The sequence below is a fragment of the Cryptomeria japonica genome, chromosome 4, assembly GCF_030272615.1.
Source record: "Cryptomeria japonica chromosome 4, Sugi_1.0, whole genome shotgun sequence".
NCBI classification, from domain to species: domain Eukaryota; kingdom Viridiplantae; phylum Streptophyta; class Pinopsida; order Cupressales; family Cupressaceae; genus Cryptomeria; species Cryptomeria japonica.
This window is the reverse complement of record NC_081408.1, coordinates 669804056-669943160: the sequence shown is the minus strand read 5'-3', so window position 1 is coordinate 669943160 and position 139105 is coordinate 669804056. Positions and strand designations below refer to the sequence as shown.

General features: G+C 36.2%; 2 protein-coding genes across 6 annotated transcripts; both read left to right on the top strand.

Moving 5' to 3' along the window:
- The first annotated feature begins 17976 nt into the window (after positions 1-17976).
- Positions 17977-95304, top strand: LOC131042706 (uncharacterized). 4 transcript variants are annotated; one of them, XM_057976031.2, is made up of 9 exons: positions 17993-18380; positions 46897-47124; positions 58617-58738; positions 61596-61656; positions 74923-75063; positions 93539-93646; positions 94043-94271; positions 94399-94653; positions 94814-95304. In XM_057976031.2, exons 1-9 carry the CDS (start codon positions 18102-18104, stop codon positions 94897-94899), a joined length of 1509 nt encoding a protein of 502 aa, XP_057832014.2. In that variant the 5' UTR covers positions 17993-18101; the 3' UTR covers positions 94900-95304. The 4 variants fall into 4 exon arrangements, with proteins under 4 accessions (XP_059076027.1, XP_057832016.2, XP_057832014.2 ...); XM_057976032.2 differs by having other exon boundaries at positions 17998-18380; positions 94405-94653; XM_057976033.2 differs by lacking the exon at positions 74923-75063 and having other exon boundaries at positions 17988-18380.
- A 35906-nt stretch (positions 95305-131210) lies between these two features.
- LOC131042708 (protein LYK5) lies at positions 131211-136077 on the top strand. 2 transcript variants are annotated; one of them, XM_059220043.1, is made up of 4 exons: positions 131211-131467; positions 131561-132201; positions 133797-134462; positions 135120-136077. In XM_059220043.1, the coding sequence occupies exons 2-4, from the start codon at positions 131737-131739 to the stop codon at positions 135915-135917; spliced, it is 1929 nt and encodes a 642-aa protein (XP_059076026.1). In that variant the 5' UTR covers positions 131211-131467; positions 131561-131736; the 3' UTR covers positions 135918-136077. The 2 variants fall into 2 exon arrangements, with proteins under 2 accessions (XP_059076026.1, XP_057832018.2); XM_057976035.2 differs by having other exon boundaries at positions 131211-132201.
- Positions 136078-139105: the final 3028 nt, after the last annotated feature.

Here is a 139105-nt window from a genome sequence, read left to right as displayed (position 1 = left end):
AATATTTGAGACTATAGGATAGGAGAATAATAATTAAACATTAGATATTCAAATGATTGAAGGCAATAATTAAATATTTAGATATTCAATTAATTAGAGGAATATAATAGATGAATTAATTAATAAAATATTTCAATTAAATTAATTAATAGAAAGACACGAAAATGAATTGAATATATTAATCTTTTCAAATTAACTATTTAATAGAAGAAAAAATATTAAATAAATATAAAATATTTATTTAATCGCTCATAGCCATTTTTATGTGTATACAAAATTAATTTTAATTTGATGCTATTTTATTTGTATATATAATAGGTCATCTTGAATAAGCTTTCATACAAGTAGCCTCCATCTCTTCTTCCAATATTTCATCCCCACACATGCACAACAACAATCCACCACTTTCTAGTTCTCAAGATTCCCTCCAAGGGCTATTTGAAATAAATCCTCAACAATAATATTGAAATTCTCCAAAGGATACTCAAATGCTTCCCACAACTAATCATAAGACACAAATAAATCCAATTCTTGATAGAAATCTTAGACCAAACATTGTCATGCACTATATCACCCATCATATCCACTCTAGAGTGTCCTATAAAAAAATCCATTATTATCATGCCAAAATATTTAGTTCATACAAGAGTCCCCTATCCAAATGCCATCATTAGAATTGGATTTATGTGAAGAGAAAATTTTGAATCATGACGAAACAAGGTTCAACATAAATCAATTTAAACTTATTTGAGAAAATTCAATAGATGATAATCAAATTCATAATAATCCAATCCTTCATCAAGATCTTATTTATGACATTCTATATTATTCAGTCATTAATCAAAATCCTATTTATGACATCCATTATAATCCAGTATTTGATCATGATCCTATTTTTAAGTTCATCCAAGAATCCTCTATAGATGATCATGAGATCCAAGATAATCCAATCATTGTAGGATCATACCATTGATCAATAAAGCCAAGATGATCCCCTCATTCACTTTTATAACATTCATGATAAAAATAATAAGAAGTTGATTTTATTTACAATTCAACCACCTTAATTCCTCAAGATGAGACACTTGTCTCCTTCGAACACATAGGTAATCAAATAAATGAAATGGATCACATCAATATCCCAAATGATCAAGATACAACAAGTATGACCAAGGATAAGCTCTAGTATCCTATAAACTAAGATCATCTACTTTTATCAAAGCTAGATTTCTTGTAAATGAGAAAATAACAAATATTGATGGTTTCGAGCCACGCAACAATGGGTTAACACCTTGATTCCAAAATAAAAATATCCCATCACAAACAAAATCTATCAAAACATGCAATATCAAAGAAGAGGATTAGGTCTACACAAGTAAGGAATTTTAGAACTAGTATGACTTTTTTGAAACTCCAAGATATCAAGGTCTTAGTTATTGATCAATCAACAAATCTAATAATGTAAGTGAAATGTCTACAATATTGGGACCGACTTAATCTAATATAAGCATATAAATAGGTTCCTTATCACGAGGTTGTTGCAAATGCTCCCCCATCCAAAATGTAAACCCTCATTATTAATTCTTTAAACCACCAATCAAAACCAATAAAAACAAAAATATTACAAAGAAAAATATCAAAATAAAATTTCAAAGCCATTGAATTCATAAATCTAAGTGGACCATAGATCCAAGTGGACACATACACTCAAAATGGATCCTAAAAGAAATTGAAGCAAGCAAAGCCAAGTATTCAAATCTAATAGTTAATCAAAATATGAAGCCATGGGAAAGAAAGCCCTTTTGCATATAACAAGTTTCCACCTTTAAAATGGTCATTAATTCCATCATGTAAAAAACATATAAGTGTTTATTCAAAACATAATCCTAATCCAAAATCTAAACTTTATCATCCACCATCCTAAGTTTGAAAAATAAAAAATCCACATCTAAAATGACAAATAATCCATCCACAAACATTCCCAGCATAATCCATCTCAATTAAAATCTAAAAAATCCCACTTCATAAATCAATCCTACCAAATAATTTTTTCTAAATATCTCATCTTCTGTTGTCTTCATTTCATTTTTTCTCTTTTCTTACATCTATCTCTTCACCCTTCATCATTCAAGAGCTCACTCTTGTTGCTTTTAAAATGAATAACCTCTTGAGGAGGCATCATCATCTCATCATTTCCTCCACATGATTGGTGCATATCATCATTTTCTTCTAATCCATTTCTTCTCTCACCATTCCTACACGTAATTGGGACATATCATCAATATCTTCTAATCCATTTCTTCTTTCATCAATTCCTTGACATGACAGGGCATGCCATTGTTTTCTTTATCATGATTTCAAAGAGGGAGGAAATGTAGACACCTAAATTCTTTTTGTATTCAACTAATTATCCTATTGCATCACTTGTTTCATTCATTCATCACATAGGTCCTAATTTCATCTAGTAATCATCTAATTTATTCATTCATCACCTAGGCCACACATAATCACCTTGTTACCTAAGACTCTTGGCACTTCATAATTCAATTAAATATTCCTAGAGTTATTCAATTAAACTTGGCTACTATTGTTCATCCATTTAATAAATTAATCCAATAGTAATTATCCACATTCATCCATTTAATTAATTAATCCAATAATAATTATCCACATATTCATTCATTTACTTAATTATTTATCCATACATGATCTAATAATAAATTAATTTAATATTAATATTCACCTCATGTACATGGATAACTCAATTGATTAATTATTCAATTCAATAATTCAACCTCATCTAGTTGACTATCTAGTCTAATTAGTTTACTCGAACTTACTCCTAGTCTCACTTATCCATGCATTAGATTCTCTTTAATGTCTATAAATCAAACCCATCTCTCGTTATTAATCAAGTAGTCAAGTTCCATCAATTTGATATCTAGAGAATGCTAATGTCATGTCAACGAATTGAGCATCCACATGGACCAAACGAACAAACTTCACATTTAGCTCAATTATAGGTTTGCATGTATTTGATCTGGGTGTTGAATTGATCTCGATTTAATGTTATTTTATATATTTCATTTGTATGCATACAAATATCATATAATTAGTTTGTCAACTTTATTTTTAAATTACATCTATTATAATAAAATCTTCATCCTACCAAAAATTAGTAAACTATCAGTCAAACATGGGTACGACAAAGAGGTGTGGAAGGTCGACCAACAATTTTTTCCCTTTTTCACTTTCATGTAGTACACGAGGCAATTGATAGGCCATAAAAAAAAAATGATATTGTATGCACAATTAAGGTATTGATGGATAAGTTATAGCTTCAGATTGACCGTGCATCCACTTACTTTAACTTTATATATTATTTATCATTTTTAAATCTCTTATATGTGACATCCTTGGAATGCATAAAAAAATAAAATAGAGTTGTTATATATAAATATACTCCCTCTTAGTACATCTCTCTCTACTCTTATTTGCCTCTCTTTCCTTGTCTCTCTCCCCCCCTCCTATACCTCTCTTTTCTCTCTACTAGATGCTATTAGTTAAATGTGTATATATAGTGTGTATACTATTTGATTGCACTTAAATTAGTGAAAGCTTCACATCTTTATATTTTTAGTACCTAAATTTGATGAGAAAAGTCCTTAATGTATTATATTAAAAGCTTGCATGAATATGAGTATATTTGGGCGGAGATGCATGGACTAATTAATATTTAGTACATTAACAAGGATGTTACCATAGGTTGACACCTATTATGGTGGCTATACCTTTAAAAAATCTTGGACCAATGATAATAGTTTTAATAGAATGTTGAATTATTTGTAATCAACATGCATGCTACTCAATTTGATTTTGTAGACTCACATATACACTATCCTTTACTCCCTTTATGATCTTATCCTTCTCATGAAAGAAGACATATGGGGAATTAAAACATAAAACAAAGGTGTAATTGATGTGGATTTGTACTTTTGGTATTTGCCAAAACAATGTTTACATGACCACTCATAAAGGATGGGCCCAAGAATGACACTATTCTTCAATAATCTCACTTTTCTAAATAGGCTTCAACGAGAGTTACTTTTAAATAAGTTTTTATTGTTTCTATAGATTAGTAGTCAATTACAACACTAATTGACCAAAATTGAGTATAATCAATAGTTTCTCATTGTAGCCTTGTAGCAGTTGCGTATTTCTTCTATTCAAGTTTTGGTCACCATTATTCTTTTGTACCTAGCCTTGTGTTTTCTTGTAGTAATATTGAATTCTCATTGAGCTTATAAGATTAAAGAGAGGGAATTTGCACATTACCTTTGGATTTGTATGTTAAACTATCAGACTTTAACGACTAGTGCCATTGCTAGGTCTTTAAGTCCAACTGTTAGGCCATTAAGTAAATGATGTTCTACACTCAATGCACATTTGCATGAAAATATGACAACTTTAAATTACTAGTACCCACAAAATTTGATCACTTTGAGTTTAGGCTCAAAACTCAAAGTGCCACCCATTAGAATCATATCAGAAACTAAATCATTTGATTGAAATTAAGTAGTACTAATTAATGTTATAAAGCTTCAATATTTCATGTCAAAAAAAAAGATGGACAAAGCCCTTTGTTGATGATGCATCCAAAAGGCCTTCAATGTAGGTTGATATGTAGGCAAGGTAGATGTCATATATAGAATATAATTGATTTTACCAACATATTTTTAGTGTTAAGTTATCTTGCACCTTACATTTGAACTCTATACTTTTTATGACTGTGATGGTAGAAATGAGCCTTTCTTTTGTAATAAGATGAGATTTTCATAGTTTTTGTCATGCTAAATTCTGGTTCATTGGTGTTTAAACATATATGTATTGGAAGAATTATTGTCCATCAAGATATATATGGTCTACATGTATTGAAAATTATTGGTATCAAAACAACTCCTCGTAAGCTATGACCATGAAAGTAGATCCAACTTGTTCTTCTAAGGAGAAGGTCCATCTTTATTACGAATTCCACATTTTATTTATCTTTGAGTTTATGATGTTGGAGATGGATCTTTCTTTTGTAATAAGATGAAATGTTCATAATTTTTGTTGAAATTATAGCTAGCTTGGATTATGTTTCAAATTTAAATGTTGCATAGATGCAATTCAAATTTGGTGTATAACTCGTGCGATTAAATTACTATTGGGTTGGGGCCAAAATCACACCATGTAACTTGTGATTAAGTTAAATGTAAGGGAGACTCATAATGTAATTTGTAATTGAGTCCAGCCCCAAATGAAACGCGTGTTATGCAATTATTTAAATAACTTGTAATCAAATTATTGGGTTGGGTCCAATTGGAAAATGTAACTTGATTTGGGCACCAAACTTGTCAAAAGGAAAATAATATGAAGAAGTCGGCCGAATGAGGCTAGGCCGACCTGTGTAAGAGGATTGAGTCTTGTATATAAAAAGACTCAATCATGGAAATCAGATATATACATTCAATCAATCATTCCTAGCAATCAAATATTCTGCTCTAGCAAATATCCTCTCTGCTCTTCTTCAACAAATTGGTCTTCACAAAATCAATGAATTGCTTCATAACAGCTGGGCGAATTTGTAAGCTAGACTAGACTGTAGATCTCCTTCACATATGTGCTAAATATTGTGCATGTCAAGCTCCATTCCAGTTCGGAGTTGTGCATCTTTAGGTAGCAAACTTATTGGCAGATTTGTTGGGTGATATCAAGCTATGACAATCATCTACCTTACAGCCGAAACCCTGCTTGTGCATCTTCAGATTAGGGTTTGCACATAAAGGAATTCATATTGACAAAGCACTGCCCTATATTGGGAGTCTTATCAGATAAGTGATCTGATCCTTATTGTAATTGTAATTTGCTCACACTAAAGAGTTTTGATCTGGATCTTTGATATTGAGTTTTTCCTCCAAAAGGGAGGTTTTCCCAGGGTATATTGTGTTTTGTGTCTCTTGTGTGTTTACATTTAAGTTAATTTCTGAGTTTACTTAAATCTAATCACTAAAACTAACATGGTATCAAAGCCAGGTTCCCTCTATAAGGCCTAACAACTTGAAGGAAGAACCTGTATTTCTTCTTTTACAGATTAGGGCTGAAGAAGTCTACGGTGAATCAAAAAGTTAAATAGCAATGTTTGCTTGACAAATTGAAGGCATCAATGGGATGATATCAAGAATAAGATTCCGGGTGTTCTCATTCCTCTATTCTCAATTGTAGGGTCCACTTGGTTTGGAGATTTGCATCTAATTGCCTCATTGTTATTGGTGTCTTAACTAGTGCACAAGGTTCTCTTGCTTGTTAACTACTTCATATGAGGGTAATTTCATATGTCGGTTTGTACACTTGTGTTTAGATCTTAGTATTCCTTTTATTCATTAAAGGGTTGCATAACTATCTTCCTAGGGTTTTGTTGACGTGTATTTTGTACACCATCATACACAGAATAAAATACCTTAAGGCATCTTATCCTCTCTTGAAAAAAGTCTCTAACTGCTGAAGATTCGCATGAAGGATCAGTTAGGATGACTCCAATGTTCTGGTTTGTAGGGTCTCTACGTGTGGATAAGCACCAGTTGGTATGATGTGATTTGCTGTGTCCTCAAGGGGATCTTACACTCCGAAATTCCGAAATCTTACTAAACTAAGAAGCTTTCAAAAAATAACAAAAGGATAGGGTTTTGAAAGAAGTTTAATCTAGTCTAACCCTAAGAATGACTTCGTGTGAACAAGACTTGGCAAGATTCAACCAACTTCAATTTTGCCATAAGATAACAACTCAATTGAAATTGATGCGATCTTCTAAGGTAATAAAATGATTTTCAACACATCAAAGATCAAAGACACTACCACGAAGGTACATATCCAAGATACAATGATGATTGAAGGTTAAGTAATTTAGGTATTCTCCAGTCGACCACACAAGGTGTTCCTACAATCAGCAAGAAGCTAGTGGTTTGGATTACGAATCCTACCAAAGATCAAGTCTCATACTATGTCCTTCAAATTAACACACTACTTTGATTGAGCATGATTCAAGTAAATTTAACAACCATGAAGATAACCAAGAAAGTTGCAACAAAACACCATAACTTCAATATTTCATTGATTTCAAAGTCATCATGTACAACAATTGCTTGAATTCCTCTCCTCAAACTCAATCTTGCTACAAAAGTAAAATTGCTTCTAATTTTAATCTCTCTAATCTCTCAACTATCTCTATTCTCTATTACTCTAGTTACAAATGAAATGGAAAATGAGGGTATAAATAGCATCCTCAATTACAATGAAAGGTCCAGATTGAAAGTAGATCAACGGTCAAGATCATGACACCTAAACCCTAATTAGGGTTTGTTACAAATGGCCTCCTTTTTACTGAACAATATTAAATGCATAGCCAAATATTAAATTTGGCACAAAAATCTAGGAGACATAAACCAATGACAAATAAGATGCCATGCCATCTATAACAACCTCTCATCTAGAATCTTATTCCCTTTCCAATTCTCTTTTTTAGCATATGCAATGAATCTTGATATGATTCCTTCGATCTCTGCAATTGGAATCTTGGGAAGATTCTTCATACTTTCTTCCAAATGGATGACTTGATCGAATGCATCTAGAAGAGCTGCGTCCCACGAAGGTTCAAGTTCCTTTGTTCTTTCAATCAGGAGCATGGTGGCAAACATCTGATCATATTGCTCATCTGTAACATTTGCGTCCTTGCAAAAGATGACCTTGATTCTATCCTCTAATTCCTGCATATCCACATCTGTCTCGACCTCGATCCTTCTGCCAAGAATGGTACGAAGTACCTCAAATACTCTGTCCTGGATAGGATTGATCACCTCCTCAACTTGGCTACATTTAGTACTGATGTCCTCGAAGAGAACACTCTTCATATGGAGTAAGGTTGACCACTGAAGCAAACTGTGAGGTCCTCCATCCATGATCTTTTCTTGCGCTAAGACCTTCCTTGATGTGTGTCTAATTACTTTCAAGACAGGAATGATAACATCTTTGGTATGGGCAAATGCGGCTACTGTTATCATCAAATTGTGGATTATCTCAAGAACCTGGATAGCTTGATGAATAATCTTCATCATCCTTGTTACAAACTCTATGGCCACTGTATGAGATTTATCCATCCAAGTACTTGTACGCTGGACCATATTCCTGAATCTTTCTGCCTGTCATTCTGTACCATCGACTCCAAGGATTCTTCCACTTGAACTGTTCTCTTCTCAGGTCTAGAAGATGTACCGGATGATCGCTCTCTGTTAGCCCCTTGCATCTTCTTGGAAGATTCTCTCTTTCCAGGTCTCTCTTTCCTCTTCGAACCTCTTGGATGGAGATTGCCCTCACTGGCACATCGAAGGTTACCTTCACCTAAATTTCTAGGATTAGGATTGCCTTCACTCACACTAGCTCCACCTTCGGCTGGTTTCTCTTCCAAAGTGAAAGTCATAGCTATGCCTTGCTCTCTCAACTTCTGATGTTGTACGTCAACCCATCTGCGAGTACAAGACAAGACTGGAGCCATTAAAGCATCTAAATCCATGACCTCGGGCTCATTCCAATCCAACCTTATTGTTTTACTTTCTCGATCATAGGATGACTGGATATATCTGCCACTGTCCTGAGCTTGGTCGGCCACTCTATAAATCCTGCATTTCCTGATGAAATCCAAAGGCAATCTAGAATGCATTTTTCGTTTCACTTCAAGATCATCTAAGAGATTCATCATAAAATCTTCAATTTGGTACTCATGCTTAAATTTCCTACCGACCGTCTCCTCTAAATGTCCATGTGGATCAAAGCTTTCTCTCAAAGCAAAAGATGAAAAAGAATACAAGGCTAACTCCTTCTCTGCGTCATCCATGGCTAAAGCATTAGGACATACCTCAACTGAATTGCCCAAAATGATAGGTACTGGAACTCCATTCCCATGTCCGTGTCTGAATGCCTTCGCATATGCTGCCAACTGTCTTGTTACTTCAAGTAACACAATTCTGTCTGTCGGATATCTCGGCAACATGTATGGAGGTAAAGGACATCCATGCACTCTAATATAAGTGAACTTCGGAAACTGAATAAACCAAGCACCGTACCTCTTCACCAATTCCTGTGCATCTTGAGATAATCTGTTGTGAATCCCACCTTGCAACGTCCTTGTGATGTTCATCGTGAAGGTATCATTAACTAACTTGTAGTTGCTCCCTGGCGGATGATGCAAGTAGGCATAGGAATCACAAGCTCTGACCTCGCCGGGTCCTCTTCCAATCACTCCTCTATGAGGTAGTCCTGCGTACTCAAAACTCCTAATCAAGGCATAGATGACGTACGAACTCATGTGGAAGGACTTAGTAGCCTTGAGTCTCCTCAATTGTACGTCCAAGCAATGGCTAATCATCCTAGCCCAATGTATCGTACCTTTTCCTTGAACAATCACCTGGATGAAGTAGAACATCCATTTCTCAAAATAGAAGGCGTGAGGGGCTCCTGTAACTCGGTTGAGCATGGTAATCAAATCTCTGTACTCCTCCTGAAAATCAATCCTGTGAGGTGTGTTCAGGATCTTGCTTAGACGGGGACGACTCTTGAGTAGCCAATTTTTGTTGATGATGCTTAGACAAGCATCTGGATCATCTTCGTACATAGACCTGGCTCCCTCTATGCTCTTGTATATCATGTCCCTGTGCTCTGGAAGATGGAAAGCTTCACTTATAACTTCCTCTGAAAGGTATGCCAAAGTGTTTCCCTCATTGGACACGATCGTTCTGGACTGTGGATCATAATGACGAGCACACTCGATCATCAACTCATGGCACTGAACTGCTGGAGGAAAGCCGGCCGCCTTAATGATGCCACTCTCGATTATTCTTCGGGCGACAGGTGACGGCTTGCCAATGTAAGGGACCTCTCGAAACTTCCTCGTGTTGAAGTTACCTAAGTTAGTATCTCCAATGTTGCTCCACTTCGACACGATCTTCGTCTCCACTTCTTCGGTCTTTTGATCTTCTTTCATAAGAGCTGAACGACTGGTGGATGCTCCCGCCTTCGGGGTCGCCATACCTACACAACATTTCATAATGAGAAACTAGATCTTGCAATATATAACATAGATTAGATAATATTTTAGGAAACTTCATGATAAGTCTTAGAGTTATCATTTCCTAAAAAATGATCGAGCTAGGAATTCAAAATTCAAAATTCAAAATTTAAGCTATGACGATCTAAAACTTAAAACAATAAAACCAAATCGCCATACCTCACGAGAGAGCTAACTCTAGAATGCAAATGAATAAAATAGCCTAGGCAAAATTGATATTTCAATGTGATCTTCAAATAAATGTCGTTCTTATCAATATCGCTACCTTTGATATGTCCTTGACGTGATCTCCTCTAAATGATCAAACCTTTATCAATTCGCTCAAAGGGAAAATTAATGTTCGCACTCCTTGGATGATACTTCGCACCACCTTGGATATAAATTCGCACCACTTTGCTTTGTATACTCCAAATCGCATTTCTCCTTTGTCTCCCTCAAATCGCATGTAAGAGATGAAAATGATAATGTGAAAATGACGATTCTCACCTCTCCTTTATAGCGCTCACCTCATATTCACCTTGAGGCCGACTTGGTAATTAAATAAGGCAATTTAAACGATTTTTAAATAAATACAAGGGTCGACCTCCATAAAACAAATAAATACCAAGCGCTATATTTAATTTTTTATTAAAATAATTAATTAATTATTTGCCAACGTTTTTTAATTTAACAATTTCGATTTTTACAAGGCAAAAACAATTAATTAATACCAAGCGCAAATATTAAATGCCATTTTAATTGGATTTTCAAACTTATCGAATTTTCTAGCATTTAAATAATTTCAAAAATGTGTTTGAGCGCCAAAATTTGAAAATGAAATATACAAACCTCATCGCCCTGGTCCCTGACTGAGGGACAGGAGCGATCCATCATCTTGGTCTCGATCCTTGCACATTTGACGTTCAAAGTCTTCATCTCCACGTTGGAATTGGCATTTTCGCTGGGTCCTTCGAGCTTAATTGACTTATCCTTGCAAATGAATGTATCTCATGACCATTATCGCCCTGGTCCCTTGGAGAGGGACAGGAGCGATCCCTATTCTTTCACGTGAGATTCTTCGTTCTTGATATCAATTCCTCGTTCATTATCCTTCAAACAACGTTTTGAACCCTTTGCAAGTTTGTTTTGTCATGATCTTCGAAGGATGATAAGTGCTTTAGCAAATATCGCCCTGGTCCCTTGGAGAGGGACAGGAGCGATCCTCATAATTTCTCCTTGATCTTTGCAACTTTGAACTTCAACCTTCATTGTCAGGGACAAACCATGTTATTCTTTCACTCCCCTTTCGTTTTGCTTGAATTCCACAAGACACCTTGATGTTTTAGAAGATCATCGCCCTGGTCCCTTGGAGAGGGACAGGAGCAATCTTGAAGCTCTAGCTAGAATTTGCCACCTTTCAACCTTTGTACTTTGATCATCATCTTTCAAATGGCGCTCTCGATCTTGCCCATCCTTGTCTTGCCTTGATTTTAAAGGAATATGAGTGTTTTAATAAAAATCACTTTGGTCCTTGTCCAAAGGACAGGAGCGATATAACTTTCTTATTCAAATTGGTATACTTTGACTTTCGACACCTTTGCATATCACCTTGTTAAGACGCCTTAGACCTTGTGTGATCCTACAAAACCTTGACTTGGCATGAATTTTACATGAATTGGCAAGTATAATAGATATCGCTCTGGTCCCTTGGAGAGGGACAGGAGCGAACTTTAAGATTTTGAGCTTGTCTTTGTTTCCATCCACTTGCCATCGCTTTCATAATGTAAGATGAAGTCCCTTGATCCTTCTTAATCACTTGATACTTGTTTGACTTTTGAAATCTATGCCTTTATGGAAATATCGCTCTGGTCCCTGCCTGAGGGACAGGAGCGAACCTAGGTGTCTTGGTGTAAATCCTTTAATGTTGCGACCTTTGATGCCTTGTGTTTGATTGAGATGCCTTGAAACGCCCTTTGCCACCTTGTTCTTCATCTTGGAGTGTCTTGAACTTAAAGAAAAGGCAACATTACCATTATATCGCCCTGGTCCCTTGGAGAGGGACAGGAGCGATCTTGCTCTTGTGGGCTTCATCTCACCCTGTTAACTTCAAAAATTATCTTCAATGTATTCGTAATGTTCCTTTCCACTCATCCATGCCTTGGGATCCATTGTAACTTGGCAAGAAAATCATCTAAGACAAAAATCGCTCTGGTCCCTGCCTGAGGGACAAGAGCGAACTTGGGCATTTAGGTCCCTTGTTGACGTTTCATAATCTTCAATTTATCTTCAACGGGTTTAACTCATATCTTTTCTTGCCTTCAAAACAAAAACTTGCTTGACCTTTGTCCAGAACATGCCCTATGAAGGACTTCGCTCTGGTCCCTTGGAGAGGGACGGAAGCTACAAAGAACTTCACCCTGGTCCCTGACAAAGGGACAGGAGCGATTTTTACATTTTGAGTCATTCTCCTTCACGACGGCACTTCAAGTTATATTCATTTGGTAGAACACATCTCCTTGGACCTCTTCAAATCATCAAGTCGTTAAAATCCTACAAGGATAAAGCAATATTTAATTTTTAGCTCTGGTCCTTCACTGAGGGACAGGAGCGATTTTCTTCCCTGAGGCATTTCCGTGTTCGTGAAATTCTTCAATTTATATTCAACGGAAAGATCACGCCTTCCTTCATCACTTTTAATTCGAAATTCATCTTGACTTTGCAGGGACAGTAAGATATTTGAAAACGAGCTCCGGTCCTTCACTGAGGGACAGGAGTGATTTTGCTCCTACACGCCAAAATAACATGATTTCACAAGTTTAATCAATTCACGAGGCAAAAACAAATCATTCCCAATGCCCGGGATCAAAAATCAAAAAACTTCAAAATTTAGTCAAAATTACTCAATTGGACAAAAATTCACATTTCATCTTCAACACTTAGACAAATTTAAGCTCTGCACTCAAAATTTCCAATTGAAAATAGACCACTTTGGCGAATTCATTTCATTCAAAATTTGCATCCTACAAAAGAAGGCTCAAAAAGCTCTCAAAACTGACTGGATTCTGGCCTGAAAAGACGACAATTAAAACCCTAAGGCTTGACCCTAAACCCAGACAATTGACTGACTAACAAAACCCTAAAAAACGAAGCGAAAGGCGAGCGAAAAACGAGCAAAAAGAGGGGGTCCCCATTTCAAATGGGGCGATGTGTGAAATGGTCACAACAGGTTTGCAACAATCACCCTAGTTCAACCTTTGTTCTTGTGTTAAGAATTTGTTCTAATCCAATTCAAATTATTGAAGTTAGTATTTGGTTATACCCTACTCTCTATTTTGAGTATGTTTATCTCTCAACCTATTTGATGTGGTTTGCTATGAATATGTAATAATCTGAATTGATGCATTGATCTAAATACATCCTTGGCACTTAAGATTTCTGCATGTGTGTTCAGATATAAAACTAGGAGTATTATGATGGATATAACAACAAGCACAAATAGGAAGATTGAAAGATAAATAAATTTATAGGAGATTAAAAAATATGGAACTTTAGTTGAAAACATATAGTGTCCTCTAATCATTGGTGTGGTAGGCATGTAAAGGTAAGATGCCTTAGTCATCCTATTTAGTATCTATGCCCAATGATGACCTTACTATCTTCTTCTGATGATACTTGTTAGATAGTTCTGATGCATCATATTCTATCTAAATCTTGAAATGCTTAATAATCTTGCTGCTCTAGCATTACATACTATCTTGGTGTGTCTACTAACATCATACGGACTGTATTCTCTGTTCTATAATAAGGTTGGCATGTAGGACTGGGACTGTGTAACACTTGGTTCTCTTCAGCTCTTCATAAAAGCTCTCATGTTCTATGTTATACATTTATTATAACCTTGCTCTGCTCCTCTTGTGTAGAATATTGCCTTTAGCTCTAATGCATTTCCTGTCATGGCTTTCACTATCCTCACATAATATTCATTGTGATATTATCTCTTCAATTTGAGCATACTGCCTATGCCATTTTTTTGAGGTAAGTATTCTCTTTATGATGAAACCTAAGATGAATGAGGTATCTAACTTATTGAGGTTGTCTTTTGATCATACGCTTGTGCTCAACTACAATGTGTATCCTTTTGAGTGGTTGATACTCATATTTGATTTTATGTATTGGTTGGAAAGACAATTTGGCTTATATACCTTGCTTATGAATTTTGTAAAATGTTAGATTGTTAAGGTTTTCTGAAGTCATACACTTGCCTTAGTTTTCTGATATGATCAGGCACAACTAACTCTTTGTTATTCAACTATGGAAAACAATACTTTTAAAGAATGTTGTGTAGCTTTACACTATGATTGAAGTTGATCATAGACTGGCAATATCCTTTTGAGCAATCTTGCCATATGTTGTTAATGGTGGAATTCTAGTCAATAAAGAGATAAGTTGTTTTACATGTTAATTCATTCTATTGGGATATTTAATCATGTTGATGCTTCTCTTCAAGATATTCTTGAATTACCATGCCTTCAAGCTTAAGAGGGAGCTTGGTATCTTCACAGGTATGCCATGATCATAATGATTGTGCTATGGGTCCATTTCGTAAAAGTGAAGTAAGGAGAAGATTGGCATTTCTCATCTTTGATTTATGGTAACTTATGTTGGCTGCCTTCCTTGATTGATTCTTATATTATGCAATCTTCATGAAACTTGGTTACCACAATTTTATATTAAGAATCAAGAGAGAGTTCCATATGGAAGTTTTTGAGAAAATATGAAGCTAGATGTGTAGCTCATAGTTACAAGGAAACATTTGCTCTTGCTGCTAGATATAGTAATATTAGAACCATTATAGTTAATGTTGCAGGCTGGAAGTTGGATATTAAGACTGTTTTCTTAATGTTGTCTATATTGAATAATTATAAGGTTATAAGATTCAAGATAGAGAATCTCATGTGTGCAGATTAAAGAAAAACTTTACAGCTTCAAGCAAGCTTTTTGAGCTTGGTATGAGAAGATTGACAAGTATTTGATTAGTTTAGGATCTTGCAAGAATGATGATGATTCTAACCTTTACTTTAAAAGTATTTTTTGGTGAAATGCTAATTCTGGATAAGTTATTTCTAGCCGATGAAAATAGTCTCATCTCTACATGACGAAAGAATTAGCTTCAGAGTTTGAAATGAAGGACTTAGGCTTAATGCATTACTTTCTAGGGTTAGAAGTATAACAATATCTAATGAAATTATTCTAAGTCAAGGAAGTATATTGAATAGATTTGGAATGATGGATTGCGAACCTATGTCTAATCCTATGGAAACTAACTTGAAGAAATTGAGTTCATTTTTGTAGATCCATCGGAGTACATATAGTTGATTGGATCCTTGATGCATTTGTTATCAACCAGTTTATGAACAAACCAAAGCATGTTCATCTTGCTGCAACCAAGCATATTTTGAGATATTTGCCAGGAACAACTGGCTACAGGGTGAAGTATCCAATCAACATTGTCATCACCCTAGAAGGCTATTCAGATTCTGATATGGCAGGAAGTGTTAGAACACTTCAGAAATTTGCTTCAACTTGAGTTTTGCTCTAATCTCTTGGGTCAGCAGGTATCAGTCCTTAGTTGCATTGAGCACTGTTGAAGCTGAGTACATTGTGAAGTAGTGTAGCTCACAAAGCTTCTTGCTAGGTTGTTTGGGCAACCTTGGGAACCCTCAGTCATTAATTGTAACAATCAGAATTGTATTGAGATGTTTGCTAATCCTATGTTCCATGACATGCCAAAACATGTGTAAACTCATTATCACTATGTTCATGATATGGTACAGAAAGGTGCCATTCAGCTGAATACGTCAGTATCAATGAGCAGATTGCAACTGTTCTCGCCAAGTCTTGTGTTTGAGTGAAGTTTGTGTGCTTAAGAAAGAGACTTGGAATTGTGGAGAACACAACATTGGCTGAGAGAGTCTCAGTCCTAGTGATGCTTTAAGTTGCATCTTCCACCCTTTGTGGGCAATGCAAGGTGACATTGGATCCTTCTTTGGGAGAAGGATGAGGTGAAAGACCTCCTCCACCCTCTGCGAAAAGCAAGGTGGCAAGTTATTCTTCTCAGTAGAGAAGTTTTGAGGTGTAAGACCTCCTCTCACCCTCTGCAGGCAATGCAAGGTGGATCCATCCTCTACGGGCAATGCAAGATGAATAATGAACGAAGTTCATGATATATATTTGTATATTCTTCTCACAGGTGTGCACTAATCCTCTGCAGACAATGTAAGATGAATTTCATGGAAAAGTCCATGATGCATGACTACACTATGACTTGGATAGTTGGTTGAATCCTCCCTAGCTAAGAGGGAGTGTTGAAATTATAGCTAGCTCAGATTATGTTTCAAATTTAAATGTTGCATTAATGCAATTCAATTTTGGTGTATAACTTGTGCGATTAAATTACTATTGGGTTGGGCCCAAAATCACACCATGTAACTTGTGATTAAGTTAAATGTAAAGGAGACTCATAATGTAACTTGTAAATGAGTCCATCCCCAAATGAAACGTGTGATATGCAATTATTTATATAACTTTTAATCAAATTATTGGGTTGGACGCAATTGGAAAATGTAACTTGATTTGGGCACCAAACTTGTTAAAAGGAAAATAATATGAAGAAGTCGACCTAATGAGGCTAGGCCGACCTATGTAAGAGGATTGAGTCTTGTATATAACAAGACTCAATCATGGCAATCAGATATATACATTCAATCAATCATTCCTAGCAATCAAATATTCTGCCCTAGCGAATATCCTCTCCGCTCTTCTTCAGCAAATTGGTCTTCACAAAATCAATGAATTGCTTCATAACAGCTGGGCGAATTTGTATGCCAGACCAGGTTGTAGATCACCTTCACATATGTGCTAAATAATGTGCATGTCAAGCTCCATTCCAGTTCGGATCTGTGCATCTTCAGGTAGCAAACTTATTGGCAGATTTGTTGGGTGATATCAAGTTGTGATAACCATCTACCTTACAGCCGAAATCCTACCTATGCATCTTCAGATTAGGGTCTGCACATAAAGCAATTCATATTGACAAAGCAATGCCCTAGATTGGGAGTCTTATCAAATAAGTGATCTGATCCTTATTGTAATTATAATTTGCTCATACTAAAGGGTTTTGATCTGGATCTTTGATGCTGGGTTTTTCCTCCAAGAGGGAGGTTTTCCGAGGGTATATTGTGTGTTGTGTTTCTTGTGTGTTTACATTTAAGTTAATTTCTAAGTTTACTTAAATCTGATCACTAAAACTTACATTTTTTGTTATGCTAAATTCTAGTTAGTTGGTGTTCCAACATATTTGTATTAGAAGAATAATTATCCAATAATACATGTTTTCGAAGAATTATTGTCTATCAAGATATATATGATCTACATACATCATAAAAATAAATATAAAAAACGAGGTAGATCATTATTTCAATTGTTTCACACACTCTTTAATTAATGATAATAATTGTTAACTGAAATTAATTCGATCATATATATTGAAAAAATTATTGTCTATCAAAATATACATGATCTACAAAAATATATATATATATATATATATATATATATATATATATATATATATATATATATATATATCATTTCAATTGTTCTACATACTCCTTAACTAATGACAACCATCGAGCAATCTGAATTACAATAGTTCATTTTCTTTAAATATATATATATATATCATTTCAATTGTTCTACATACTCCTTAACTAATGACAACCATCGAGCAATCTGAATTACAATAGTTCATTTTCTTTAAACATGTAGACTTGGTGAAATTCCTAAATACTAATAAAGTTTTTTGCTTTTTCAGCCTTTCGATAACCTTTTTACTCATTTCAAATCAGGACTTCCTCGGCTGTCGTACCAAAGCGGAGATTTTTCATGCGACCGCCATATTCATGTTATGACATGGCAATCAGCAGCACACGCAAAATTTTCTGTTTTTTTAATCTCCTTAAGAACCTTTACACATTTACAGTGTGACTCAAGAGTCGATTTCAGTAGCGATTTGGAGACGGTTGAAAAGATTACAGAGCTAAAAATGGAAGCCAAAATGTGGCTTGTCGTAGTCTATTGCTTGGTGGGTATTTCACAGTCAATAGTTCTGGGGTCGCCAAATTTAGCAGTAGCTCCTCTCTCCAGAATTGCCTTTGGGTCCTGTGCTAACCAGAGTGCACCTCAGGTATTTTCTTTTTCACTGCCTATGTCGACAAATGACGAATGACTGCAAGTTTTTAAATTGAATTCAATGAGAATTGTGTTCAAACTAAGCAATTATTTTCCTCACTCGGAGGAAAATATAAAGTTAATGATGGCATACTTTTGGATATGGGACCATAGCTTTTATAACGAGCTTTGTTCAAGCTTAACTAAACCACCCAAGTTCTCAGACTAAGGAGTCTCTACAATTCACCCAGGATAGAGGAACTGAAATGTCTACCTGGCCTCAAGAAGCTTGAAAATGGTTTAGTGTTTGGGAAATTCCCTATTTATGATTTTCGAATGTTTGGTGGTTATGTGCAATAGAGCATGTGGTCGCGGACAATTTTTACGGGTCATTTTAAGCCAGAGTTTTAAGAATTAAGTCGCCAGTTAACTAAAATAAATAAAGAGAAATATCGGCTTAAATTTGCAAATTATGAAGCTTAGCGAGTCTGATTGTTAGGGAAAAATTCTATGTTAAACGAGCTTGAGCCATAGCAGTGTTGCGGGGAGTGAATAAACGGGAAGTTCACCCTTCAGAGCATTTATCAGATGCATCAATTGCCCAGTGGACCATTAATGTTCATCAGGGAAGGCTGTTGTGAACCACTAGGAATGGGCCATGAAGGCCGACTCCGTATTGACTCTTGAGTCTTGACACAGCTGATTCTAGAAAATGATTTAACATAATGATGCATAGCAGATTTCCCAATTGCATAAATATTAGTCTAATTTTATTTTTTTTGATATAGAAAACCTGGTTTAGGTCCAGGAAGCGTAAAAAACAATTTGGAAAGGCAAAGCCCAGCAAACCAGCTAAAACAGCCCGGTAGACAGAGACAGGACAGAGCCCAAAACATGAATGAAGACCAAAACAGCTTGTACAGATCAAGCCAACACCAGAGACAGCATAAGAAGGCCGCAGTGAGAGAATCCACGAAAAAGAAGAAACATATCAAAAGCAGCCCCCAACAAAACGCAACCACCACAGCCATCAAGAAGAGGAATGCCCCGCCAAGCAGCCGAGATCAAGTTCCAGAATTGGGAGGATGTTCTTTGATATCATCCTGGATCAATTTTAAGACAGGCTAAACAAACTCTCGAGTCCAAACAAATGAGTTGGGCGAATCATTATCCGCCAAACCGACCGCCTTATTGGCAGTCCAATCAGCAACCTGATTGCCAGACCTTTTAATGTGGTAAAATTTCATCTCTGAAGTCCTGAGCCATTTGCATAATCCTTTCAACTATAGCAGCCAACCTCCAACTTCTTACTGCCCCACCTTTAGCAGCCTCAATGACAAGCTTCGAATCACCCTCGACCAAAAGCCTGTCCCATCCTCTACTCAGAGTAATCTTCATTCCTTCCCATAAGGCTATGTAATGTCCCATTCCCAAACTAAGATTAGTTCCCATAAGCATTACCCACTGGGATCATTCAAATTTGAGAAGTCTCCCATGGAGACAAATTTGTAAATAAGATTCGAAAAGAAACCAAACAATCTTTACGATCATTATACCAACCATATCCGAATTGGCGATCCTACAGATCAACTGAGGCAAGTATCAATTTATCAAGGATGGATAGAGATGATAGACTATGGCATTCTAACGAGCATCGATTAAGAATGAAGATCAATAGAGGAGAAATTAATCAAGTGATTAGTTAAGAAATGATTAAAGAATTGTATAGTGATAATGATCAACATTCCTTAATGGTATTGTCAAGTATAATCAGGCATATTTAATCGATAAAGTAGAAAGAAAGAACAATCGATATTATGCAGAATCAAGTTGGGTAATGACAGCGATTCTAAGATGGACTTATGATGATTCAGGGAAAGTTACCACTAATCAATTGAAGTCTAAAGGATGCGTTGGCATATAGGGATCAGATATTGATTATAAGGGCAGCGATTAGTGAAGTCTAAATCGATAACAATACTTGCCATGAAATGGTGCGACTAGTATTAAGGAAAGGAGACAATGATCAATAGACATGAGACATGTCTTTCGGATACAATTCTTCAATCATGAGCGCCTGAAGAGATATTAATAGGGGATCATAAGTCTCTTCAAGACACGGAAGTTATTAATCTGGTTTCATATTCACAGCACTCACGGAGCCCTTTGGTCAGCCAAGTAAGAGGGGGGGTATCATCCACCCCACAACAAGGTGAAGTGCGCACAATTAGAAAGTAATAATCAGACACAGCGCTGCACTATAGCATTAGGACTCACAAATGGAGTATGAATTGAGAGGTTACATGGAAAGAAATGAACAAACAACTGAACCATTACTTCAAGCCCTTCAAAACATAAATGATATTTTAACCAAAGGCGTGAGAGGGAAGATACCCACAACCAATCCAAGAACAACCATGAAACTACAACAGGGTCAAAATCAAGCACAAATGGACCTCCCTTCTTAACCAGGGACAGACCACCAGGAGAAAATAGGGAAATTCACAATCCTAATATGAGGGAGCTTGCCATAGAACATGCAAGACTAGACCCTGAAGTCAAAAGGAGCATCCCTTTTGTAGCCTATTGTGAGGCAGCAACAAAGAACCTTCCCAAAAGAGGAAATAACCTAAGCAAATTAAAACCTACAGCATAAATTAAGAAAATTAAGCATACTAGTTTTGATGGGACAGAAAAAATCTCAGCCCGTGCTTGGACTAAAAAATTAGAAACATACTTGACCCTTAGCCCCATGTTAGAAGAAGAGGCCATCACATTTGCCATACTACACCTAGAAGGAGTCACCCATGATTGATCACTCATGGATCATAAGAACATAAAAACTTATAATGCATTTAAGAAAAGATTAATAGAAAGATTCAAACAAAAGCATCCCCAAAGGCACTTTAGGGAGCTAATGAGGATAAGAGAAAGGGGATCACTCGAAGAGTACGTGGCAAAATTTTAAAGGCTAGCAGTCAAGGTACCCAAGATATCCGAAGATAGGCTCATCTACCTATTTGTGGAAGGATTATCAGACACCACTTGTGGATTAGCAAGTGCCTTGAATCCTACTACACTACAAGAAGCAATTCTTAAGGTCACAAGGCTTGACTCCGCCCAAACAAAGGAAACAAGTCACCATAAGAGGGTACCACCAAAAGATAGTCATTTCATTGAGGAGGATGGATGCAACACACCAATGGATGCAACAAACCATATCTTTCCTATAATGATCAAGAAGAATTAAAGAAGGAATGGAGAAGAGGACACGTTTGTAAGCAAGATGAAACCAGCAAGGAAAAGGTAAGGACACGTTTGTACGCAAGATGAAACCGACAAGGAAAAGGTGTGCTACAAATGCCAAAACGAATGGAGACATGGACACATCTGTAATCTGTAGGATCTTAAGCAAAAGAACTTATGTATCAGATGTAATGAAAGATGGGAGCTAGGAAATAAATGTAGGAAGAGAAGCCAAGCCCATAAAATTGAAGCCACGTCCATTGAAGAAAAAAGAAAACAAAGGGAAAGAACAGAAAACACATGGAGTTTTGTGGAGGAAAAAATCTAGGGGTTACAACACCCTTGCATCCACAAGAAATAGTTAACTTGGCAGATTTAAACTTTCCATAAAACATCACATAAAGGTGCAACAAGCTGTTATGGGTGAACACCATTAATGGAGTTAGATACCTCATATAATTGAGTTAATGATTTGGCCCCAAGAGATGGTTTTGGTCTTGGTTGGATACTCCTACCTCTTGTGGATTGGTTACTTCGAGAGATGGTTCTGGTCCTGGTTGGATGCTCCTGCCTCTTGAGAGTAAGGTGAATTGGCCCAAGAGATGGTTCTAGTCCTGGTTGGACACTCCTTTCTCTTGTGGATTGGTTAATCCAAAAGATGGTTTTGGTCCTGTTTGGACGCTCTAGATCTCGTGGATGAAATGATAGATTGATTGGCCCAAGGGAAGGATCTGGTCCTGGTTGGACGTTCCTACTTCTTGTGGACCAAGTGAACTATATCTACATATGTCCTTCTTGTATCTGAATATATCCATGTCTACTTCATGTTTTCATGTTTATACTCCGAGCTTTTAAGTGTATTCTTTGTGTCTTCATGCATTCATGTGTATACTTTGTGTTGATTCATTGTATACTTTGTAATTTATTTGGGAAATGACTTAGTTTTCAATAGCTTGAGGCCAAAGCAATCTTGAGTGGGGAGGACTATAATGTCCCATTACCAAACTAAGATTAGTTCCCATAAGCATTACCCACTGGGATCATTCAAATTTGAGAAGTCTCCCATGGAGACGAATTTATAAATAAGATTTGAAAAGAAACCAAACAATCTTTACAATCATTATATCAACCATATCCAAATTGGCGACCCTACAGATCAATTGAGGCAAGTATTGATTAGCATATTAAGGAAGTTTACAAAGGCATCGATGGTTGATAAGGAACAACAATGATATCAAGGATGGATAGGAACGATAGACTATGGCATTCTAATAAGCATCGATTAAGAATGAAGATCAATAGATTGAATTAAGGAGGAGAAACTAATCAAGTGATTAGTCAAGAAATGATTAAAGAATTGTATAGTGATAATGATCAACTTTCCTTAATGGTATCGTCAAGTATATTCAAGGATATTTAATTGATAAAGTAGAATGAATGACTAATTGATATTATGCAGAATTAAGTTGGGTAATGACAACGATTCTGATATGGACTTAATCGGTGATTAAGGAAAAGTTACCACTAACCGATTGAAGGCTAAGGGATGCGTTGGCATATAGGGATTAGATATCGATTATAAGGGCTGCTCATCTTCTTGATGGATTGACTCTACGTTTTCTCCATGAATTGGGGAAGGAATTTCCATCTCTACCAATGACTCATCAATGGCCAATATGTCATTTATGATTGTTGATGCAATAGAACGAGATAGTTCTAGCCATTGTTTCTTCTGAGTAGGTCCTTCATTCACAATTGCCTTCCCTTTCTTTTTAGTACTTTCGATTGGCCTGCACTTTGAGATGCCTCTGCATTTGAAGAACATTCTTCTGCTTCACCCATCAGGTTACAAGTCAAGGTTATATTTCTCTGTCTTAATCGATGACTTTGCTGATCAACCAACCACCTAGAATATTTCACAACTGGCCGCATCAAGGTGGTCAAGTCTGCATGCTCTGGTTTTGACCATTTGATAGGAGAAAGAGGTGCATACTCATCAAAGCTAGGCTGAGTATATTCTGCATTATCCTCTAGCTGATCCGACGCAAGGAAAGGTCTAGTCATTTTGATCAAGCTTACTGGCAGTCTAGATGATAACCTTTTCTTGATGTCAAATTCATCTGCAACATTTGCCCAAAAATCCTCTATGTCTGAATCTTTCTCCATTCATTGATCCAATATTGTAGTGAGGATCATAATTAGCTCTGGATCGGTAGAATGTAAAGGGATACCACTACATTTCTAGCTTGACACTTTCAGTTGCTTGTGCTGTTGAACAAGACTCTTCCATATTTCCAATAAAGAATGGAAAGGATATAGCTGCTTTCTGTCTTATTCTTTTGAAGTTCCGATATGTTTCTAGTTGTTTGAGAACTTCAAGTAGGACCATCCTATTGGTTGGATAGATCGGAAGTCGGTAAGGATGACTGTCAAAACCTTGAACTCTTATGTATGTAAATTTCAGAAATTGGATAAACTAGGATCCATACTTGTTGATTAGACTTTTGACTTTAGGAGATAACCTTTGGTGAGTTCCTCCTTGTAATGTCCTTGTGATGTACATCAGGAATGCATCATTGACTCGCTTGAAATGGCTCTTCTCCTTAAGTTGCAGCTGCGGATAATAGTCATAAGACTTGAATTCATTTTCTCTATTGCCAACTACACCTTTGCAGATCAGTCCGGAATATTTAAAATTCCTGGCCAATGAGTAGATAATGTAGGAGTTCATGTAGAATGACTTTGTCTTCTCCAAATTTATCAACTGTTCATGAAGATTGTTGTTGACTATGCGGGACCAATTGAACATCTTGACTCTTGAGGTAATTTCATCAATGAAATAGTACATCCACATCTTGAATGGCGCTCCTTGAGGGCTGCCCATTACCCTATTCAACAGTAGGATGATATCACCATATTCCTCTTTGAAGTATGGGCGCAACAGATTCTTTGGCACTTTCCCTTGGGGTCTTTTCTTTTCTAACCATGACTTATTAATATTTGCCGCATAGAGTTCAGACTGGTTATCATATATCTTTTTGGTATCTTCTTTGGTCTTGTAGGAGGTTTTATTCTAGTTTGGAACTCCAAACGTCTCTTGAATGGCTAACTCTGAAAGATTAGCTAAAACCCTTCCATCAGGTGCAATGATCTTTCTTGATTTTGCATTGTAGTGTATAGCACACTCAACTATCAGCTCAACACATTGTTTAGCCAGTGGAAATCCAGCTGCTTGGACGATGCCATTTCTCATCATCCGGCAAACAATGGGTGTTGGCAGGTGTCCATCATGCCCGTACATTCTCTTTTTGAAGTCTTTGAAATCCACATGCACAAGGTCAGTGTCTGTGACGTTCTTTCACTTGGATTTGATCTTTGATTTTGTATGCACTCCTTTACTGGCATACTTCATTGGTGCTTTTTTGGAAGGTGCTCCTTTGGTGGTCATTAACATGTATAACACATGAAAATTCAATATTATTTTCAAGACAACTTGCTGATTTTAATTCTGATTTTCAGACCCTTTTACTTGAAAATTTTACTTTCAGCTTGTCAAAAAGCTAAATTTCTGCGAAAAAGTAGACTGAAAGTGAGGAATTTGTCCAAGAAATCGATAAATTTGATGATAAATAAGATAGAAAGGTAGTCAAATTCAGATTTTAGGTCTTCAAAATTGATCTTATGACTGAAATCTACCTTCAATTCTGAAAATACTGTCCAAAACTCAGAAAAAAGTACTTTGTTTTATCTTCCCAACACTCGGAAAATTTTACTCCTTCAAAATTCCTCTTCAAAAATCAACTTTCACAAAAATTTGAGAGAACTTTTTCTCAATTGCTCTCCAAATTTCCAACCTGAATAATGAAAGTGACTGGTTGAAAATATATAGAGTTAAAGGATTTTAAACTTAGAAGCTTCATCTTTGCTTTTTTTTTTTCTAATTTTTATCATTTTTTTGTGTTTTTTATGTTTTAAATATTTCCAAATTGCAAAGTTTATTTCTCTCTCAAAATTCCATCCTTAGCTATAAAAGCAAGGAATCTTCTAGAACTTTCTTCCAAATTCCAAAATTCTTGAATTTTCGAAAATCTTTGTAAGTGTTGAAATTATTTTCCCTTCAAAAATAATTCAAGTGTTAGAAAATATTGAAAATATTTGAAGTGTCCAGTTTATTTTCCAACCCATTTGTTGATCGACCCTCAATTTCCTTTAGCCAATTTTTTGTCTTTCGCCATGGCAAGTTGATCTTCATGTCTGATCATGTTTGATCTTTGAATCTTGGGCGAATTTTCATGTCTGGCTTAGGCATCTTCACATGTTTCATTTATGCCTAGGCAAATTTGGAATGTCTGTGTTCGATCAAACTTTCAAGGTGTGTGGACAATTTACCTTGGGAAATTTTAATTTCTTCTTCAAAGTGTGCTTCCAAGTTGTTTGGACAATTCTCTTTCAACTTCGTTTTTGCTTTAATTTTCTTTCCCTTATGTCTTTCTTGGTCTTTGCCATGTTTTGGCAAACTTTGTTTTAATCTTTTTCCATGCCTAGTGGACTTGGACTCTTGTGTGCCAACTTTGTTTTGCTTTAACCTTTTTCTACATGGCTAGCGGACTGTGCTTGGTCTTAACCATATTTTGATCAAGAAGAGGGTAGAGTTTGAAGCATGTTAGACATCTCCTTGGGGCAGACTTGGAAGACATCATGCCAACTTTCTTTAGCTTTAATCCTTTTCCATGCCTAGCAAACTCCAAGTGTTTTCTTTCCAAGGCGGACTTGAAGGTGGACAAGACATGATTGTTTTGATTTGCTTTATCTTTTGCAACCTTTCTAACTTATCAACTTTGTTTAGCTTTTGCTTGGGGGACCTGGGTGTGGACAAGACATGGCGGACTTGGAGAGTCTCATGCCATCTTCCATCTAGCATGGGCAGACTTTATGGATATTAAGACAATTCCCTTCTTGCCATCCTTTTATGCCTTGTCTTGGACAATTTTAACCATGCTTTTGTCTTTGCCAATGTCCTCTTGCAACCTACTTGGGTGGAGTTTGCCTTCCATCTGTCATCTTTCATGTCCCTAGGTGGACTTTGAATCACTTTGGACAAGTTTCATCATAGCTGGGCGGAGTTTGTAGTGCATTGGGCAAGCAACTTTGTTTTATTCTTGGTGGACTTGGAAAGCTCTCTGCCATTCCAAACTCCTTGCTTTCTTCTTACTCTCAATCCTTGCCTTAGCTTTATTTCTTTGCTTTTGCTTGACTTCCCTTGGGCTTAGTGAACTTTGCTTAGCTTGTTGCTGACTTAACCCTAACCAAAGGTAGGAGTTTAATTAACTCTTGCCAACTTGTGTTTGTGCATGGGCAGAGTTGGAAGAAGTCTTGCTAAGGCGGAGTTGAGTCTTCCTTGGACAAGGCGAGATTCATGCTTCTTGTGCCTTGGCGGGCTTTGAAGCTTCTTAGACACGACGGGGTTTGACAATGTGTTGCCATCCTTGCTTCTTGCCATACCTTCCAAGTGTTGGGCGAAGTTTAAGGAAGCTTGGACATGCTTCCACTTTGCATTGTCTTTGCCATCTCTTCTTAACCTTGGTGGACTTTGCTTGGTCCTTGCCATGAACATGTCTTGCTTAAGTGAATTTTACCTTTATACCATGAATTTTGATCTTCCATGCTGCTGTTATAACCTGCTATGTCAAACTTGGATCTGCCATATCAATGCTGGATTATCTAGAACAAAACCCTAATTAGGGTTTTCACCTTGCTTTTTGCACTTGGAGACCTAATTTCTCAATTCTAAGGACATGGGCATTGATCATATGGCTAGAGGAATGATCTTTTGGAATAAAACCCTAATTAGGGTGTTTACCTACTTTTTACACTAAGAGGCAAAAAATTTAAATTCTGACAACATGGGCAGTGATGATATGACCTGAGGAGCAAAACCCTAATCCTACTATTGAAAAAGCAGAAAAAAGAAAAAAACGAAAAAAAGCAAAAAGCAAGCCCAAAAACGCTGCTGCCCGGATTGTGCCCAAAGTGCCAAAAACAAAACTTTCTATTTTTAGAAAAAAACAAAAAGCAAAAATTCCTAAAAGTAGGAAGTTGTCAAAAATGACCCAAAGCAATTGCAATCCTCGTCCTTCAAACCTTCTAAGCACTTTGACAACGTTCAAACACAATTCTGAGCGTGATTTCACTATTTGGCTTGGGATGACTTCAGAAACTCTAACTAGTACAAAACCCTTCTAAGCACAATTCTCAGAGAAAATGGATTTATGAAACTGCAGAACTAGGACAAAACCCTAAAAAGCAAAAAACAGGGGGTCCCCATCTGCGATGGGGCGATGTGTGAAACAGGTCACTACAGGTACCATTACTAATTTCATTTCTTGTATTGAAATATACATATGTAATCAAGAATCAAAACAATTACTAAGAATTGCTTACTTAAGCAAATTGAAGTTGACTTCATAGCATTGGTTGCAAGCTATAGTTATCTTTTTGAAGACAAATTCTAAGTATCACTAAAAGGGACATTATAGGCTAAGACTTCGGCCAAATTGTTGGTATCAGTTTCAATCCCAAAGAAGTATATTCCTTTAGGTTGACCTTGATGATCACGAAAAATTCCTCCACCACTGGCCCTACCAGGGTTCCCCTTAGAAGCACCGTCAAAGTTAAGTTTTATCCATTGTTCATTTGGTCTTAGCCAAGTACACCTAGGCCCAGGCATGAGAGGTTGCTCCTCCTTGCCCATCTACTTGAAAGTAGGCCAGGCATTTGCCCACTCCACTTCCCTGTAATCCACCAGCCAACTCTCCTTACTATGCATCATTCCTAATTTAGACAATGATAGCTCAATGATGTCCCATAGCCTATCGACACCCTTAGCTTTGTCTTGGAAAAGTCTTCTGGCATGTTCCAACCATAAGCTCCACACAATGATGGCTGGAGCAATATTCTAGATAAACTTGAGCCCCTTAATTTTAATGTTTAGAGACTAACTTTCAAGAAGCTGGTAAATGGAGTTAGGCACCACCCAACGTACCCTCCATCTATTACAAAACCTAGTCTTAATCAAATATAAATAATTTCAATGGATAAACAAATGTTCCAAGCTCTCCTCGGCCTTGCAACACATGACATATATAGAGGGGCTGATGTGGCCAAAAGCCTTCAACCTATCCCAAGTGAGAGCCCTACGCCTACAAACTATCCAAAGAAAGGCATTAGCTTTCAACAAACCCCAACTGCTTCAAATCCTATTTTGCTCCTCTGTATTGACAGAATGACCCCCAACAAAGATCTTTTAGTATGTAGCTGCCCTCCTTATTTCCCCGACAAACTCTCATATCACCACTATCAATAATAGACCATTTATTGATACGCATATGAATCTCCTTGCAAGCCTGAGGGAGATGAGGAGCTTGTGAATGAAAATTAATCCATGTTCGCTTTCTTGGAGGACCAACCATATAGTTTTTGGCAAGTGTATTATAGTAGTCTAAGTTTTAATATAAAATGCAAATAAAGTTATTTACATTTAAATGGATCAATTTTCAAATAGGTAAATCTTGGGCGAGTTTATGGGTCATCTGGAATATACCTTATAATTGTTGCACCACATACTCACAATATGTTCACTAAAGTCACATGATGCCTTATAAGGTTAAAAGGTTTTGAACGTGAGCAGGCCCTTGTGCACAAATATACCTAATACAGATTGAACCTCTAGTCTTTGCAAGCAAGTCTCAATAACGTTGTTAAGTTTTACTCAATAACCTCCTTGATTCACTCTACTTTTGGAAGATGAAAAGAAAAATCATTTCTATAAAAAAACAAAAACATTTCTATACAACACTTGTTGGGACTTGCCTAGAATCAACAAGTCCCAAGGCGAGCCACACTTGGTGGACTTGCTAGATTCACTAAGCCTAGGTGTGTCTCAACTTTAAGACTTGGCCATTTAAATTTTTTTATTTTTAAATTAACAGAATTTCAATGCTAGTTTGATTTAAGACATGCCCATCTAGGATTAAAAAAATATGAAAATGGTGTGTGTTGTGAAGGTCTTTGTGGTTTTGAAGGTCTTCATTTTGGCTTGATGGCAAAGGCTCCACCCCTCGACTGCACCCTATATCATGACAAAGAACATGCTAGGGGCGTTTCTACCAGACCCGTACCAAGGATGGTGCCCCTTGACCCTGTTGGGGGCATTGTGCCTAGACCCCCACAAAGGGGCATTGCCACTTGACCTTGTTGGGGGCAGTGCCCCCAAACCCCGCAAGGGGCACTACCCCTCAATCCCATTTATATGTTTCCCCCAAACCCCCATCGAAACATAATTCTAAGCAAGTAATAGGCCAAGGATAAATAATGATCATAAAAATCTACAAGATACATATCCCTTGTGTAATGCCTCCTTCTCCACAGTGATTAGTTTAGCTGGCCATTAGCCTATTTCGGAGGCTCGTAGGCTAGTCGGGGGCAATAATTAGGGTTTCCTATTTTCTAGGAGGATTCTTTGGTGTTTTCAGGGGTATATGTGGGAGTTTGACAGTTTCGATTTTGGATTCCTTCTCGGTTTTCAGAGAGCTTCAAGATGCTTTGACATGCATCTGCATCACATGACTTTGTTCGGACTTACTATTTTTAGTAAATGCGACGGCTGCTCAGAATGTGGTTAAAATCACTTTGAAAACACTTACTATTTTTAGAAGTATACTATTTTTAGTAAGTACTATTTTTAGCAGGATGTCAGCAGGCCTGTTTAGATGGCTATTTCTAGCAGGTCAGTTTGAGCAGTTGGTCTTCCAAGCATTTTTTGGTGCTATTCTTGGCAAGGGTTCTTCAGCTCAGTTCAGTGACTATTTCTGACAGGGCAATTCTCTCAACTTGTTTCCCCATATCCTTGGAGCTTGTTTTGGCAGGTTCAGTATTTGATGAAAAATGGTGTTTTAAATTAAATTATAACTTAAGGCGAAAGTTGGGCAATTTTTTTAAAGTGATGCCTTAAGTTATATTGATATCTAAGTCATTTAATTATATATTGGGCGATTTATTGTTGAATAAAAATACTTTCTAAAGTGAAATATTAATAAGGCAAGATGGACGCCTTATGGAAAAATAAGAATTTTATAATATATTTCACGTATCTACCTTGGATGCCACATTATGACTTTATTGTCATTAAAGTATATTTGCTCCTATGAGAAGGTCGATTTGGAGAAAGGAGAAATGAAATGTAATTTCAAAATAATGTGAAGTGAATGTGCTTTTGGGTTTGGCGTTCATTTGGAGGGAATGTGAATTTGAATTTGGAAACACAAAGTCTATAAATAAGAGTGTCGGACTCTTGTTTTTGGTATCCAAGAATTTTTATAATGAAATGTTGCCAAAATGCAGAGTGAAAGCTTCGGGGAATGCTTACCTCCTAGCCATAGCTTGATTTCTTGCTTGCAATACAACAACTAGTCAAGCCAGAGACTGCTCTTCATTCAGAGGAGTGGATTGAAGATAATGTTGCAGATTTATATATTAGATTTCTGATTTTTGGTACTGTTGTAGTGTGTTCTTGTTGCTAGTCGTCGAGTGTGCTGAAGTGCATTTTGGGTCGCAGGTCTCAGTGTGTCATTCTCCTCATTCTGGGTATTTCATCTATCTTTCTTTATGGTTTAGGCGATTCATTTTGCAAGTTTATAGAGCTTAAAATGGTGTTTTGGATTTTATTTTTGCAAAATCATACCTTAGCTGGCCGTACCATGTGGCTGAGCGCTTTGGAATGCGTGCATAAATTATTAGGGTCCGTTTGCCATGTTTCGTTGTCTTAGGAATGATCGCCTACCTCCTAGTGATCATTTGCTTTCAGTTTCGTGTCATTTGGTTAAAAATTGGGTGAGCTGTGAGTGTTTTAGTGGGATTTGGTGTTGCTGGTCTGTGTGTTTTCAACGTGCTAGGAGTATATCAGAATTAGAGTTTTTGGTGTTTGGAGTTGGTTTTGGGGTGTGTGAGTTCATTGGTGTGAAGAGAAAGAACTTGGTTTCATTTGCAGTTGTTGGTCATGTTATTGCACTTGGTTCATCACTCTTAAATGCTATGATTCACGTTGTAATGTTGGTAGTAGTACTAACAACAGTTTCTATTGTTCTTTCTTGTCCCACTACATAAGTGGAAGAGGCTGGCCTTGTCGCCTATCTTTGGAATAGTGATTTCCCTTAAATTGTAATCCATATTGTGCATTGTAAAGCTGATTAGTAGTACTAACAACTATTTAATTGGATTATTGCTCTTAGTCCCACTGCATAAGTGGAAGAGGCCGGTTTTGCCGCCTATTTTGAATATTGTAATTTCATTTGTAGTCCTCCCGCTGCATAAGCGGTAGAGTTGATTGTAATTTCATTTGTAGTCCTCCCGCTGAACAAGCGGTTGAGTGATTGCATTCTTCAGTTCTTTACCTTGTCCTTGGCTGGTTTCCTACCAAGTTATTGCATTGTTTTCATTATCTCATTGTATAAGCAGAAGGGGTTGGCTTGCCGCCCGAAGATTGTAATCATTTTCAGTTGTTGGCATCTAATGATCCCCTCGACACTGTATGCTAACACCATCCTAGATTGGGCTCTCGGTGATCAGAAAGTGGAGGGTTACTTTCAGCAGCATTTGGTTTTCATTTCCTAACCATAACAAGTGTTGTGTTGAATGTAATTGTAGCAAAAAATATAGAAAAATTAAGGGGGATATTACACCTTGTTGCAAATCTTTGCATCTTCATAGTCAAAGTTAAAATCAAAGATTATCTTGTTTCATAAATTGGACAATCTGTTTAGTACACAAGGACTGCCATAGGCAAAGTTGGCGTGCTACTGTCATTGTACTATTGAGTACAAGTTAAGTCATAGTTGGAAAGAAATGCCATTTTCATAAATGCAAAATGTATTAATCATGCCTTGCATAGACAACTCATAGAACAATCCCATCTATTAGTACCCTAGCTAAGGTTAAAAAAGAAATATATACACCAATCATTGAGACACAAGTAAATATCATGGCTACATCATCATCCAAGACCTATCTTAGATGCCAGCGCATGAATTGTTGTGATGTTGGGATGAGTTCTGATATTTGTTTTAATGCCATGGATTTCATATTCCACGAGTTTTGTATACATTTGACAATATTTATATATCTAAATGTGTTAAATCTTTCAGCAAAAAATTGCGTTTATAGTTATTTGATCAATGCATACTTGTATATGTGATCAATGTAGCTTCTATTTGATGAGGTTATTGTGTCGTTAAGGATTATTTATTAAAGAGAGCATGCAACAGGTTTTAAATCCTCAAAAATCTTTGATTTTCTTGGATTTTTCAATTTGCCGAGTCTCGACGCCAAGTCCAATTCTGAGTCCAAAATCAGCTTGCCAAGTCTAAGCTGAGTCCAAGTCTTGTAACTATGATATATATGCATATTCTGATTCAATGAATATGAGTTTCATATATATAGAAGTCCATCATTATGAAACCCAAATTCATTGAATTAGAATATATATGCCAAGTCCAAAAAACACAAACAACAATATTAACTTATCCTTCATCAAGACAAAACAGAGAGACCAGCACCGAAAATCATTCCCCTCTAAATGAATACCCAAAAAACTCCTAAATAAGGAGTCACAAAAAAAAACCCTCAAAATAGGGACTGCATGAATCACCAATTACATCCCACAATCCATGAACAACTACAAGACAACAAAGTGGATGAGTAGTGGGATTCTACAATTAAAACAGTTGTTACATTAACTTACCCGTCTTTGAAAATTCTAAACCTCCTATTGGGCTATGTTGCCATCCATATGAGAGTGCAAACCTTCCATTAGGCCTATCGTCAAGGTATTCTCTTGGGATTCTTTGGCACAATCTAAGCTATTGCTAAAGTTTGCAACCCCAATTGTACTAGAGAGAGGAGTCTAGTGCTAATTCTGCCATTCAATAGGACCAGTAAAGCTATGCAAACTTCATAATGTAGAATCAATAGAATAATCACTGGTAAACTTAAAAAAAATTCCTTAGTCACTTTTCACCCAAATTTTTTATCACATCCATAGAGGATTTTTTATGTCATGCTTATTTCCCCAAAATTCACTATTCCCTTCAACCACATTACAATCAACTGCCAATTTAGCATCTACCTTTTGAGATTCACCAATAATTGTGTAATTGAATCTCATTGCAGCTCTGTCTCAAATTTTGGTTAAACTTCACTGTTCAAATTGTTTGTTTCATTTGCTCCAAAAATTTCCCTCAACTCTTCTTGGTTTATTTAGAACTTCACTTTTCTCTTCAAGATCAAATCTGGCTTCTATTAGAAGAGACAAAGCTACCACTTCAAATGCTCCTTCTTTTCATGGTTGTAAGAGGGTTTTCCTTCCTTAATGCTAAACCTTGTAAGTATTCTCTCTACCTTGATGGATTATATTTATGTCATATTACCAAGGTCTACCTAACAACAAATGACATGCATCCATTGGCACCACATCATAGAGCACTTTATCCACATATGGCCCAATTTTGAAGGCAACACAGCAAGATTTATTCACAAGCATGCTATGAATCTTCTTTAACCAAAAAAAATTGTGGGGGTTACTTTTGGGAATGCAAGCAAGCTATAATGTATCAACCCTTTTTGTACTCTCTACATTGTCAGTAGATCTACTGTCTATGATCACCTTACACACTTGGTGCTTACATTTGCATTTTTCTTGCAAGACATTCTTTCTCTACCAATCCACTTCAAGGTTTTTTTGTCCCTTGATATTAAGGTTCTTCTCAACATCAAGTTCATTCTTGACTCAATTTTAGCTTCTTTCTAACAAAGGCTTTTCTTGTTCTTGGGCTACCATGTAATTATTGGAAAAAGGTTGTGATTGATGTCAAAGGTGTTGGTCAATTTTGTCATTGTTGTTAAGTTATTTATAATAGTAGAATTTTGTCTTGTTGTGACCCTCCCTGCATTTGAGTTCCAAAACGATCTAGATTGACTGTGATATATCATGTTGATGATGCCTATAGCAGAATGTTTGTTGTTTCATCCTATATCTATCATTGGTGTTTGAGGTGATTTGGAAAGGGTTTCTAGAATGTTCTGAAGTCTGTTCCTCGAACAATGTGTTTACACTTGCAGTTTGAAAGGAAAGTATGCCTAAACATGATGCATCATATTCCATAGTTTTTGGAGTTGATCTTTTGTGGTCAAAAAGTTAGAAGTAACAAAGTGGCCACTATGTGAGTTGGTCGACTGAGTTAGTGTTCCAACTTGATGCACTAGAGGAGTGTAGCGTGCACCCGCTGAAGATAATGTGTGGATGATCCTTGGAACCAGATGGGTCTATGTTAGGAACTGCATAGCATCTTCTTTGTTTTGGTGTAACGTGTGGGCTTTTGGACTTGGTCTATTAAACATTTGGTTAAGGGTTATGCTTGTGGTCGACTTGAGGATATTTTAATTATGTTTTTGGCTGGTATGTGAATGTAATTGTCATTATAATACACATATATAGTTGTTCTAGGTTCATTCCTGCTGTGTGGAAAAATATAATATCCGTTTGACATGATTGATGTGCAAGTATGTGGGGGATGTTGTGTCTAGCATTGTGTGCGATTTTATCAGAAGATCATATGCACTGTGAAAGGGAATTCAAAGGGAATTCTAATGATGATCTAAACAGATAGGAGCTGAGTATATAGCCTTGAAAGTCCGCAATTCATCTTTTGAAGTGTTCCACGAGCGTTGGGGACGGGTTTTGGGGACGGGGGGACAAAGGCCTAAGTTTGGGGACGAGAGGGGGATGGCGGGAGGGGTGGCGAGGTGGTGGTGTTGATATAGTTATACATATACTTATAGTACTTGAAAAGATGTATAATAGTATAAGAATTACATTTCAAATGAAACTATAGGAAATTAGTAAAATTATAACATAACAAAATTTGGAACTAAATCTAAATACGAAGATTTCTTGAATGCTAATTGCTAAATAAAATTTGAAAAATGAAATTGTCAAATTGGAGATTTCTATTATATCGAAAATATGAATATTTGATGTCATATGAGATATCACAAAGTCTATAAGATGATTACATGATTCATCATTACAATGAGTAGCAAATACAGATACTAATAGCAATAGCATTACAAAAGACAAAATGCCAAAATGTCAAAACTCAAAATGTAGTGAAGGGAGGCCTCTAATCATCTACAAACTCCTCGTCACTAGAACTGCTGGACTCCACAAGGTCAAGATCCCTCAAGCTCACACCAACCAACCCTCCATCTAAAGTGGTATGATCATCCTCATCAATCTGTGAAGGCTCCTCTATCTCTACATCGCATCGTGTCGCTGGACTCTCCTTGTACACAAGTATCTTGCGGTCCATGAGACACAAAGCACTATGTACAGCCACAAGCTTCTCTGCTCTCTTAGAGGTAAGTTTGTTCCTCGTAAGAGAGTAGATGAAGCTATATGCAGACCAGTTCCTCTCAACAGCTGAAGAACTGGAAACCGAGGATAGCAGACAAATAGCTAGAGTGGTGGTCAAAGATTTCGGACCATCACAATTCCACCACAAAAGTGGGTCATCCTGTGCAATAGTTTCTATATCCATCTTTGTTGCATTTGAATAGCCTCTAAGAGTGGCAAAATCTTCCCCACTTAATGCGAATTATGTCGACATCTCTAGGATCATACATCTTCTCTATGCACCTAAAGAAACCCACCTTCACCTCATCATCCTGAATCGGTGTCACTCTACCTAGTCTAGCCTTGTACCACTTAAGATTTAAGGAAAAGGCAGCCATATGCAAAGGAGTGTTCAACTTGTCCCATTTGCGTTGAATGGTTGGCCAGATGTGCTCATTGTAGAATGCTAGAGAGGGGTCCTTCACTCGCACAACAACCCTCATCTGGTCAAGCATAGAGTCGATGCCCTCATACACCTCTCCAAGGTTAGGTGCATCCCCATCCCCATATTTGATAACCTGGAATATTGGAGAAATGATGGAGACAATGTATTTCGCATCAAGCCCAAAACACATCACTCTTCAATATCTCCTTCACCCTTCTCCCCATGGTCACCCCCCTCATCCTCAGGTTCAAATTCTGAATCATGATCACTATGAGAATGGATTTCCATCTCATCCTCACTCATGTCTTGGGAGCTCATTGTGAAAGTGACACTACATTTCACAAAATAAAAATAAAAATAAAATCAGCCTTGTTTGACAAATTGAAATACAAATTTGAAATTTCAATTTTGAAAACAAAATTTACAATTTATAATTTTATATTATTTAAAAATAAAACTAAAAATAATAAAATTTGATGTTGAATCTTGAGGGCAATTTTACCCTCAAGAATCAACATCAAATCTGAGATTAATAAGGAAAAAAAACAAGTTTACAAACAAAATTGAAAAATGAAAACCAAAAAATAAAACAACAGAAAAAAAAAAAAAGAAAAACCCTAGCTTGTGCTTGAAAAATCTCTCCAAAATGTAGTAGAATCCTCTTCCTCCACTGCTTCTTGCTCCTTCTCACTCCTATCACACTTGCAATCACTTTTTTCACTCCTTCAATCAAACTTCTACAAGTTTTTCCTCCTCTTCAGCTTGTTGGAAAAAAAATCAGTCTTTCAAAATGTGAGTGAAGTCATCAAATATGATGGTTGTGTTGTTTTGGGAGGAGTGGGGCCCACGTCAAATTAGGGTTAGCCCCAACCCCCAAAATAAACTTTTTTTTAAAATTTTAACATTTTTGGGCATTTGATGTGGGGGCGACGGGAGACATTTTCCCACCCCTCGAGAAATGCCTAGGCATCTCCCAAGGAGACTTGGGGACGTCTCCACGTCTCTTTGGAAGACGGAGACATTTCCCTGTCTCCAGCGAAGCGCCGATGGTGGTGGTGGGATGGCAGGAGACGTCATGTCCCCGTCTCCAAAATATGGCCCAAAAGGGGGGAAACGCATTTCCGTGGAATGTTGATCGTTTGTGTTCTTGGTTGAGGTGATTGGTGTCTCTAGTGCGTTGGTGCCTACAAATTCATTGTAAGGGGATTGGTGTCTTTGGTGATAGAGAGACCATTGTGTGAGTTGGCTGACTTAATTAGTGTTCTAGCTTGATGGGAGGAGTGTAGCGCACGCTCGCCAGAGATACGTCTGGATGATCATTGGGACCAGATGGGTCTATGTAGGGAACCACATAGCATGTTCTTTCATCTAGTGTAATTTTTGGATTTGGCTTATTACATTTAGTTAAGGGTTATGTTTCTGGCTGACTTGCAGATATTGTAATTATATTTTTGGCCGACATGTGAATGTAATTGTCATTGTAACACATACATAGTTGTTTTAGGTTCATTCCTAGGGTGTGCATTGATATAATATCTGTTTGACATGATTGATGTGCAAGTATGTGGGGTATGTTGTGTATAACATTGTGTGTGTTTTTATCAGGAGATCATATGCACTATGAGATGAAGTTTTGATGATGACCAGAATAGATAGGAGCTCAGTATTTAGCTTTGAAGGTCCACAATTCATCTTTTGTATTCTTGGTTGAGAGGATTGGTGTCTCTGGTAGGTTGGTGCTTACAAATCCATTCTAAGGGGATTGGTGTCTCTTGTGGATTGGTGCCCATAAACAATTGAAAGTTTCATATTTATTTGTGAAGATATTCTCATCGTTGTTTTTCCCTTTTGGGTTTCCATGTATATCTAGTGTTTCTCTTCTAGATGCATGTTTACGTTTATCATATGCTTAATGGTTTTAATGATGAAGTAAGATTCAAAATTGCTGGTAATGTTGAGCCCAAAATTGGGTTTTTATGTTCAATAGTTCTTATGCTTTTATGCTATATTATTTTCCCTTGTCAATCTGTTCAGCATGTGTCCCACTCTACAAAATTCTATGCTTGTCTAAAAAATTAGTTACTTTATGTTTTTTTAACTTTTTAGGTACTCTTGATGTCCCCATACATGCATTTTTCTCTACATCACTGCAGATGCATTCATTGGAACATGCTTTATGCATATGTTTCAAATATTTTATTTCCTAATGAAGATGGAGAAATATGTTATCTTCAGATTCCATTTGTATTTTAATGTTAGTGAATGGTATTATTATCTTCTTCTGATGCAGGAGGTTTTCTCAGTGTTGATGTTATTGTAGCTTCGGTAGTAATCCTTAGCCGACTACGGTCAAATATGTAATCAGCCTTTCGGCTTTACATATTTGTATGGTGGATGTCATGTGAGAGATTCCATGACTTAGCACTTGTGTTTATTCACCCTCTGCGAGTAGCCATGTTGAACGTCATGATGAGATGACGACATCACGTCGAGGATTCTGTGATGGGCATTTGTGTTCATTTGCATTTCCATTCATGGGAGTAGCCATGATGGACCCACCATTTGGGAGTCGCCATGGTGGTTGTGTTCATTTGTATTTCCATTCATGGGAGTAGCCATGATGGACCCACCCTTTGGGAGTAGCCATGGTGGATGTCATTATGTGACTAAGATATCGAGAAGGATTCCTCTCTAGCTAAGAGCAAGTGTTGATGTTATTGTAGCTTCGGTAGTAATCCTTAGCCGACTATGGTCAAATATGTAATCAGCCTTTTGGCTTTACATATTTGTATGAGCCGTTTAATATAATCGCTTTGTTAATAAAATATATTATTATTAAGTGGTCCGACTTGGAAAGTCCGCCACCCTTGAGGAAAGACATGTGGGTTTGAATAGAGCCGACCCATTGGTGAAGAGTCACCCACATATGGGTATAAACAAGATCAGTTCTCTCTCTACAATTATTTTTTGTAGGTGAACACACAACAATGTGATTACATACAACAGACTAAATTAAGAAGAGAAGTGCTCGGGGGAGACAATCGGGTATTGTCTATGGTTGGGAGGGCAAATCATTGCCTGTGGTCAATCGAGCACACCTAAATCAACACTTAGTACATTTTTTTTAATTTGAGGATTAAAGTTTTCTGGTTTAGCTTGGCTTGTTAAGATAGGAATTGAGGATATGTTGACTACTTTTTTTTTTAATACTGTCAAATATCAACTTATCTTTAGAGTATGGTATTGTTAAAAGGTTTTAGCAAACTCATAGGTGTGAAAAGATAATATCATGCTCAGTTTCTTAACAAGAGCTTTTGAAGAATGAGTTAATTGCCCTATAATATGTGAATGATTCCTTGTCACCATTGTCTACATAAATACGGTGGTAGAGTGTTCACATAGTGATAAGAGAGACACTTTATTGGTCTATGTTCCTTTTCCGGTCCCACATTGGAGTATATCATTTTACTGTCTAAGACTTTGTAGAAATACCTCAAGATCTATATATGACATTCTAAAGCTTGGTAAAGCATATAACAGTTGGGAGATACAGGTAGACTCTTTAATTGTGGACATTGAAATGTTTATAAAAACCTTCTTTATTTGCATTGGTCTTTGTCTCTTTTATTTAGACAATGGACTTTACTTTAAAATGGTTTATTCACTCCTTCGTTGCATTATGTTTGGCTTAACATCCTGTCCCATTGATTGTTTTTATTATTTAGCTTTTTGTGAATTTGAATGCTCTTTTCTTTGAATATTGCATCCTGAGAACTTGGTAAGATTACAATGGGCACAAAGATTACATGCTAGCAGGTGTTGATTGTAACTAGGGATATAGGGGTTCGGATTGCCTTAAGGCAACATCCGAACCCCATTTTAGGATCGGGTCCTAACCTAGGGTAGCGTGACCCTATTCACAATGCCACGCTATGCTAAATACATGTCATTTAACATTGGCACCAAAAACCAAGGAGGCCGACTTACATTTCAAAGAATAAATGATGCATATAAATAAATGACAATTTGCAAGTCAATCAATCATCAAGTTCGATAACATACAAGGCGATTTAGCTTTGCTGTGCGAAGTCTTAAGAAGGGTGTGAACTTAAGGAAGATTGCGAACTTATTCAGCTTGGTGCGAAATTGTCCAAGAGGACATAGTGGATCTTGATGCAAGCCTTTGAAGCATACAAGGGACAGATCTGATATGTGAAGATCAGATTCAAGCTAAGTATTGTACTTATATTTAGAGGAGAATACATAATCTGACTTGTGGGTCTTTCATGCTGGGTTTTTCCTCCTTGGAGGTTTTCCCAAGGTATGCTTGTTTGTCTGCTGTTCTATTTCTAATTTATGTTGGCTTATTAAATATTGCAAATCTGAATATAATCTAGGGCACAATTAATCTATGTTGGTTTACTAAAATACTGCAAATCTGATTACAATCTAGGGCACAATTAATCTATGTTGGTTTACTAAAATACTGCAAATCTAATTACAACCTAGGGCATAATCAAATATATGAATCTGATTAACATACCTAGGGTTTAAAATAACATGGTATCAGAGCTATAGGTGTCATTAACTTCTGATTTTAGCAAATCAATTGTTGCATATAGCTGTTGTCTGTGTTCAGATTAAAGATGTTAGGTTTGAAGGCTGAAGATAGGCTTGAAGGAGCCATTGATTTTGCTGCTTGGAAAGTTCGTATTCTATTGATCCTTGAAGAAAATGATCTACTGAAATTTGTAGAAGAAGAAAGGCTGTCTCCTCCAGAAGATGCTGAAGAGCTGAAACTGTTCAAGAAAGATTCCCTCAAAGCTAGAAGGATCATAATTGAGTCTGTCAAGAATCATCTTGTCAGTGTCATATCAAAGTTTGTATCTGCCAGAAAAATGATCAAACACTTGGAAGGGATGTATGAAGTCAACAATCTCAGCAGGGCTCTTGCCCTAAGACAACAACTTCTTCACATGAAAATGAAAGAAGAAGACTCAATCATAGCCTACTTCATGAAGATCAACGAACTAAAGGACAAGCTAAGCACTCTTGATTGCCAAATCTCAGATAAAGACCTTGTTATGATTGCATTAAATGGTCTACCTGATGAATGGGAACCATTCATTTGTAGCATTGGTGGAAGAGCCGATCGTCCCAACTTTGAATGTCTTCAATTTGATTGCATCGAAGAGGAATCTCGAATTGAGGTAAGAGGAAAACTCAAGAACTCTCTCAAAGATAATCATGTTCTCTTATCTAAATCTAGGAAAGGTGGTCATTGGAAGAAAGAGAAGAGAAAAAAAGATTTTAGATCCTCCTCCTATGACCCAAGGAAAAAGTCAAGAGATTCCTCCCACATTCGTTGCTTCAGATGTGACAAATATGGTCACTATGCCAGAGATTGTCAGAATGACCCAAAGGAAAGGGAAGCCAACTTAAATGAAGTTGCCGAACAAAGTGAAGACTACCTTCTTATCTCTGCTCTTTCCAGCAATGTTCCTACGGACAACAATACGTGGATACTTGATAGTGGTGCCTCTAGACACATCTCAGGATTTCGTGAGCATCTCTCAGATCTGATTGAAAAAGACACCAATCTTCATGTAGCAATCGGTGATGATGCTCGATACTTGGTAAAAGGTTCTGACACTATCTCTTTAAAACTAGATTCTGGTATTTCCTTACAACTCTGTGATATTCTCTTTGTACCTGGTATTAAAAGAAATCTTATTTCCATTTCGGCTTTAGAAGATAAGGGTTTGCAAATAGCATTTTTTGAAGGGAAAGTACTCGCTTGGCCTAAGAAATCTAATTTCAAATATGTTCGTATTATTGGAAATAGATGTGATAGTTTATATAAGCTTGCAGCTAATCCAATTCAAGCTCTCATTTATGAGACCCCTAAATCATGCGAGCTATGGCATAGAAGATTGGGTCATCTTCACTTTCAAGCTCTTCCCACTCTCGATAAAATGGTCTAAGGTATGCCTAACCTCAGTTTATCTCATGATGATGCTTGTAAAGGTTGTGCAATGGGTAAGAATGTAAAGAATCCCTTTCATAAAAGCGATAGTAGGGCTAAAGAAAGGTTAGAACTTATTCATTTAGATTTATGTGGTCCTATGTCTGTAGCATCTCCTAGCGGTTTCCTATATTATGTTATCTTCATAGATGATTTCTCTAGGAAAACATGGATCTATTTTCTTAAAACTAAAGAGTCTGAAGAAGTCCTAAACAGACTTAAAGAATTCAAAGCCTTAGTTGAAAATACTACAAGAAATCGAATTAAATGTTTGAGGTCTGACAATGGAGGTGAATACACCTCAGGTAGCTTCTATGACTTTTGTGTTAAAGCAAGAATTAAGAGGGAGTTTTGTGTTCCCTACAACCCTCAGCAAAATGGAGTTGTTGAAAGAAAGAACAGGACCATTGTTGAAGCTGCAAGAGCCATGATACATGATTAGGACTTGCAACCTTTTCTATGGGCAGAAGCATCCAAAACCGCAGTTTATATTCAGAATAGATGTCCTCATCGAGTCCTAAAGGATGTGACACCTGAAGAAGCTTTTTCTGGAATCAAACCAAACATTAGTCACCTAAGAATTTTCGGAAGCCCTGTGTATGTTCATGTGCCTAAAGAAAAATGAACCAAGTTGGATCCATCTGGAAAGAAAGGCATCCTAGTAGGATACAACGAATCTTCCAAAGCCTTCAGGATCTACATTTCAGGTCAAAGGTATGTTGAGTTAAGTAGAGATGTAACTTTTAAAGAAGATATTGCTTTCAAAAGATCTAAAGGTTCATTAACCAACAATAATGATATGGTGATGGAAAATCAAGATTCAATTGTTGATGCTAACCCTGAGTTACAGGAGGAGTCTACTGATCTTCCAAATCAGGAAGTTCAGACTGACTCATCAGAACCCATGCAATCTACCGATATTCCTCAGGATATTGTGGTCTGCAAGAAGAGACCACTTTGGGTTAGAAATACGATTCAAGATGCTGAAGGGTTTGCTGCTCCCAGAGGAACCTTCAGAAATAGCAAGAGTGTCCAAAATCACGCCAACTACATTTCTGTGATGTGCAATATAATTGAGTCTGAACCCCACAATATTGGAGAAGCTATGTCCCTTCATGCTTGGAAATTAGCCATGGATGAAGAGTATGGGTCTATCATCAAGAATGATGTCTAGGACATTGTACCCAAACCCAAAGGTAAGTCTGTCGTTTCTTCTAAATGGTTGTTTAAAATTAAACATAATGTTGATGGTAGTATTGAAAAATATAAAGCTAGATTTGTAGCACGTGGTTTTTCTCAAAAGGAATGAATAGATTATGAAGAAACATTTGCCCCTGTTGCTAGATATACCTCTATTAGGTCTATAATAGCTATTGCTGCAGCCAAAGGTTGGGAGCTGCATCAACTGGACGTTAAGACAACCTTCCTTAATGGTGTCATTGAGGAGGAAGTCTATATTGAGCAACCAAAAGGTTATGTAATCCATAAAAAAGATTCTCATGTTTGCAGGTTGAAGAAAGCCTTATATGGGCTCAAACAGGCTCCTCGCGCTTGGTATGAAAGAATTGATAAGTACTTACTAGGTTTAGGGTTTTCCAAGAATGATGATGATGCTAACATTTACTTGAAAGTTTATAATGATGAGATGCTTATTTTAGTTTTGTATGTAGATGATTTATTTCTCACGGGTGAAAATAAATTAATCATGAGATGTAAAAAGGAATTAGCCTCAGAATTTGAAATGAAGGATTTAGGTCTAATGCATTACTTCCTAGGGTTAGAAGTATGGCAAAGAGCTACTGAAATCTTTCTAAGTCAGGGAAAATACACTATTGATATTTTGAAAAGATTTAGAATGATAGATTGTAAACCTATGCGTACTCCTATGGAATCTAACTTAAAGAAGTTAAGTGTTTCTGCAGCTAACTCTGATTTTGCAGATCCCTTTGAGTACAGGCAGTTGATTGGCTCCTTGATGTACCTAGTCAATACTAGGCCAGATATCTGTTATGCGGTTAATGCTCTTAGTCAGTTCATGAGCTCACCTAAACATGTTCACCTGGTTGCTGCCAAGCACATTCTAAGATACCTATGTGGCACGATTGGTTATGGGCTGAAGTATTCACTTAATACCCCAATTCTCCTGAAAGGCTACTCAGTTTCAGATTGGGCAGGAAGTGTCAAGGACAGGAAAAACACTTCAGGCATCTACTTCAACATGGGCTCCGCAGTAATCTCTTGGGCATGCCAAAAGCAATCTTCGGTAGCATTAAGCACTGCTGAAGCTGAGTACATTGCCGCATCTGTTACATCCAGAGAAGCAGTGTGGCTTCGTAAGCTCCTTGTTGGATTATTTGGTCAAGCCAATGATCCCACCACCATTCATTGTGATAATCAAAGCTGTATAAAGATGTCAGTAAATCCTGTATTTCATGATCGGTCCAAACATGTGGAAACACACTATCATTACATTCGGGATATGGTGCAGAGAGGCGCCATTCATCTAAAGTACATTAGCACAGATGAACAGATTGCTGACATCCTCACCAAACCTTTATCCAGAGTGAAGTTCGAGTACTTCAGAGATAGACTTGGTGTCATGGAAAACGGAATCCTGATTGAGAGGGAGCTTCAATCTCAGTGACTGTGTAGCACTTTGAATCATTTCTTGTGTGTGTGCAAGAATGAATTTCATCCAATCTATGCTTGTGTGCTAGATGGATAATTGTAATAATGTAAAGACCCACTGGTGTATTACACTTTCTATGCTTGTGTGCTAGAACCATCCTATGCTTGTGTGCTAGGTGGAAGATGTAATTCTATGCTTGTGTGCTAGATGGAACTTAAAGGTTCAGATTATGTATTCTCCTCCTCCCTAGTTAAGAGGGAGTGTTGATTGTAACTAGGGATATAGGGGTTCGGATTGTCTTAAGGCAACATCCGAAGCCCATTTTAGGACCGGGTCCTATCCTAGGGTAGCGTGACCCTATTCACAATGCCACGCTATGCTAAATACAAGCCATTTAACATTGGCGCCAAAATCCAAGGAGGCCGACTTACATTTCAAAGAATAAATGATGCATATAAATAAATGACAATTTGCAAGTCAATCAATCATCAAGTTCGATAACATACAAGGCGATTTAGCTCTGCTGTGAGAAGTCTTAATAAGGGTTCGAACTTAAGGAAGATTGCGAACTTATTCAGCTTGGTGTGAAATTGTCCAAGAGGACATAGTGGATCTTGATGCAAGCCTTTGAAGCATACAAGGGACAGATCTGATATGTGAAGATCAGATTCAAGCTAAGTATTGTACTTATATTTAGAGGAGAATACATAATCTGACCTGTGGGTCTTTCATGCTGGGTTTTTCCTCCTTGGAGGTTTTCCCAAGGTATGCTTGTTTGTCTGCTGTTCTATTTCTGATTTATGTTAGCTTATTAAATACTGCAAATCTGAATACAATCTAGGGCACAATTAATCTATGTTGGTTTACTAAAATACTGCAAATCTGATTACAATCTAGGGCACAATTAATCTATGTTGGTTTACTAAAATACTGCAAATCTGATTACAACCTAGGGCATAATCAAATATATGAATCTGATTAACATACCTAGGGTTTAAAATAACAGCAGGTACTTAATGATTCTCTCCCAACACAGGCAGAATATCGTCATCTTTCCTCGTGGACACTTTTTAACCTCTCATCACAACAAAAAATTAAAATGAAGTCCGCACTTTTTGGCCCAGATTCCCATGGAAGAACATCAATATACAATTGATATCTATTGGTCAATTCTCATGTTTTATTGAAGAAATACATAATGCTTACATGCAGTTAAAGCCATGCAGTGCAAGCTTTCATAGGATGCTTAAATTGAGCATAGCAAACTAATGAATGAATATGTCCATCTTCCCTACATCATATTTATTTCTTTGTCTTTTGGCATGATGAAAAATAAAACAGAAACATTGTCACCTTGACTGGACAAGTACTACTGCAGCATACTAATTTTGGCCTTAGTCATGACCCCTAAAGTTATAATGCACATATCGGTACAGTATGGGTTTCTGTTTTGATGATATTTTTGATCCACCCAATCTATCTATTTATCCTGGTACAATTTGTGCTACAAGCTCATCTCCTTATGCTACACTTGGATAAATACTTCAAACTGCAGTGTTGCATTTCTTTTCTTGTCATTAGTTTTCTAATATAACTTTTTGTTCAATTCAGAGCATACATGTATGCATTTTTGTAATGGAAACTCAGTTCGACTATGGAGCAGCTGTTAGATACTTACAATTAGATTGCATCAAATTTCTCACTTTCTGTCTGTTCATAAATGAATGTGATTCCATGTGTGCAGCCAATTTGGGATGCAATATCAAGATTCAATCCACATCTCTTCATTTGGCTGGGAGACAATATCTATGCAGATGAAAAACTGGCGGCAAAAATTATTGGAAAAGAGAGGACAGTTGGTCCCTGGAAAAACACACAAAGATTTCTCCCAGTTTCTGATAAAGAAATGAAGTTTAAGTATGATCAGGCCAAGACTAATCCTGGTTATGCATGGTTGCGAAGCAAAACTCAGGTGAGTACGGCTCTCATCTGCCAAGACATTTCTTTTGAAATAAAATTACAAATATAAAGAATGGGTACAATTTTCGTACCAAATCACTTTGCCTATATCAGAGATAATTATGCAGCGTTTCTTTAATTTTTCAGAAATTGTAGAGTTTTGATTTCTATTATCACCATATTCTGAGATTGATATATTTCCTTTTGGCAATAAGAAAGTCATTCAGTATGGATAACTATAATCAAAACTTATTGAAGGTTGCGTAGGAATTGTTAGCACCAATTTGGTACCATATGAAACTCAGTATTATAGGCTCTTTCCCTTGCTTCTATGTTAAGTAATCCTCAATCATATGCCAAGATAATTGTGGTCTCTCCCAGATAGTTACAAAACTTTGTTCTGTTAATTTCCCGTTACACTAACAAATTCTGCAGGGTAAAGATATGTTTTCAACAAGGCACTAAATGATGAAAAGAAAGGAGGAGATTGTTAACACAAGGAAGATGAAGATAGGAGAAGAAATTTAAGTGAAAAGGCTTGTTACTGTGACTTCTCTTTATGGTTCGCCAATCGGCTACAACATCTCTTCCTAGTCTAACAAACCACCTCAAGGAAGCATCCTTGAGTGTTGTTGGAAACATTTTTAGTTTGTATGCATCTGTGGTATAATCATAACTTTTGCAGAGGACGTCAAATTCAAATAGGAATATATTTGGGTCCTTTGTGATGAGACCATATAAGTTAGGAAGGGTAGGAGGAATGTTCTTAATGGCAGAGTGCCTTGCTTGATTAGAGATGGGACATTGGATGGTTGTGGTTTCTGGGGGTGTTTTTGCTGATGCATCTCCTATTACAGCATTGTGGGTTTTGCTATAGGTGGAGGGAATGAGTTGAGAATGAGGCTCATTGGACCCTTGATTTGAAACAACAAATGGAATGGCTTTAGGGAGTTGTGTTTTAGGGGCTAGGGATTCACTAGACTATCCTCCCTTCATGTTTTCATTTGGTATTGATGTCTGATCATGATTATTGTTAATTGCTAAAAATCTCCCTAGGGGATCTCCTCCATCCCATACAACAATTGTAGTGATGATGTTCACCTTTTTGCAGTGTTAGTAAATAGTTTGGTATTGGACTAATATCTAATGGTCCTAAATGCTGGAAATGTAATTTGTACACTAGGAAAGCAGGAAAACTATTCAAAACCCTGGAAACTCAAAAGCTTGTCACCATCCTTGGCAGTGATGCCAAAAAAGGTTGAGCGCTATCTCTAATGCTGCAGGTTTCTCTAGTAATAGCAAATTACACTGCTATAGATAACAGTTACTCTACCATCAATAATCAATTATTTGTATGGAATAAACCTAACTAAGATTATTGAAATCATCAGCGATTAATACTATAAATGGAGTTACAGCTTTACCTCAAGTAGGCCCTTGCTTGGGGTTAACTATACTCTTCTACTTACAAAATGTTAATCAAATCTCTTTATCATTCATTCACACAATATCAACTGAATTGAAGGAATATCTTAAATTACTTGTTCAGAAAACATTACAAACAAGTAAAAACCTCTGTTCCTCCTTTGATACACAAAGTCCTCAGAATATTTATGGATGAACTTTAACTATCTAAAACGAATTCGACTCTTAACAGTCTAAACTACACTTGTTGACTCATCCCTAAGACATAGGAAGAGGACTGCTTTATTATAATATAAACACAAATAAGAAACTAAGTGTGATCTAACTTCAAGAAGTTTAATCCTATTATAACATTCCAGCCATAAATAGAAGGAACGGAATTAATGAAAATGTGTAGATAGATGACATAATTTACACATTTCTTGCTAAGGAATCGCTACTGTCTCCACCACTATTTACTGCTTGATTGAGTTCCTTCTTATTTTTAAATGGAAGAAATTACTTCTGTTGATGAGTTGTTGGTGGTTGAGATCACGGGCTGCATATACTAGCTCATTTAGCTGCGGACATTTGCTTCTTTAGCTGTGGATACTCGCTCCTTCAGCTGCAGGTAGTGGTTCCTACAGCTGCAAGCTCACAACAGCCTCGGTGTTGTCTGCTGTCTTTGCTGCATGAAGAGTTAGATTTTCCAAAATATTTCTATGCTAAGATCACCATAGACAACATAATTTACTATCATCTTTTGAAAACCATTATCTAAAGACAATCATTTATCAAAACATTATATATTAATTTAAGTGCTTTATACTTCAAATATTGATACGAAGTCTTAAGCATTAGATGGAAATGTTCTATGAAATAGGAAATAAGCATAATTAATAGGTGTGATTGTGGAACCCATCACCAAGGTATATTAATAATGCATCCACATGAATTTGAAATTCCTTGTCAACAAATCTATAGTTTAGGGTAATGTTGGCTTGGCATTAGACAAAATTTTGCTTTGTGAATTGAAATGGATGATATAACTTATATTGGTCCTTATCTATGCCAATGTTCTTATAGGCTTTGCTTCCAATCACCTTACCATAAATGTTATGCCCTTGATAAGTTTCTGCAAGTTATTGAATCATTTATAATTTTTTGTAGGTCATATCTACTATCAACAAGAAAATATTTTCAATACATCACCATTGGTGCTAGAGGGTGTTGATTTTTGGTATGCTCGATTAACCACAGGCAAACACCAGATTTGTTGCCTTCCCAACCATAGACAATAAGCTCTTATCGTCACCCCCGAGCACATCTCTTCTCAATATGTGTATCTGCTATATGATTGAGTGTATATAATATATATATATATATATATATATATATATATATATATATATATGAATGGAGATTCAATATCCTTTAAATGCACTGCTTATGCCTTTTCTCCAAGAGTCGGCCCTCTCCTAAGCAACGCGTCTCAATACAAAGAGGTGGTGAACATCCAAGTCGGCCTCATACGATTACTATTAAAGCAAGATGCTAATCGACATGCGTTAAGACCTTAATTATGCTTAACACAAATGAATATAAATTGGACCTATAATTGTCTAAGGCCAATAGGCCAATTAGACAATTATATTAGCTATGTCGGCCATAGAAGGAATCCGACCATAGCTACAAACATCAACACTCCCTCTTAGCTAGGGAGGAATTCTTCTCAATATTTGAGTCACATAGTGGCATCCACCATGGCTAGTCCCAAAGGGTGGGTCCATCATGGCTACTCCCATGTATGGAAAGGTAAGTAAACACAAGTGCTTCATCACGAAGTCACTCAACGTGATGTTGTCACCTCAATATGACATTCACCATGGCTAATCCCAAAGGGTGAATAAGCACAAATGCCAAGTCATGGAGTCTCTCACATGACATCCACCATACCTATTCGCAGAGGGTGGAACAAGGGCTGGAACCTCAAACTTCTCTCACAGAGAAGAATGCACAAGGGTTGAAACCTCAAACTTCTCTCACAGAGAAGAATGCACAACAAGGGCTGATACCTGAAACTTCTCTCAGAGAAGAATGCACAACAAGGGCTGATACCTCAAACTTCTCTCAGAGAGAAGAATGCACAACAAGGGCTAATACCTCAAACTTCTCTCACCGAGAAGAATGCACAACAAGGGCTTGCACCTCAAACTTCTCTCACAAAGAAGAATGCTTTAAAGAAGGGAGTGAACCTCGAACTTCTCCCTCACAGAGAAGAACTCATTAACAAATCTTCATGATGGCGTGGCTCCCTCTGAAGCTGAAATATTAAGCTCCCTTTGAAGCTGAAATGTCAAACTCCCTCTCAACCTTCTGACCTCTTCGTCCAAGGTTACTTTTGACGATATGTCAGACTCCCTCTAAATGTTGATTCTTCCTCTGCGAAGAAATGCAAGCAATCTTCCTTCCTTGAATGCAATCTCTGATTCATCCTGGAAGCATTTCAGAGAGAGATAATGATAGTCAGGGGAAATGTCAATACATGATTCACTATTCAATGAAGTAGCATGACTTAATGAAAATTCATGAACATTATTCAAACATAAAGAGTACTTATCTTTTATATGGAATTTCCATTCACTTGGATTGATCACACCGAAGCACCTAGTGATGATCAAATGGTTGGGTGGCCTTTGGCCCTCGCCATCACTCATCATCTTGTCGACAATATCTGCTCTGTGCATAGCTTAAGCATCATTTGAAGATCTGTCTTTAATACCATTCACAGCAAAATGATGGATTAACCACATAAATGTGACAGAAATCCCCCCATTCAACAGTGCCTGAAAAGAAGACGAACAAGACCTCTAACCAAACTTTTGCCCAAAGCCAAAACCAATTGATTCAAAATAGCCGAATGAGAAACACCACCACAGGTGATGATGAAAGAAATCGATCACCCAAAAATGCAAGCCGCAAAATATAATGAGGAGTTTTGGGCAGAATGTCGATCTAAGGAAATTTCCTTGGGTAGATCAGATGAACAAAACCACCATCAAGAACAGATCAATCAAGCCAAAATAATGTGAGCACATTTGTCACTGCAAACTCTCAACAATAAGCCAATATGAATCGACTTGATTTGACTGAGGAGAACGCAGGCCAGTAATACGCATTGACCAAACTGAAAAAAACACTTGATTTGTCACAATAGAAACGAAACCCGATCTGATGCAAAACAACACCAATAAAATGGCATTACTAATCGCCAAGAAACAACTCTATAAAATGTAGGTCTAATGGAAACTCCAAGAATCAATGCCAAGAAGGAAAAGTCCCCTCCTCTCGACCGGATCAGCCGCCACAAGGATGATGAGTTACATAGATCAATCACACGGGATATGCGCCAACACATCTCTACAAAATATATCTCGCTGGAACCACAGAGATCTACAAATTGTGATCTTGCCAACCACGATCACACGGCCAAAGGAAATTACTCCACAAGTGATTAACACAAGTCCAAACTTCGATCAGGCCAATTAAAATGCCAATGAAGGAACCAAGCAAGTCCTTTGATTGAGATGTCAATGATCAAATAAGACTCTGAATAGCTCAAAATGAGTCTGGGAAATAGTTGGGTTAACCAAAATACGGGCCACACAAGGTAGGGCCGCCAAATGCAAAAGCACATCGACATGACTACAAGTGCACAACCTGCAACATCAACATCAGCCTGGATTGTGTACTTGCACTCGCCTAGAGTGTTCCACAGCTGATTGTGCGGTCACATGAGGCAGACACAATCATGTCCGAGTTGTCGATGGGCATCGCAATGGCCGTCACCTAGTCTAAGTGCCCCTCCATTGTGTCGCGCAGTACCAGTGCTTCCGTCATGATTCCTCGCTTGACAAAAAATTCTTCTTTCTACTCTAGTTTTGGTTTTCCCTTTGCCTCTCCTCTGTGAGGTGTATTGAACTCCCTCAAAAACACAGGATCTACCTTCAAGCGATTAGGCTCTATAGAAGGAACCTGGCTTTGATACCATGTTGATTTTTGGTATGCTCGATTAACCACAAGCAAACATCAGATTTGTTGCCTTCCTAACCATAGACGATAAGCTCTTATTGTCAACCCCGAGCACATCTCTTCTCAATATGTGTATCTGCTATATGATTGAGTGTATATATATATGAATGGAGATTCAATCTCCTTTAAATGCACCGCTTGTGCCTTTTCTCCAAGAGTTGGCCCTTTCCTAAGCAACACGTCTCAATACAAAGAGGTGGCATACATCCAAGTCGGCCTCAATCGATTACTATTAAAGCAAGATGCTAATCAACATGCATTAAGACCTTAATTATGCTTGACACAAATGAATATAAATGGGACCTATAATTGTCTAAGGCCGATAGGCCAATTAGACAATTATATTATCTATGTCGGCCATAGAAGAAATCCGACCATAGCTACAAACATCAACAGAGGGATGTTTTATCAGATTATAATTATTCAATAAGTTTTTGAAAATCAAGAATGTGCCACAGATTATATTAATTATTCAATAAGTTTTTGAAAATCAAGAATGTGCCATAGAAGTTTTCCCATAGGAATAAGAAAGCACTTCTTATAGGAATCACTGCAAAATTGCTTTCTAGATAGTATCCTTTCTTTCCTAATTTATAGTGAGAATTACATTGGTAAAATACTTTCATTATATTGTGCATAATATTCACAATATTAAAGACATTAAACATTTATCTTTTAAAATGTTGTTAAGGAATGTGTATTTGAAAATAGTGAAATTTCATTTATCATAGTACACCTAGAGTGATTCCAATTTTTTTAAGAGAATCCTATACAATTCATGAAAAATAACTCTAACCATATTGCTTGGTATTAAAAAGAAAACCATGTAACAATATATTCTTTGTTATTTACTACCGTTCCTGTATGATTAAGTACTATGATAACTTTTCTAAAAGTTGTTATGACATCCACAAAAAGCCAGACATTTTGAGTTTGTATTATATTTTTATTGTATACAAATCTAATAAGCAAAGTCATCTGAGAACTTAAGAGACATTTATACTCTATATGCTATTGAATATATATGTGAATTTTATTTAGCTTGTGTTACTAGACATTTTGTTTGGGTAACCACGAGCTTGATAGTTATCCCAAGAGATGTTCAATTTAGGTTATATGGAATTTGGAGTAAAATTATTTTTTTTAACAGGTCTTTAGGGCTTAAACAATGCAAATGAGCACATAAAATAGATTGGAAAGCATGTACAAAGTTACAATGAATACTTCTGACTAAGTTGCCAGTATGGATACGGGCACGGGTACGGGTACGTGGGTACGGTACGCTGGTACGACAATTGTTTTTAGGGGGCTGGGTACGTATGGGTACGTCCGTACAAAAAAATGTAAAAATCATAAATATATACATATATACAGTCTAATAAGTAGAAACAAAAGTTAAATTTAGAATCCCACATATCATCCATATGCTAAACAAAACTTGGAACTATCATATATGATTCATATTGATATAACTATAACAAAATTACAAATTTACTATAATTCTAATCTAATATGAAATATCCATTTGTCAAACTTTGAATGTTATGATAGATATCGAATTCATTGTTCATTGGTTCAACCGTTCAACAATAAAATAACACAACTAATAATCAGCAATAGCATCATATGGGTCAGGAAGATCAAGATCAACATCATCATTGACATTAGATGATGTAGGTAGAGTACTGGAACCACATGCAGCCTCACTGCCACTTGCACTAGCAGCAAATTGGCTATCAAACTCCCCAGAAAGTAAAGATTGTGTGGCAGCTGAAAAATCCAAATCAGTCCGCTCTGGATCTACATCCCAAAACTTTGTGCTCCCATCCTTATACTCATTTTATGAGTAAGAAGGCACAAGTTTGAATGCACATAAATGAGCTCTTCCGCCTTACTTGCTGCCAGTTGGTTGCGTTTCACTGAGTGGATAAAGGAGTATGTGCTCCAATTTCGCTCAGATGAAGAGGAACTAGCAACCTATTGAATAATTGACACAAAGTGAGAGGGTGACAATTATAAAATAGTAAAAAATATAAATTTAGAGAGCAATAAAAATTAAGAAACTTACTTGCGATAAAACTTTGATTGCAAGAGTTTGAAGGTTTGGTGATGTATGGCCATTGAGGTACCACCAAGCATGAGAATCCTTTTTATACTTGTCACAGAGAGCGGAAACACTTTGACCATTGGAAGAGTTTAGTAAGTGCTGTCCTACACCCTTCACTGACTTCTGAATCTCTATATGGTGGTACCCTTGATGGATTAGCAAGCATTTCATCACTATAAAATATGGGAGTCAATGCAAATGCAAGAAGATGTAGTGGGGTGGTCATTTTGTTCCACCGCTCAACACAAATTGATTGAACCTCTTTGAAGAAAGTTTCTTTGGGATCTTGCTCTTTTGCATTGATGATGGCTTTCATTTTCTCAATCATCGAGTCAATGCCATCATATACCTCTCCCAAACATGGGTGATCCATGTCAGTATAACGGATCATACTCATGATGGGCTCAGTGAAACTCAAAAGATATTCCACTTGATCCCACCAAGTGTCATCTAGGATCATGTGCTTTACATTTGTTGCCCTTTCAGTATTGGATTGCCTCCATAGGGACCAACTTTGACTAATTACCATGCTAGCAAGTGGCTGTCGCACCTTCACAAGTCGCCTCAAGACGATTGTGTTGGATGCAAATCGAGTCTCGGCAACCTATTCAAAAATTAAAAATAAAAATTAGAATACAAAGAAGACATGATAAAAAAAATAAAAATTAAGTAACCATCAAAGTGAAATGTAGATTTTAAAAATTGAAGTGTTTCCATTACCTTTAGCAACTCCAACTGTGAAAATGATCTGAAAATGGCCTGTGACATGTTATGGTTTGTGATGAACATTTGGATCTCTTCAGCCTCAACATAAATTTGTTTGATCCAATATATTTTCCTGGCTATCTTTTGTAGCATGAGGTTGAGAGAGTGGACAGCACAAGTTGTCCAAAATATGTGTTCAAACCGTGTCTCAATCAACATACCTGCAGCTCTACAATTCTTTGCATTGTTCGTTATTACTTGGACAACATTTTGAGGTCCCGCATCCTGAATGCATTGTATAAGGATGTTAGCAATAAATTGTGCATCCTTCACTTGTCCCTCACAATCCACAACTTTCAAAAACATTGCCCCTTTAGGACACACTGCAATTACATTAATTAATGGCCGATTTGGTATCCTTCCATCCATCTGAAATGATGGACACCCCTGTTTGTTTCCATGAATTTCTAATGGGAGCCAATGCATTGTCTATGTTTTTTACCTCCTTTGCTAGTAAGGTGCTACGCACCTTCTCATAACCTGGCCCTGTGTACCCTTGTGGAGCCTCGTTTACCTTTCTCAACATATCCTGCCAATATGGTGATCGTACCACATTAAATGACAAACCGTTTGCATATAGACATCTTCCAATGGATTGATCTGCAATCTCTCTAGCATCATTCTTAAATGCTCTCTCTAATGGTCCACTGCTTCTCTTCACAATAACAGGTTCTTCACTAATTGGGTCCAAGAATGGGTGGCTCTCTACCACGATATCAGGAAAATTGCTATAAGATAGAGAAGTAGGGGGCCTCTTTGATCTACTTCCTCTTCCTGTCAACAAAGGATGGTTTGAGGCACGACCAACTCTTGCATCTGCTTCCTCTTGCTCTGTAATATATCCTGCTATTTCTTGAGGTGACATCCCATTTCCATCCTTTCCTAGACATGGTTTGATTCCTTGTTGGGGAATGGCACAAAAAAGGGCTTTGACACGACTGTAGGAGCTAGTTTTTTTTGCACTACAGAAGTTGCATATCCATAAAAATGTTCCACCACCTTTTACTTGGTCTATTATTTTGACATATTTCCATAAAGGTGAATTTGGGTCAGTTTTGAAAGTCCGTTGAGGAGTAGAGCTAGTAGTCATTGCCATTATGATTTCTACAACAAATTAAAAAATAATTATTAATATTTAATAGCAAACAATAGATTCTAAATGTAAAATATATAAAATTAAATTTAATAATATATTTAAAATGAAAGTGAAATTATTATAATTATGAAAGTTATTAGGTTTTTAAAAAATATACCTATTATTAAATTATTATTATTTTAAATATGAATAGTTTTTTAAAAAAATTATTATAGTTTGTTTAATAGTTTGTTAAATTGTTTGTTAAATGAAAACAAACAATCTAATAAAAATATAATTTTTCATTTTTAAATAATAAAACTATTTTCAATTTTGCTAGTTAATTATTATAATAATTAACTAGCAAAATTGAAAATAGTTTTATTATTTAAAAATGAAAAATTATATTTTTATTAGTTTTCATTTAACAAACAATTTAATTAGCAAACTATTAAACAAACTATAATAAAATTTAACAAACTATAACAAACTATAATAAAAAATTTAATATCAAACCTGCAAATGGAGGATGCGGAAGCCCTCTGTCGTCGCCCTCCTGCCGTGGTGCCTCCCGCCGTCGTCGCGCGCCTCCTCCGTGTCTTTGCGCCTCCCGTCGTCACGCGCCTCCCGCCGTCGCGCCTCCTCAAACCTCTGTGCCGTCGCTTGTTAATGCAATCCGTGGAATGGTTTCGGTTTTCCTTTTTCACTGTGCGTGGCGTGGAATGGTTTCGCGATTTTTTATTTTTGGCGTTGCTTTAGGGTTTAAAACGTTAAATGACATATTCGACTTGTGAAAAAAACCCTCGAAATTTGCGAATGATGTGGATTCGTCAAAAAAACCGTATGGAATCGCCACGTCTACACCGGATGCGTCGGGATTCGTGAGTCAAATAACGGATACGTTTTAGGAGGAAAAAATCAGTACCCTGTTCGAATCCACAGGGATTCCAGGGCGAATCCGAATCCGATACGTATCGCATCCGGATTTGGGGGGAAAATGTGAAGTACCAGTAACTTAGACTTCTGAAACATCAAGCCCCTCAATGCATCCTCCATGTGTCCAAGAATGAATCCACACATCCCATACCATGCTTCACATATGCACTTCACATAAAGACAAAATAATGACAACTTACTCAACCAGCCAACCTTGACCACTAAACATGTGCTTGCTTATATAGAATCAAGCTCACACAAATACAACCAAGTGGTAAAATAAAACCATGTGACTCAAAACCATGAGTTCACAAAACTATTGATCTCACATTTAATAGTGGGTACTAAGTTTTCACTTTATTAATGTTTCCCCAATATTAAATTAAATGCATTTCCCCAATGTGAGACCCACATTAAATATATTACCAATGTTACAATACAACACATAAAATGGCCCCAAGAATGTTAAGTCCTAGTCGTGCATGTCCATCCAGGTCCTCCTAGGTGCACCACACACATAATAATAAAATAAACATTATGCAAGGTGTACCACACCTTATCCCAACAATATGATGGTGATGTTTAGGTGAGCCCTTAGGCATTGGTAGGATTTCTATTGTATAGGATACTAAGGTGATAGCGACCTAATACAGTGTTTATGAGTGACCTAACTCAATGAAGTGATAGAAGTTGGTACTAATTTCAGATCAAGAAATGAAGACATGAAAAAATGTTAATCATGATCCAATTTTATGTTTGTCACATATTTGAAAGTTGGTATTTTTTATGTTAAGGGTGAGTGTTATGAATATGAGATGGAAATAAGAATAGGCTCACTACCTATATTAGACATGTGACCTAGTTCTTTAAGTCATGGACAGTACTTAGTAGTTAGGGGGTTAATGTGTCATAATCATATATGTGGTGCCACGTGACAATAATATTGGTGAAGTTGTGTGTGTTACATTACAATCTATGTCGGGCTAGCACTTGCAGCTTGGGACTGCTTAAAGAAATCAGTCTCTACAATAAATTAAGGTTTTCCTCTTGTAAGTTGCATGAAGTTTAGCATTTTAAGGGAAAATTTGATTTACATTTCATTTAAAATGATATTTTAATATTGCAGGTTATAGGAACTTGGGATGATCATGATTATGGATTAAATGATGCTGGAAAGGAATATCCTAATAAAGCTATAAGCCAAAAGCTTATGTTGGATTTCTTGGATGAAGCCTCAAATAGTCCAAGGTGAGACATTGTACATGCTAAACATGAATCAGTATTGGCAGCATGATTATGGTACATGTTATAAAAATTCTGTTTTGATTCTGAATAAATTGCACAAATGATATGAATTGAATATTTCATGCATTGAATTTCCATGTTCTCTCTATTTTGAATTTGAGGGATAAATTAGTAGTGTAGATGAAGTTTCAATGCTTGATTTACACTTCAGTTTCAATGCTATACAATCAACTAGACTATTAAATTTGATACACTTGATTGTTTATACCCTCGCTTGCAATGTAGAAAAATTAGACAGTATAAGCAGAGTAATGTTGTGCAATTTAAAATAGAATTTTATATTCTTCAAAGATGCAATTTAGATTAATTATTGCATTTGAATGTCATGTCCCCTTTTCAAATAAAAATAATAATAATAATAATATTTTAAACGGGTCGAGTTATTTCATTTTTGAAAACACCTCTTAACTATTATTTAAAAAGTGTCTTTAACACTTCATTTAAAATTATAATTTAAAATGGGACCCTAGGGGATAATATAAAAGTATTTTAAAATTACTTGGAAAGAAAAGTAAAATAAATAAATAAATAAAATAAATAGAGGGCCCAAGGCAAAGTGCTTATAAAAGAGAAGTCAAGGCTCATTATTCATCATCATTGTTCATTTTAATTATTTTCAAAATTTTAATTTCAAGTTTGCATTCAAGGATGAAACCCTTCGTGTGGATGATTTAGAGGACAATAACCCCTCTTGGGTTCAGGGACAAAAGCCCTCATATCCTTTGGTGCAATTCTATTCAAGGATTGCATTTGTGCTTCACGCAGGAACAATTTGAATTCGCTATCAAATTTTACAGCAACATTATTGAGAGTTTAAATTTTATTCTTATATAACTGATTTGTTTTCATATTGAGTGCAACCTTTGGAAATTAACCACTCCACAGTCAATAAATTGTTGGAGCCCTTGAAAGAAATCAGCACATAACCTTTTTGTGGGAATCACTGGTCAAGTTGGGAATAACACAAAGTCTAGTGCTGCCTTGTCAATGACAGCCTATACTTTTGCGTTTCTTTAGGCTCTCCATTGATGTAATTTTTTATATTAATATATGGTACCTGGACATTGATGGGAAAAAAGTACACATGGTCTAATATCAAATTTGTCAGTATATTTAAGTAATTTGACACTGCATAACCAGCCTATAACAAAACAACACAAAGCAATCCTCTCTTAACAGTTAACACAACCTGCCACTTGACATAATGTCTAATCTTGAATTACTTATTTTTTCTGTCCACAATTAGAATCATCATACGAAATTGCATAAGAAGTCTTTCTTTCAAATCCTCAATGATTAGAATGCAATGTTGCACCAATCTTTAATAAAGTCAGTACAGCCTTTCCTAAATTGCATGAGTAGAAAAAAATACATTATCTTATACCTATGGTCTTCAAACTACCAATAAGAACAAATTTTGAGTGCATTGCGCTTTAATTTTAAATTTCAAAATATTCAGAGTTGCAAAAGAAGAATCTAAATTTGAAAATTTCATAGTATTCAGAAGTACAAAAGAAGATTTTGCAGATTAATTTTATTTTGAAGTCCTAATTATAATCTTGGAATTCAAGGCGCATTTGTAAATTTTTTGAATGTTGTTTCTACTTTGGATATCACAAAAGTCCAGGTAGGAAGTATTTGGAAGCTTCAAATTCAAGGAACGAGGATCTTAACCAGAAGCTTTGTATGTATCAAGCGTTCCATTGCTGCCATAAGCTCAAAATTCCCAGAATGAAATGATATCTTCATGAAAATGATAGTGTTTTTCAGCCATTTGGGAATTTGGGATCTCAAGTGACATTTTTTTATCTTGGAAAATGTCAGATTGATACTTGTAAGCCAAAGAATTTGAATAAGAAGCATCTATATAGGAGATTGACTGACATACATCATTTGAGAGCATAATTCTAAGAGGAAATAATGCAAAAAATTTCTGTTGTGACTCTGCTCAAAAAGTTTGGATTCCCAGAAATAAACAAAAATTACTAATTTTGAAAAATATGAAAGTCCTTGTACCTAGTTATACAAAAACTCCTAATGCAATGTGGCACTGCCACCAAGTATGCAAGATTGTTTCACATTGGTATGCCAAAGATCCCAAGTTGAGTTAATGTAAAGAGTTGGATGATGGGTCCTGTCCCATGCTAGAATAAACCTAAGGGTTCTGGAAAATGAGTATTTGAAGGAGAGAGGATCATCCATTAATGACCAAAGTTAGTTGATTGGGATGCAAAGTGCTAGATAATATACCATCAGCAGGGGAGCATCTAAAGAACAAACCACACAAAAACAAAAGAGGGTTGTAATAGAAACACTCATTCTCCATGAAGTATCTTTATACATATGTAGTTAAAGGAAGAATAAAAATTGGGTTAAAGGTGGGGTATAGTTCATGTCAACTATGTTTCTTCTGTAATGGAGGTTACACATTTATGCTTTAAGCTAGTTCATGCACTTGAATGGTTATGAAACTTCAAGTGGTTTCTTAGCCATTTTAAGCAGTTTTCCACCATAATAGGTTTCTGTTTTATCAATTCATTCTATTATTAGTCATTTAGCACACTAATTGAGTCACTGTGTGCCATTTTATATTCTCTTTTTTGTTATTAAGTTGTAAGACATAATACTACTTTGGATAGTAGGTGATAGTTAATCTTCCCATATAACGGTACTAGTTAATTATGTAAAACAATCTCACAATTTAATGTTCTAGTGGGTTTCTGGGTTTCACTTGTACAAGAGATGATTGTCATAGTTGGATTCAATGCTAGTATTGATATATTGTTCTGTTATATTGCAGACGTAAACAAGCAGGAGTGTATGCTTCGTATTTGTTTGGACCTGTTGGAAAACAAATTAAGGTATTGAAAGTTTATCACCTTTCTTAGAGATATTGCATTTTTCTGTTAGTATCAGTATTCTTTTCACTATTGTATGACTACATTTCAACACTAAATTTACTCAGTGAACTAAGCTAAACCAAATGTAGATTTGATTCATATTTTTACCACCTTTTGTCAATATCCGAACTGTTGATGGTTCCATAGTACTTGACTTAAATATCATGATACCCTCTTTCATTGCAAAGTGAGAAATGTGTTTATTTTATCATTTATTATCAATGAAGCCTTATCCACTCTTGCCATTGATGAGTCATAAATAGCCAATAGTTACAGTACCAAAGATAATTCCAAGCACATGCAGGGAATAAGTGGAAGCGAAGATAATGCACATTATCAGTAAAACTTAGAGTGCAACTTAGCAAAAGAAGAGTGTCTAATATAGAAGAGTTTTGCATCAGACTCAACTCAACCTAAATATGAAAACTGCAGAGCATGTGTACGCGGAAAACCCAAGATGGGTGAAAAACCACGGTGAGAAATGCTGCTAGGATCTATTGTCCTTATCCAGCCTCAAGAATTAAAATATGTACAATGCATTAAGGGCACCAACCCTAAGGAATCACCAAATCCCTTGCTTGAGAGCACCAACTCCAACAGAAGCACCAACCCAGCATCCTTGAGGCATCAACCTTCTGGAAATTACAAAATTCTTTGCTCATTCAGACTTCTCTAATTTGCTAATGTATTACATTAGATTTCTCTCAACTTGGTGAATGTCGAAAGAAATGAGACTGACTAAACTCTCTTTTAGATTTTACAATGATATTCTCAGAATTTACAAACTCACTGACATTCTCAGAATTTACAAACTCACTCAATGTTACTTTCAGAATTTATGGTAGTAATGGACTACATATGATCAACTTCTAAGACACTTCACATCTGCAACAACTCATTTTGTATTTAGCTTTCATACACACCCATACTAACTTGACTTCCACTGTTCCTTTGCCTTCTCTAAATATGTATGCCCATCGGTTGGTTGGTTAAAAAAGTTAGAAACTAATTAACTATTAAGACAGTTATACCCGTACAGTAACTATTGTTAGTTTTAGTGATCAGACTTAATAATAAAACTCAGAAGTAAACAATGCAAACGAAACACAAGACAACACAAACAATTATCCTGGGAAAACCTCCCTCTGGGAGGTGAAAAACCCAACCAAATTTCTCAGATCTTATTAATCAACGATCAGTAGGTCTCTTTACAATTAGCTTCAGCACATTAAGTATTTAACACAGTAGTATTAGGTCAGCAAATAGAACAAGCATGTAACTTATCTGTAGTCCACAAATGGAGTTTGCTGATCACTGATAAATAGCAGACCTGAAGGTATGTGTGCTGACCCTGCAAAATGGTTTGCTGACTGTGAGAAGAGGTTCACTATGCCAAAGGAGTTTACTGATCACCAAATTGCAGACTTGAGGATATGTTCGCAGTGCCTAGGAAGGATTTTGCTGCCTCTGCTGTCTTGTAGATGAGCTTCACTACACCTGCAAATCAATTCGCTGCCCTAGACAGACAGTCTGCTGACCTTGGATAGGGTTTGTTTACTTTCTTCAATAGTTCGCTGATGCTAGAAGTATTTCGCTGATAGAAGATTGAACTTGCAGAATGGAGAAGTTCGCTAAAGATGTGTAGATACAATGAATGATACTTGCATATATATAGGAGACTTGGCCTCCTTAATTCACCTAAGTCGGCTAGCACATATAATCTTAATTTTATCCTTTAAATTGGTGCCAAAACCCCACAAGTTACATATAGGGCATGATTTATTACAAGACTTTCTTTTACCGCTCAGAATAGGTCGAGACCTATTACAGTTTAATTACAATTATTTTGGGCCCAACCCTAATGAGTTTAAATGCATAGATAATGATCAAACTTTAATTGCTTTTAGCAACATTAAAGTGTGATAATCCGAGCTAGCTACTAATTTCAACACTCCCTCTTAGCTAGGGAGGATAACACCAAGTAACCATAACACGTCATGGACCTTCCATGACATCCACCTTGCATTGCCCGCAGAGGGTGGAAGAGGTCTTACACCTCAGCCTTCTCCTAGAGAAGGACACAATGTCACCTTGCATTGCCCACAGAGGGTGAGTGCACACCTGCAAGAAGAATATACAAATATACATCATGAACTTCGTTCATGATATCCATCCTGTATTGCCCGTAGAGGGTGAGAGGAGGTCTTACACCTCAAAACTTCTCTACTGAGAAGAATAACCTGCCACCTTGCTTTTCGTAGAGGGTGGTTCCACCTTGCATTTCCCGCAGAGGGTGGAGGAGGTCTTTCACCTCAACCTTCTCTCAGAGAAGGATCCAATGTCACCTTGCATTGCCCGCAAAGGGTGGAAGATGCAACTTAATGCATCACTAGGACTGAGACTCCCTCTCAGCCAAGGTTGTGTTCTCCACAATTCCAAGTCTCTTTTTGAAGCACACAAACTTCACTCGAACACGAGGCTTGGCGAGAACAACTGCAATCTGCTCATTGATGCTGACATATTCAGTTGAATGGCACCTTTCTGTACAATATCATGAACATAGTGATAATGAGTTGTCACATGTTTTGGCCTGTCATGAAACACGGGATTAACAGACATCTCAATACAATTCTGATTGTTACAATTAATGACTGAGGGTTCCCAAGGTTGCCCAAACAACCTAGCAAGAAGCTTTGTGAAGCCACACTCCTTCACAATGTACTTAGCTTCAGCAGTGCTCAATGCAACTGAGGATTGATTCCTATTGGCCCAAGAGATTAGAGCAGAACTCAAGTTGAAGCAAATTCCTGAAGTGTTCTAACACTTCCTGCCCAATCAGAATTTGAGAAGCCTTCTAGGGTGATGACAATGTTGATTGGATACTTTAGCCTGTAGCCAACTGTTCCTGGCAAATATCTCAAAATATGCTTGTCTGCAATAAGATGAACATGCTTTGGTTTGTTCAGATCCAATCAATTGTATGTACTCTGATGGATCTGCAAAAATGAACTCAATTTCTTCAAGTTAGTTTCCATAGGAGTAGACATAGGTTTGCAATCCATCATTCCAAATCTATTCAATATACTTCCTTGACTTAGAATAATTTCATTAGATCTTGCCATACTTCTAACCCTGGAAAGTAATGCATTAAGCCTAAGTCCTTCATTTCAAACTCTGAAGCTAATTCTTTCTTCATGTAGAGATGAGACTATTTTCATCAGTTAGAAATAAATCATCCAAAATTAGCATTTCACCAAAAAAATACATTTAAAGTAAAGGTAAGAATCAACATCATTCTTGCAAGATCCTAAACTAATCAAATACTTGTCAGTCTTCTCATACCAAGCTCAAGAAGCTTGCTTGAGACCGTAAAGAGCTTTTCTTTAATCTGAACACATTAGATTCTCTATCTCGAATCTCATAACCTTCTAGTTATTCAATATAGACAACATTAAGAAAACAGTCTTTATATCCAACTTCCAGCCTACAACATTAGCTATAATGGTTCTAATATTAGTATATCTAGCAGCAAGAGCAAATGTTTCCTTATAACTATGAGCTACACATCTAGCTTCATAAAAACTTCCATATGGAACTCCCTCTTGATTCTTAATATAAAATTGTGGTAACCAAGTCTCATGAAGATTGCATAATATAAGAATCAATCAAGGAAAGCAGCCAACATAAGTTACCATAAATCAAAGATGAGAAATGTCAATCTTTTCCTTACTTCACTTTTACGAAATGGACCCATAGTACAATCATTATGAACATGGCATACCTTCAAGTGAAGAAACTAAGCTCCCTCTTAAGCTTGAAGGCATGGTAATTCAAGAATATCTTGATGAGAAGCATCAACATGACTAAATGTCCCAATAGAATGAATTAACATGTAAAATAACTTTTATCTTTTTATTGACTAGACTTCCACCATTGACAACATATGCCAAGATTGCTCAAAAGGATATTGCCAGTCTATGATCAACTTCAATCATAGTGTAAAGCTGCACAACATTCTTTAAATGTAAAATTGTTTTCCATAGTTGAATAACAGAGAGTTAGCTATGCCTAATCATATTAGAAAAAACTAAGGCAAGTGTATGACTTTAGAAAACCTTGACAATCTAACATTTTACAAAATCCATAAGCAAGGTATATAAGCCAAATTGTCTTTCCAGCCAATGCGTAAAATCAGATATGAGTATCAACCACTCAAAAGGATACACATTGTAGTTGAGCACAAGCGTATGATCAAAAGACAACTTCAATAAGTTAAATACCTCATTCATCTTAGGTTTCATCATCAAGAGAATACTTACTTCAAAAATGTAATAGGCAGTATGCTCAAAGTGAAGAGATAATATCACAATGAATATTATGTGAGGATAGGGAAAGCTATGACAGAAAATGCATTAGAGCTAAAGGCAATCCTCTACACGAGGAACAAAGCAAGGTTATAATAAATGTATAACAAAGAACATGAGAGCTTTTATGAAGAGCTGAAGAGAACCAAGTGTTACACAGTTCCAGTCCTACATGCCAACCTTATTATAGAACAGAGAATACAGTACGTATGATGTTAGGAGACACCAAGATAGTATGTAATGCCAGAGCAGCAAGACTATTAAGCATTTCAAGATTTAGATAGAATATGATGCATTAAAACTATGCAGCAAGTATCATCAGAAGAAGATAGTAAGGTCATCATTGGGCATAGATACTAAATACGATGACTAAGGCATCTTACCTTTACATGCCTACCACACCAATGATTAGAGGACACTATATGTTTTCAACTAAAGTTCGATATTTTTGAATCTCCTATAAATTTATTCATCTTTCAATCTTCCTATTTGTGCTTGTTGTTATATCCATCATAATACTCCTAGTTTTATATCTGAACACACATGTAGAAATCTTAAGTGCCAAGGATGTATTAAGATCAATTCGGATCATTACATATTCATAGCAAACCACATCAAATAGGTTGAGAGATAAACATTCTCAAAATAGAGAGTAGGGGATAACCAAATACTAACTTCAATAATTCGAATTGGATTAGAACAGAGCTCGAACTAGGGTGATTGTTACAAACCTGTTGTGACGTTTTCACACATCGCCCCATTGCAAATGGGGACCCCCTTTTTTTTTGCTTTTTAGGGTTTGTTTTTTTTAGGTCTTTTAGGGTTTTGTCAGTTGGCTTTTGCATTTTTGAGTGCTGTCGGGGAGATCAATAGGATAGCAGGTCCTGCTGGAGTGAAGTCCTGATCCTGAAAATTTGGCTAAGTCTGAAAGTCCTGATCCTGAAAATTTGGCTAAGTCTGAAAGTCCTGATCCTGAAATTTGGCTAAGTCTAGAATGTCCTGATCTTGAAATTTGACTAAGTCTGGAAATTGAAAAACCTCAAAAAACTAGATTTTGCAATATAACTCCTAGAGGTCTGAAACCACTCTCAAACATCCTGAAAGTATATATGGAATATAACTTAAAGTTTCTATCTTTCTTCTTTCTTATACTTAAGTGTTATATTCCATAAAGATTATCCTGATAGAGAGTTCAAAAAGTCAAATTTCGCTCCTGTCCTTCACTGAGGATCCAGAGCGAATTTCGCTCCTGTCCCTCTCCAAGGGACCAGGGCGAAAGGGGCTTATTTGAGTCATTCCTGGCCTTGTTTGGTCAGATTGAAACATCAAAGGCATGGTGAAGGACGAAATGAGCATGATAGAGCATCCAGACTTGATCAAAGACAATGAAATGATGGAGTTTTTGTCTACAAAGGTAAAAGCGCTCCTCTCCCTCACCAAGGGACCAGAGCGATTTTCTCTATATACACATTCTTAGACTTTTCTTAGACTTGAACTCTTATTCATGGCGTGTAACAAGATGATATCTTCCTTAGCCAAGACATTTCATGGTGAAAAGTGAAGCATTTTGGCCTAGAAGACAAAATTCGCTCTTGTCCCTCACTGAAGGACCGGAGCTTGAATTTCAAATTTGCACTGTTCTTGCAGGATCAAGACAATTTTATGATTTGAAGAGACCAAGGAAAATATGATTTATCCACTGAATATAATTTGGAAGGCTAACAAAGGACGGATAAGCTTGGATTTGCAAAATCGCTCCTGTCCCTCTCCAAGGGACCAGGGCGAAAAACCTAATATCCAGTCCTTCTCGCCAAGTTTGGACAAATCTAAGCCAAGGCGCAAATTTGAAATGATGTTTAAAATGCCTTGAGGTTGATATGATCAAGAATTTGCGCAATGGATGCAAAAGGCGCTCCTGTCCCTCACTAAAGGACCAGGGCGATTTTTATAAAATCAACAATTTCCCTCCGAGATTATGCTAAGGCAAAGTTGAGCAAGATTGGAAAGGTCTTCTAAATCATGATGAACAAAGGTTTGACTCCAAAAACTTGATGATCCTAGGCCAAATGCAAAAGGCGCTCCTGTCCCTCATTGAAGGACCAGGGCGAAAATCTCTAGAACATCAATTTTGCCTTGCAAAATACGAGTTGAACATGCACTGAAGGGACGAAAGGGATCATTGCTAGCCCCACAACGTGAATTGGCAATTAAAAAATGAAGGATTGAGGACAAAAGTGAAAAGATGCTCCTGTCCCTCTCCAAGGGACCAGAGCGAAGTTATTGGCATTCACTATTTTCTACTTGGGCGTTAATATCCTCCAAATCGCATTAGATGCCAAGTTCGCTAAAAACTCCGAAATATTCAAAAAAATTAAATTAAATTGGCATTTAATAAATTGATTTTAGGCCTTAAAAAAAATCGAACTTTTATTGTGAAGGCATTTAAAATTAATTTTTATTAAATTAAAATTGAAAATGGGGCGCTTGAGGTATCATGTTTCATTATTTTATTAGGTCGGCCTCTTGTTTTTGCAAATTTATTTATTTTTTTTGGCATATTTTGCCAAGTCGGCCTATGGAGAGATGTAGAAGGTGAGCGCTCTATATATTGGAGGTGTTGTTTCACAATTCAAATCATTCAATCATCCTTTCAAGTGCGAAATTGGAGAGCAATTTGAGGAGCGAAATCTAGAGGAGTGGAGCGAATTTCTACTAAGTGTGGAGAAGCTAGTGGAGGGCGAAATTCATCTTGAAAGCTATTGGAGAGGCGAATTTCTAGCTAGATTGGAGGATAATTTCCAGATTTTTTGAAGACATTTGAAGGCGAATTTCCAGATTTTTGAAGAGGCTAGTGGAGTTTATTCTTTTTCAAACTAGAGGAGGCGTACTTCATCCAAGGAAGGACTATAAATCTTGCCCAACAAAATCCGGTCCTCTTCCTTCATTTTTCAAGGTTTTGTACTTAAATACTCAAAGGGAAGGTATGAAGAATCATTTTTTGAAGTTCTTGTTCAAGACTTATTATGATCCCATTGCAATTTTGTAAAGTCTAAGTCTTGAAGATCCAAATTCCATTCATTATTAATTTGAAAATGTGTAGTTCTTGATTTATCATGACTTTTTTCTAATTAATATCTTAAGTTTTACCGTTGAAAGGTCTTAAATTTCATGCTTTGAAGTTTGATGCTCAAAAGACTAACTTTAATATTTTGTGTAGGCATCAACTGGAGATCCCGGAGTTGTAAAATCAAGCCAGATCAAGGACGGTCTCCTCCAAGGACGATCAAGCAAGGACAAGGGCGACCTCCTCCAGCCTAGCATCGACAAGGACGACCTTCTTTGGACTAACGTCATCAAGGGCGACTTCTCCAATCCAGTATTCCAAGGCGAGGTACATCAATCATCCTGCACATCAAGGACACAAGAAGTTAGAACAAGGGTTCGTTGAAGAAGCAGATAGTTCCAGATGAATTAATTAAAGCTAGCTTCTCAACACCATCAAGTTGAATATTTACCAAGTTACAAGTGTCAGACGAGGTGGCATCCTAGTCATCACTTCTCCAGTCAGTGTGGTCCACCTCAGCATTTCCAGATTCAATGTACCTAACTCATGGAAGGTGGCACAAACTCCGATGTACCTACCCCAGCTATCCATTGGTGGAATTTTCTAGAGAGGACATGTGTCCAAGCAATACAATTTTATCATTGGTCAAGCATTAAATGTTATGTAATGGTTGTAACAAACCCTAATTAGGGTTTTCATTGTTGAATCTTGGCCATTGATCTCGAATTGATCTAAGCCATCGAATTGTATTGAGGGCACTATATAAGCCCTGGCATTTCATTTTGTAAAGGCAGTTAGAATATAGATATAGAAGCAGTTAATAGAAGATAGATAGAGAGTAGTTAGAAGGTGATTAGCTAGTTGATAGAATTGCAATTAGAGTAGAGTAGAGAGAGAAGGCAAAGATTGTTGCCAAGATGTTGTTGTAAAAGACTTGTAACTTCATTGAAGAAATGGTGAAATTTATGGGTCGATTCGACAATTTGCATGGTCTTTATACTTCTCATATTTGATTTCATGTTATTAGATGAGTGGAAGAAATGTGCTTGATTGATGGTGGAATTCGTATATCCATACTACTAGCAGTTTGTTGATTGCAGACTTGCCTTGTGTAGTCAACTGGAATCATTCAGCTTAAGCTTAACTTCAATTGTCGCTTCTTCATTGATATGCGTCAACCTGATGGTGTCTATGCCTGCAGTGATGATTTGAACATCATAAAGCTTTCCTTCGAAGATCGCACTAACCTTGTGGAGATGGTCCTGGGATGTCAAAACAAGACTTAGTTAGAATTTCATCAAAGATCAATCATTGCTCCTACATTCTTAGTGTTAGGATTAGATCCTTTCCTCGCCCTCATCTTTTTTCCTTGTTTTTCAAGTCTAAGCTAGTAAGAGCCTGTGTTCCAGCAATATTCAAAGTAGATCAGATGTTCAATTATCAAATGTAAGTCCCCTTGTAATTCCAGCAAATCACATCATACCACAGAGAGCTTATCCACACGTAGAGATCCTACAACGAAGAACCTTGTAGTCATCCTGATTGATCCTTTTTCGCGATATCTTCAGCAATCAGAGGCTTTACTCAAGAGAGGATAAGGTACCTTTAGGTATTTTATTCTGTGTTTGATAGTGTACAAAATACACGTCAACAAAACCCTAGGAAGATAGTTATGCAACCCTTAAAGGAATAATAGGAATACTAAGATTTGAAAACAAGTGCGCAAACCGACATATGAAAGCACCCTCAGATGAAGTAGTTAACAAGCAAGAGAACCTTGTGCACTAGTTAAGACACCAATAACAATAACAATAAGGCAATCAGATGCAAATCTCCAAACCAAGTGGACCCTACGATTGAGAATAGAGGAATGAGAACACCCGAAATCTTATGTTTGCTATCATCCCATCGATGCCTTCAATTTGTCAAGCAGACATTGTTGTTGAACTTTCTGATTCACCATAGACTTCTTTAGCCCTAATCTACAAAAGATAAGTACAGGTTCTTCCTTCAAGCTGTTAGGCCTTATAGAAGGAACCTGACTTTGATACCATGTTAGTTTTAGTGATCAGACTTAATAATAAAACAATGCAAACGAAACACAAGACAACACAAACAATTATCCTGGGAAAACCTCCCTCTTGGAGGTGAAAAACCTAGCCAAATTTCTCAGATCTTATTAATCAACGATCAGTAGGTCTCTTTACAATTAGCTTCAGCACATTAAGTATTTAACACAGTAGTATTAGGTCAGCAAATAGAACAAGCATGTAACTTATCTCCAGTCCACAAATGGAGTTTGCTGATCACTGATTAATAGCAGACCTGAAGGTGTGTGTGCTGACCCTGCAAGATGGTTTGTTGACTGTGAGAAGAGGTTCACTATGCCAAAGGAGTTCACTGATCACCAAATTGCAGACTTGAGGATATGCTCGTAGTGCCTAGGAAGGATTTTGCTGCCTCTGTTGTCTTGTAGATGAGCTTCACTACACCTGCAAATCAATTCGCTGCCTTAGAGAAATAGCATGCTGACCTTGGATAGGGTTTGTTTACTTTCTCCAATAGTTCGCTGATGCTAGAAGTATTTCGTTGATAGAAGATTGAACTTGCAGAATGGAGGAGTTCGCTAAAGATGTGTAGATACAATAAATGATACTTGCATATATATAGGAGACTTGACCTCCTTAATTCACCTAAGTCGGCTACCACATATAATCTTAATTTTATCCTTTAACTTGGCGCCAAAACCCCACAAGTTACATATAGGGCATGATTAATTGCAAGACTTTCTTTTACCGTGCAGAATAGGTCCAGACCTATTACAGTTTAATTACAATTATTTTGGGCCCAACCCTAATGAGTTTAAACGCATAGATAACGATCAAACTTTAATTTCTTTTAGCAACATTAAAGTTTGATAATCCGAGCTTAATATAATCCGAGCTAGCTACTAATTTCAACAACTATAACCAATGCCAACACACCTTTGTATTGCTGATGATAAAACTTTATAAACTGCAGACATAAGCAATAATAAAGTTCGTTGTGCCATAGCTGATAAGAAGTTGTTCTAACGTAATCTCCATAATGGACTCAATATAAACATATCGATCTGACCATAACACAAGTTCATAACAATTACTTCAATCATCATGATGGATCTAACAAATGTCTTAAACACAATCAACATACAAAGACAAGATATATTTATCTCCATGTTTTGATGTAAACAAATCATCCAATCAGAACAGATCAAAGGTAAGGATAGGCACCATTTTTGATGTATATTCAATGTATATTCTGTTATCAACTTATCACCATTTATCATTAACATTGTTCTGAAAGTGTAAGCACTTGTATCAATACGATACTCACAACAACAACAGTTCCCATTCCAAACATATAACTCATTTTGGATAACCTGATATAACTCATCCCCGTGAATCATGAGACTGCAAATAAGAAAATCTTCAGAAATCTCAAACCCGATCAATATGCAGTCCACAATACATATTAATACAACCATTGATAAAGACAGAATGATTATCAATTCAGTGAGTATGAAATCTGTGAGTAACTGTTATTATATGATCTACAAGCAATGACATCTCTGTATATCTCCTTTTGACATCAATGACAAATACAAATCTGTCTATCTGTTTAACAATGTCTAACAGGTTGTTCCATGAGTTAAATATGAAAAGAAAATATAAAAGACAAATGAAATTTAAAAAAACAAAAAAAAAGATTTAAAATAGGAAAAACCCTTTTCAAATTTTCTTTAACTTGATGGTGGACTGCTGGGTGATGGATTCTGAAGCGGCCAAGTTCTGATTTGTCAGAGAAATTGGATCATGTGTGGGAGGTTTTGAGCAATGTCTATATATTCTAGATTTATTAACCAGCATTGAGGTCAGCTTTGTATTGATGAATTCAAAGTTATTATTTAATTTTTTCTTGTACTCAGATTTTAATAACAGAAATGATCTTTCCTTCAGTTTGAGCAATCTATGTTGTATTTTAAAGAATGCACGAGTATTAGAATCAAACATACCTTGCAAACAAACATTGGAATCCTTACACTCAAAATGTAATGTCCCCACTTTGAAATACAATCTAATGATAAATGATAATAATAAAATTAAAATTAAAATATAAAGAATATAATTAAATATAATTAAACTTTAATAAGTTAATGAATGGTCAAAGGCATGAAATGAAAAGTTGCAACTCCCTCAAACATGAGATTTAAAAGGGAGAAGAGAACCTCATTTAAGGGGGATAATTTGGGAATCAGAAGTGCAGATCTGATTGTGAAAGGTTGTGTCCCTTTCAAAGGGCAGAAGTAATGAAGACTTGCACTCTTTCAAAGGGTGCTAATGGTGAAAGGGTGTGTTTCTTGCCAAAGGGCATCCATAATGAATAAGTGTGACCTCTCCCTCACATTGGAGGATATAAAGTGGAGAAGTTTTCATTTGAAAAGGAAGGATCCATGGACTAGAACAAAATATCTGAAGCATTAAAAGCAGATTTAGAAGCAGACCTAAATCATAACTATGAGAAACTCTGGAAGAAAGATATGAACATTTATCAAAGAGATCAGAACACGAATTCAAATCTGTAAACAATAATAAAGCAGACATCGAAGGAAAAGAAGAGGAAACATTAAATCAGTAATCAAAGAATCAGACCTGATGGAATAGAAAGGATTCTCATACACACATTTATATATATGAGTATAGGTAGCAGATCAGATTGATATAAACAGCAGACCTGTGAATTAGAAGGGGCAAACGACATTGAATTTAATCTGTCAAGATTACTACAGCAGATTGAATATACATAACTTGCAATAACTCTACAAGTATATTAGGCAAGATTCAGTGTCCTCCCAAAAGGGGACATCACACAAAAAAACAAAGTCAAACTGGAAATAACAACAGAGCCTACTTGCAAATTGTATGTTCATGGTGAAGAACACAGAACAATAAGCGAGGATGCAAAGTGTTTGACATATGTGTAAGGAGTAAATCATTGGAAAGTTAGATAGAAAGGTGCAAAATTTTTGGCTCAAAACAGGGGTTGCATATTACAGGCTGCTCCTATATTTAGCTTATCTATATGTTAGATTCCAAACTAGGACCTTCTCCATGTTAGATTCCAAACATGGCCTCTCTATATCTAAGCTCCTATTTTTTTGGATCTACATACAATTAATGCTTGTATGTTGTATTTGATGGTTTCACTCTCAATGAGTAATTATGTTTTTGCATCTCCTATTCATCTTTGTACTTGTGCCCCTCTTGTATTTGTGGATAGATATTGCATTAACCCCTTGGCAAACAATGCCAAATGTGTCTTGCCAGGACAGTCTTTTTGCCTCCATTTAGAATTATCAGTTCAAGGTCTAGTTATTCTGCTTGAAGCCTCTCAAATCCATTCCCAAGACATTCCATTGGAAGGTGATAGAGAACATGCAATAGAAAATGGTGTGCTAGAGCCAGGTCAATTTTCTGAGCAAACAATATACCTTTTCTAAGGACTTCATACAAACTCAAATTTGTCTAAATTTACTCTAATATGGTGTACACGGTCTCATACAATATCATGTTGGATGTTATGTATCTTGGGTTAGTTACTTTTTGACATTTATTGATCTTATTGCCATTTCCTTAAATAAATGATATTTTCGTTTAGTATGAAGAAAGAGATCTAAAAGACAGAAAAAACATGTTATTTTATTTTTTTAATTTTTTAAAATTGTAATAGCATTTTGGTTAATGGAATGTCCTTGGCTAGGTGATTCTATTGGACACTAGATACCATAGAGATTCGTTATTTAGCAATGGAGAAATGTTAGGAGAAACACAATGGACTTGGTTAGAGAAAGAGTTAAAGGGTAATGGGGCTCAAATTACAATAATTGCGTCTTCCATTCAGGTATGGCATATTGTTTATGTTATCACTGGTGTTCCAAGTATGAAAATTCTTTTGATATAATTTTTTTCACTTACATGAAAGAGAGCTGAAACAAATGATTGAAAATGCTATATTCCTAGTACTGTTGCTAATGTATAGACAAATGAATTATAAAATATATCCTATACCTGTGTTAGTAAACTAATGAAAGATTGGACTATGAAAAACATTAGAGAATGAATATTAAATTTGAAGAGTATTAAAATGCAGCAGATCTATGCAATCATTAAACTTTTGTATTTATGAAAAAGATAAGATAAGGAATATAATGACATGTCATATAATGATATTGAATATATATTAAAATTTGTTGCATACCTAAATGACATATATGATTCATTTGTGCATACATACATATATATCATACTTTAATAAATATAATGGTCTTGTATGCTTTTCATTTATAATATTCTTATTACTTGGTGGCCAAATACATATGGATGGTTTTCAAGGACAACACTTACCCTAATGATGAGATTTGGAGACATGTTTATGGATCTTGGTGATAGGGGGAGCAAGGGCCTAGATCTAGGGATAATGGTGCAAACATTTGTAGTGCTTAAAAAATAGTTTTTAAAAAATGTATAAGGAATAACACATGAAACTTTGAAATACTCAAACATGTTGCATTGAACAATGAAAATGCTGAATATCATTATATTTATATTATATTCAAATTAATGATTACATTCAAAATTCAAAATTCAAATACATTTGGCCAATGGCCTAATGACTGTTATCATCATTCATCTCCAAAGTTTGCACTAGAATCCTCATCACTCAAACTTTTGGATTCCTTAAGGTTAAGCCCTTCCAAATCAATACCAACAAACCTTGTCTGTGTTGCATCATCAACATGTATTGGCTCCTTTAGCTTTACATTCCATCAAGCTATTGGACCCTCCTTGTATGTATTGTGTTTTAGCCAATGAGATAGAAGCTGATATATACAATTGTAAGGTTCTTTGCCTTCATAGAGGTAAGCCAATTCCTCTCAATAGAAAAAAGAACTAGAAATTTGGAACAATAGATGAATGGCTAATGTAGTTATCAAATAATTAGGCCTATGTATAGTCCATCATAAAAATGGATTCTCTTGTGCCATGGTCTCTCTATCCATCTTGGCCACTTTCGGATATTAGCTAAGAGTGGCAAATTTGGTCCACTCAGTACGTATGATGTTAGCTTGTGTAGAATTATATATCATTTGAATAGCCTTCACGAACTTTGCGTTCATCCCAACATCCTATATAGGGGTAACTTTGCCAGGACTTTGGACATACTACTTTGGGTTCAATACATAGGAAGCTATGTACAAGAGAGTGTTGAGCTTCTCTAATCGATGATGAATGATTGGTTGGATATGTTCATTGTAGAAAAATGATATGGGGTCTTTTTATTGTACAATGGCCTTCATTTAGCCAAGCATACTATCAATAAACTCAAGCTAGGGGCATTAGCATCCTCGTTTCCAATAAGTTTAAAGATTGGAGTAATGATGGCAAAAATGTATCTTGCATCAACTCAAAAAGTGTCACTTTTCACCAATTCATTCACCATCCTCCCTTGCTTTGATTTCGAATCGGGCCACTAATTCCACTCTTTTGTCATGACTATGAGTTGCAATGCCTCTTGCAACTTAAACATCCTCTCTAGGAGAATGAAGCATGATGCATATCTAGTCTCTATAGGTTTCCAAAGCTCCTTAGAGATCAACCAAAATTCAATTACTTTCTACTTGCTTGTAAATGAAATTGTAGGTTATTTAGACAAAAAATTATTCTGCTCAAATAAAAACAATACTCAAGAAACCTTGCAACACACAAATCTATTTTTAAAAGCCTAAATTATTGGAGGTTAGATTGTGTCAACAATATGACACTATTATCAAGATATTATTAGGCAAGGAAGTTGTCAATTAAATTGCAACAACAATGGTTTATTTCCTTGCTGGCCAACTCATGATCAATGCTCACAATGAAGGCATTGTTAGTTGTAAATATGTGGGCTGACCCCCCTCTTTGAGTTGCCCCATTTGGGGGAGTTAAAATAAACAAATGTAATATTTTTGGAGCCTCACAAGTGGGCCAACCCCCTTAATATGATCGCCCAACTTGGGCAAAAGTAAAATAAAATAAATACAGGAGACAAAATTGTGGGCAATAATCTTGGATAAGAATAATTCCAAGATTAATATTCTAATGGGGAAAATGAAGGCTACCTAGCTCACAAGTGGATGCAACATAATCATAGATGGGTGGACGAACATCAACCATCATCCACTCATCAACATCATGGTCGCATGTAAAGAGGACCCTTACTTTCTTGAAGCTATTGATTGTTCAAAGCAACAATGACTTGTGGGAGGGAGTAGGTAAGACACACAAAGGAAGCAAAAACATTTCCATCATTAATTAAAGCAAATAAAAATAATAAGGTCAAACACTTATTACGTGGAATGATTTTTTGAAACCCTACAATTTATAAGGCAAAGCATTGTCTGTATTGGTGTGTCGTGGTGTCCATATTGTGGACAAGAGAAACTTGGATAGAGTATGCAAAACTAAAAAACGTGTTATTCCAATTCCCGAAACTTACGAATGCTGATTTTTTGCTGAAACTTGCCATTGGCATTTATGGTTTAGATGCTTTCAATCGTCTTGCTTCTCCCATGCAATGTTGCCCACCGTTGGATGATAAAATCAGGTCTGTCTCTTTCAAATAAGAGATGCCTCCTTCGGCGAACAAGTTATGCAATTGTAGCATCTAAATCAGCACATTGAGGACTTAGATCCCAATTCTTTGTCATGCTCTCATTGTATTCAGGTGTCATATATGACAAGAGATGAAGGCTGGAGTGTACATAGACTAAATCCTCAACTTTTTGCATTCAAGCGCTTGTGCTTAACCGAATGGATAGAGTATGTACTCCAATTCCACTCAGCTAAACCTCTTGAATTTGCATACAACATTAAGCATTTAATTTTATAAATACAAAACATAAATTATAAAATTTATTATTATAAAATATAATATATCAAAAATAGCAACAAATGAAAAATGAGAAAATTTAAAAATAAAAAGATACATGAGAGAGAATTTTAATTGCAAGAGATTGCAAGTAAATAGATCCTTGACCATGTATGTACCACCATTCATGAGCATCTTTCAAAGATATGAAATGACAAAGCTCACTTAACACATTAAAAATATCCTTCTAAATGCAGTCTTGTAGTAGTAACCTCTTCATCCCTATATGGTGGCACCCTTGTAAAGGAAAGTATCTCTTCGATATAATACTTTGGCGACAAAGCAAATGCTAAGAAATGTAAGGGTGTGGTCATCTTGTTCCAATGATCAACTATGATCTTTTGCACTCTTTTGAAAAATGTTTCCTTGGGGTAATGTTCCTTGGCTTCTATTATATTTCTTTTTTTCTAAATCATGGAGCCCATGCCATCATAAATTTCACCCAAACATAGGTGATCTATATCAGCACACCTAATCATGCTAATGATAGGCTCAGTGAAACTTAAAACATATTTTGCATGATCCCACCGCTTATCATTTAGGATCATTGTCATTACTTTTTGGGCTTTTCCCTACTTGATTGCCTCCATACACTCAAAAGGCTATTGATGACCATAGAACGCAGCGCCTCACACCTTCACAAATCATTTTAAGATAATTGTGTGAGATGCAACTTGTGTTTTAGCAACCTAACATGGTGTAAAAAATACATGTCATATATCAACAATTAAAAAAATATATTAAAAATAAAATTTAAATTACTTCAAGAACTCCAACTTGGAGAAGGTCTTGAAGATGCCTTGTGGCATATGATGAGTAGTCCCAAACATTTGATCTCCTTAGCATGTAGATTTGTTTGACCCACTCAATTTGTGTGCCAATCTTTTGCAATATCAAATTGAGTGGACTGCACATGGTGTCCAAAAAATGTCAGCATATGTACCTGTTGACGTGTATTTTGTACACTATCAAACACAGAATAAAATACCTAAAGGTACCTTATCCTCTCTTGAGTAAAGCCTCCGAATGCTGAAGATGTCGCGAAAAGATTCAATCGGGATGATTTCAAGGTTCTTGTATGTAGGGTCTCTACGTGTGGATAAGCTCTTTGTGGTATGATGTGATTTGCTGGAATCACAAGGGGACTTACATTGATGATTGAGCGTCTGATCTGCTTTGAATATTGCTGGAACACAGGCTCTTACTAGCTTTGACTTGAAAAAAGGAAAAAAGATGAGGGCGAGGAAAAGATCTAATCCTAACACTAAAAATGTAAGAGCAATGAATGATCTTTGATGAAATTCTAACTAAGTCTTGTTTTGACATCATAGGAACATCTCCACAAGGTTAGTGCGATCTTCGAAGGAAAGCTTTATGATGTTCAAATCATCACTGCAGGCATAGACACCATCAGGTTTGATGCATATCAATGAAGAAGCGATAATTGAAGTTAGGCTTAAGCTGAACGATTCCAGTTGACTACGCAAGGCAAGTCTGCAATCAACAAATTGCTAGTAGTATGGATGTACGAATTCCACCATCAATCAAGCACATTTCTTCCACTCATCTAATAACATGAAATCAAATATGAGAAGTATAAAGACCATGCAAATTGTCGAATCGACCCATAAATTTCACCATTTCTTCAATGAAGTTACAAGTCTTTTACAACAACATCTTGGCAACAATCTTTGCCTTCTCTCTCTACTCTACTCTAATTGCTATTCTATCAACTAGCTAATCACCTTCTAACTACTCTCTATCTGTCTTCTAATTACTTCCAACTATATTCTAATTGCCTTTACAAAATGAAATGCCAGGGCTTATATAGTGCCCTCAATACAATTCGATGGCTTAGATCAATTCGAGATCAATGGCCAAGATTCAACAATGAAAACCCTAATTAGGGTTTGTTACAACCATTACATAACATTTAATGCTTGACCAATGATAAAATTGTATTGCTTGGACACATGTCCTCTCTAGAAAATTCCACCAATGGATAGCTGGGGTAGGTACATCGGAGTTTGTGCCACCTTCCATGAGTTAGGTACATTGAATCTAGAAATGCTGAGGTGGACCACACTGACTGGAGAAGTGATGACTAGGATGCCACCTCGTCTGACACTTGTAACTTGGTAAATATTCAACTTGATGTTGTTGAGAAGCTAGCTTTAATTAATTCATCTGGAACTATTTGCTTCTTCAACGAACCCTTGTTCTAACTTCTTGTGTCCTTGATGTGCAGGATGATTGATGTACCTCGCCTTGGAATACTGGATTGGAGAAGTCGCCCTTGATGACGTTAGTCCAAAGAAGGCCGTCCTTGTCGATGCTAGGTTGGAGGAGGTCGCCCTTGTCCTTGCTTGATCGTCCTTGGAGGAGACCGTCCTTGATCTGGCTTGATTTTACAACTCCGGGATCTCCAGTTGATGCCTACACAAAATATTAAAGTTAGTCTTTTGAGCATCAAACTTCAAAGCATGAAATTTAAGACCTTTCAACGGTAAAACTTAAGATATTAATTTGAAAAAAGTCATGATAAATCAAGAACTACACATTTTCAAATTAATAATGAATGGAATTTGGATCTTCAAGACTTAGACTTTACAAAATTGCAATGGGATCATAATAAGTCTTGAACAAGAACTTCAAAAAATGATTCTTAATACCTTCCCTTTGAGTATTTAAGTACAAAACCTTGAAAAATGAAGGAAGAGGACCGGATTTTGTTGGGCAAGATTTATAGTCCTTCCTTGGATGAAGTACGCCTCCTCTAGTTTGAAAAAGAATAAACTCCACTAGCCTCTTCAAAAATCTGGAAATTCGCCTTCAAATGTCTTCAAAAAATCTGGAACTTATCCTCCAATCTAGCTAGAAATTCGCCTCTCCAATAGCTTTCAAGATGAATTTCGCCCTCCACTAGCCTCTGGATTTCGCTCCTCAAATTGCTCTCCAATTTCGCACTTGAAAGGATGATTGAATGATTTGAATTGTGAAACAACACCTCCAATATATAGAGTGCTCACTGTCTACATCGCTCCATAGGCCGACTTGGCAAAATAGGCCAAAAAAAAAAAAAGTAAATAAATTTGCAAAAACAAGAGGCCGACCTAATAAAATAATAAAACATGATACCTCAAGCGCCCCATTTTCAATTTTAATTTAATAAAAATTAATTTTAAATGCCTTCACAATAAAAGTTCGATTTTTTGTAAGGCCTAAAATCAATTTATTAAATGCCAATTTAATTTAATTTTTTCAAATATTTCGAAGTTTTTAGCGAACTTGGCATCTAATGCGATTTGGAGGATATTAACGCCCAAGCATGGTAAAAAATAACGAATGTAAATAACCTCGCTCTGGTCCCTTGGAGAGGGACAGGAGCGCTTTTACCTTTGTCCTCAATCCTTCATTTTTTAATTGCCAATTCACGTTGTGGGGCTAGCAATGATCCCTTTCGTCCCTTCAGTGCATGTTCAACTTGTTTTTTTGCAAGGCAAAATTGATGTTCTAGAGATTTTCGCCCTGGTCCTCCAGTGAAGGACAGGAGCGATTTTTGTTCTTGAGCCTAGGATCATCAAGTTTTTGGAGTCAAACCTTTGTTCATCATGATTTAGAAGACCTTTCCAATCTTGCTCAACTTTGCCTTAGCATAATCTCGGAGGGAAATTGTTGATTTTATAAAAATCGCCCTGGTCCTTTAGTGAGGGACAAGAGCGCCTTTTGCATCCATTGCGAAAATTCTTGATCATATCAACCTCAAGGCATTTTAAACATCATTTCAAATTCACGCCTTGGCTTAGATTTGTCCAAACTTGGCGAGAAGGACTGGATATTAGGTTTTTCGCCCTGGTCCCTTGGAGAGGGACATGAGCGATTTTCTACTTTTGTCCTTGATCTTTATCTTCTAAATTGCCAATTCATGTTGTGGGGTAAGCAATGATCCCCATTGTTCATTCTATGCATGCTTAACTCGTTTCCTCAAGGCAAAATAGGCTCTCCCAAGATTTTCGCCCTAGTCCCTTGGAGATGGACAGGAGCGATTATTGTCTTTTGGGTTGATTCCCTCCTTTGTGGTCCACTCAAGTTATATTCAACGGACAAAACACGCCTCCCTTGACCTCTTCAAATCGTAAAATCACTTTAATCTTACAAGGATAATGCAAATTTTGAAATTCAAGCTCCGGTCCTTCAGCGAGGGACAGGAGCGAATTTTGCCCTCTAGGCCAAATCTTTTCACTTTTCATCTCGAAATTCCTTTGCTAGGGAAGATATCATCTTACTTCATGCTATGAATAAATGTTAATGTCCAAAAAAGGTCTAAAATTGTGCATATAAAGAAAAGCGCTCTGGTCCTTCAGGGAGGGACAAGGGCGAATTTATCTTTTTTAGACAAAAGCTTCATCATTTCATTGTTTTTAATCAAATCTGGATGCTCTATCACGTTCATTTCGTCCTCCACCATGCCTTTGATGTTCCAATTTGACCAAACAAGGTCAGGAATGACTCAAATAAGCCTTTTCGCCCTGGACCCTTGGTGAGGGACAAGAGCGCTTTGCCTTGGTCCCTTGGAGAGGGACAGGAGCGAAATTCGGTCTGGATCCTTAGTGAAGGACAGGAGCGAAATTTGACTTTTTGAACTCTCTATCAGGATAATTTTTATGGAATATAACATTTAAGTATAAGAAAATGTCACTTATACTTTAAGTTATATTCCATATATACTTTTAGGATGTTTGAGAGTGGTTTCAGACCTCCAGGAGTTATATTGCAAAATCTAGTTTTTTGAGGTTTTTCAGTTTCCAGACTTAGTCAAATTTCAGGATTAGGACATTCCAGACTTAGCCAAATTTCAGGATCAGGACTTTCAGACTTAGCCAAATTTTCAGGATCAGGACTTTCAGACTTAGCCAAATTTTCAGGATCAGGACTTTCAGACTTAGCCAAATTTTCAGGATCAGGACTTCACTCCAGCAGGACTTGCTATCCTATTGATCTCCCCGACAACACTCAAAAATGCAAAAGCCAACTGACAAAACCCTAAAAGACCTAAAAAAAAAAAAAAAAAACCCTAAAAAGCAAAAAAACAAGGGTCCCCATTTGCAATGGGGCGATGTGTGAAAACGTCACAACAGTACCTCCACTATAGAACCAATTGCCATATAATTTTTAGTGTTGTCCATTATGACTTGGACAACATTTTAAGGGACCATTGCCTTCAATATCATCACTTGCCCCTTAGCACATTTTAATGGATTGTATGAGGATATTGGCAATGGAATTTGCATATTTCACTTGCCCCTTACAATCTATTGCCTTCAAAATCATCACGCTTTTAGGGACATTGTTATAACATTGATCAATGGTCTATTTTTCCAATCTTTCCATATATTAGAAATGATAGACACACCTGTTTTGGGGCATGTATCTTGATTACACTCTATTATATCTCTACTAAAGCTTTCTTCTTTACCAATAAGGTGGTTCACACCTTTTCATATCCAAGACTAATATAATATGAAGTATTGGAAAGGGCTGTCACCATATCCCGCCAATATAGTGATCTAACAAGGTTAAAGGAAGCCCCTTGTCATGAATGCAATGAGAAATGTTCCAATTTGCAATCTCCCTCCATTCGTGAAGGCCTTTTCTAATGGGCCTTTTTTATGTGAAACAAAAAGATTCTCTTCTTTAAAATATGGTGTTATTGGCATGAAAGAATGTGGGCTAGTCGATTGTGATAAGCCACAAAGAGGTTTATGCAAAATTTTCTTGGCAAGAGGATGTCCTCTTTCCTTTGATCTATTACTTACCATGTCGGCATTTTCTTATTCTTTAATATAAGCCAATGCTTTGCAAAACTTTTTTATTTAGCCAAGGACAAACACTTATTCCTTGGCAAGGAATAGCATAGAAGTGAGCTTTCACTTGAGAATATGAGCTCTTATATTGTTTTCCACATTAGCTACAATGCCAAATATAGCTCTTTGCATTTGGGGCAGTTGAACTAGAACTACTAGACATTCCATAAGAACCTAAAACAAAAAAACATTACAAACTAAAAACCCCTACAACCTTTAAAAAGAAATCGGCATTAAAACCCCTTATTATGCATAAAAAGTTCAAAAATAAAAAAAATATCAAAAAAGAAAAAAAATTATTCAAAACTTGAAAAAAATGAAAGATGTACTCACCTTTGACGGTTACATTTTCTTTGTGCAACCATTTCTCCCTTGTTGTGGTAGGGTTTAACTCTCCTATAGCACTCACCTTAAAAAAAATGAACCAACCTTCAAAACCCACCGATGGGTGAAAAATTGCAATTTTGGTCTTTTTGTGTATGTTGAATGAATTAAAAAATATGTTATGCTCTCACTTTAGGGGACCAAATGCTTTTAGGAGTGTGTTTATTTTCAATGTTTTGGGCCCTAGGTGCTATAGGTGCCTGTGCCTTTGGCCTAGTACATCCTAGGTACGTTGAGGGTACTTCTCGGGTACCTTGGGTGGGTACTTCTCAGGTACCTTGGGTTCCTTGGTGATATTTGGGTGCACCTAGACTGAACCCATACATGTATAGAAGGGGATTCATAGGTACCCACCCGGTAACACAACATATATTTAATAATGTATGCAGAAAAGGCATCCATGAGCATGTTTCCTTTCAAGATACTAAATTTATTAAACTTGATAAATGCATTGGCAAGTTTGAAGAGCATAGCAAGTGTATAGGCTGGAAGTTGCTAACATGGATTGGTGATGATGAAGGGCACTTGGCAAGGAAAGTCAATAAATACTCAAAGAATAGACTATAGTTTTATTATAGTCGAGTAAAGACCTAATATGAGGGTATTGGGCATGGGAGAATGGAAATTGGTGAATGGTCAAAGAATAGACTACGCCATGCACAAACCAAAGGACAGCCCAAGGAAGGAAAAGTTGCCTCTTAACATTTTTTTGTGAAGCCTCAACATGATTGTAGGTTGTCTCCAAAGCATTTCCCACAATCAACACAAGTAGAGGAGAGCAAGACTCCACCTCAAGAGGAAAAAGATGAGCCTTCAAAGACAAAGACACCTAGCTCATCATAGCTAGGCATAAGGAAGAGGCAAGCAAGCAAGTGGAAAATCAAAGAAGGTATACCAAAGGTAGAAATTTCATCTTTTAATCCATTTACCAAAAGGAAGGACATATTACACGAGAATGTAGGTATCTTGTTCCTTATTGTGGTTGAACTATTGCAGAATAATGTGAAAGGAAAACACCTCTAAGGAGCATATGTTCCATATAAAGGATCAAGAAAGAAGAAATAGAACAGTAAAGACACTCCAAAGAGGTAAATCCATTTGCTTAAAGCATGTGTAAATCTAACAACTATTGCTTTCATTGCAAGGTTGCAAGGAATTGGGAGGGCAAGTGTTAGAGACTCTATAGTTTAATCCAAAACATGACAAGGGCAAGAATGAGCATATTCAGAAGAAAAGGGTAAGAGAAGCATAAAAAATACCAAAAATAGAGAGAGAATAGATCTCATGGAAATCTTCACCATTATCGTATGGTAGGGGGTTGTCATTTGATTCTTGGATAGAACATTTGTTTTTGAGATGATTTTCCTTTATATGGGTATTTGAGTAGCACATTAACCATTTCTCAAGAATCAAGTTGTATTCAAGATGTTAACTCCACTTGTAGAGCAAGCGAGGATTATTCAATCAACATGAGTGAGTATGAAGATCCTATCCACTTAGAAACCAAGGAGGAGAGCCACGAGGAAAAATGTATGAGGTAATGGGTCAATTTCAGTCTCCACATTTCTTTCATTTGGTGATTGGTATTCACATCCACTTATTGTGCGTGGTAAGGATGGATAATTAGGGTTACTTTCATTGCATGAAAAAATATGGCTTCTAGTAAAATCAGCAAAACAAAAGCATGGCCATTTTTCCAATCCAGTAAGCATGTAATCTTGTCATTGAAGCATGTGATTTGTTCACCACTTGTGTGTACTAAGTAGGTTGAAAGAAACAGAGTACTCCATGAGAGGAAGCTTTAAATAACATAATCTTGGGAATCCACTTCTAGCAAAGGAAAAAAAGCATTACATTGGTTCAAATGACCACCATTATTGTAGTTTGCACAAAATCTCATCACAGTTGTAACATGTGCATAATTGTAGTATGGGGATCCATTTGTTTTCAGTTATTGCAGTATGCCTTCTAGCACTTTAAGACAAGATCGTGAATACTTATCATATTGTGTGAACTTCGTTGCAACAAATGTTTCAGTAGAAAGGCAAATCGTGCATGATGACCATTATTGCCTAGTTGTATGAATCAACAAGTTGTAAATAAGCCATCACAGCCAATTGTTGTGATACAACTTTTTAATGCATGGCAACCATTGTAGCATGTTTAGGCATAATAGGCAGTTGTAGCATGAGAAGTTTCAGCTGACAAAATAGAGTTGTGAGGTAGTGGTCACCATTGAGAAAATCATGGGAAGAACACCATGGAAACACCAAATTTTGACAGAACACATCCCGAAGTATGACAGAACATTAATACCTTCTACCTTGTACTACCATAGCATTAAGCATGTAGGGAGATGTGAGGGAGTCTTTTTGAGTTCAGCGACTGTTTTGAGTGGATGGACATGTTTTTGACCTCATGGATGTGGTTGTCTTTCAAGACCAAAATCGATACTTTGGTGGCACCCAAAGTTGAATATTTTTACATATTTAGGTTCATCTCAAAAAGTTATGCACTTTCAAAGATATGGCACCCTATTTTGAGTTTCTGCAAAAATTATAGATTCTAGAAAATGAAGGACTGAATGAACATTAAAGGGGCAGTTTTAAACTTTCGGGGCTGTTTCTTAACTGCTCATTTCTGGGGTGGCTTTGCGACTGCTGCGGCCATTTTGAAACTATCAATCTGCATGAATGAACACTTTTGTCGTGTTGACAGAAATGAGAATGTGAATCAAACAGTTGGACATTTGATCTTCGAAATTTGATTCTCTTTCTAAGAAAAAGGATCTATTTAAGACCTTTATGGAGTTGAATTGGATCAACAGAGCTCATTCCATTGTGAATGCAGCATCAATTGGAGTATTGGGAACAATCTACCAAGCACAATCCACATAGGGTGGGAGTATGTTGTGACGTATTCACACATCACCCCATTGCAAATGGGGACCCCTTCTTTTTTCTTTCTAGGGTTTGTTTTCTAGGTCTTTTAGGGTTTTGTCTGTTAGCCTTTGTAGGATGAGTGCTGTCGAGGGGATCATTGGATTATAGGCTTTGCTTGAGCCAGGGTGAGTCCACGGGGCCCCAGATTTAGGGTTTCTTTGAGAGTCTTCCTGAGGGCCTGGTTTTGCTCTCGTTGCTAATTGTGTCTTGCTTTGTGAATGGATATCATTCTTGAAGGTCCGAGCTAGGTCGAGTTGGTGAGTGGTGAAGTCTGAAATGTCATCCTGATCTTCAAATGTCCTGAAATTTGGCTAATTCTGGAATGTCCTGATCCTAAAATTTGACTAAGTCTGGAAAACTGAAGAATCCTCCAAAATCTAGATTTTGCAATATAACTTCTGGAGGTCTGAAACCACTCTCAAACATCCAAAAGGTATACTTCTTTCTTATACTTAAATGTTATATTCCATAAGATGATCCTGACGGAGAGTCCAAAATGTCAAATTTCGCTCCTGACCCTTCCAAAGGGTCCAAAGCGAATTTCCCTCATGACCCTTCCAAAGGGTCTAGAGCGAAATTCTCCATAGGACATTCTACTTTGACCAAAACCTAGAACTAACGCATTCCCAGGCTTGAATGAAGGAAAAAACGCTTGTTTGAATGAAGAAATGTGAAAATGAAGTCAGGATCTTGGCCAAGATTAGGAATTTTGCTCCTGACCCTTCCAAAGGGTCCAGAGCGAAAATCTTTATAACGCTTGTTTTCCTCCTTATTTTGGCTAGGCGTTGGCTTGATGGGAGATGAATGGGTATGTTTTTGCCTTGAGGGGGAGTTTGATTGATTTTGAACTAAAGGAGAATTTCGCTCCTGACCCTTCCAAAGGGTCCAGAGCGAAATTCATCATAAACCCTATTTCTTGCCTTGGATAGACTTGCAACCTTGTTCCTAGCTTGGAAAATGATCTAACTTTGCCTTGTGAGGTGGTTTGAAACTTGAAGACTGAGCAATTTGGCCTGGAATGGAGATTTCGCTCCTGACCCTTCCAGAGGGTCCAGAGTGAAAATCATCTTGAAGCTTTTTTCTTCCTAACTTTGGCTAAATTTTGATGTGCAGGGTATCTTGGAGGGAGGATTAAACATTCTTGTCACCTTTGAAGATTTGGAAGCATGCAAAATGAAGAATTTTGGACAAGAAGGGAAATTTCGCTCCTGACCCTTCCAGAGGGTCCAAAGCGAAATTTCAAAAAGCTCTTATTGTGTAGTGAAGAAGGTCAATTTTTTGGCATGAATGAGACAAGGATAGCTTGTTTTTGCCTCTTGAAGATGTTTTGAATTGAAAAAAATGAAGGATTTTGCCCAAAAGGGAGAATTTCTCTCCTGACCCTTCCAAAGGGTCCAGGGCAAAAATTCTTCAATCACCTGTTTTTCTTGCAAAATCAAGTTAAGTTTTGGTTTTTATGGCTTGGAAGATAGAGGAGTAGTGTCTTCTTCCTTTGAGAGGTGAATTCAACTTGAAATGATGATGGAATAAGCCTAGAATGAGAAATTCGCTCCTGACCCTTCCAAAGGGTCCAGAGCGAAAATTTCTATAGGAGGCATTTCTTGTCGTGTTTGGTCTAATTTAAGTGTCAAAGGCATGATGAAAGGAAGAATGAGCATGTTGAAACCCTTGGGCATATTTAGAAGTGATGAAAATGAAGGATTCTGGCCAGGAAAGGCAATTTCGCTCCTGACCCTTCCAAAGGGTCCAGAGCGAAATTCCTTATAAACCTATTTTTTTAGCCTTTCTTGGATATGAAACCTTAATCCTAGCATGATGAAACATGAAATCCTACTTGGCAAAGAAGTTTCAAGGTGAAAAAATGAAGATTTTTGGTCAAGATTGTAATTTTCGCTCCTGACCCTTCCAAAGGGTCCAGAGCGAATTTTCTCAAAATCACTTTTTGCTATCAAATTTTGCTAAGTATGGGATAAGGTGAAACATAGAAGGAATTGCCCCTGGGAGTGACTTGAGGTTGCAAGAAATCATTAAAAAGTGAAGGAATTGAGCCAAATGGTGAATTTCGCTCCTGACCCTTCCAAAGGGTCCAGAGCGAAATTCCTAAAAACACCTATTTTCTTTGCAAGGTCAAAACAATTTTTTGGTTTTTATGGCTTGAATGGGTGCGAGGAAGTGTGTTTTGCCTTTTGAAGATGATTGAGATTGTCAAGAGGAAACAATTAAGCCTAGAGCATGATTTTCGCTCCTGACCCTTCCAAAGGGTCCAGAGTGAAAATCCTCAAAACTATCCTTTCTTCCAAATTTTGGGCAAAACTAAACTTAGACAAGGGTGTGAGAGGACTTTCGAAATGCCTTAGAGTTGAATTGGATTGCCAAGAATGCAAGTTTTGATGCCAAGAGGGAAATTCGCTCCTGACCCTTCCAAAGGGTCCAGGGCGAAATTTCCAAATCCTCCTATTTTCCTTGCAGTTCAAGATAAGATTTTGGTATTCAGGACTAAAAGAGGAGTAAGGCATGATGTTCTATGCCTTGGAAATGATTTAAAGTTGAAAGGATGAAGGAATTGCCCTAAAACCTAAAAATCGCTCCTGACCCTTCCAAAGGGTCCAGAGTGAAATTCCTAAAAGAACAATATTTCCTTCAAAAATTGATAAGCCAACTCAGTGATTGAGATGAATAGACCCTGGAGATTGCCTTGGAGGAGGTTAAGGATCAAACTAAGGTGAATTTTGACCTAAAAAGTAAAAATCGCTCCTAACCCTTCCAAAGGGTCCAGGGCGAAAATTCACATTATCACCTAATTTGCTCATGTGAAATGCTAAAATTTGAAATGCAAGACTTTGATTAGGTCAAAACAAACATGAGCTTGCCTTCCAGGAGATTTTGGAGTCAAGGAAACAAGGTATTCAGGACCTAATTGGAAAAATCGCTCCCGACCCTTCCAAAGGGTCCAGGGCAAAAATTCACATTATCACCTAATTTGCTCATGTGAAATGCTAAAATTTGAAATGCAAGACTTTGATTAGGTCAAAACAAACATGAGCTTGCCTTCCAGGAGATTTTGGAGTCAAGGAAACAAGGTATTCAGGACCTAATTGGAAAAATCGCTCCTGACCCTTCCAAAGGGTCCAGGGCGAAATCATCAAAAAGCCTATCATTCAACCTTGTTAGATTGAGTCAAGGACAAATTGCAAGATTGTGAAGACAAAGACATGGAAATTTGCAAATCTAGGTTGCGAAAATTTCAATTTATGAAGTGAACAAGCTTGGATAAGAGGTTCAATCAAGCCTTGAAGTGATTTAGACCTTCATTGCTTTGAATATTTCAATGCCCGAGGGAGAAAGGAAATTTCATTAAGCCTCAATCAAACCTCTATATTCCTAAATTTTCACTAAATTTGTCAAAATTAAGACATTTGGGAAGCTAAAGCAAGTTCGCATGAATTAAGGCATTTGCAATTGAATTAATTAATTTCAAGCCTTAAAATAAATATAAAATTCACCTTGGAAGCCTTGTATTTAATTTTAAAATTAAAAAAAATTAAGGTGAGCGCTCAAGCCTTTTATTTTGTCTTTTTAGGCAAGTCGGCCTCCTTTTAAGTGGGATTTTATTGTATTTTATTGCTAATTGACCTAAGTCAGCCTCATGAGGAATTAGGGTGAGCGCCCTATATAAGGGAGGTATATTGTGGACAAAATGCAAATCATTCATTCATTATTCACATGCGAATTTGAGGAGCAGATTAGAGGAGTGAATTTTTATGAAGTTGGAGGCTAATTTCCAGAATTTGCTAAGTGTTTGGAGGCTGGTGGAAAGTGAAGTTCTTTTGAAGGCCGATTGAGGCATAATTCATCCAAAGGAAGACCAGAAATTCAGTCCTTATCCAGCGAATTTTGATCTCCTTTTCTTCATTTTCCAAGGTTGATAGTTAAGCTTTCAAAGAAGAGGTATGAAGAATCAATTTTTTTGAAGTTCTTATTCAAGACTTCTTTTGATTTCATAGCAATCTTTTAAAATTCAAGTCTTGTAAAATCTGATTTCATTCATAATTAATTTGAAAGTTTATAATTCCTGGATTTATCATGTCATTTTCAAATTAATGTCTAAATTATTCCCTTGAAAGGTCTTAGATCCTATGCTTTAAGATATTATACTCAAAGACTAACTTTAATCTTTTGTGTAGGCATCAAATGACGACCCCCAAAGCCGAAGGATCAACTACTTGGCAGACTCTCATCAAAGAAGATCAAGCCAGGACAAGGACGATCTCCTCCAGTCCAGCATCATTAAGGTCGACCTCCTCCAATCCAGTTTCATTAAGGACGACCTTCTCCATCTATCTTCTAGTCCAGCATTTGAAGGAAAGCATCACCAAATGGAGCATCAACCAAGTGTTAGACAAGGTGGCATCCCAGTCATCACTCCTCCAGTCGGGTTGGTCCACCTCAGCATGTTTAGATTCAATGTACCTGACTCATTAAAGATGGCACAAACTTCGATGTACCTACCTCGACTATCCATTGGTCGAATATTCCAAAGAAGACATGTGTCCAAATAATGCAATTATTTCATTGGCCAGAATTGAGTTTGTTGTAACAAACCCTAATTAGGGTTTTCATTGTAAAATCTCGGCCATTGATCTCAAATTGATCTGAGCCATTGAATTGTATTGAGGGCACTATATAAGCCCTGGCTCTTCATTTGTAAAGGCTAATAGTTAGTCAATAGTTGATAGTAGGCGAATAGTTAGCTAATAGTGAATAGTCATGTGATAGAATAGCAGTTAGAGTAGAATAGAAAGAGAAGGCAAAGATTGTTGCCAAGATGTTGTTGTAAAAGACTTGTAAAACTTCATTGAAGAAATGGTGAAATCTATGGGTCGATTCAACAATTTCCATGGTCTTTATACTTCTCAGTTTTGATTTCATGTTATTAGATGAGTGAAAGAAATGTGTTTGATTGATGGTGAAATTTGTATATCCATACTACTAGCAGTCTGTTGATTGCAGACTTGCCTTGTGTAGTCAACTGGAATCATTCAGCTTAAGCTTAACTTCAGTTGTCGCTTCTTCATTGATATGCATCAGCCTGATGGTGTCTATGCTTGTAGCGATGATCTGAACATCATAAAGCTTTCCTCCGAAGATTGCACTAACCTTTTGGAGATGGTCCTGGGATGTCAAGACAAGACTTAGTTAGAATTTCACCAAAGATCATTCATTGCTCCTACATTCTTAGTGACAGAATTAGATCTTTTCCTCGCCCTCGTCCTTTTCCTTTTTTTTCAAAATCTAGACTAGTGAAATCCTGTGTTCCAGCAATATTCAAAGCAAATCAGACGTTTAGTCATCAAGTGTAAGTCCCCTTGTGATTCCAGCAAAATCACATCATACCGCGAAGAGCTTATCCACGAGTAGAGATCCTACAAAGCAGAACCTTGAAGTCATCCCAATTGATCCTTTTTGGCGACATCTTCAGCATTCGGAGACTTTATTCAAGAGAGGATAAGATACCTCTGGGTATTTTATTCTGTGTTTGGTCATGTACAAAATACACATCAACAGAGTACAACATCCAAGAAAGAAATTCCAGGTAGATAACACAACTTTTGTAGCTAAAGTTTTCAAAGTCAAAGAACCCTAGGAAGATAGGAAACACATGTAGTGAGTTTCTCATGCTTGTATTACTTTCATTCCAAGGAAATTCTCAGAAGATACGCAAATGCCACTTCAACTGCTTTTCCTCATCATGAGGTTTCCAAGATGAAAATCCATGTCTCTTTGGTATTCATTATTTCTAGTCAGCTTTCCACTTAGATTTCATACTCTTAACACTAAATTTGTGAAGCATTCCTCTGACATTGGAAAAAAAATTCAAGTAGCATAGTATGGATTAAAATTATTTGAATACTAATTTACAAGCATAGTTTTGTATCATATTATTATTTAAATTTCCATTTTTCTTGGGAATTGAAGTTATTTTACACTGATAATATTACAATATCAATGTATGATGTCTTTACCATGTTCTGAACTGGAGTTCTTATGAAGCAAGGGCCTCGATTTGCCACAAAGCATCCATATTAGAAAGCTGTTTAGAAATTCAATAATGTATTATAATTTATTTGTTTTAGTTTCTTGATCAGTCATTCAAGCTGCTAGCATATTCTCTCTTTTGTATTATATTTAACTTGTCTTCCATCTTGTTTGTTACAGGTTGTGTCCAATTTTTCTGCTGTGGTACAACCTCTATTTCATGTGGAATCATGGACACACTTTCCAAAGGAACGTGATCGCCTTTTCAAACTTATTGCAGATAGTAATGTTGGTATTAAGTACTAACATTTTGGATGACTCTTTTTGGAATGAAAATGAGATGTTTATAAGTCTTTAAAATAAGTTTGTCAGTCAGAAATTCAGAGTCATATTAGAAATTAGATGTAGGAGCTATTAACCATATTGCATTCCTTATAAATGTGAGTGCCTTATGATTTGTTCAACCTAAACTTAAAAACCAACATTTATGTCCTTACACTTAATATTTTCTGTTCTATCAGATTTGCGCTCCAAATTCTTGAAGAACTATAAAATTGAATTCAGTTATTTTTGTCTATTATTGCAGTTTCTGTAACAATTGACTTAAATTCATGATGATGATCTTATATGAATACACTTTCCTTATCTTTAATTTTTATATTAGTTTCAACTTTATCTGTACAGCAAACTGGAGTTATTTTTATAAGTGGGGATATTCACTTTGGTGAAATTACAAGATATGACTGTGGAGTTGGCTATCCACTTTATGACATAACTTCAAGTGGGCTTACTCAGGCAGTAGAATATGCTGTCCCACCTTCAATGTCTTTTTTGGTTAGAGTTGCAGCATTGTTGACTCCTAGTACCATGAGAGTGTTTGGGAAACATTGTCGATATAAATCATGTGTATATGGTAAGTTAACTCCTATTGTTGCACTGTCGACATAAATCATGTGTATATGTTATATTTAATTCCAATTATCTCAAGTCTATTTTATTAGGAAGTTCTTGGAAACGTGCTTATATGTTTTTTTGTCAAGTTTCAGGCAAGCCAAATTTTGGAGCAATTCAAATTGACTGGAATGCAAATCCAGTTGTTATCAAAGTGGAAGTGAGGGATGTACATGGAGAACCTGTTATGGATGCTCATATTTTACTGTCAGAACTACAAAATGGTGTTCTGAGGAAAACAAATTTAAAAGTTGGTGAGATAAGACATCACTGTTCTCTTGAAATGGATCTTCCTTGGCGTGTAAGATACCGTCTTGCAGCCACTTTCTATGGAATGATTGCAGGTAATTTTTTGTCACTGAACGAACAAGTTCTATGTTTGAAATGCAAATCAAAATCTAATGCTTTATATGAGTTGCAATGTTGTTTTTCCAGTCTAGTTTTTCCACCCTCAAGGTGTAAACTCTTTCTGATGGCCTTTCCTTTCTCATCTGGTATTTCCAGTTATTTTGTTTCTGGCTTTGGCATTGCTGGTAGTTTTGGCAATGGCGGTCTATAAATTCTTTTTACAGAAGGCCAAGACCGAATAAAGGACTTTCTTCACAGTCAACAATGAGCAAGCAAATCAATATTCAAAGTTGAAGGAAAACCTGAATCAGTTACAAATGTTGAAGATCCCAGCATTGGAAGGTAGATAGGACATTGATCCCTATGTTATTTAGCACCACCTTGAGGTTGAAGGGGCTATATGAAAGATCACTTTTATGAGGCACTGTGCACCCAAAGATATTTTTGAAAACATTTGAAAAGCAGCACATGATAGCTGCAAATACTACTGTATCACAAGGATTCAATTTCATTCAAGGAAAGCTGTTACAGAAAATCTTTGTACAATATTAATTTCTCTGATTTTGTAATTTGAACAATATGTAATTTCTTTGGTTTTATTTACCTCAACCATGTTCTACGAAGTTACCAAAATGTTTATATTCGGTTTGTTTAATTTTGGAATTAAGAACTCTGTTTCCTTCAATGTTTCTTCAAGTTTCAGGGATGGGGGGATGTGTGGATGGAGAGACAAGTTTTGGGAGTGGCGATTTTTTATTTATTTTGGAGACAATGGGGGATGGCTATCAATAATATGCAAAAATAAAATTGAGTTTTAAAAATACAAACAAATTAAAAATACCAAAAAGAACATAGACAAACTAAAAGAAGCCGAAAGTTTAAAAACACTAACATTTGAATATATCTATTAAAGATATAAAAGAGACCATACAATGTCAGTCTCAAATGGATCCAATTGTAATGTTGATGAATCTAACTTGCATGGTGTAAGTTTGACTAGCCTTGAGGACACATTTAAGGTATCATTCTAAATGGAAGATCTTGGTGGATGCATGATGCACCCTGGGGGCTGTCTTGAGGATGGTAGGGCATCCCCAAATATTCCTCCAAAAGGGAGACATCCTTTGGGATGTCCCCTATTGGGGCTTAGCTGTCAGGGATAGCAGGGGAACATTTCATCCCTATCCTGCCATCCTTGGGGCATCTAGGACGTTGAATTGGGGCCAGGGATGTGTCTCATGGATCGTTGATTTCCTTTCTCCATTGCATCATTTTGTAGACTAAATTGTTAATAGATGACCAAAGTTGTGTACAAGGTACAAGGATGGTTATCCATCTTTTTGATTGATATCCTATGATTCATTAGCATAAAAGTATTTCTTTCAGTTAGCATCCAAGAATTGGTCGTCTTTCCTTAAATTGACTAAGATTTATGGCAAAATCCTTCTGTGAGCTCAATTTATAGGTGTCCTATAAGAGAATTGGAAACGAAATAAATAAGGCGCAGCCACTGTTTGGAAGCCTCAAAATTTGAAAACAAAGCATGTTGACATTATGATCTTGAAACTGGCCTTTTAAAACCAAGTTATAATTTTGCTCAAAAAGAGGTTTTGTCACAAGGTTCATTCTCGTAATAAAATCTTTAATTAAAAGTTTTCAGTAGTTTACTATTTGAGGAACTTTTGGATCTAGATTTTTTTTATTATTCTAACTTCCCCCCTTGAATTCTAAAGAGATTGAATCTAATTTATTTTCTTTATCCAAGAAGAAAAGGAAAATGAATCTAACATCATTTTTTTTCTTTCGGGTTCGCGGGAGAGGAAAATGAAAGTCAAAAAAAAGGAAAAATAAGGCATCGATAAATCGGCTAAAAATCCCAACAATAAAGCAGCTAACACAGGCGTTGTGGAAAGATATGTTTTTATATCTTGCATTGTTCGTAAGTTCTCCTTCTCAATCGTGATGGATATATTATATGGTCAACTACATCCGTAGTTTATGAGTAACTGCAAACAGATATTTGCACAAGTTGGTTTTTTTTTTTTTTTTTAACAGTTAATGAACATGTGATAGTAATCAAGTAGTACTGTCAATAAATAGACATCTTATAGATCCGTGTATACAGTCTATTCACGAAATCAAATGGGAATCAAGGCGGATAAATGTGGAAAACAATTTTTTTTTTTTTTTAATATGAAATATTGAATAAAAATACTCACGATTAAAAGGGATGTAGCGCAGCTTGGTAGCGCATTTGTTTTGGGTACAAAATGTCGCAAGTTCAAATCATGTCATCCCTACCTAGTATTCTTTGTTTCTTTTTATAAAAGAAAAGAAATAAAAAATCGAGTGATGTTTATTCGAAGAAACATCAATAATCGGTGATCGAGGCATTTGACTAAGCTTAATCCCAAGGAAATTTGGTCTGTTGGTCAACTAGAGTGGTCCATTAAATGATTAATTTAAGCATATAGGTCAGTGCCTTAGCTTCTTGCTTGGCTAACATTTTGGATACTTCTATAATTCTATTGATATGATCACAACGTTACTATGATCATGCATTCTTTTTATGATCTCAATGTTTTGCATTGAAACTGACTATATAAAGTGTCAGTTTTGTTTGTTTGGTGGGATTGTGGAAGATCAGTTTTTTTTCTAGGTTTTATTCCAAGCTATGGAGCAGCAAGGTGAACAATTTGCTCTTCCACTTTTATCACTTAGTTTTATATGACCCTGTCAAATTAGAATTACAACTTTAAAGATCTATATTTGTGATTTCTACTTATCTTTTTCATGTTTAAGGTTTGTATTTCAAGCCATTCCATGATTTTTTGTTGCACAGTGTTGGTTTTTTTGACAACTTTTTTATATTAAAGATCGAGAGTAAACAAGTTACAAACAGTTATAGACAAGGGAGGCTAGGCCTCAACCGTCAAAATCACCGAGGATCTGCGTTACATTACTAGAGAGCAGTCCGAAGTCAAAAAGGAACAATGTAAATGGAGAATCAAAGCACTATTGCAGAATGTGATCGAGAGGATCGATCCATGTGGTCCATCCTTGGGCCCCTAACATCCAAACTGCCTTCTTTTGGTCCTGAATCTGAGCCAGCATGGCAATGCGGTCAGCCTGTTACTATTGATCTCTTCAAGCAGCTTCTTCAGAGCCTTTTCGAAGGAGGACTGGTTCTTTGCAAGCCTTCTCCACTCGTAGCCATCCTTCATCTCGTGTATGAACATAGTGGCATGACCATCTTGCAGGAACCGGAGGAACTTATGCTTTTTGAGATTCATCATGAAGGAAACTTGTGAAGCAATTTTAAAAAAGGTGAGTCTACGAAGGGACTCAGTAAGACACCTGCCAGTGCCATTAAATTTATCCTCGTTTCGCAGTTTCCAAATGAACCAAAGGATATAAGAAGATAAGATAAACCAGAAAGTGTTTGCGTCCTTCTTTAGACCATCAATAAAACCAGTGATGATGCTAAAGGTATCCACCTGATTAGGAATATAAAAACCAAACATTAACCAAACCTCCCTGGCGAAGGAGCAGTCAAAGAAAATGTGTTTGCCGGTCTCAGGAAGTCTGCAAATGGAGCAAATATCAGTACTGGGAGGGTTTCTCCTTAACGGGAGTCTGTCAATTACAAGCTGCCATTTAAAACATTGTATCTTAGGGGGAATCAAACTTTTCCATAGGTAAGTAAAGCATTTATACCAGGAGTTGTTAGGCAGATCCAAGTACCATAGAGTGTTAACATGTTTAATAATAGAGTCATCATTAGAGATCAGGTCAAAAATGGCGCGGCATGTAATATTGGGTAGGAGAGAGCCATCCTTCCACTTGAGAGTCAAAAAACGGTGGGAGTCTATATTAGTGCTAGTGGGCAGGGCAAGAGTGGCACAGGCATTCTTAACCATATGGTAGGTTCTTTTCTGGGTGGGCGAGAGATTGTAGGAAGCACTGAGCTCTTCCCAATTGAGCAAGGCACCATTCTCAAATAGGTCCTCAAAGACCCTGATGCTGGATCTGTCCCAAAACTTGGCCGAGCAACCTTGCGTGAGGGCAAGGGGTTTATTAGCATGAAAGAGATTCCACCAGATCGATTTTTCCCCATGAATGGTGCCATTGCTGCTAATACTAGGGTTGTCAATAAGATGTCTAATATGCTCCCAAGCCTTCAAAATGGATTTAAAAACATATGAGCCTTGCACGGAAACAGGAAAGCGACCTGCCACCAGGTCAGCCAAGGGAAGGGCTTTCCAGGACTTAGCATTTTTAGGAACACCTCTCTCAATATTGTTTCTAATCAGGACTTTCCAGGGCTCCATGCCATCTAATGCATGAAAGATCCATTTCGCAGCAAGGGCAATGCCTTGGTCCCGAGATCCTTTAACCCAAGGCCACCCATTTTCTTAGATATGTGACACCATTTCCACTTAACCGCATGCATTTTTTTGCCACCTTTGCCTTCCGACCAAAGGTACTGTCTTATGGCTTTTTGGATATCAAGGGTTTGATAGTTACTGAACATCCAAGCGGAGGAGTAGTAGACACTATATGAGGAGAGGATTTTCTGACAGACTTTGATTCTTCCAGCCAGAGAGAGGAATCTATTATCCCACCTATGCAGTTTTTTGTCAATCTTATCCTTAATCCACTGCCACATCTCTTTAAGAGAGGGAGAAATAGAAAAGGGGATGCTGAGGTATCGGACGATTTTGCTGGGGCCTCCCCATTGGAATCCATAGGGACTAAGCCAGTCAGGGGGTTTCTCTTTCCAGCCAAGGAGGGTAGATTTGGCAAGGGAGATTTTAGCTCTAGACATGATACCAAAAGTTTTAAGCTTTTGAACAAGGTTGTCAATGTTGAGGGGCGAAAGTCCAAGGAAAATGGCAGTATCATCTGCAAACTGGATGTTGAGGAGGCTAGAGTCATCAGGGAGCTTAACTCCTTTGACATAGGGGGATAGAGAGTCATCCCTGAGAAGATAGTATAGAGCATCGGATGCAATGACAAAAAGGGCGGGCGCAAGAGGACAACCTTGCCTGATAGATCTACTAAGTTGAATGTTCTGGGAGAGTGAACCATTGATTTCTATTTGGGTCGAGGCATCCTGTAGCAGGACCTTAACATATTTACAGAAGTTATCCGGGAACCCAAAGGCTTGTAGCATCATGATGATAAAGTTCCATTCCACACGGTCGTAAGCTTTTTCAAAGTCCAGCAGGAACATGGCAGTGTCTTGGTTAGAGGCTCTAGCCCAATCCATGGCTTCCCAACTCATAATGAGGTTCTCGAGGATATATCTGCCCTTGATAAAGCCTGTTTGGGTAGGGCAGATGAATTTAGGGAGGAGCTTTTCAAGTCGAAGGGCAATAACTTTAGCCAGAATTTTGTAAGAGACATTGAGGAGAGTGATAGGCCTCCAGTTCTTGATGAAGGCCCTATCTCCATCTTTGGGTATCATCTTGACAGTCCCCTTGTTAATGTTAGCACCAAGGGTTCCATTGTCGAAGGCTTCAGAGTAAACCCCATGCAGGTCACTAGCAATCCATTCAAGATTGAACCCCATGCAGGTCACTGGCAATCCATTCAAGATTGGCTTTATAGAATTCAATAGGGAGGCCATCCGGGCCCCGTGCTTTGTCAGATTTCAGGGAGTTAATAGCAGTAGTGATTTCCTCAACAGATACCCATTGGTTGAGGAGGGTAGAGTCAGCAGGGGAGATCCTAGTGGGGATCAAGGTTTTGTATTTGTCTCTAGTGTCCTTAGCAATGGTAGTATCTTCAAAAGTGAACAGATTTTTGTAGAATAAATCAAAGGCCTCTTTGATACTGGGAAGGTCAATAATTTCCTTTCCATCGATGATCAACCTATCAATCTTTTCCTTGGACTGTTTGTGTTTAAGCAGATTAAAGAAGAATTTGGAGCCCTTCTCTCCATATTGCAGCCAGTGGGTGCGAGCCCTTACCATAGCCCCACGGATCTTAACTTGTTAGTGTTTTCTAAGAGCTTCTCTAGCATGCGCAACCTGAGCAGCCTTGTGAGCACAACTAGGGTTACTCTGGATGTCAAGTTCAAGGGAATGGAGCTGGTTGGTGAGCGATTTCTCAACAAATCTGAAATCTTTTGCCTTTTTTTGCCCTATAGTCTAGAGGGTTTTTTGCCATGATTTCACATTAAAGTTCCATCTATCAATATTTGAAGGGAGGCGATTGTTCCAACAGTCAAGGAGAGTGATGAGATGCAGGGCGGTCAAGACATCCTGGTCCTTGAGGAGGGAGGTGTTAAGCAAAAATTTACTGGAGTTATTGACCTGGCTATTCATAATATTTCTACTGTGAATATGAGCCATAACAAGGTGGTGGTCGGATAGGGACGTAGGCCGAACAGAAACAGGCCTACCTTGGGCATCAGGTAGGAAGGAAAAGCTCTCTTTATTAGTGTAGAATCGGTCCAATCTAGAGTAGATTCTACTTTCTCCCTTCTCGTAGTTGCACCAGGTATGCCATATGCCGAGGGGGGAGTGTCCAAGATCCTCCATTGGATCAAATAGGGATTTGTGTATTTTCAGCCCATTCCAGTGTTCTCTTTCCAAATTGTTCCAAGTGAAGGGTAGGCCACCAATTTTGTCAAAGCTGTTTTCAACCATGTTAAAATCCCTCGCAATTATCCAAGGGATGTTTGGGAGAGATCTAAGCCAATCCCATAAAACAATCCTATCTCTATAATCATTAGCAACATACACCAAATAGATTCCAAAGTGAGTGCCTTTTAGATTGATGGAGCTCCAGACAGCCCTATTGCAAGGGGAGATACCTTTGTCGATAATGAGATTGGACCACTTGGGATTGATAAGGAGTCCAACCCCACCCTTGCCTCTGGGGTGATTAGAGAAGACTTTAATGGCATCCTTCCAGATATAGTCAAGAGTAGTTTCAAGGGTAAATTCAGTAGCTTTTAGCTCTTGTAGTAGAAGAAAATCAGTATTCTTATGCATGTCAAGGAATCGTTTCACGATGAACTTACTGTTGGGTGACTCCAACCCTCTCACATTCCAAGAAATAAACTTCATCATTAATGGGAGGGGGTTAAGGAGCAGCTGTCAGCCTTGGAGCTGGAGGGGATGTCAGGGATTGTGGGGGGATTAATCCCCTTCTTTTTATTCTTGGAGCCAAAGGGCCTCCCTTTTTTCTTGGTCATGGAGCACTGGTCCAACTGGTCTTCCTCTTCCTCACTAGGGGCGGAACCGGTCAGTGGACCGAAGCTTCCTTCCCCGTTCTGGCCTAGAAGGGCCAATTTACTATAGTCCATGCAAGACTCAGATGTTGAATTGAAGGGAAGGAGCACACTAGGGACCATCTCAGAGGCAGTTGTAGTGTTAGCAGGAATGACTTGAATAACGCAAGAGTCATCAATTTCATTAAACACCTTGGGGACACCACCCTTGTCAGTAGTGTTATCGAGACCCAGAGGAGGTGGTAAAATGGGAGTCATAGAGGAGGAGCTTAGGGGAGTTGCAGGTCTATGAGCCATTTCAGCAGAGCCAGTTCCGGAGTCCGTAGCAATACTACTAGGGATGTTGCCCTCAAAATTTTTAATTATTGACTTGACATTTAAATGGTTCGAGGTTAGGCAGGCGCCCGAAGAATGGGAGGAGGCATTCTTCCTAGAGTTACTTTGTTTGATTCTAGATCGGATTTTATCCACCGCCAATTCCTGCGCATTCTTCCTCCGACGTTTTTTACTGATGGCTAACTGGAAGCCATCATCAGAGGGGGCTTCGGAGGTGTCCATGGCAGAGGGAGCAGGGGGGGTGGACACGGGTTGGAGGGGCCTGACATTGGCAGAGTTACCATAGCCAATCACCCCATTAACCGGATTATTCATACTGGTGCCAAGGGGGCTGTTAGCAAGCGGAGGGGTGGTGTCAGGTCCCTGCACTAGCAGCATTGCCTCGGTGTTTTTAGGGTTCCGTTGATCACTCTTTGCGGGACTGGCATTGTTTTCAGCAGTTCTTTTCTTAATAATAGGGCAGTTTTTACGTTGGTGTCCTTCCTTTTTGCATAGAAAGCAAGCATTTAGCCCTCCTAGAGTTTCCAGAGGGCATGAATACACCTCATTTTCAATCGTAAGGTTCAGGGTGTCAGGTATATCAATTCCTGGCTTGATTGAAACCAACATTCTAGCATCAAGGTGGGGGATAAGCCTGTTTGAATCGTCCATCCTAATAAAATTGTCCACAGGTTCGATGATTTGAGGTAGGAAGCGCCAAAGAAATGGCGGGACGTTTTTGAGTAGAAGCCACCTAGGGCATGAGAGAGCCATAATTTCCTCATTGATGGCTTCAGGCGACCAAGCAAGGGCACGGAAGGAGGTGTTCCCTACGGCCCAATATTGTTTTTTAAAGACCTTAGCCTGTGTTTCTTGCGAGGAAAAAAGATAATAAACAAACCATTTTGTATTTGTCTATAGAACGAAAACCTGTAGCCAAGTTTTAAATTCCAAAAATTATGAAACCAATCGTCTAGAAATTTGCGGGGGGGGCATTTTTCAACATCAACAGTGGCAAAGAAAATTGTTGTGTTTTTTAGTCTATTCTTCTCAAGCAGGATTTCTTTAGACATAGCATCATTAGGCAAAATGGAGGATAGGTCTATGGAGATGGCAGAGGTATTACCTTCTCCGCCAGCCACGAACTTAGGTTTAGGCGGCGGGTCTGGGACAATAACATCCTCAGGCTCCATTAAAAGCCGAGTGCAATGCTCTTGCGGAGGGAGTACAGTCTCAAATGCAATTGTAAACAAGGAAGACAACTAGCAAGCCAAAAAAAATTGAAATAAAGTAAATGCGTAAGGTAGGAAAGGAGGTTCAAACCACGTGGAGGAGAGCGGTCTCCTCCACCACATTCACTGGTCTACGTGCGCAGAGGGCGTCCATATCAGCAGGGTCGCAATGAGCACCGTCGTTGCCCTAACTCGCAGACATCAAATCCGCAGTATTTCGTATCCTTTACGCAGAGCTCATCCGTAGTATTACCATCAATTCATTCGCAATATCCCTTACGTGGAGCTCATCCGCAGTATCGCCGATCTTCAATTCATTCGCAATATCCCTTACGCGGAGCTCATCTGCAGTATCGCCGATCTTCAATTCATTCGCAATATCCCTTACGCGGAGCTCATCCGCAGTATCGCCAATCTTCAATTCATTCGCATCCTCTACGCAGCGATCACTCGCAGTTTCAATTCGCAAAGACCATTCACAGTTTCAATTCGCAAAGACCATTCGCAGTTTCAATTCGCAGTTTTCGTCAAATCATGATAAGAGAGCCGCCCATTCGCAGACCATTCACAGATAATATTTCTAAATTTTTTTTTTTTTTTTTTTACAACTTAATAAAAATTAATTTAATTAATTGTCACTTAAAATTGGGAACATTGTAGGGGAGACTAAATTGCTAGAAGCAATATTTGTAGCTTCAAATGGAAACAAAATATTCCTCACTGCAAGTGGTCCTACAATAGTCTCTACTAGAACAATGCTAGCATGACAATTGCTACAAGCAACAAAACACACATGCACATGTACACTTTCCACAACACATAAACTAACTCGTGCGAAATAACACACACCCCATTCAATGGTTAAATCCTTCATCGCATACACCCACAACCAAAAAAGGAGCAGTGTTATTGAAATTGCAAAATTTATAGTGCTTTTGTTTATCATAAACTTCACAAAAAGATGGAACTATATGTACCCTATTTCAGACATCAAGTTGATGTGCTCTCCTCTTCAAGAGGAACGCTTCTCCCAAATTCAGCAATCACTTAAACTCCCCTACACATGTCTTGCATGCTACTCATGCCTCCAAAAAAAAATGATCTATTTGCTATCCTCTATTTCCTATGTTCTGCCTGTGACTTATTCTATTTCTTTGATACAGTCCCTCTATGATGTGCCTCTCTCTCTTCTCTAAAATCTTTTGCTTTCTAAGCATTCCTTTCTCCTTGAAATTTCTTCTTTGTCCTACGTCCTTTTCTTTTTCTCAAAGCCTTTCTCTCTTTCTTGAAACTATTGTGCCCCTTCTCTCCTCGCTTCTACGCACAACACCTCTTTAATCCTCATGCCCCTTGGCTGATTTTCCAATGATATCAAATATTTGTAGCCTCAAATGGAAGCAAAATATTCCTCACTGCAAGTGGTCTTACAATAGCCTCTACTAGAACAATGCTAGCATGACAATTGCTACTAGCAACAACACACACATGCACATGTACACTTTCCACAACACAAAAAATAATTCGTGTGAAATAACACACCCCATTCAATTTGTAGCAGAGGAAGTCTGAACAAAATGGACCAATACTGAGTAGATTCTCAGTGGGGTTGAAGGAAGCTAACCAATGCCTAATGAGAAGCCAAGATTATTACATAGATTAAGGATATTATCGAAACACTTATCTGCATACCAGGATATCTACTTATCTGCATACCAACACTATCTTTGAGTAACAAGACATTTTAAGATAGCACCCATTTTCCTTTATTTGGGATGGTTGGGTCTGCTTAAACCTTATTGTATTGTAGAAATTTTAAAATTATTTGCAAATTTCTGTTGTGCCACTGGCTAAAACTAAAGCATATTTTAGAACTAGGAAACATAAAAAGCAGGAAACATAAAAAGCTGGTCAAGAGAGTGGCCTTCACCAACATTTCATAGAATCTTCAATAGAAGTGCCTGAATATGTTAATGAGAATTTGAAAGCTAGAATCTAGATCATCATGAAATAAGTATCCCTTAACTGTGTAAAAGACCTTTAGGAAACAATTAAAGTTCTTGCAATCTTTTCTAAGACTTAATAAATGATTATGACAGAGTTTGAACTAAGGTATTGAAGGTGTTTCTGAAACACCCTTTACAACAGCTAGTAGCCATTATGAATGCTGGTTGTCTTTTGATTGTATGTATACTTGAACAAGTTGTACAAAGATGTTACAAAACACTTTCCATCCCTACAAAGCATAGGATTCAACCCATACAAATTTAAACAAAAGTAGAAATTTTCTACTACCCTCTTTCTAATAATGTACTAATGAGAACAATTTTTGGGTAGATTCTTGTACAAACAATGATGGCACAATCTACAAGGATATATGAGAATCACTGGAATGCTTTTGACAAAGAGACACCAAATGTAGCAAGCTCAATTCTCCCTTCTAATTACAAGTAAATGGTTGTTTAAAGAATTTCATACCTTTAACAAATGGATCAGTCAATGCAAGCCTATTTTGAGCAATTCATGAGGCTTAAAATACAGATGGATATACAAGAGAAAGAAGAGCAAGAAACAACCCAATATGTGAAAGAACTAAAATTCCAACTTCAAGGTGAGCTTGCCTTGGTGAAGGAAACTACTATGGACAAGGCACATGAATATACTTTAAAGAAGAAGGAGAAACCGAATCAAAAAAGCAAGATGGTGAACGAAAGAGGTGCAACCAGAATAGAGGGAAAGAAATTTCCTCAAAACCTACCATGACTGAAGAGCCAAAAAAAAAGGGAAGAATGTGAAGGCTGACTGACTTCGGAAGAAAGGGAGGGTTCAAAAGCAGGGGACGAGGACTTCACTCTTTTGAAGATTGGAAGCTCGTGATATATTTCATTTATAATGAACTCCAAAAGGCCATTAACTTCCCTCAAAACCCCAAATGGGTGATTGTCCCAATTAGAAGAACCTATGATAGAGGAAGTTGAAATAGAGACATGATAAAACTTGATGACGGGAAGAACCTTAATATCTAGGAATAAAAAGGACATCTTCTAGACAAAATGCCTTTCCAAGGGAATCATAAGCAATGGATCTACCGACAATCTAGTAAGTACAAAAATGGTTAACAAATTGTAGTTTGCTTGCATTCCAAAATATAACCCTCACAAGATTTCTTGATTGAAGAAATATAGTGTACTTGTGGATAAATTATAAATATTGTCTTGTCACTTTCAAAATTGGTCCTAATGTGGATGAAATGCTATGTCACATGGTGCTAATGGATGATTGTCATTTGCTATTAGGTAGGTCATAGTAATATGGCCCGAAAGTAAACTCATCATGGTAGAAACAATACTTATGAAATACAACATAAGGGGAGGAGACATCTCCTTAAATCATGGAAATAGGAAGGAACATTTAAATGTCAACCCAGATTTCAGCTTGAAGAGAAAAAGAGCATTCTAGATAAGCCAAGAAGTGAGCTAGAGGCAAGTTTGGGAGCAAATGACGTAAATGATTTGAAGAGTGAGGTGCACCCAAGAAATGAGTGAAAAAGAAGTGAAGCTTAGATTCAACCGACAAGGTTAAAGGTGCACCTCAAATGATAAATAAAGAAGTTTCTATGTAAAGTGATCTTCATTCAAACAAAACATTGAGGGATTCTACAAATATTTTTCACTAGATTGGGAAGAGCAATTTGTGGAAGGGGGTAGACTAACTCTAGTTGAATGATATGGTGCAAAATGTTATTGGGACAAGGCAAGGAGTTTCAATTCTATGGATGGTACCTGCAGAGATTATTATGTTGGATTTTCCTTACTGTCTGCACATAGTTATGATAGCCCATAATGGTGGAGTCAACAACAACCTCCTCCTACTCCTGAAATCCCAAAGAGTGAGAGAACAAATGACGGCCCAGACCAATGATGGAGTCAACAACAACCTCCTCCTGCTCCTGAAAACCCAAAGAGTGAGAGAACAAATGACGTATCAAATTAGGCCAAGGGGTGTGTTGTGACGTTTTCACACATCGCCCCATTGCAAATGGGGACCCATGTTTTTTGCTTTTTAGGGTTTGTTTTCTAGGTCTTTTAGGGTTTTGTTAGCTGGCCTTTGCATTTTGAGTGTTGTCGGGGAGATCAATAGGATAGCAAGTCTGGCTTGAGTGATGTCCTGATCCTGAAATTTGGTTAAGTCTGGAATGTCCTGATCCTGAAATTTGACTAAGTCTGGAAACTGAAAAACCTCAAAAAACTAGATTTTGCAATATAACTCCTGGAGGTCTGAAACCACTCTCAAACATCCTGAAAGTATATATGGAATATAACTTAAAGTATCTTATACTTAAATGTTATATTCCATAAAAATTATCTTGATAGAGAGTTCAAAAAGTCAAATTTCGCTCCTGTCCTTCACTGAGGATCCAGAGTGAATTTTGCTCTTGTCCCTCTCCCAGGGACCAAGGCGAAGCGCTCCTGTCCCTCACCAAGGGTCTAGGGCGAAAAGGCTTATTTGAGTCATTCCTGGCCTTGTTTGGTCAAATTGAAACATCAAAGACACAATGAAGGACGAAATGAGCATGATAGAGCATCCAGACTTGACAATGAAATGATGAAGTTTTTTTGCCTAGAAGGTCAAATTCGCTCCTGTCCCTCACTGAAGGACTAGAGCGCTTTTCTTTATATGCATAATTTTAGACCTTTTTGGACATTAACTTTTATTCATAGCATGAAGTAAGGTGAAATCTTCCCTAGCAAAGGAAATTTGAGATGAAAATTGTAGTGATTTGGCCTTGAGGACAAAAATCGCTCCTGTCCCTCACTGAAGGACCGGAGCTTGAATTCCGAATTTGCATTATCCTCGCAAGATTTAAGTGATTTCGTGATTTGAAGAGGTCAAAAGAAGTATGTTTTGCCCGTTGAATATAACTTGAATAGGCCACAAAGGAGAGAATCAACCCAAGTTGCACTAGGCGCTCCTGTCCCTCTCCAAGGGACCAGAGCGATTTTCTCACAAGACAAACTTCGGGCAAAGGCAAAGCAAGTTTTATGTTTGAAATGAATGAAAAGGGGCGTGATTGGTACAATGAAGATAATTTCGAAGGCTAGCGAAACACAAGTAAGCTCATAGTTGCAAAATCGCTCCTGTCCCTCTCCAAGGGACCAGAGCGAAGTTATCAAAATTCATTATTTTTTGCCTTATTTTAGCAAATCGTACTAGATGCCAAGTTCGCCAAAAAACTTCGAAATATTTTTAAAAATTCTAATTAAATTGGCATTTAATGAAAATCACATAGCATTTAATAATTAATTTTGAGCCTTGGAAAATCGTTTTTTTTAATTAATTGAGGCATTTCAAAATTAATTATTATTAATTTAAAATTTAAAAGAAGAGCGCTTGAGGTATCATTTTTTATTGCTTAATTAAGTCGGCCTCTTCCTTTTTAGTTTTATTTATTTTTTTGGCTTATTTTCATCAAGTCGGCCTATGGGGAGGTGAAATGGTGAGTGCTCTATATATTTGGGGTGTGTTTTTCATTATTCAAATCATTCACTCATTGTTTCAAGTGTGATTTGGAGAAGCAAGGAAGGAGGTGCGAAATCTAGCTTGTGTGGAGCGAATTTCTACCAAGTGTGGAGACTAAGGAAGGCGAAATTCATCTTGAAGGCTATTGGAGAGGCGTATTTCTTGCTAGATTGGAGGATAAATTCTAGATGTTTTGAAGGTGTTGAAGGCTAGAGGTGGTGGAGTTGATGCTTGTGAAGACTAAAGGGGGCGCATTTTGCTAAAGCGAGTCTTGATCTACATTTTGCCTAGCGAATTCTCCTATTTTTGCATCATTTTTTTTAGAATTAATTCCCAAGAAGAGGTATGGCGTAATCACCTTGGCACCATTTTTTGAAGATTTAAATTTTGCTTTGAAAATCCTAAATTAGGAAATGATAACTCAAGATTTATCATGAAGTTTCCTAATTAAAATCTTGAATCTTCCTTTTAAAGTTTAATTTTTAGATTTCAAGATATATTACTAATTTTGAAATGTTGTGTAGGTATCAAGATGGTGACTCCAAGCTCGAAAGATCTACAAGTCGGAGGACTCTCCTCAAGGAAAATCAAGCTAGATCAAGGACGATCAAGCAAGGACAAGGACGACCTTCTTCGATCTAGCCTAGCATTGACAAGGGCGACCTCCTCCAACCTAGCATCGACAAGGACGACCTTCTTTGGACTAACGTCATCAAGGGCGACTTCTCCAATCCAGTATTCCAAGGCGAGGTACATCAATCATCCTGCACATCAAGGACACAAGAAGTTAGAACAAGGGTTCGTTGAAGAAGCAGATAGTTCCAGATGAATTAATTAAAGCCAGCTTCTCAACAACATCAAGTTGAATATCTACCAAGTTACAAGTGTCAGACGAGGTGGCATCCTAGTCATCACTTCTCCAGTCAGTGTGGTCCACCTCAGCATTTCTAGATTCAATGTACTTAACTCATGGAAGGTGGCACAAACTCCGATGTACCTACCCCAGCTATCCATTGGTTGAATTTTCTAGAGAGGACATGTGTCCAAGCAATACAATTTTATCATTGGTCAAGCATTAAATGTTATGTAATGGTCGTAACAAACCCTAATTAGGGTTTTCATTGTTGAATCTTGGCCATTGATCTCGAATTGATCTAAGCCATCGAATTGTATTGAGGGCACTATATAAGCCCTGGCATTTCATTTTGTAATGGTTAGAATGGAATAGAATAGAATAGGAGTTAGTGAATAGAGAGTAGTTAGCTAGTTGATAGAATAGTAATTAAAGTAGAGTAGAGAGAGAAGGCAAAGATTGTTGCCAAGATGTTGTTGTAAAAGACTTGTAACTTCATTGAAGAAATGGTGAAATTTATGGGTCGATTCGACAATTTGCATGGTCTCTATACTTCTCATATTTGATTTCATGTTATTAGATGAGTGGAAGAAATGTGCTTGATTGATGGTGGAATTCGTATATCCATACTACTAGCAGTTTGTTGATTGCAGACTTGCCTTGTGTAGTCAACTGGAATCATTCAGCTTAAGCTTAACTTCAATTGTCGCTTCTTCATTGATATGCATCAACCTGATGGTGTCTATGCCTGCAGTGATGATTTGAACATCATAAACCTTTCCTTCGAAGATCGCACCAACCTTGTGGAGATGGTCCTGGGATGTCAAAACAAGACTTAGTTAGAATTTCATGAAAGATCATTCATTGCTCCTACATTCTTAGTATTAGGATTAGATCCTCTCTTCGCCCTTGTCTTTTTTCCTTTTTTTCAAATCAAAGCTAGTAAGATCCTGTGTTCCAGCAATATTCAAAGCAGATCAGACGTTCAATCATCAAATGTAAGTCCCCTTATGATTCCAGCAAATCACATCATACCACAGAGAGCTTATCCACACGTAGAGATCCTACATACAAGAACCTTGAAGTCATCCTGATTGATCCTTTTTCGCGATATCTTCAGCAATTAGAGGCTTTACTCAAGAGAGGATAAGGTACCTTTAGGTATTTTATTATGTGTTTGATATTGTACAAAATACACGTCAACAGGGTGTCGCAAGAATACTTTTAAGACACAACTTTTGTAAAGTCTCTAGCCCCAAGCTAGGGCAATAAAATTCAAGATGAAGTTTTACTAGATCAGGTTCTTCTAAACTAGGATGTTAGAAATTTTTGGAGGATGGGAGGGTGATAAGCTGCCTTTATTGATATATGTCCCACTAACCATCCATTTTTGGGGGCTTAGCTATTTTTACAAAAAAAAATTGAAACAACCATTTTGTAGCTAAGGTTGTCGGCTTTTTTTGCTTTTTTTTTTTTTTTTTGTGGGAGAGTTTTTTTGGTAGAGATTTTGCAAGAGCTTTTGCCTTTTGGGGAGAGGAGATAGAAATGATGTTGCAGAGTTTAGTTGTTGGTTGTTGTAATCTTTTCTGAGATGTTGCATTCAGTTTGAATATTTTTTTATTCCTGAAAATGGACATACATTTAACTGTGATGTGTCTTCTTTTTCTTGCTATAGTTTCTTCCATATTTACGATAATATTTATCTCTCTAGTGCTCAGTGTTGAATAGTAGGCATGGGCATAACCCTGCAAGAAATACCTTGCAGGGTCATAGAAAAAAAATTGTGTCAATTGATAGTGTTTAGTGAGTTCTTAATATAGGTACATGTCAAATGTAAAACATAAACTCTTGGTCTAAAGCTGAACAAACACTATACCTTGGTCCAATTAGAAAATTGTCAACCTTCTCATTTGTTTGTACACTGATTTCTACAATATGGTAAGTTTTATTTAATCTTTAATACAATCCATAGAATTGAATGAAACAACTATGTATATTCTTGGTTTTTTAAATTCTTATAAGATAAATATAATATAAAATAAATAAATTTACAAATAAAAATATATGAATTTTCCACATAGACCATTAATGAAACAAATAGAAAATTTTCACTGGATTAGAAGTACATACTGGATATAACTTGGTTGTCATTTAATATGGAAGATTTACTTTCTAGAATCAACATTTCAAAACCAAATGCTAAAAATAAGTGCAAATTCTTGCAGTTGACTAGAAAAACATTGAATGTAAAGGGTTTATCTTCAAGCCTCTACTACTGAAAATAAATGAAAGCCACAAGAATTTCAATAGAGAACCATTTTAGAACACATTAAACCTCAATTAAAAAGAAAAGGAAATAATTTGCTCATATTGCATAAATGAAATGCATACAAATAAATTCTCCCCATAATGCATTAAAGAATAAATAAATTATAAAATAAGGTGTCAGGCCTCAAAAATTTATAACTCGAGACAGATTTAACCTACACAAATATCCTTAGAGAATTTATTTTTAAAAATAACTTTAAAACAAAAAAAATATTTCAAAACATTATTTACCATTTTCAGTCCACCATCTTGTGCATGTAAACACAATAAATTGAATGCACTGAGAGCTGAAGAAGTACCTTAATCTTTAGACCTGCCAATGGAAATATTTCAAAACATTATTTACCAAAGAATTTATATTTAACCTACACAAATATCCTTAGAGAATTTATTTTTCAAAATAACTTTAAAACAAAGAAAATATTTCAAAACATTATTTACCATTTTCAGTCCGCCATCTTGTGCATGTAAACACAATAAATTGAATGCAGAGCTGAAGAAGTACCTTAATCTTTAGACCTGCCAATGGAAATATTTCAAAACATTATTTACCAAAGAATTTATTTTAAACCTACACAAATATCCTTAGAGAATTTATTTTTCAAAATAACTTTAAAACAAAGAAAATATTTCAAAACGTTATTACCATTTTCAGTCTTTATCTTGTGCATGTAAACACAATAAATTGAATGCACTGAGAGCTGAAGAAGAACCTTAATCTTTAGACCTGCCAATGGAAATGGTCACCAATATTTCCGTCAGATTAAAAATATATAAAAAGAAAAATCAAATAAATTTTATCCATAAAGCATGAAAGTATAAATACAAATTTTACTTGCACAAATACCTTTAGATAATTTATTTTTAAAAATTCTTTAAAACGAAGAAAATCTTAAAAAAACTATTTACCAGTCTGCCATCTTCTGAATATGAACACAATAAATTGAATGCACTGATAACTGAAGAAATTTCTCCATCAATAAACCTGCAAATGGAAATGGCCACCAATATTTTCATCGGATTAAAAATACATAAGACCTCATTTGAAAATAAAAACCAAATAAATTTTCTCCATAAAGCATTAAAGTCAGGGCTCAGAAATTCATAACCTAAACAAATTTTACCAGCACAAGTATCTTTAGAGAATTTATTTTAAAAATTCTTTAAAACAAAAAAAATCTTAAAAAAAATTTATTTACCAGTATGCCATTTTCTGAATATAAACACAATAAATTGAATGCACTGATAACTCAAGAAATTTCTCAATCGATAAACCTGCAAATGGAAATGGCCACCTATATTTTCCTCGGTTTAAAAATACATGAGACCTCAGTTGAAAAGAAAAACAAAATAATTATCCCCATAAAGCATTAAAGTATAAGTAAAACATAAAATAAGTGTCTGGTCTCAGAACTTCATAACCTAAAATTTTTTTTCCTGCACAAATATCTTTAGAGGATTTATTTTAAAAATTCTTTAAAACAAAGAAAATATTTGAAAAAACTGTTTACCAGTCCGCCATCTTCTGCACAGAGACACAATTGAATGCATTGATAACTGAAGAAATTTCTCAATCGATAAACCTGCAAATGGAAATGGCCACCAATAATTTCATCGGATCAAAAATACATAAGACCTCAGTTGAAAAGAAAAACCAAATTAACTTTCCTCATAAAACATTAAAGTATAAGTAAAACATAAAATAAGTGTCAGGGATTAGAAATTCATAACCTAAACAAATTTTACCTGCACAAATATCTTTAGACAATTTATTTTAAAAATTCTTTAAAACAAAGAAAATCTTAATAAGAAAACTATTTACAAGTCCGCAGTCTTCTGCACAGAGACACAATAACTTGAATGCATTAATATTTGAAGAATTTTCTCAAACAGTAGACCTGCAAATGGAAATGGCCGCCCATATTTGCTTCTTGGCACGCTTCATTTTACAGTGTACGTGCTGTGCATATATATATATATATATATATATATATATATATACATTTCAAAATATATTTCCGTTACTCTGTCGTGGTGATTTTTTCTAGAAGGCGCGTTATTAGTTGGCGTTCGTTTTTTTTAATTGATGTGACGCTTCTAAAATGCAATGCATTAAAATTTATACCTCATATAAGATTGGAATTCGCTAATAAAGAGTCAAGTTCCTGTCATTAGTATGATTAGTTTAGAGTAAATAAAAATAGAGATAAAGATAGAAGGAGAGGAAGAGGGAGAGAAATACATAGAGAGATAGAAAAAGGTAGAGGAAAAGATAAAAATAGAAAGAGAGAGAGATAAAGGAGATAGATAAAGAGGTAGAGGGAGAGATAAAGGTAGAGATAATGTGCTTCAGATGTAATGCATCGTCTTGCACGTTTCTAAAGAATTATATGTCTCCATTTGTTCGTTTCTAAAGAATTATATGTCTCCATTTGTTCTATGAGGTCGTCCATCTCATTTAATGCCACTCTGTGTAGTTTGTACAAATTGGTAGTATATTTATTTTTTAAATTATTTAATTGTTTTTTTTTGTCATTTCAATGACATGTCATTTATTAAATGTACAAAAATGAGTATTTCTTTGTTTTGAAAATTGAATTATCTACCTACTATTTTCAATATTTTCAATATGGTCCAATGTGAGTAAAAAAAATTTATATTTTTGTAATTACATAAAATACAAAATAAAAAGATAAATAAATTAGCTTTGTCATTAATTTAGTTTAAATTAATGAATATTTTTGTAATAAATAATTTTTTATTAAATGTACAAAAATGAGTATTTTTTTGTTTTGAAAATTGAATTTTCTACCTACTATTTTCAATATGGTCCAATGTGAGTTAAAAAAAATGATATTTTTGTAATTACATAAAATACAAAACAAAAAGATAAATAAATTAGCTCTGTCATTAATTTAGTTTAAATTAATAAAATAAATAATTCATTAAAATTTAGATAGTAAATTTATATGTATACTAAAATGTTAATATAATTATATATTTTAAAATGATTAAGTAAATAAAAAATACTTACACATCTATTTTAAAAATCATTAAATAGAATAATCAATATATTTATAATAAATTTTATCTATATATTTATATTAAAAAATAATAATTTTTAACCTTAAAACATCAAATTGAAATCTTGCAGGCCATTAGTATGGTTAGTTTAGATTAGATGAAAGTAGGGATGAAGATAGAGGGGGATAGGAAGAGAAAGAGGGAGAAATAGGTAGAGGGATAGATAAAAATAGAGGGAGAGATAAACATAGAGATAGATAGAGAGAAAGTGATAAAGAGAAAGATGCGTGTGTATAGAGAGAGATGTGACACTAAGACAAAGGAATAGAGAGATAAAGATAAGTATATATGTTGTTTGTTTTTATTTTAGCAATTTCTTGTGGAGGAAGCACATTTGATAAGAGATTAAGTATATATGTTGTTTTCTTTTATTTTAAGAGTAAAATTTATATTTTAGAGGAACTACAATTTTTAACTAAGTAAAATAGTTATGTAATATTTATGAGAAGTTATAGTTATGTTTTATGTTTATTTATTTTTAAATATTTCAACTATATATTTAAAAAAATATATTTTATGGATTAGAATAAATATTGTAATTCTTTACATTGATTGGATAAAGTAATTAAACAATTGAACATGCATAAGTATCCTGCCATGGGCAAGAACTAATAATGAAATAATTCAAAATTTATTTTAATTTATATGTAATAAAAGTGTAAATGAACAAATTAATATATAGTATTGTTTGGGGAATAGGGTTGTGACATCAAATTAGTTATGTGTGGATTGAATTTTTTTATATACTAGATCAATTTGTCATAGTTAAAATTGACCTAGTTGTTTCGTATTGATTTCCAAGATAGTAAAATTTTCATAAAGCATAATAGATATAAGTAGTTGTTTATCTAGCACTACAATTGTCATAAAAGCATTATAGATATAAATAGTTGTTTATCTAGCAATAGTAAATTGATAACAAAGAATCAATATAAAATTTTCTTAATTCTAAAGCTAAGTATATCTATCTCTCGATTTATTTATTTTTATTTTTCAATTATCTATCCAAAAATTTATTTCTAAATTACTTATTTTTTAATTCATTGTATTTATTTACTTAACCAAAATATTAAAAAAACAATAAAAAAACTTACCTTTTCTTTTTTAAATTTTCAATAATTATTAAAGAATATTAGATTTCTAGAGTAAATACAAACATTTTAATGAAGTTCTACTCATATATTTATTATAAAACATTTTTTAAAATAAAGAAATTATTATTTTTAAATAATTGAATCATATATTTTTTAAATAATAAATATTTTCATAATATTTAAATAATACAATTCTACTCTCATACAAATACTAGCTAAATAGTCTTAAATTTAGTTTCCTTTATTGGACCCATAACTTTTTAAGGAAGTTTCGCATAATGTCAAGGAAAGAATGCGATAAAAACAAAGATTCGCTCAAAGAAAATAACATTAATAAAATTATCATCATTCATTTAACAAGTTTGAAAAACTAATAGATGACAGATAATGGTTAACCATTTAGAGACAGAGAGGGAGATCAGTAGAAGGAACAAGATGAAAGGTCCATGTGCATTTGTTAATTCTAATTATGGGTGTTTAACAAATGGAAATTGTACCAGTTCTACTTGCAGGTAATAATTGATTTTTGTTGGATCAAATGTTCATCTATTTGGTAAGAAATCTAAGAATAAAAAAAATTATTTGGTTATAAACAGTGGCGTACGACATGATTATTTCCACATAAATGCATATCTTGTGGTGTTATTAAAGAATTTGACTATCACATATTCATCTGTAAAATTTGTTCTTTAGTTATGCCATGAAATTAAGTTTTGATCACAACCACCCTATTCTTTGGCACAAAACAATTACTATATTTTGCATGATGCCATACAAATGAAAAATGTTTCAAGCTTCTGTATGTTTTGGAGATGGTCTTTGCTCTAGAATATAAAATTTTTACAGACCTTATTCTGAACAAATCATCGAATATCAGATTTCAACAAATTCTGCACCATTAGATGCGATATGCAAAGTTACTACCAGCTCTCGAAATTTACTGCATCCCAAGCACTCCAAGATTTATTTTCTCTTTTTATGTTAAATAAAAATCTAGGGTTTTTGTAATTTTGTAAAAGTCAGCTACTTAATTTAGAGGTTACTCCATTCTGCTAAGAACAGAAAATAACTATGGCTGCCATGAACATTTTTTATTTCAGAAAGAAATTCCTTACCTGATCAATCATGTTGTGACCTGTGTTTGTCAGTGTTTACCATGAATGCTTTGATCAAGATGGACGAATCAATCATGTTGTGACCTGTGTTTGTCAGTGTTCTTTGTTGAGTAGGAGAAGTTCTTTGTTGAGCAGGAGAAGGACAATGATAAAGCATACGCATTTAGTACCCATTCAATGGAGAAGATTTGTGAAGGTTTTGGCAATACAAATGGTCCCCATCATATTGAGGCTTTGTACTTTCCTGTCTCCAACCAGGAAAGATTTTGGTACTTGCTCACAGATTTTTTTAACTCCATTTATTGTCGGATGGGATTTCTTTACTCCATGTATTATCCGATGGGATTTCTAGTTGTCTTTGTAATAAATGTTGTACTGAAAAATAAAACAATGTGCTGTGTAAAGTTAGAAAATTTTATTAAATCTTTAATTAAATTAAATAAATTTAATTTTTATAGTGACTGTTACTCCTATTAACCAATAGGAGAACAAATAAATAATTTTGTTTAAATTATTTAACTATAAATAAACATTGAAACTATAGAACAATTTACAAATTTATAAAATTCTTAAACGTGATTGGCTAGTCAAAAAGAGAAAATGCATCCAATCGATGCATAAGTATCCTGCCCATCGGCAGGAACTAATAATTTTTAAGGTCTACCAGACTAACAATTTTTAAGAATAATTTTTAATGTATAATATGTAAAGGATAATGATGTCTTGGTGTATTTTAGGGATTGGATAGTCGTTAATCATGTTCCATGGTCATTGTAAGGTCATGACTGTTATGTCTCTTTTAGTTTTACCATCTTTCATGGAAATTCATTTAAATTTGCAAAATAGTTGACAAGACACATAAACTGTATACAATCAAGTGTTAGTGGCATTTTATTTGCTTTGAAATATTATAATAATAAATTTTGTTTTATAATAAAATTTATTTTGTAATGTAATTATAATATTAACTTTTAATAATTATATTATATTATGTTAATTAAATTAGTCTTGGTATCTCTAATTTATTTTTTAAAATATTTAGAAATTTTTTATTTTTTTTGGTAGGTAATAGGCCGAAGCCGCAGTATTTTTTTTATTATTATTATTATTATTATGTTTGATTAGATTGACCCTAGACCTTCCCCATTTTTATGGAAGGCCAAGAGTCACAACTTAGAATTCATTTTTTTTAGATGTCCCTATTGGGAATTGAACTTGGGTCTCCACAGTGAGAACCCACTGTTTTAACCAGTTAAGCTCAACCCCTTGGACAAAATATTTAGAAATATTATTCCTAAGTTATTGATCAATAGATTATATTAATGTGAGACTTTGTTGCATATTGTCAAATAAACATCATTTAAATTGTAGGAAGATATTTTTTGTTAGCTTGGTCTAAGAGTGACCTCATGTCCATCATATCAAATGTTTGTTCAAATTGCTCATTGTATTCAATATTTTTAAGCATTGTCCAAATTTAGATTTAGCATATAATATAGGAAATTTATTCCCACAAAATTCAAAACCAAATTGAATGATGTGGACATGAATATAATTTTTCTCTCTCATAACACACATCAAATATGTTTTAATTTGATTTGAATGCATTTTGTCAATGCAAAAGAGAAGCCATTTATTGTCCATTCTAATATTGTCTCCCCCACAACCCTAAATTATTTATCCACCAAAGGACAACTAGAACAAAATATCGATCCAAAGGAAACATCATCAAGCTATACAATGTACATAGATATAGAAAATGCAACAATGGACAACTATAACAAAAAGTTGACCCATAGTGAACAACAATAGACTATACAAATAAAGTTGAGATACAAATTAAACTTGAAATTCAAATAGATTTTGGAGTTGTCTAAAACCTCTAGCATCCCCTTCATGTAAGTGTTATCACCAAATAATGCACCCTTGCCAAGTTGAGGAAACTTAGCTTACTTGTGAAACTTTGGATGGCTTCTCAAAGTGTGGGCTTGGTAAATTGAAATCAACCTCCAAAGAGAGTTGGTTGTTTTTGAATTAAGTCTTCCCAAGCATTTAATGCTTCCTTCCTCTCCTCTCAAGCAATCTCATGGCACGACACTTGTCAACATGAGATTGGGTTGAAAATCTCACATGGATTAATAACTTTCAATCCTAACCCTTGTCAAGATTATTCAATCTTGGCCATCCATTTCACCAATTCTTCTATAAATAGAGCTCATTTTTTCATATAAAGGAGATACCAAGTTATTGCATCTAAGCTATAGTTGATTTTCTTGTGCAGGTTATCAAGGAGCTCAATTGCCTTCTTTAAGCATTTAGATCATTTTAATATCATCATAGCATATATTTTATCATGTTTAACATATCATGTTAGTTTCATTTCCATGCTAGTTCCATATCATCTTCATATCACTCTCATGCTAGCTTAATATCACACCAATCTTGTTATTTTGCACCATATCATAGGTCCATATCAATAGCATTCACTAAGATCTTAGTTGCATAGCATTTAGGTATTTTATCATATATCCCTTGTTCTTTAGGTAGTCATCCTAGAGATCAAGTGCTCTTCCAAGCTGAGAGCCACCTTGAATCTGAAGGATCCTTAGAGATAGAGGACAATGGGACGTGCTTAGAGTTTTGTTTCATTTACTTGTTTTATGATTTCAATCCTCTAACATAATGCTTCATTGGTATGCTTGAGTTGTTTGTTTCTCATTTGCAAGATTCCACATTTTTTCGAGCATACAGTGGACATGAATATAATTTTTTTTCTCTCATAACACATATGAAATATGTTTTAATTTGATTTGAATGCATTTTGCCAGTGCAAAAGAGAAACCATTTATTGTTCATTGTAACATTATCTCCCCCACAACCCTAAATTATTTATCCACCAAAGGACAACTAGAACAAAATGTTGATCCAAAGGAAACAACATCAAGCTATACAATGTACATAGATATATAAAATGCAACAATGGACAACTATAACAAAATGTTGACCCATAACAAACAACAATAGGCTATACAAATAAAGTTGAGATACAAATTAAACTTGAAATTCAAATAAATTTTGGAGTTGTCTAGAACCTCTAGCGTCCCCTTCATGTAAGTGTTATCGCCAAATAATGCACCCTTGCCAAGTTGAGGAAACTTAGCTTACCTATGAAACATTGGATGACTTCTCAAAGTGCGGGCTTGGTAAATTGAAATCAACCTCCAACGAGGGTTGGTTCCCTTGGAACCCACCTAGACTAATTGACTTGTCAAGAAAAGGGGAAAGGAGCACTTAAAATGAAACCTATTCTATGATGGTGATGCACCAAAATGATATTTCAACCTACACTTGCTCAAGCATGCATAATAAAATCAAAGTAGCCAACAAACTATACACAACTCGGTTTTGACATGTTTTTGCATAAGTATTACAGAGAAAAGGTCTTGTAGTTTATAACAACAATTAGAAGCAATGACAAATGATCTCTAAGGATTCACATGATAATCTTTCATAACTAAGTCTTGTACAAACTAGATTAACACAAACTATGACATGTAAAGGCTAAGAGGTATGAGAATGAGATAACATATCAAGGACAAACAACTTTACCACAAGATAAGATCAATTATCTATTATAAAGTATTTTATAATATGTAAAGGATAATGATTCTTTGGTGTATTCTAGGGGTTGGATATATGTTCTCGACATTCCATAATCATTATAAGGTCTATGATTGATATCACTCTTTTATTTTTGTCATATTGCATGGAAATTCATTTATATTTGCGGAATAGTTGACAAGACACATAAAACATACACAATATTCAAGTGTTTGTGGCATTTTATTTGCTTTGAAATATTATAATAGTAAATTTTGTTTTATAATAAAATTTATTTTGCAATGTAATAATAATTTTGAATTATAAAAATAATATAATAAAATGGTGAGCGCGGGATTTCGGGGCAGAAGTGAAGGAGAATTCGTTGGCATGAGTGAAATGCAGGCTGGACATCAAAAGCAGTTTCAATGGGGTTGTAATCAATAGGGCGAGCTTTGATCCAGTCAAGATGTGAGGAGTGAATGGAAGAAGGCACCAAAAAAGAGTGAGGAGATGGATCAGGCAATCCTGATGGATACATTTACAACAAAATTACTAATGGATGGCAGACATATGGTAACACAGGATCAAGATCTAATATTGGTGGCAATAACTCTCAAGCTCCTCCTCCAATTCAGCAAGGTCGGTATAGACTGCAATGGGTCTTTGAGAAAGGCCGATAGGTTGACAAGCTATATCACCCCGAGCGGAGGAACGACCAACATATTATAGACATAACAGGGTTCCAAGACCAAGGGAGGGCAATAAACAGTTCAGGAGGCCTAGAAACATAGGATCCCCATGGTTTAGATCGAGGGTTAACCAAGGATCCCAATCATAGTGGCACCCTCAAAATGAATGGCCAACCTCCTCGCATGAATGGAGGGACAAGGGCTTTCATAAAGGCAAGAATGGGTAGTTCAAGAAAATGATGATTCCAAAAGCAAATGCCTTGCGCAATTGTAGATCGATGCAACAAAAGGAGGCGATGCCAAAGTGGAGCAATGAGAAATGGTAGGACAACAAAGGCAAACTTGTGTTGAATGATGGAGAAGGACCTTCTCGAGGATTGGAGTCAATGACTTGTAAGACCCCATCAAAATCTCCTTTCACATTTCTCATTGAAGATGAAGTAATTATGCAAAATAAATAATTTTTGGAGAAAGTAGGGTTTTTCATTAAATGGGGAGGGGTTAGTAGGAAAAGCTGGGAAGAAATTAGGGCATGGTGCTATGATCAATGGGAGAAGAATATTATGGTCAAATCGATGGGTTAATTGGACTTTTTCAAATATGCAACTATAAAAGAGGTTTGGGCTGCTATTGAGATGAGGAAACAATTAACATAAATTGGATGTTAAGAGATAGATTCGGATATGAGTTTGAAAGCGAAATTTCTGATTTTAGTGTAAATCCATTTGGTAACATTTGTTATTTATTTTAATTGTGTTGTGCCCTGTTTTTCCCCTGTTCTTCTGTATTTATGACAATTTCAGTTAGAAATTGGTGGAATTCAAAAATTATTTCAAAACAAAATGACAAAAAATGTGGTGGAGAAAGCTTTTGTTAGCGCAACAAATCTAAAATTTCTGATTTTTTAGTATAAATCAATTTGCTATTTGTTATTTATTTTTTTGTGCGGTGTCCTCTTTGTTATGTATTTATGACAATTTCAATTAGAAATTAATTGATGGAATATTATTTTAATACAAAATTTCTTCCAAAACAAAATGAGGACAGAAAAGTGGGTAGAGAAAGCATTTACAAGGGCAACAAATCTAAAACTGCTTCAAACCATAATTGTGTTGGCTTCTACTAACGACAGGAAATGCTACACCTGCTCTAAAATTGTCTGAGAATGAACAAAAGTAGCAGCTAAAGCCACAAAATGATAGACAGGGGCACTCTACTCCATCCCACGTTTCTCTTCCCATACCTCATCTTGCAAAACATTTGAGAGATGATATATTCTAGTGAAGTGGTGAGGGTAGATCAATGTGAAGTTTTTCCTAATGGATTTCTATACTTTAGAATTATTGCCTTAATCTCTTTCTTCTTGCTTTCCTTTTATACTAATATGTTGAAATTTTTGTTTTTTTGTTTTATGTGTTCCTTTTTTTTTTTTCTCAAGAAAATATTAAGTTTTCAGAGGGGTTTTTAAGAGTTGTTTTTAGTAAGATTTTTAAGAATTACGGAATGAGGGTTTCCATTAACCATTGGGGGATTTAAATTTCTTTAAATTAAATTAAATTTATTAAAACCATTTTTATCTAACTATTTAATCAAATTTGTACTCTAGAAAATTAAGAAAACTTATCTCGTCCGTCTCAAAGATGTCGTGGTAGTATTTTGGCAATGATGTGGAGGTAAATTATTGGTGAAATGAATAATTTATAGATGTGAGTACTCTCCACCAAGGTTGCAATTTGTTGTTTAGCTTAGTAAAGGCTAATTTAAAATGATCATGACCTCTTGATATTTTCTCTTTTATGTTATGTTAAATGCAAACATGTTATAACATGTTCACATTATGACTTAGATGGGCCAAAAAAAGGAATGACCACTTTTTGGTCCCCCATTTTCCTACATATGTATATGAGAACTAACAAGTGAAAACCCCTTATTTGAAATGATAGAATTGATCAAGAATGAACAAGAAGATGACATAATGGTAAGTGGAGTATTAAATATTCAAAATAATAGTCACGCATAGGAAATTGATTATTTTGGCAAAGTAATGAATGTTAGAGTGAGAAATCATACTTGCATGTTCTATTGACATGGATTGAACCTCATATATTTCTTGTATGCACAAGAGTCAATGTTGTAGCTTGCCGAATTATATAAGTAGGGCATAAATTCTAATAGACTTAGGAAGCTTGCTAATTCATTTTCATAATTGTTTGCATAGAGTATCTTATAGAATCTTTCCTTCCATTTTAAAGTTTCAATTATTTAGCACTCACTATAGCATCATAAACCCCTACATATGGGGATGACCTTGCAGTGCAACGATAGTTTCAACTCTATGTTTATATGGAGGTCATGGGTTCGAATGTTCGGACCAAATCCTTGATGAAGGTGTTTGTTGTTCCTGCAGGTTTGATCTGGTTGTGACGGACCAATGTTAGGGATGTTCATATCCCATTGGCAGTGATTTGACAGTGCTGCAGGTACGATGGACAATGAAAGGCTCGAGGCGTAGGTGCAACCGTAATTGGCACGTACATGGTGGTCGACATTTTGAACGTTGTGATCACAGGGGGTGTTAATGCCCATAACTACACAACCCTACCTTGTCGGTGGTGACCTTGAAGGAGGATGGTAGACAACACGTGGAGTGATAAGGAGGGGAGGCATAAGGAGTGTTGATGTGGAGAGGTAAGGAGCGGCTCATGGAGTGATAAGGAGGGGAGGTATAAGGAGTGATGATGTGGAGAGATAAGGAGCGAGAGATATAAGGAGTATGATTTGAGAGATAAGGAGATTGGTGATATGGAGTGGAGAGATAAGGCGTGCTTGGAGTGATAAAGTGAAAATGATTTCAGAGATCACATATGGAGGTGTTAATACCTCATCTTTCAAGACAATGTACTTGGGGATGGGGTCCCCTTTTGTGGCTCCACTGGTTCATAGCTCCTGTCAAAATCGATTACCGAGCAAAAACTAAAAAATAAAAAAAATCCCTACATATGTGCAATCATCTATGTTTCCATTTATATATAGTCTAGTAATCTTTTACTTGAATTTTTTTCTAGTATATCTACTTTCAAAATATTTAAAGCCATGAAAGTGCGTGTAATATGCCATTATGTCACCTGGTAATCAATATTATTTGTCTTTAAGATTTTTATTTTCTTTTGGATTTGTTAGTGGTGTTTCTTACATTGGTGTAGACACCTAAAACTTGCACAACTAATTAAATGAATTTTATTCATTTAATCATCATTTATTCGTCTATTAATTAGACTAAAGTTTAATTAATATCCCTATTCTTCCAATCAGCCTATTAATCAAATTAAAGATTTGATTAAAATCCTTTTCTTCTATCCTAACCTATTAATTAAACTAAGGTTTGATTAAGTACCCTTTAGCCATTTAATTGAATGAATCTTATTTATTTAATTAAAACCCCATTTTCCCTTTTAATTGAATTTACATTTGATTAAAATACATTTGCATTGAAATAAATCATTATTTATTTGTGAATAGTCCCCCCCACTTGCAAAATCCTACAAATGCAAGTTGCACCCCTTTTGGCTAAAATAAATCTTTTATTTGATCTAAAAATGCCTATTTTCCTCCACTTGCATTCTCCTACATTTTCCATTAGCATGCTAATATTCTTCTAGAACCCCTCTAATCCCTCATTAACTAGCCTAATTCCTTTAATCATGTCACATCCCTAATTTTGGGGGAGTCACTTCTCTAAAATTGGGAAAAAGTCTTCAAAATGTGTTGAAGACTTAACCTTCTTCAACAGTTAACTTGTTGAGTCTTCCAAGTTAATGTGTTGCAAAATTGAAGTAGATAATTTGTTCACGAGGTGCTCTCTTTATGCTAGTGGGTTGTTCTACCAAAGAGAGATGATCCGATTCATCTTCAAAATGCTTATTCAAAGCATTACCCAGCTAATCCCAAGATGCAATGGAATTGACCAACTAGCTTTTGAGCCACTGGAGAGCTTTACCTTTGAAGGAGGTAGCCAAGAGTCTCACTGCAACATTTTCCTGAGTGATGTTGTGGACTCCACACAAAGAAGCCACATCTCTAATGTGTTCTATAGTTGTTGTCTAATCTTCAAGTGAAAAATGACAGATTCTTAAGAGTTTCTACAAGAATATCGTCATGCTGAACCAAATTCAATGGACTTCGTTGATTGAAAGGAACGAAAGGTTGATTCCTAGGAGATGCCATTGGATTTGTAGGTATTTGAATTGCAAGATTTGTTGGTAATGGATTCCTAGGAGCTAAGAATGTAGGCCTACATTTAGGAGGAGTATATTGTGTTATGTTTGCTAGACTAGGTGCTCTACTTGCTATTCTACTCTTCCTTTTTAGTAGTGACAACTACAAGTACTCAAATGGAGTTCTACTTTGCCTAGTTTGAATCCTTCTCATATGCTAAATAAACTAAAACTACTTAAAACCAAAAGCCTAAAGTTGCTAGGTATACAAATTTCACCTCAAAAGGTTGAAAATATTATTGTTCATACAAAAATAGTACAAAAAATGAAGCTCTTTTTTAACTCAAATCAATTCAATGTCCCACCGACGTGCTAACAACTATTGTCACTAAAGATTCCACCAAAACGCAAAGCTAAATATCAACAATCCTTATCCTATGCAACATGGGATCACTCCTAGGGCTGTGGGTTGCCTAAAAGTAGGAGTGAGCCTCTAGATTAGGGGTTGGATCCACTTAAGACCCTATGTAGCTACTAACTATTGAACTTGATGAGAAAAAGAGTAGAAAGATGACTGAAATGAAATCCTATTTCTATTTCTATGTAATACTAATCTAGCTCACAATCTAATTCTAAGACTCTTATTTTGCTCACAACTCAATCTTAAGCATGGGGTACATAAACATTTCATATGACTTGGTACTATTTTCAAGTGATTGTATGAAGGACAATGAAATTTCACAACTCTAAACTATTGATAAATAATCGAACACAACATATAACATGTACTAAACATGCAATCTCTTGCTCAACATTGCTTGAAATGGAAAAGGAAGTAAAGGATTTGAAAACAAATCACAATAACTTTCCCAAAATTCACACATATACAATAAGATACAAGAATATAGAGAAGGAACACTTGCTAATTTTATTGAATTAGAAAAGAGTTTTAGTTACAATGCATGATATATCTGATAAAAACTCAAAAAATTTGAGTCACAAGACACTCTCTCTGTTGTTTATACAAGAAAGAAACAAGACACTTTATATTGATTATACCTTAAGTGTTTGGCTAGTTCTTCCTGCTGGTGTTTGCTGGCTTTTGTCGGCTCAGCTTTGTGTGGGCTGCTGGTTTTCCTGGTTAATTTTCTTTGGCAGCGTTGTTCTTTGGGTTCCAGATCCTGGTAAAATCTGAGGGTTTCGAGTCCCTCCAAAACTTGTTGTGAGGGGTTTCGGGTCCCCTCAAAACCTATTTTTCCCATAATAAAAAACTGAAGGAAGGACCTGAAGTTTCCTTTTATTAAGGGGAAGCTCCTGATTTAAAATTCAAATTTTTTGGCTCCCTTTGGATTTGATGTCTTAGTTATCCTTCTTGACTGGAAGTGATTGAGAGAGTGAACTCAAAGTGGAGATGAGATGGCTCCAAGTTAACTAAAACTACTTCTTCAAATCAGATGCTTGAATGATGGCTTCTCCTTGAAATTGAGAATCGTGTCTTGAATGCACACTCCTCTTTTGAATTTTAAAATTTCTCTTGTTGATGTAAACTAAAAACTACTTAATGATCTCATATGCTGCCACCTGTCCTCGAAAAATTAGGCTCTCTTTATGGCATTTCAAGATTTGAAATTCAAATTTTCCCCTCTAGGATTGATGGTTTCCTTATCAAAGTATTTGTTCAATGCTTAGCAGTCATCTTGCTCATAAGTTTTGATATGTTGCAATCTTTGTATTAAGAGTTATTGATTGTATTTTGACAAGCCTTCCTTTCAATGACTAACTTGTTATGCATTTCTCTTAATGAGCTTGACATCTAGAATGCTATGAAAGTCATTTGCATCTAGCTACAAATATACATTTATTGTTGCTCTGCCATAAATTTTCATTTCTTTTAATGTGCAAGAAGACTTCCATTATTCTTTAGTTGATCTCTGATTCTTGACTAATCTTGCAACCATGTTCTATCTCTTTTTTCTACTTATTGTCTTGAGATAGCCAATATGACTTTCTTCTTTGTTATGAGCTTTTGACTATAAATCAAAGACTATAGTATCCATGGGACGAATTTATTACCATATCACCATTTGATTGTCTTTTCATTTCAAAGTGTTCTTTGCTAAGATCTGGAGTTCTAGATGACTTCTCTTGTATTGTTTTCACAAACCTACATGCTAATTCATTATGTTCTTTGTCATTCTCATTGTCAAAACATCATTCAACTATCTTAGTCTTTGTCTCAATGATATCATCGCTACCATGATCTTTCAATGGTTTCTATCACATAAACAAGGCATTGTCCATTATGACTGCAAGAGGATTCTCTAATAGTGTTATGTCATGTGCATCTATAAGCCATTCATGAAGACTGTTTTGTTGCATTCATCGATAACATCTCTCATTTTTTACAGGCTTGAACTCATTACTACCCCTTGGTTTTGACAAAGAGATGTCTAGGTCTTCATTTACAATATCTTTTGTTGATCTTGAGACCATACTATCATTTAATGCAAGGCAAGGTCACTGTAGGCTTGGTGATCAGATATGCATGTCACCTTGGATATGTCGTGCACTTTGTCCATTAATACTCATTGTTTTCTTCTTGATAGTTGTGGTACCTTATCAACTTCTTAAATCAAAGATTATGAGGCTTGTTTGTTACATCACTACTACCATCTTTGTCAGACTAAGAGTCCTCATGCATTTCAAAATTGTGATGAAAGTTGAAAGAGGGATTTGAAGAACAAACCCTTGATAAGGCAAGTTACCTTCATTATCTATGATCCCATTATCTACATTACACTCTGCCCCTTCCAAATTATCACCACCTCACAAGCTTATATGCCTTTTCTGATTTGCAACACTATTATTGATTCTGTCTTTATTAATTTGGCCTGTTATAGTTGTATACGGTGTAATTTGGAAGATTAAAATTATTGTAAGACCATAAAATATCCAACCACATAAACCCTAGTTCTACAATCAAGAATCTACCATACACCAATGAAGAACCTAAAACATGCAAATCACAACAAAATAGATAGATTATACCATTCACATGCTTGATAGGATTTGATCTCCATTGTTTCCTATCTCCATTGAACTTGTTTGATATATTCTCTCAGATTTTGTATGTGCACAAGAGCTCAACAAAGAACAGATTGTGGTTGTATATTAGGGGTTGATAAGGATGAAAGAATCCTCTTATATAGAGAATTAGAACACCTTAGAAAATGAAGGGATCCTGATTAAGAGGTGAAAAGATAAATGGTCGGCAAAGATTAAAGGGTAGGTAGGGAAAATGATAAAATATGAAGGGGGTAGTTAGGATAAACTCAAGAAATAAATCACAAGTGTCATGGAGAGAAAAAGCTAATAAATTAATTAAATTAATAAAGCTCTATTTAATTAATAGAGGAAGTGGGACCAATTAAGTAAATAATTTTTTTTTATTTAATTTAGGGAAAGGATAATTTAAATAAATAAAAATATAATTTATTTAAATAAAAAAATGCTAGAAGAGGATTAATGAATGAATTAAATAAATAAAGATCTATTTATTAATAGAAGGCTTAGGATAAATTAATTAAATAAAAAAAATATTTATTTAATTAGGCTAGGACAATTTTAGGTGTCTACAATAGTTCATTGAATGTTGCTATATTCTCTTTATGAGTGCTCCTTTAATTTGAGTAGTGGTCATCATTGCTTCCATTCCATGAAAGCAATAAAGGACTGCACTATTACTTACCAATTTTCCTTACTAATTGTCTCTTGGTTCTCCTTAGTACAATGTTGCCCATCTTTTGTCTTTGAACATTAGGTGACTACCACAAATTACCCAGTCTCACTGCTCAAATGACAATCCTTTGTGACTTTGCCCCTTTGTTGACTGTCATAACATTTATTCTATAGCTTTGTAATCCATTGTCTTATGTGTTATGACCGTCTTTGATATTGGTGTCTCTTTTGAGAAGGTCTGCCATCGTTATGCAATAAAATACTAAAGATTTTAGAGGTGTGGCATTTTCACCATCTGGAACCTTTGTCTTCAAAATCTTTGATTTGCTCAATGTCTTATTGTCTCATATTTGTTATGATTTTAGGATTGCATTTTTTAGATGAGTATCTCTATTTCTTTCATTATCTTTTGTCCATTTGTAAGGTGTCAATACTACCCTTTGTTGAGACTACAAATGTGGCTGCAAAGTCTATTGATGCCTAATGGATGTTGGGCTTGAGACTGATAAACTCGAGAGCTATGGGCCCCCTTGGATTGTTAGAGTTTTGAATATCTTAGACACCATGAATTAGCCTCAAGAACAAAACAAAGAAAACCCTCTATAACAAGAGCAAATGACCTTGCTTTCCTCATGGAAAATAATTTAAAAGTTGAAAGAATAAACCAAACTTGCTTGGTAAGCTATGCATGGGCAACCTCTACATGTGACGACTATAATGAGCCTCGTGCCTTACACAAGCCTTTTTAGGGTCTTTCCTCCATGATCAACACATGAAATTGCTCCTCAAACCTTAGTTGGAGATAAGGTAAGTCTTGGTGGCCATGAATAAGAAACTAGGGTTTTCTTGCCCTTGAAAATGTTGTTAACTCCTCTTGATTATAAATTCTTCATTTTTTATCACAGATTTGACCTTGAGTTTGGCCATCCTAACCAAGATATGCGTTGAAAGTGCCTACTTGGAATTCCCTCCAAAACATAAAATTGATTTCTTTTAAAATCATTGACTCAAAATCACATGGTCTTCCATAAAAATATAAGACTTTTAAAAGTTTTGCAATACATGAATAGAAAAATAAGTCTTTTTGACACCAAAAAGACTCAAGTAAAATGAAAACCTTTTGGACATCAAGCAAACCTATTCCACTATGAGATGCATAAAACAACTTTTAAGACTCTTCGACGAAAGATTCAAATTTGAATTGAACCCAAACATAAGACCAAACTTAATGAGCCGTGATGAAGACAAAAGACCCCCCTAGTTTATCATTTAGACCTAGCACCTAAATTACGTAACAGCTTCAAACCTAAAAATAAAAAGTCAAAGTCAAAAGGTGCAGGTTAAGTGCTGCACACAAGAGCTGTTTTTTTTAAAGTTCTCAATTAACCCAGAAATAAAGTCAATGAAAAAATTATGGAATTACAAACCAGCAAAAGGGAGATCAAAACAAGTAAACGCGCGAAACTAGTACAATATAAAAACAATCTTCAACGCTAAAAGAATAAAATAGGCCATTAAACTATCAGATTAACAGTCCAACATATTTTGTTATGATATAACATTTTCAAAGATTGATTGTATTCAATCTTTACTTCTCCCACGGAACACCTTTCTAGAATTCTGGCAGCCCAAAACAGGACAGCCCTCTGTAATCCCTGTAGCTACTTTTTGTCATCTTTCTGCAATTAAAGAAAAAAACAGGGCAACCCTCTCAATTGGCGGCTAAGCCCTTAAATTAAAATCGGTCCAAATTGGCAACTGAGAAAGCTTGAACTTTACAGGAAGGTAGACTCCAATCCCAGAAGTCTCTTTCCGTTACGTTGCAAAATTCGTACTGAGGCACCATAAGAAAATTGCCTGCCTGAACTTTACAGGAAGGTAGACTCCAATCCCAGAAGTCTCTTTCCGTTACGTTGCAAAATTCGTACTGAGGCACCATAAGAAAATTGCCTGCCCTTTTCAATTGGGCCTCATTGCCCTCTTCAATTAGGCCTCAGGAAAAATGGCTTTATAAGAAAATAGATTTGCCCTTTTCAATTAGGCCTTAGGGAAAAATGGATTCAGTACGCCTGCTATATGTGCCTGTTCTACTTGTGATTCTCCAGGTTGTTTCGGCACAGCAGGCTTACGAAGCCAAATACAATCTAGATTGCTCGAACACACAAGATATAAATTACGGGTATAAGTGCAATGGAGAAGCAAAGTCATGCCAGGCCTACGCAGTGTACAGGTCACAGACAGGTTACCAGACCCTCGCTAACATCAGCACCCTCCTTAATTCTAATCAATCACAAATGGCCACCATCAACAATTCCTCGCAGAATCAGATTTTGGACATAGATAAAGCAGTTATAGTGCCTGTTGACTGTTCCTGCGCGGGGAGTTACTCTCAGGCCAACGCAAGCTATATTATCCAACCAGATGATAGTTATTTTAAAGTAGCTAATAACACTTACCAGGGGCTCTCCACCTGCCAGGCTCTTCAACAGCAAAATTCTGTGGCTGCCACCGCTCTCCAGGTCGGTATTTGTGAGCCAATTGGTTAATTTTTTTGGTCAAATTATTTAGAGGGTTGAAACTTTTTTTTGAAATGTGTGATTTATTTATCAGATAATGGTTTCTTGGAGAGAGCCGTGCTGTAAGTTTTTATCAGCAGGTGTGGGAACAAGATTTTCGACAATTTTGCAGAAAATTTGTGCATTTCACTGTGAATTTTTTTGCCTTTATCTGAAATTTAAGTTTAAAGTTTTTATCAAACAAAATTTGGAAAAAATCCTTCCTTGGGAAATACTCCTACAGATTTGAATAATGTAGGACGTAACTTAAGGGTTCCTCTTTCTGACACTGTTTCAAGGTCTCCTGCATAAATGGAAATCTTGAAACTCCTCATTTTAATGTGAAACGTCAGTCTGTGTTTTTCTGTGGTGTTTTTGTATGGTTACTCCTGATTATTTCTTTCTTATTTTTCAGATGGGATCATTTCAATTCTGTGATGTTTTTCTATGTTGACAAATACCTTCTTTATTGTTTTTCTTTTCTGTTTTCATTTCTTTCTAGTAAACTCTCCCATTTGCTTCTTAAGTGTTCTACCAGTTAGATATTTGTCTTCAATTGTTCTAACAAATGTTTTGCTCTAGAGAACCTTCAATTCCCATAAACCTGTTTTCCCCTAAACGAAGCTTCAATTCACGTAGACCTGCTTTTCCCAGTTGAAGCTTCAATTTAGATAAACCTGTTTTTCTCCAGTGAAGCTTCAAGTCAGATATAAACCTGTTTTTCCCCAGTTGACGCTTCAAGTCAGATAAACCTGTTTTCCTTCACTGAAGCTTGAATCCAGATAAACCTGTTTTACCCCAGTTGAAGCTTCAATTCAGATAAACCTGTTTATCTCCAGTGAAGCTTCACTCCAGATAAACCTGTTTTTCCCCAGTTCAAGCTTTAATTCAGATAAACCCGTTTTTCCCCAGTGACGGTTCAATTCCTAAACCTGTTTTTCCCCAGTGAAGCTTCAATTCATCTAGACCAAAGCTTTAATTCATGTAAACATGGTTTCTGCTAGTGAAGCTTCAATTTCAACAGACCTGTTTCCCCATCCCGCAGAGAAGCTTCAACTCAGAGGCCCTCTTTACCTTAGCGAGGCTTCAATTAACTGTTCAGACTCCATCTCCCTCTACTGAAAATTGAATTCACGTAGTCTCTCTGACTCAAATTGAGGACCTTCCATTTACTTCTCGAATGTTCTCGATCTCAGATACTTTTCTGTCTTATCCAAGGTTGTTTGTGTTTCTTTCCCTCCTAAAGCTTCGATTCTTTGCTGTAATTCCTCTTTCAAAATGTGCAGATAACTGCCAGCAGAAGTAAAATTAAAGCATTGTTTTATGTTGTTTTAACAAATAATCCCATCCTACACGCACGCATTAAAAATAATAATCTTGAACCAGACAGAGCGGCCACGGTATTTGGCAGGAAAATCCCGTTGTAGAGAGCTGAAGCTTAAAACTTTTTAGCACCCTCTTGACATATTAATTACAAAATGATTAATTCCGTGATATGGTTGAGTTCTGCTTAGTCTCTTCTCAAAACAAAATTTCTGTGGGGTTTTGGTGTGCAACAGATTGGAATGAACATATCAGTTCCCCTACGGTGCGCTTGCCCAACAAAAACTCAGACTGGAAATGGGACCAAATACCTGCTATCCTACACAGTCCGTTTCGGAGACAGCCTGGCCGCCATTGGTAAACTGTATGGAGCAACCGCACAGGAAATCATGGACGCCAATGGGCTAACCGCAGATGACGACACAATTTTACCCTACACAACGTTGCTGGTGCCTCTGACCACCGCACCCACATCTTCCCCACAGTCATCTCCATCGCCACCGCCGCCACCACCACCAACTAGCACTTCCACTCCCACAGGGGGTGGAGGTTCCAAGACGGGGGAACATATAGGCATCGGCGTAGGTGTGGCGGCTGGAGTTCTGGCGGCGGCTCTGGTGGCAGGTGCCTGTATTGTCCGAAGGAGGAAGAAAAAGAGACAACAGCTACCCGAGAAGGTCCTGAATTCGATTCCAAGCCCTAGGAAGGCTAAAAACCCTGACCTGTTGGCGGGCATGGCCGACATGGGCCATATCCTTCCGCAGTATAAATTCGAAGATTTGCAGTCCGCCACCGACAATTTCAGTGCATCGAACAGAATCACAGCGTCTGTTTACCGCGGCCTGCTCGGCATCGACGCTGCCCCTGTAGCAATTAAGCAAATGACAGGGGATGTCTCACAGGTAAACATCTTAACCAGCGTGAATTTTTACTAATTTCTTTTTTTTTTAAATGTAAACTACAAAATAGCAAAAGAAGCTTCTGCAGAAAAACCTATGATTTTATGTAAACAGAGAGAGATTTTTGTAGAACAATTGTGGACAATTTTGTTCTGTTTATTTGATTTCATGGTTCATGACAATAGATTATATTGCAGAACAAGTTTCTGCAGAAAAACCTATGATTAAAATCATAGGTAAATAGAGACAGATTTTTGCAGAACAATTGTGGACAATTTTGTTCTGTTTATTTGATTTCATTGTTCATGACAATAGATTATATTGTTGACCTAAAAAGTCAGAATTAGATCTTTGAGATAACTAGTGTAGAATTTTGTTTATGTTATCTCATTTCAACTCTGCTAGCTCTTCAACAAAATTCAAGACTTTTTCTTTCAGAATTTTGTTTCAGATGTTTTGGATTATGTTACTTATCCGTCATTTATTAAATTAAAAAGTAGAGCTCGTTTGATGACCAGAAGCTAAATGCATTATGAAAACCTTAAGATACACAAGATTTTACTATAATTTTCATGTCTTTCAATTGGCAAGATTTGTCTTCCATTCAGGCTCTTAAGGTATACAAGTTTTCACATGTTTCATGCTTTATCCCCTGTACAGGAGCTCAACATTCTAAAAACCCTTAACCATTTCAACCTTGTCCGCCTTCTCGGCATCTGCAAAAGCGAGGGCCGTTTTTACCTGATCTACGAGTACGCAGAGCACGGCTCACTGGACGAGCTGCTGCACGGCCCCGAATTCGAAACCTGGACGTCTCGAGGCAGCTCAATTTCTTCCTCCATTTGCTTGAGCTGGAAGCAGCGAATACAGATTGCCTTGGATGTCGTGAACGGACTCCATTACTTGCACAACTACGCCAATCCGCCTTACGTACACAAGGACATAAAGAGCAGCAACATTTTGCTGGACAGCAATTACAGGGCCAAAATCGCCAATTTTGGCCTTGCAAAATCCGCAGAGGATTATGCATTAACCAGGCATGTTGTAGGTACCAAGGGTTACATGGCGCCTGAATATCTTTCCAGTGGCCTCGTCACGCCAAAGCTGGATATCTTTTCTTTCGGGGTTGTTCTGCTGGAGCTCCTGTCTGGCCGAGGGCCTGTGTTGGAGGATAATAATGGCGATGTCCAGGAACACTTGCTTTCGACTGAAATTGGGTCAGTGGTTGAGAGTTCGAATCCCGAGGAGAGCTTGAAGGGTTTTATGGATTCTAGCTTGAGAGATGCTTGTCCCATGGATATGGCTCTGGCTGTGGCTCAGCTGGCTGCTGAATGTGTGGACCAGGATTTGAACCGCCGACCTGCAACTATGGATATTGTATTGAGTCTTTCTAAATGGCATTCTGCCATGTTGGACTCTGATTCTTTTGAGAGTGAGAATCTAATGCCTGGTCGATAACCAAGCTTTTACTGGGTTCTTCGAATGGCTGAGGATTGATAGTTTCATTTTATGCTCGTTTGTGAATTTTTCTACGCACTCGTTTTTTTGGGGGAATTTATCAAATATGTGAAAGAACAAATCTAGTGTATTTATTTATTTATTATTATTATATAATTTTTTTAATAATAATAAAAAAATTCTATAGCATCCAAAAATAATTTCTATAGCATCCAATGTCAATACAAAATTCTTTTGACAATGAATTTGTAAAATTAGTATAATTTTTTTTCTAACTTTAAAAGAGGAGCTTCCTCTTTGAAGTGTAGTTTAGTGTTGGATTTTTTTGAACTCTCTCTTATGTTCTTTGATCTCCTCTCTTAGATTATGTATTTTTTTCCAACTCTTTAGTATAATTTTATTCTTAAAGAAAAGCAATAATAAAAAGATAATGTTTTGTATGAAAAATAAAAAAATGTAAGAAATAGGATAATAGTGGTACAAAAATGATAATTTAATGATGAAATAATTGAAGAAGAATATGGAATGAGTTTGTATGGAGAGGGTTCAAACAATTGATCTTCATTTCATATATACATTACAAATTATGATTCCATAGTCTTCTAACAAGTAGGCTTATTTATAAACTTGTTTAATTTGAGAGTGTTCTAAAATTTATTTTTCATCTTTATAGGTTTAAATTTGTGAACAATTCAATTTTTATTTAGTAGAGGTGCTCTTATTTAACTCTCTATTGTGCAAAGAGGATTTTCTTCTTAGATTTCATTAAACATTGAGGTGCTATTGTGTTAATATTGTGTTGAGATTATAATTCTTCTTCAAACTATTTATACTTATATTGATTGATTGTGCTCATTAAAATATATAGTCTAAATAAACCCTTTACTTCTTTCTTTCAAGGATAATCTCAATAATTTTTTCAAGGACATTCATAGGTAGTGTGTCCATAGAATTTGACTTTTTCTCTTCAATAACTTATCTTACATAATTTTTTTACACTACTCATTTTTTAACAAATAAAAGATAATGTTAATGTTTAATTGTAATGGATGGGTTGAACAAAGTAGCTATCTTAGAAATAGGTTGTATTGAGGTGTCTCACATAATCAAGTTTCAACTCATTTGTATATTGGAAATTAGTGATTCTTCAATGCTTCATACCTCCATTACCTTGAGAGTGTGTTTAGGTTTATTTATCTTCAAAGACTTAAGTTTTTTGGCTATTCAACTTCTAGATGTAAGAGACACACTTATTAAGCTTGCTACTCCACAAAGACAATTTTATCTTTGATTCTCATTAGGCATTGAGGTACTAGTACACTAAGACCATTATTATAATTATTAGTTACATTATAAAAGTAAAATTTGAATTATGAACATATATGTCTGCAATAAAATTTATGGGCTTTGTTTGATTATGTTGGGTTTAAGGTGTTTCAACCTTTGAGTCCTAATATTGATAATTGATTTAATTAATTATTTTGGTGCATATTTATTTATCCTAAGTTGATTATTTCCTACGTGTTTACCATTCATTTTGTGGGTCCTCTTAGAGAGGTGGAATCCTACATGGTAGATGAAGTTAATGACATGTTTCCTATTGTGTAGGAAAGAAGATACCGTGTAATCCCAATCTTTTAGGAAATGGGTGCCCACTTTGGAGTTTGTATTTTAGTGGTTTGAAGTCAAAGATTTCATGTTTAAGATAAAATAATGTAGTGTCATAAAATTGCAACCCTAGCAATTTTCAACTGCATTAGGGTCCTCACACATGCGAACTCGAATCCTCTAGCCTCATTGGAGACCAGAGATTGCTCGACTTGTAGAAAAAGCTTCTTCCTAGGCCTCTACATCACCTCGTCCGCACTTTGCCCTAGAGAAAGGGGTAGGACAGGGGCGTGGATCCACTATCCTCCTAGGATAGGGGCATGGCACCCCTATCCCTGCCCTATTTTGGGGTAGGACCCTTCCTAGGGTTGCATTGTTGGTTGTGCCTCGAGCGGGAAACTCCCTTGATTTTGGCCTGTGACGAAATTCAAATCCACTATCATGTATTTAAGGGGCATTTGTCCTCTCATTTGCATAAGGTTGGATGAGAGGAAAATTCACAAGTTATCAAGCATTCAAGAGCATTCAAGCATTCTTTTCCAACATTGAGTATTCTCAAGTCTCCCTTTAAGGCTAGGTGTTGCATTCAAGTCAAGGATTCAACCATTGAAGAGGAGATTGATTTCAACATTCAATTTCATACAAGCATTTCTGTAATGTCCCCTTCACATTAGACTTCAGTATTTGACGGGATTGGCCTATTATTAGACCCTCGTAGGCCAAGAGGAGTGGTTTGGGGGTCATGTTGTGGTGATTTGAGGCTTCATATCTTATTATCTATTAACATTTTGATGATTCAAGAGATAACACGTATCAAGAGACATGTCGGTGTTTATCAATTAATTAATTAAAAAGGCACATTATAATGTTTTAATAAAATAATATAAATTGTACCTAACCTTATCTTCTAGAAGGTGTTTGTGATGTGACAAGTAATGTATAAATAGAAGAAAGGGAAGACACATAAGGCATCAGTTGTTTGGTTGTTATCTCTTGTGAGTGTGAAGACACTAGTTGTCCGCATAAGATCTTAGGGAGCGATACCTCCCTATTGGTCAAGCATAACTGAGGAGATGAAAGATCCTCTAAGAGGTTGCTCAAGGAGTGAGGAGTGTTTCAACTTCTCAATTTGTGCCTAAAGAGTTTTCATATCAGACCTCATGTGCTTCAGAATTCAGAATTTTCAAATTAGATGAAGATTGATATTGGAGGCATATTTTGGAACCTGGAGGATAGCGATATTCTTATTTGAAGATTCAGAAATTGATTGGAGGCAGATTGTGGGTTATTGCCTTACTGTTGATAGAGGTTGCAGACCTCATGATACCCTTATTTTTACTCATATCTCACCATATTTACATCGATTCCATATTCCAATGATTGCAGATTGAAAGTATGATCAAGGCGATGATTATAGGTGTATTGGTTGGTGTGAAGAGTGTCAGAATTAATTACTAGGAGAGGTCAAAATATCTCAGGTCTACCCCTCCTTGGACCCCTCGATTTTATGCATTAACACTTCAAAACACAAGAGGGTCATTGGAGAAGGTTAGGCGCTGTCACAAGGAAGGAAATCGGTC

What these genes read in the sequence shown, in the direction of transcription:
- LOC131042706 (XM_057976031.2), top strand. Translation starts at nt 18,102, where the DNA reads ATGACATGGCAATCAGCAGCACACGCAAAATTTTCTGTTTTTTTAATC. An exon ending in CTAACCAGAGTGCACCTCAG is followed by an intron (nt 18,381 to 46,896) that starts GTATTTTCTTTT and finishes CCATGTGTGCAG; the next exon opens with CCAATTTGGGATGCAATATC. An exon ending in GAAGCCTCAAATAGTCCAAG is followed by an intron (nt 58,739 to 61,595) that starts GTGAGACATTGT and finishes GTTATATTGCAG; the next exon opens with ACGTAAACAAGCAGGAGTGT.
- LOC131042708 (XM_059220043.1), top strand. Translation starts at nt 131,737, where the DNA reads ATGGATTCAGTACGCCTGCTATATGTGCCTGTTCTACTTGTGATTCTC. An exon ending in TGGCTGCCACCGCTCTCCAG is followed by an intron (nt 132,202 to 133,796) that starts GTCGGTATTTGT and finishes GGTGTGCAACAG; the next exon opens with ATTGGAATGAACATATCAGT. An exon ending in TGACAGGGGATGTCTCACAG is followed by an intron (nt 134,463 to 135,119) that starts GTAAACATCTTA and finishes TCCCCTGTACAG; the next exon opens with GAGCTCAACATTCTAAAAAC.